Source organism: Acipenser ruthenus, chromosome 3 (genome assembly GCF_902713425.1).
Source record: "Acipenser ruthenus chromosome 3, fAciRut3.2 maternal haplotype, whole genome shotgun sequence".
Lineage (NCBI taxonomy): Eukaryota > Metazoa > Chordata > Actinopteri > Acipenseriformes > Acipenseridae > Acipenser > Acipenser ruthenus.
The window spans coordinates 7,863,537-8,007,715 of record NC_081191.1 but is presented as its reverse complement, the minus strand read 5'-3'; the positions used below and the strand labels follow the sequence as shown (position 1 = coordinate 8,007,715).

Here is a 144,179-nt window from a genome sequence, read left to right as displayed (position 1 = left end):
AACATGCTATTGTGCTCTTTTTAAGCTTCTGAGAAATCCTCTGAAAACTTGCTTTTACACAATGATCCATTATGAAGGTTTCTGGCTCACAAGGCCTGATAAACAAATCTTTTGTTTTTAGACAATTCTTTCTTTTTTCATTTCTGGTAAAGCCCTGTGTTAAACAGAAACTGTTGTATTCCCTAATGACATTCTCTTTTACCAGAAACTCTTATCTGAGGTGGAATTGCAGGTGGAAAGCCTGACAAATGGGGTGTTTGTTAACGTCACTGCCATCTGTCCTGATGGCTCAACATCTCCAGGCCTGAAGAAATGTGGAAATGTGAAACCAAATGAAAAAGTAGGCTTTATTTGTTTTTCCAGTCCTTGAGTTTAGCATACACTTTTATATGGAGATTTTATTTTATTAAACAACACGCATTATCCTTTTTCATTATGAAAGCAAAGCAACAAACAAACTACATTCTGTTTGGTATAATGGTGAGCATTATATATTAGGTTGTAATTTTAGGTTAGGTTGTAATCTATTTATGTCATTAATATGAGAATTACCTGAAGATCATATATAATGAATAGCACTATTGTTTTATTACAATGGGCATACAGCAGGATGACCACAATTACAATTTTTTCATGGGGTTTTAAAGCAGTGAATGCGCTGTAAGTTACTTATACTATTTTATTGGCTTTAATTTTAATATACTGTTGGCTTACTTCATACAATGTTTTCAGTGATAACTACTGTACACCTTCCAACTTCCACACCCTTTTTTTTTTTATAACAAATCAAAGATAATGTTGCTGGCTCCTCCTTTCAGTCTTCAATCAGTTAGTTGCTAGTTAAAAATCTAGTGAAGCACAATCTTTTTTCATTGTACTTTTTGCCCACCATTCCTCCTGGAGGGTGTCTCTTGGTGAAACATAAAAACAACTCAAGCATAATCCTACCTGGCATTTGCAGACATTGCTCATGTCCAGTGAATTTAACTGTGTAACTGTTACTTTTTCAGGTTCTTTTCAATATAAAAGTTGGAATGCAAGAGTGTCATGGTCTGGGAGATGAAGCATATATATTCCTAAAGCCTTTTGGGTTTAATGAAACCACCAAAGTGAGACTCCAGAGTCAATGCTCGTGCCGGTGCGGCAGTCCAGCAGAGCACACTCCTGGAAAGTGCCTGGATGAAGTGACTCCTCCAGACTGTGAAAACTGCAGGTGCAACCATATGGAGAAGACAAAGGATGGCCAGCTTCCTTTAAGAAACTGTCAGGCAGACCAAATGCAGCCCGTCTGCAGCGGTCGAGGTCTTTGTTTATGTGGAAAATGCTTATGTGACCAAAGCAGCCTTGGAAGAATCTATGGAGAATACTGTGAAATGGATGGCTTTTCTTGCCCCTATTACCAGGGACTTCTTTGTGGTGGTAAGATTTGAACCAATATGCTGTTGTGCCATTCCATGTTAATGGTATGTTAGTTACACTGCTAAGGCATTGATATCAGACTAATAGTTAGTCCAATATTTTTGTGACGATGGGTCTGTCCTGATACTCAGTGTTTGGGTATGTCAGTGGTTAGTTATTGAGGACATATCAAATGTTACAAATGATATTTAGAAGACATGCTAATTACAGAAAGTGAACAATGTTTTTATTTTGGTGGGTTAGTTGCGCTATTAATTTTTGTAAAACATAAAGCAGTACAGACATTTTCAACCAAGTGGCAGAACCTAATAGGAATGCATAAGCAGGCACTTGTGCTGCGCTCAATGTTCATAACATAATTTCCCTTGTTAGGTCATGGTCAGTGTATATCTGGCAAGTGTGAATGCAGCAGTGGCTGGGAGGGTGAAAACTGTAACTGTTCTGTCTCTACTGAGACCTGTTTGACGCCAGACTCTCGGATCTGCAGTGGAAGAGGGAAATGTGTCTGTGGAAAGTGCCAGTGTGAAGATCTAAGAAGTTCAGGTCAATTGTGTGAACTGTGTCCAACCTGCGAAAGCTCGTGTGAAACATACTGGTAATTAACATTTTATTAATAGGTTAATAGAAGGATCACTGTATTCAGAATATCAGCAAATACTGTAGGAGTACATGCATAGTGTAGGACTGAATACAAATTGTATTCCTAACTATGCGAGCAACTATTGACACTCATTTTCTATGGTCATTTGGGCGGGTGAACCAAGTTTTACAGTGATCCAATTGTCACTGTAAGTGTTGGGAATTGTGTATTTCAATTTTATCAGTTTTTTTAAATAATTATCTGAATTTATTAATACAAACTGATGATAATGTTTTAGTATTATCAGCATTGTGAAGTAGTGGTTAGGGCTCTGGACTCTTGACCAGAGGGTCGTGGGTTCAATCTCAGGTGGGGGACACTGCTTGAGCAAGGTGCTTTACCTAGATTGCTCCAGTAAAAAAACAACAAAAAAAACAACTGTATTAATGGGTAATTGTATGTAAAAATAATGTAATTGTATGTAAAAATAATGTGATATCTTGTAACAATTGTAAGTCGCCCTGGATAAGGGTGTCTGCTAAGAAATAAATAATAATAATAATAATAGTATTAATATGTACATTTACCACATAACATAAAGAAAAAGATATTTTGAAATAAAAGCTGTGTTTCTTTTTTTTCTTTTTTATTAGGAAATGTGTGCAGTGCCACTTGTTTAATGACTTTTCTGAAACTAAAACAACACAGTGCAACAGGACCTGTTCCCCCATGGTACATTATGTCAATCAGATTTTTGGTATGTCTAATGTGATTTTATTTGCTACATTTTCAAAACAGAAATATGTAATATCAGCATTTTGTAAAATGTATTGTGTAGAATTACTGGTCTGTATGTAACAATACATTGTTTTTAGGACGGGCCTTTGTTGGTTTATCCACATTTAAAAAGTAAAACTGTTAATGTATGGACCATAGATCAGGGCAATGGCAATGCAGGAAACCACCATGACTTAATGAATGTGATTCATTTCATTAAAGGAGGTACACGTATTTGTCTGTAAAACGTATTGCCCTCTGTCAGTATTTTAAATGTTTAAAATGAAGCTATTAACTGAAATCAAAGCACAAATTATGTTTTATTATACTGAAGCTGTTTTTCTTTGCTCCAGACTCAGAAAGTGAAAATTTTAAAAACTGTCTTTATCCAACAAAAGAAAAATGCCACCATAAATTTCAAATGGTACCTATCTTTGGAGGAAAACAGATCCGTATCTTCAGATACCCAGGTGAGATGAGATTTATATGTTTTTATAATGTACTGTATTTCAGTGTTTTATTATGTACTATACAGAGAGGTGGCTGAAATATTAAAATTTAATTGTCTTTAATGTAATTACTCGTTTGTACCTCTAGAGGTCACAATAGACCATGCAGGACACAAATGTTCCAATCTTAAACCTGACTGTAATGGCATAAACCAGCTAGAAATAACTGAAGTTCAAGAACACTGGTTCGAAAGGGGAACATGATTAGATTAGACTCGCTCACACTATTCATGTACTCAACCGTTATAAACTGCGGTACATTTAGAAATCTTGCCTGCTGTATGGGGTCTCACGGCTTGCAGGATAACTATTTTTTTAGTACGTTATTGCAGTCAACAATGCGTTAAGGACCATGTTTTCTTTTCACAGAATGTATAACTGAGCAGAGTTACTTTCCTACATTTATCCTGTTCTTCATTCTGACGGTGGTGATTGGAGTAATGGCAATAGGAATCTTGAAATGCATTGTGATGCGAGAGAACCATGTGAAAGGCGAGTCTCCGCTTGATGTCTATAGTTTATCAACAAAGAAGGTAAATGTGTCTTTATTTCCAACATGGTGGGGGGGGGGGGGGGGGGGGGCTGGGGTCAAATATGAGAAAAGGAATCTCCATTAACATAATGTCATTTTACGTTAAAAAAGGACTACTTTCCTACTGCAAATGAGAAGACAATAACATACAGAAGGGACAGACCAGGAGAGATGCATATCCACATCCACAAAATGCCATTACATGACATCTGACAACAAGTAAATACACACTGGTGAACAGTACAATAGGGGAAGAAGCATCTAAAATGTGAATGTGGATTTCCAAACTATATATATATATATATATATATATATATATATATATATATATATATATATATATACAGTGCCTATAGAAAGTCTACATCCCCTTGAACTCTTTTCACATTTTGTTGTATCAGTGCCTCAGAGTTTCAGGCACTTAAATTAGGATTTTTTTCCCACTTATCTATAAACCATACTCTACATTGTTAAGGGGAAAATAAGTTTTTATTGAGAAAAAGATTATATATTAAAAATCCAAAACTGAAAGATCATAATTTGATAAGTATCCACCCCCCCTGAGTTAATACTTGGTGGACGCACCTTTGGCAGCAATTACAGCTGTGAGTCTGTTGGGATAGGTCTCTACCAACTTTGCACACCTATATTTGGCAATATTTGACCATTCTTCTTTACAAAACTTTTAAAGCTCTGTCAAGTTCCTTGGGGAGCGTTGATGGACAGCAATCTTCAAGTAATGCCACAAATTTTTGATTGGATTTAGGTCGGGGCTCTGACTGGGCCACTCAAGGACATTTACCTTTTTGTTCCTTAGCCACTCCAGTGTAGATTTGGCTGTGTGCTTTGGGTCGTTGTCATGCTGAAAGGTGAACTTCCGTCCCAGTTTCAGCTTTCTTGCAGAGGGCAACAGGTTTTCCTCAAGGACTTCACTGTACTTTGCTCCATTCATTTTCCCTTCTATCCTGACAAGTGCCCCAGTCCCTGCCGATGAGAAACATCCCCATAACATGATGCTGCCACACCATGCTTCACAGTAGGGATGGTGTTCTTTGGGTGATGTGCTGTGTTGGGTTTGTTCCAAACATAACGCTTTGAATTTAGGCCAAAATGTTCCATTTTTAGTTTCGTCAGACCACAAAACTTTTTGCCACATGGCTACAGAATCTCCTGAGTGTTTTTTGCATACTTCAAACGGGATTCAAGGTGGTCTTTCTTGAGTAAAATACAGGCCAGATTTGTGGAGTGCTTGGGATATTGTTGTAACATGCACACTTTGACCAGTCTTGGCCATAAAAGTCTGTAGCTCTTGCAAAGTTGCCATTGACCTCTTGGTAGCCTCTATGATCAGTCTCCTTCTTGCTCGGTCATCCAGTTTGGAGGGACGGCCTGATCTAGGCAGGGTCTTGGTGGTGCCATACACCTTCCACTTCTTAATATTCTTCTTGACCGTGCTCCAAGGGATATTCAAGGCCTTTGATATTTTTTTATACCCATCCCGATCTGTGCCTTTCAACAACTTTGTCCCGGAGTTCTTTTGAAAGCACCTTGGTGCTCATGGTTGAGTCTTTGCATTGAAATGCACTACCCAGCAGAGGGAACCTACAGGAACTGCTGAATTTATCCTGAAATCATGTGAATCACTACAATTTAACACAAGTGGAGGCCACTTAACTTGGTGTGTGATTTTGAAGGCGATTGGTTACACCTGAGCTAATTTAGGATTGCTGTTACAAGGGGGGTGGACACTTATCCAACCAAGCTCTTTCAGTTTTTATTTTTAATTAATTTTCTTCAAATTTCTAGAATATTTTTTTCACTTGGAAGTTGTGGGGTAGGATGTGTAGATCAATGAAACAAAAAAACTATTTTAATGCATTTTAATTCCAGGCTATAAGGCAACAAAAGGTGAAAATTATGAAAGGAGGTGTAGACTTTCTATAGGCACTGTGTGTGTATATAATTTTTTTTGTACTTTATGGCTAAAAAGAAATCTACTCCATAGCCACCAAACTGAGAACATTTGGGATAATTCTGATATTAAATCAAGTAGGGCACGTGTTTAAAGATGAGGTAATCAGCACATGACTTACTGTGCTTGTTTTTTTGTTGATGTTTTTGTATTGTTTTTTATGTTTTAAATTTGACACCTCATTGACAGCAAAACATTTTTTAAACTTTCAAAAACTGCAGACCTGTTTTAATGTATATCTTTTGTTTTTTGCCAACAATAACTTGAACTGAACATGTTTTTTTTTTCTTTTTCCTTATAATTTTAACAAATAAAACAAAGATAACAAGTATAAATAACAAACAGGACCAACAATTTAACAAAAAATACAGGCTTCAGTTAGACATTTACTTACATACATTCTGTGTTTCAATATTTGTAAACTCTGTGATCAGATTTGTATCAATTATTTTACAGAATGAAATTGCGTGGACAGAGCTAGTATACTGTTGTAGCCATGCAGTAGTACAACTGTCTTTCAAAGTGTTAGTGATGTCTCTCCTTAAAGCTTCTTGAGTTTTCTACTCAAGTATTACAACTGCTTGTGTTTGTGAATTTGCAGTGAATAACTCATGCATGTTGCACAATATTTTCTAAATGTTTAGCTGATACCTGTGTGTACAAATCATTTTAGAAACTGATTGTTTTATTGTGTATTTATACTGTTTAAAAACTGTACCTTGGAAACACTGGAGAGTGTTGTTGACAATAGCTGCTATCAAACTAATACAGATACATAGATATTTATTAAGTTATAGCAAGTGTAACATAGAAAATGGTAGTTTATTTTTTATAAATATAATGTGTAATACATTCTGTATGTTTTTGTGTTAACATTGTTTTTTTAACTTAATATGTACGAAATATTGCTATGATCGACTGCTTTTCCAGATACATACTGTACGGTACTTACAACTTAATTCCCAACCATGTGTAAAATTTAAAATCGGTGTACTGTAAGTAATACGCTGCTCTGTTTGTTCTTAAACAAATCATTACAATAAAATCTACCAGTAATAATTTTTTTTTTTTTTTTTATTAGCACATGATAACCTCTCCCCCTGGAATTTAAATGAAAGGTAATAAATTTACATAGTGCAGTCTGTGTTTACCTTGCTTTTTAAACAGATGAAGAAGGGCTTTTGCCAGAAACATCCTGAAAATAAAATATTTTTTTAATCGTTTAAACCTTTTGTGTACATTTTTTAAAAACATTTTCTTTCATATGCCTTCAATTTTGTATGCTGCAGTTTATATATATATATATATATATATATATATATATATATATATATATATATATATATATATATAATATAATCAGTACTTTTTGTTTTCTACATGTTAACCACTCCCTAATCCATGTGCATGCATTTCCTTGAATCCCTACTGCATTCAGTTTGAGAATTAATCTTTTATGCAGGACTTTGTCAAAAGCTTTCTGGAAATCTAAATAAACCACGTCGTATGCTTTGCAATTATCCATTGTCGATATTGCATCCTCAAAAAAATCAAGCAGGTTAGTTAGACACGATCTCCCTTTCCTAAAACCATGCTGACTGTCTCCCAGGATATTGTTACCATATAGGTAATTTTCCATTTTGGATCTTACTATAGTTTCCATAAGTTAACATATAATAGAAGTTGCATTCCATCATGGGGCAGTCCCAGATGATGTGTCCTGGCTCTCTGCATCTAAAGCAAACAGGGCCAGACGGTGTCGATGAGGACAGGGGTGGTCTGTCCCGCTGGTCGGTGACCAACGGGTGAGGGGTTTTTTTCTCTGGCCCAAGCTGAGGTAGGAATCGGTCTCCATTGTTTTGAGCTGGATTTTCCCTTTTGGGCTTAGGTTTATTACTAAAGTTTGCTGGGTTTTAAGGCAAGAGAGGGCTCTGGGGCTGCAACATCCACAGCATGTTCATATGCCTCCGCCAGGGCAATCGCTTTGTCAAGGGTTGTAGGGTGATGCCTCCTCACCCACTCTGTTTCATGGCAGAAGAATTGCTGTGAACTGCTCCACCACTATTAGCTGTTTATCAATAGTGTGGAGGGTTAGACATAGTCAACGGGTACACTGGTCCAGTAGGAATTGACCGGCTACCCTTGTTCGTGTCCCTTCCGGTGGTTGGTACTCTCGGAAGCGACGACGGTAGGTTTCATCACACAATGGTTCTCCAATGCATGGCCTCCAAAATCTCTCTCCCAGTCTAAATCCACAGCCCTCCTCTAACTATTTCCTATTGTCGTCGCAGCCTCCCTCTGGGAAAACATGTTTTGTAGTGCTATAGATTGCAGGGAATAAAAGTGGGTAATTACTAATGGTTCCTGCTCTCGAAATGGCCGTTAGCAACATTGTGGTACCTGATGAACATACGTAAGAGCATGGCACAGACCATTTACATGTCATTACACACTTTTTTCCACAAGTACTTAGCATGTTAGAGCAGGAACCATTGGTAGTTAGTAATCTAAAGTGCTGCCAAATGTTTGTTTAAAGCCTTATTATTACACCTTTGTCCAGACATTTTGTTCACCACAAAGGACTGCAGTACAACGTGTATTAATTAAAACACTTATTTTAAATAAATCTTGTAGGTTTTACACAAGTGGACATTACAGTTTCTACCCTTAAAGATAAAGAAAGTTAAACTAAATCCAAAGTATCTGATAATTAACTTAAAATCCATGAATGCTTATACAAGAGGAGAAAATACACAAGATAACACAAAATTGCAATGACCAAATGAAACACACCGGAAAATCTAGAACCACTATTCATATGCTTTCTTCTTACTTCTCCTTACTTATATAGGGTCCTATATATATATATAAAGATATTTTGATCTTGAAAGTAGCAGGTGGGACCTTGGAACAGAGAAAAAAAAAAGTTAGAGAAAACCTTAAAATAAATCTGTTGAAGCAACTATAAAAAGGGACAGTACTGAGAAAACAGCATTCAATATAAACAAAGTACCAGAGAATATAGTGAAACAAACGTGTTTATAACCCCTTTAGTGCTTGTCATTTCAGAAATATACAGTATTTATTTATTTATTTGTATTAAATGTGCTTCTGTTTAAAAAAAATAAATAAATAATCCATTTTTATTGTGGCAAGGACAATACATTTTTTAAAGCAAAAATAAATAACCGTATTATAAGTGTATCTATTAATATTTTAGGAGTGTTTAACATCGCATGCACACGTTTCTATCGTACATAGGGTATTATACAACACCTTCTATTCTTTCCTGTGGTTTATTTTTCTTTGTTATATAAAAAGTGTCGCAGTAAGGTTAAGGTGCACTCGTGTGACCCTTTTAACTGTACACTTATTTCTACACTATACACGACCTTTATCTTGATTCATAAAGTATGTGTAACTCACATTCCTAACTGAAATATGAAAAAAATTTCAGATTGTACCTACATGGAATTGATCTTGTCTACAAGGAGTTACTACATTGTGTACATTTTCAGCATATCCTAGCATAGTAATAAAGGCTACAGTCACTTCACTCAAAGTTACCATTGTTCTTCAACACATCACAGTTGCCTATAAATCAGCAGAATTCTAACAGCAAAAATTCCATTTATCCCTTGTTTTTATCTAGTGAGTCTTTCACCAGTGTTCTAGACAAGAATGGTTGATTTTAGGTGTACAAAAATAGTCAGCAATCCTTTTTTCCCATAACTTATTTAGGGCAGTTAGCTTTTGTTAAAACAATATTTGACAGTTATGTTTATCTATAGACACTATTATATGTACTGCAAACAAAGGCACACACACACACAAGAACAAATGGCTTTAATCTCCTACAAATTCAAGACGAGACCAACTGTTTTCTGTTTTACAGCAATATAACTTTCTTTTTTTTATTGAGAAAAAGATTATATATTAAAAATCCAAAACTGAAAGATCATAATTGGATAAGTATCCACCCCCCCTGAGTTAATACTTGGTGGACGCACCTTTGGCAGCAATTACAGCTGTGAGTCTGTTGGGATAGGTCTCTATCAACTTTGCACACCTATATTTGGCAATATTTGACCATTCTTCTTTACAAAACTGTTAAAGCTCTGTCAAGTTCCTTGGGGAGCGTTGATGAACAGCAATCTTCAAGTAATGCCACAAATTTTTGATTGGATTTAGGTCGGGGCTCTGACTGGGCCACTCAAGGACATTTACCTTTTTGTTCCTTAGCCACTCCAGTGTAGATTTGGCTGTGTGCTTTGGGTCGTTGTCATGCTGAAAGGTGAACTTCCGTCCCAGTTTCAGCTTTCTTGCAGAGGGCAACAGGTTTTCCTCAAGGACTTCACTGTACTTTGCTCCATTCATTTTCCCTTCTATCCTGACAAGTGCCCCAGTCCCTGCCGATGAGAAACATCCCCATAACATGATGCTGCCACCACCATGCTTCACAGTAGAGATGGTGTTCTTTGGGTGATGTGCTGTGTTGGGTTTGTTCCAAACATAACGCTTTGAATTTAGGCCAAAATGTTCCATTTTTAGTTTCGTCAGACCACAAAACTTTTTGCCACATGGCTACAGAATCTCCTGAGTGTTTTTTGCATACTTCAAACGGGATTCAAGGTGGTATTTCTTGAGTAAAATACAGGCCAGATTTGTGGAGTGCTTGGGATATTGTTGTAACATGCACACTTTGACCAGTCTTGGCCATAAAAGTCTGTAGCTCTTGCAAAGTTGCCATTGACCTCTTGGTAGCCTCTATGATCAGTCTCCTTCTTGCTCGGTCATCCAGTTTGGAGGGACGGCCTGATCTAGGCAGGGTCTTGGTGGTGCCATACACCTTCCACTTCTTAATATTCTTCTTGACCATGCTCCAAGGGATATTCAAGGCCTTTGATATTTTTTTATACCCATCCCGATCTGTGCCTTTCAACAACTTTGTCCCGGAGTTCTTTTGAAAGCACCTTGGTGCTCATGGTTGAGTCTTTGCATTGAAATGCACTACCCAGCAGAGGGAACCTACAGGAACTGCTGAATTTATCCTGAAATCATGTGAATCACTACAATTTAACACAAGTGGAGGCCACTTAACTTGGTGTGTGATTTTGAAGGCGATTGGTTACACCTGAGCTAATTTAGGATTGCTGTTACAAGGGGGGTGGACACTTATCCAACCAAGCTCTTTCAGTTTTTATTTTTAATTAATTTTCTTCAAATTTCTAGAATATTTTTTTCACTTGGAAGTTGTGGGGTAGGATGTGTAGATCAATGAAAAAAAAAACTATTTTAATGCATTTTAATTCCAGGCTATAAGGCAACAAAAGGTGAAAATTATGAAAGGAGGTGTAGACTTTCTATAGGCACTGTGTGTGTATATAATTTTTTTTGTACTTTATGGCTAAAAAGAAATCTACTCCATAGCAACCAAACTGAGAACATTTGGGATAATTCTGATATTAAATCAAGTAGGGCACGTGTTTAAAGATGAGGTAATCAGCACATGACTTACTGTGCTTGTTTTTTTGTTGATGTTTTTGTATTGTTTTTTATGTTTTAAATTTGACACCTCATTGACAGCAAAACATTTTTTAAACTTTCAAAAACTGCAGACCTGTTTTAATGTATATCTTTTGTTTTTTGCCAACAATAACTTGAACTGAACATGTTTTTTTTTTCTTTTTCCTTATAATTTTAACAAATAAAACAAAGATAACAAGTATAAATAACAAACAGGACCAACAATTTAACAAAAAATACAGGCTTCAGTTAGACATTTACTTACATGCATTCTGTGTTTCAATATTTGTAAACTCTGTGATCAGATTTGTATCAATTATTTTACAGAATGAAATTGCGTGGACAGAGCTAGTATACTGTTGTAGCCATGCAGTAGTACAACTGTCTTTCAAAGTGTTAGTGATGTCTCTCCTTAAAGCTTCTTGAGTTTTCTACTCAAGTATTACAACTGCTTGTGTTTGTGAATTTGCAGTGAATAACTCATGCATGTTGCACAATATTTTCTAAATGTTTAGCTGATACCTGTGTGTACAAATCATTTTAGAAACTGATTGTTTTATTGTGTATTTATACTGTTTAAAAACTGTACCTTGGAAACACTGGAGAGTGTTGTTGACAATAGCTGCTATCAAACTAATACAGATACATAGATATTTATTAAGTTATAGCAAGTGTAACATAGAAAATGGTAGTTTATTTTTTATAAATATAATGTGTAATACATTCTGTATGTTTTTGTGTTAACATTGTTTTTTTAACTTAATATGTACGAAATATTGCTATGATCGACTGCTTTTCCAGATACATACTGTACAGTACTTACAACTTAATTCCCAACCATGTGTAAAATTTAAAATCGGTGTACTGTAAGTAATACGCTGCTCTGTTTGTTCTTAAACAAATCATTACAATAAAATCTACCAGTAATAATTTTTTTTTTTTTTTTTATTAGCACATGATAACCTCTCCCCCTGGAATTTAAATGAAAGGTAATAAATTTACATAGTGCAGTCTGTGTTTACCTTGCTTTTTAAACAGATGAAGAAGGGCTTTTGCCAGAAACATCCTGAAAATAAAATATTTTTTTAATCGTTTAAACCTTTTGTGTACATTTTTTAAAAACATTTTCTTTCATATGCCTTCAATTTTGTATGCTGCAGTTTATATATATATATATATATATATATATATATATATATATATATATATATATAATATAATCAGTACTTTTTGTTTTCTACATGTTAACCACTCCCTAATCCATGTGCATGCATTTCCTTGAATCCCTACTGCATTCAGTTTGAGAATTAATCTTTTATGCAGGACTTTGTCAAAAGCTTTCTGGAAATCTAAATAAACCACGTCGTATGCTTTGCAATTATCCATTGTCGATATTGCATCCTCAAAAAAATCAAGCAGGTTAGTTAGACACGATCTCCCTTTCCTAAAACCATGCTGACTGTCTCCCAGGATATTGTTACCATATAGGTAATTTTCCATTTTGGATCTTACTATAGTTTCCATAAGTTAACATATAATAGAAGTTGCATTCCATCATGGGGCAGTCCCAGATGATGTGTCCTGGCTCTCTGCATCTAAAGCAAACAGGGCCAGACGGTGTCGATGAGGACAGGGGTGGTCTGTCCCGCTGGTCGGTGACCAACGGGTGAGGGGTTTTTTTCTCTGGCCCAAGCTGAGGTAGGAATCGGTCTCCATTGTTTTGAGCTGGATTTTCCCTTTTGGGCTTAGGTTTATTACTAAAGTTTGCTGGGTTTTAAGGCAAGAGAGGGCTCTGGGGCTGCAACATCCACAGCATGTTCATATGCCTCCGCCAGGGCAATCGCTTTGTCAAGGGTTGTAGGGTGATGCCTCCTCACCCACTCTGTTTCATGGCAGAAGAATTGCTGTGAACTGCTCCACCACTATTAGCTGTTTATCAATAGTGTGGAGGGTTAGACATAGTCAACGGGTACACTGGTCCAGTAGGAATTGACCGGCTACCCTTGTTCGTGTCCCTTCCGGTGGTTGGTACTCTCGGAAGCGACGACGGTAGGTTTCATCACACAATGGTTCTCCAATGCATGGCCTCCAAAATCTCTCTCCCAGTCTAAATCCACAGCCCTCCTCTAACTATTTCCTATTGTCGTCGCAGCCTCCCTCTGGGAAAACATGTTTTGTAGTGCTATAGATTGCAGGGAATAAAAGTGGGTAATTACTAATGGTTCCTGCTCTCGAAATGGCCGTTAGCAACATTGTGGTACCTGATGAACATACGTAAGAGCATGGCACAGACCATTTACATGTCATTACACACTTTTTTCCACAAGTACTTAGCATGTTAGAGCAGGAACCATTGGTAGTTAGTAATCTAAAGTGCTGCCAAATGTTTGTTTAAAGCCTTATTATTACACCTTTGTCCAGACATTTTGTTCACCACAAAGGACTGCAGTACAACGTGTATTAATTAAAACACTTATTTTAAATAAATCTTGTAGGTTTTACACAAGTGGACATTACAGTTTCTACCCTTAAAGATAAAGAAAGTTAAACTAAATCCAAAGTATCTGATAATTAACTTAAAATCCATGAATGCTTATACAAGAGGAGAAAATACACAAGATAACACAAAATTGCAATGACCAAATGAAACACACCGGAAAATCTAGAACCACTATTCATATGCTTTCTTCTTACTTCTCCTTACTTATATAGGGTCCTATATATATATATAAAGATATTTTGATCTTGAAAGTAGCAGGTGGGACCTTGGAACAGAGAAAAAAAAAAGTTAGAGAAAACCTTAAAATAAATCTGTTGAAGCAACTATAAAAAGGGACAGTACTGAGAAAACAGCATTCAATATAAACAAAGTACCAGAGAATATAGTGAAACAAACGTGTTTATAACCCCTTTAGTGCTTGTCATTTCAGAAATATACAGTATTTATTTATTTATTTGTATTAAATGTGCTTCTGTTTAAAAAAAATAAATAAATAATCCATTTTTATTGTGGCAAGGACAATACATTTTTTAAAGCAAAAATAAATAACCGTATTATAAGTGTATCTATTAATATTTTAGGAGTGTTTAACATCGCATGCACACGTTTCTATCGTACATAGGGTATTATACAACACCTTCTATTCTTTCCTGTGGTTTATTTTTCTTTGTTATATAAAAAGTGTCGCAGTAAGGTTAAGGTGCACTCGTGTGACCCTTTTAACTGTACACTTATTTCTACACTATACACGACCTTTATCTTGATTCATAAAGTATGTGTAACTCACATTCCTAACTGAAATATGAAAAAAATTTCAGATTGTACCTACATGGAATTGATCTTGTCTACAAGGAGTTACTACATTGTGTACATTTTCAGCATATCCTAGCATAGTAATAAAGGCTACAGTCACTTCACTCAAAGTTACCATTGTTCTTCAACACATCACAGTTGCCTATAAATCAGCAGAATTCTAACAGCAAAAATTCCATTTATCCCTTGTTTTTATCTAGTGAGTCTTTCACCAGTGTTCTAGACAAGAATGGTTGATTTTAGGTGTACAAAAATAGTCAGCAATCCTTTTTTCCCATAACTTATTTAGGGCAGTTAGCTTTTGTTAAAACAATATTTGACAGTTATGTTTATCTATAGACACTATTATATGTACTGCAAACAAAGGCACACACACACACAAGAACAAATGGCTTTAATCTCCTACAAATTCAAGACGAGACCAACTGTTTTCTGTTTTACAGCAATATAACTTTCTTTTTTTTATTGAGAAAAAGATTATATATTAAAAATCCAAAACTGAAAGATCATAATTGGATAAGTATCCACCCCCCCTGAGTTAATACTTGGTGGACGCACCTTTGGCAGCAATTACAGCTGTGAGTCTGTTGGGATAGGTCTCTATCAACTTTGCACACCTATATTTGGCAATATTTGACCATTCTTCTTTACAAAACTGTTAAAGCTCTGTCAAGTTCCTTGGGGAGCGTTGATGAACAGCAATCTTCAAGTAATGCCACAAATTTTTGATTGGATTTAGGTCGGGGCTCTGACTGGGCCACTCAAGGACATTTACCTTTTTGTTCCTTAGCCACTCCAGTGTAGATTTGGCTGTGTGCTTTGGGTCGTTGTCATGCTGAAAGGTGAACTTCCGTCCCAGTTTCAGCTTTCTTGCAGAGGGCAACAGGTTTTCCTCAAGGACTTCACTGTACTTTGCTCCATTCATTTTCCCTTCTATCCTGACAAGTGCCCCAGTCCCTGCCGATGAGAAACATCCCCATAACATGATGCTGCCACCACCATGCTTCACAGTAGAGATGGTGTTCTTTGGGTGATGTGCTGTGTTGGGTTTGTTCCAAACATAACGCTTTGAATTTAGGCCAAAATGTTCCATTTTTAGTTTCGTCAGACCACAAAACTTTTTGCCACATGGCTACAGAATCTCCTGAGTGTTTTTTGCATACTTCAAACGGGATTCAAGGTGGTATTTCTTGAGTAAAATACAGGCCAGATTTGTGGAGTGCTTGGGATATTGTTGTAACATGCACACTTTGACCAGTCTTGGCCATAAAAGTCTGTAGCTCTTGCAAAGTTGCCATTGACCTCTTGGTAGCCTCTATGATCAGTCTCCTTCTTGCTCGGTCATCCAGTTTGGAGGGACGGCCTGATCTAGGCAGGGTCTTGGTGGTGCCATACACCTTCCACTTCTTAATATTCTTCTTGACCGTGCTCCAAGGGATATTCAAGGCCTTTGATATTTTTTTATACCCATCCCGATCTGTGCCTTTCAACAACTTTGTCCCGGAGTTCTTTTGAAAGCACCTTGGTGCTCATGGTTGAGTCTTTGCATTGAAATGCACTACCCAGCAGAGGGAACCTACAGGAACTGCTGAATTTATCCTGAAATCATGTGAATCACTACAATTTAACACAAGTGGAGGCCACTTAACTTGGTGTGTGATTTTGAAGGCGATTGGTTACACCTGAGCTAATTTAGGATTGCTGTTACAAGGGGGGTGGACACTTATCCAACCAAGCTCTTTCAGTTTTTATTTTTAATTAATTTTCTTCAAATTTCTAGAATATTTTTTTCACTTGGAAGTTGTGGGGTAGGATGTGTAGATCAATGAAAAAAAAAACTATTTTAATGCATTTTAATTCCAGGCTATAAGGCAACAAAAGGTGAAAATTATGAAAGGAGGTGTAGACTTTCTATAGGCACTGTGTGTGTATATAATTTTTTTTGTACTTTATGGCTAAAAAGAAATCTACTCCATAGCAACCAAACTGAGAACATTTGGGATAATTCTGATATTAAATCAAGTAGGGCACGTGTTTAAAGATGAGGTAATCAGCACATGACTTACTGTGCTTGTTTTTTTGTTGATGTTTTTGTATTGTTTTTTATGTTTTAAATTTGACACCTCATTGACAGCAAAACATTTTTTAAACTTTCAAAAACTGCAGACCTGTTTTAATGTATATCTTTTGTTTTTTGCCAACAATAACTTGAACTGAACATGTTTTTTTTTTCTTTTTCCTTATAATTTTAACAAATAAAACAAAGATAACAAGTATAAATAACAAACAGGACCAACAATTTAACAAAAAATACAGGCTTCAGTTAGACATTTACTTACATGCATTCTGTGTTTCAATATTTGTAAACTCTGTGATCAGATTTGTATCAATTATTTTACAGAATGAAATTGCGTGGACAGAGCTAGTATACTGTTGTAGCCATGCAGTAGTACAACTGTCTTTCAAAGTGTTAGTGATGTCTCTCCTTAAAGCTTCTTGAGTTTTCTACTCAAGTATTACAACTGCTTGTGTTTGTGAATTTGCAGTGAATAACTCATGCATGTTGCACAATATTTTCTAAATGTTTAGCTGATACCTGTGTGTACAAATCATTTTAGAAACTGATTGTTTTATTGTGTATTTATACTGTTTAAAAACTGTACCTTGGAAACACTGGAGAGTGTTGTTGACAATAGCTGCTATCAAACTAATACAGATACATAGATATTTATTAAGTTATAGCAAGTGTAACATAGAAAATGGTAGTTTATTTTTTATAAATATAATGTGTAATACATTCTGTATGTTTTTGTGTTAACATTGTTTTTTTAACTTAATATGTACGAAATATTGCTATGATCGACTGCTTTTCCAGATACATACTGTACAGTACTTACAACTTAATTCCCAACCATGTGTAAAATTTAAAATCGGTGTACTGTAAGTAATACGCTGCTCTGTTTGTTCTTAAACAAATCATTACAATAAAATCTACCAGTAATAATTTTTTTTTTTTTTTTTATTAGCACATGATAACCTCTCCCCCTGGAATTTAAATGAAAGGTAATAAATTTACATAGTGCAGTCTGTGTTTACCTTGCTTTTTAAACAGATGAAGAAGGGCTTTTGCCAGAAACATCCTGAAAATAAAATATTTTTTTAATCGTTTAAACCTTTTGTGTACATTTTTTAAAAACATTTTCTTTCATATGCCTTCAATTTTGTATGCTGCAGTTTATATATATATATATATATATATATATATATATATATATATATATATATAATATAATCAGTACTTTTTGTTTTCTACATGTTAACCACTCCCTAATCCATGTGCATGCATTTCCTTGAATCCCTACTGCATTCAGTTTGAGAATTAATCTTTTATGCAGGACTTTGTCAAAAGCTTTCTGGAAATCTAAATAAACCACGTCGTATGCTTTGCAATTATCCATTGTCGATTTGCATCCTCAAAAAAATCAAGCAGGTTAGTTAGACACGATCTCCCTTTCCTAAAACCATGCTGACTGTCTCCCAGGATATTGTTACCATATAGGTAATTTTCCATTTTGGATCTTACTATAGTTTCCATAAGTTAACATATAATAGAAGTTGCATTCCATCATGGGGCAGTCCCAGATGATGTGTCCTGGCTCTCTGCATCTAAAGCAAACAGGGCCAGACGGTGTCGATGAGGACAGGGGTGGTCTGTCCCGCTGGTCGGTGACCAACGGGTGAGGGGTTTTTTTCTCTGGCCCAAGCTGAGGTAGGAATCGGTCTCCATTGTTTTGAGCTGGATTTTCCCTTTTGGGCTTAGGTTTATTACTAAAGTTTGCTGGGTTTTAAGGCAAGAGAGGGCTCTGGGGCTGCAACATCCACAGCATGTTCATATGCCTCCGCCAGGGCAATCGCTTTGTCAAGGGTTGTAGGGTGATGCCTCCTCACCCACTCTGTTTCATGGCAGAAGAATTGCTGTGAACTGCTCCACCACTATTAGCTGTTTATCAATAGTGTGGAGGGTTAGACATAGTCAACGGGTACACTGGTCCAGTAGGAATTGACCGGCTACCCTTGTTCGTGTCCCTTCCGGTGGTTGGTACTCTCGGAAGCGACGACGGTAGGTTTCATCACACAATGGTTCTCCAATGCATGGCCTCCAAAATCTCTCTCCCAGTCTAAATCCACAGCCCTCCTCGAACTATTTCCTATTGTCGTCGCAGCCTCCCTCTGGGAAAACATGTTTTGTAGTGCTATAGATTGCAGGGAATAAAAGTGGGTAATTACTAATGGTTCCTGCTCTCGAAATGGCCGTTAGCAACATTGTGGTACCTGATGAACATACGTAAGAGCATGGCACAGACCATTTGCATGTCATTACACACTTTTTTCCACAAGTACTTAGCATGTTAGAGCAGGAACCATTGGTAGTTAGTAATCTAAAGTGCTGCCAAATGTTTGTTTAAAGCCTTATTATTACACCTTTGTCCAGACATTTTGTTCACCACAAAGGACTGCAGTACAAGTTAGAGAAAACCTTAAAATAAATCTGTTGAAGCAACTATAAAAAGGGACAGTACTGAGAAAACAGCATTCAATATAAACAAAGTACCAGAGAATATAGTGAAACAAACGTGTTTATAACCCCTTTAGTGCTTGTCATTTCAGAAATATACAGTATTTATTTATTTATTTGTATTAAATGTGCTTCTGTTTAAAAAAAATAAATAAATAATCCATTTTTATTGTGGCAAGGACAATACATTTTTTAAAGCAAAAATAAATAACCGTATTATAAGTGTATCTATTAATATTTTAGGAGTGTTTAACATCGCATGCACACGTTTCTATCGTACATAGGGTATTATACAACACCTTCTATTCTTTCCTGTGGTTTATTTTTCTTTGTTATATAAAAAGTGTCGCAGTAAGGTTAAGGTGCACTCGTGTGACCCTTTTAACTGTACACTTATTTCTACACTATACACGACCTTTATCTTGATTCATAAAGTATGTGTAACTCACATTCCTAACTGAAATATGAAAAAAATTTCAGATTGTACCTACATGGAATTGATCTTATCTACAAGGAGTTACTACATTGTGTACATTTTCAGCATATCCTAGCATAGTAATAAAGGCTACAGTCACTTCACTCAAAGTTACCATTGTTCTTCAACACATCACAGTTGCCTATAAATCAGCAGAATTCTAACAGCAAAAATTCCATATATCCCTTGTTTTTATCTAGTGAGTCTTTCACCAGTGTTCTAGACAAGAATGGTTGATTTTAGGTGTACAAAAATAGTCAGCAATCCTTTTTTCCCATAACTTATTTAGGGCAGTTAGCTTTTGTTAAAACAATATTTGACAGTTATGTTTATCTATAGACACTATTATATGTACTGCAAACAAAGGCACACACACACACAAGAACAAATGGCTTTAATCTCCTACAAATTCAAGACGAGACCAACTGTTTTCTGTTTTACAGCAATATAACTTTCTATGGGGCAATCATTGGTAACCATAGACGTGATTTTGGGAGGGGCGGAGGTGGGGGCCCCTGAAGGCAGTAATAATAATATTAGCATCAGTTTTCCAAAAGCAGTAAAACAGTTTGTGTAACCAGAGACGTGTAAATATAAATATATATATATATATTTTATATAGTGCTTTTCATAGTGGACCACCATCACAAAGCGCTTTACAAGATGCAGTAACAAGAAAATCCATAATACATTAAATACAGAGAAATACATAATACATGCCATACAGTATAAATAAATAAATAAATGCATAATACATTAAATACAGTGGAAAGTGCAGAATACATGACCGTAGCATAAAACATGAAATAGTACATTAGGTACAGTGGAGAGTGCATAATACATGAAATAGTAGCAGCAATGGCAGATATCAGGCTTAAAGAGCATGGAAAGCAAGAGAGAACAGGTGGGTCTTGAGAGCGGATTTAAAGTGAGCGACGGTGGGAGAGAGTTCCAAAGAGTCAGAGCCATGAAGCTAAACGAGCGTTCTATATATGTTAAGGGCGAAACCCAGTGGTCTAGCGAGTTTAGTTTTGCCCGGGCCAATCTAGCTTCACCAAGGGCTTCTGGGCTAATCCCGAAGTTACCACTTTTTTTCAGCACTCGCTCGCATCCTAGATTGGCCCAGAACTTGAAAAAGACGACTGGGTGAAACCCGTTTTTTCAACAGTTTTCACTAAATTTTGGGGCTAGCCCGGGCGAGTCTAGTTTTGTCCAATGCTTCAAATCAATGCTGGGTGAATTTGGTTCGCCTATGTCATTAATGTGGGCAAGTTTAGTTTTGCCCAATGCTTCAACATCGATGCTGGTCAAATCTGGTTCACCCATGCCATTAAGTTGGGCGAGTCTAGTTCTACACTCTCCCCTACCAGCTTCCAAGTGCGTGCCAGGTTACCTGCTTCGCCTCCACTTCTGACAACAGTGTAGCAACGGTGTGCTAACTTTCCAGTGGCGGTGCAGAAAAGGCAGGACACCAGGGCTCGTTTGAATAGAGGTTAATACCACGCTTTTTATTAGCTCTCTCTCTCCCAAAAAGTTAAGTTTCAAAGTCTCACTCCTCCATACGCGCAATACAAGCAACTACTAAATATGAAAGCTGTACATTAATTTCAACAAACAACAACGACAACTTTAATGAAAAAAAAATATTGTAGCCTACTTCAATGGGAACATTAGCCTGCTATATTATTGTAGCAGTCTATGTAATTGTGTTTTTGTACTGTATTCCTACCTGTCCTCTCTCAAATGTGCACAGTATGTCTCTTTACATTTTAAAAAACTTTTTAATTTGGGGGTTGGAATTTTAGAAAAAAAAAGCTGGGTAAAGGTAAACGTGTACAATGCGGGAGGCTGAAGGAAATTCAGATGTGGATGTCTGCAGAAGAACGGTTTAAGTCCACAGTGTTTGTTTCTCTCGCTACAAAAAAAGTAGTAAAGGACAGAAAACCTATTCCCATTTTTTTTGTTAAACGACATTGTTTTGGGGTTCCCGAGTGGTGCATCTGGTAAAGGCACTCTGAGTGGAGTGCAGGATGCACTCTATAGCCTTGAGGTCGCCGGGTCTAGTCCAGCCTATTCTATTGCTGACTGTAGACGGGCGCTCCCAGGGGGCTGCGCACAATTGCACAAGCGCCGCCCGGGGGGTGGGAGGGCTTAGGTCGGCCAGGGTGTCCTAGGCTCACCCCGCACCAGCAACCCCTGTAGTTTGGCCGGGTGCCTACGGGCTTGCCTGTACGCTGTGTTGTCCTCCGACGCTGTAGCTCTGAGGTGGCTGCACGGTGAGTCTGCAGTGTAAAAAACAAAAAAAATGGTCGGCTGACAGCGTACGCTTCGGAGGACAGGGTGTGCTCGTCATCGCCGCTCCCGAGTCAGCGCGGGGGTGGTAGCGGTGAGCTGAGCCTAAAAATAATTGGATATGCCAAATTGGGAGAAAATAATTGGCGATTACTAAATTAAAAAAAAAAAAAATTATATATATATATATATATATATATATATATATATATATATATATATATATATTAATTATATATGCACACACACACATTGTTTTTGTATTGCTGTATATATCATTCTGCTGCTATTGTATATATTAGCTGCTGAACTTTACTAACAAAACCACTGACCTATTAACCTCAGTGCCTGGGAGTGGCACTGAAGCTTTTTTTATGCCTGTGATCCAAGCACAAAAATGATGCCTGTGAAGTGCTCAGATGTTATCTAATTCAATTCGAAAGACACTTTCTCATTATTACTGATTGGTAGTGAAAAAATGCATAAATTGAAAATAAAGAAAGTTAGGAAATATCATCTTGCAATGAACAGGTTTTTACCAGGTTTCGATGATATCGTGTACGGTGCACGCACATATTTCAAACTTTGCATACGATTCGTATCAAATTAGCTTTATAGTGGGCTTGTTTGTATCCGTATATATCTCATAGGGAGCTCAAAGCAACCAATGAACACATGAGTAGTCTCAACAGGGCTGACTGAGCACCCTGTAGTGTATGAACTATCCTTGAGTGCAGAAAATATAAACCATGTTCACAGCGCTGTATTGGTGCATAGCTGTAGAACTGTATAAGAATATAGGCTATGTAATAACTACAGAAAAAAATGTTGTGCAAACTCCATGGCCGAACATGTATTTAATAAAACTAAAACTTTGCTCGGTTTTTCTTAGTGCTGTGAAGGAGCGAGCCAGGGGACCAACCTCAGTGGTGTTGGAAGCGATACAAAAAGTTAGCTCTGCAATGTCTTATTGTGCAAATTTTTCGAGTACTTTATTATTAAAGTCAGGAATGTCAGCCATCGTGTCTTTTTCAATTGATAACATGGCTAAAGCCTTCAATCGTTCGCTTTTCATACATTAAAAAAAATATATAAAAAGTGAGATGTTGAAAAAATACAAATATATTAAACAAACCGAATGTACTCAGAAATTTAAATGTGTACCTATTTAAATTTAAGTTATCCCTGAATCTAAATCAATCCCACGTTCAAAGATCAAGAACAGGAAAAAATAAGACCTTAAATGGAAGTCACCATTAAGGCCAAAGGGGGAAAAAACAACAACAGCAAAAAAAATACTGTGATTAACAATGAAGTAGATTTCTCAGGAACCAGCAGATCATTTATATAGGAGTATTTGATTAATAATGTGTTATATATAGTGTCAATACTGCCAGTAATACAAGAAGTTTTCCTCATCTATTCCAATTCATATTTTTTCCATACGATTTGTTATTTATTTTATAATTTTCTGTGTATATTTCATTGCTTTGTACTTGTCCCTTCTCTGATTTTTCTATTTGTTCTGTCATTTTTTTGTAAAAATACTGCAGTAATATAACATTCCTTCATGTTTGTATGTACAGTTAATAATACATTAAACAATGTTGTATGAATTGTTTGGACTATGTGTTTTTTTCTTTATTTTTTGTCAAAAACATGATTGTCCCTTAGATTTGCCATCATTACCATCACAAAGCACAAAATACAGAACAATAAAGTTTTATAAAAATGTATCTATTTGGTCACATGCAAATGAGGAAGACAACAAAGCACATGGAGCTGATGGAGGGAGCTTCTTCATTTCATGTCTTACTATGAAGAAAAATTAAGGTAAATATTTTCAGTTATGGGGTTATGTTTATTATGTGTCATTACCAATCACGTCGTAACTTGTGTAAATTAATTAATTAAATATATGGTGTATTGTGATCAAATTAAAGTTTACCAAGTATTATGTAGTAGGCCTGAAATCCTAGGTTTTAGGCCTAAAAAAGTGTTAAATGTCATTACTGCAACGTGTCATTACCATCACACATTAGACTGTGATGGTAATGACACCACCATGCTGGTAATGACAATACAATTAAATCAGTATATTATTGTGAATTATATTAAGTTTATTGTGGAGAAAGGACATAACTACAACTTAAAAGGGTACATAGCAACATTTTTATTTTATTCTGTTCCATGTTCCCAAGTATTGCTACAACTGTTTACGTAAGGTGTGTGTATTGTTTAATTATTTTATTTTTACATTTTGACCACTTTTTTAAACTTTTAAATTGCATTCCCTGCCTCAAGATGGCTTCCCATGTAACCGCGTGGACCTCTCAGAACTACATTTCCCATCATCCTCCTGCTCACATATGAAACCGAGATGGATTTACCAGTGAGCAGGAGGATGATGAGGAAATGTAGTTCTGAGAGGTTCATGCTGGTACATGTGAAGCCATCTTGACGCAGAGAATGTAATTTAAAAGTTTTTAAAAAAAAGTGGTCAAAATGTAAAACATTTTTTTAAAAAAAATTAAAATACACACACCTTACGTAAACACTTGTAGCAACACATGGGAACATGTAACACAATAAAATAAAAAGGTCCTTATGTACCCTTTAATGAACTGACCAATGTAAATGCCTCTTAAAATGCCCCCTCCACCCACCTTATATGCAAGGTCAGTCTCTCTCTGTCAGTCTATTTTTCCATTCAAATTTTATTTGTAACAAACCAAATTCCCCTACTGCATCCAATTCAGTAATACCTACCATAGAGAATTTATGTAGATTATATATATACACACACACACACACACACACAGTACTGTGCAAAAGTTTTAGGCAGGTGTGAAAAAATGCTGTAAAGTAAGAATGCTTTCAAAAATAGACATGTTAATAGTTTATATTTATCAATTAACAAAATGCAAAATGCAAAGTGAGTGAACAGAAGAAAAATCAATATTTGGTGTGACCACCCTTTGCCTTCAAAACAGCATCAATTCTTCTAGGCACACTTGCACACAGTTTTTGAAGGAACTCAGCAGGTAGGTTGGCTCAAACATCTTGGAGAACTAACCACAGTTCTTCTGTGGATTTAGGCAGCCTCAGTTGCTTCTCTCTCTTCATGTAATCCCAGACAGATTCGATGATGTTGAGATCAGGGCTCTGTGAGGGCCATACCATCACTTCCAGGACTCCTTGTTCTTCTTTACGCTGAAGATAGTTCTTAATGACTTTCGCTGTATGCTTGGGGTCGTTGTCATGCTGCAGAATAAATTTGGGGCCAATCAGATGCCTCCCTGATGGTATTGCATGATGGATAAGTATCTGCCTGTACTTCTCAGCATTGAGGAGACCATTAATTCTGACCAAATCCCCCAACTCCATTTGCAGAAATGCAGCCCCAAACTTGCAAGGAACCTCCACCATGCTTCACTGTTGCCTGCAGACACTCATTCGTGTACTGCTCTCCAGCCCTTCGGCGAACAAACTGCCTTCTGCTACAGCCAAATATTTCAAATTTTGACTCATCAGTCCAGAGCACCTGCTGCCATTTTTTCTGCACCCCAGTTCCTGTGTTTTCGTGCTTAGTTGAGTCGCTTGGCCTTGTTTCCACGTCAGAGGTATGGCTTTTTGGCCGCAAGTCTTCCATGAAGGCCACTTCTGACCAGACTTCTCCGGACAGTAGATGGGTGTACCAGGGTCCCACTGTTTTCTGCCAATTCTGAGCTGATGGCACGGCTGGACATCTTCAGATTGCGAAGGGAAGTAAGCATGATGTGTCTTTCATCTGCTGCAGTAAGTTTCCTTGGCCGACCACTGCGTCTACGGTCCTCAATGTTGCCCGTTTCTTTGTGCTTCTTCAAAAGAGCTTGGACAGCACATCTGGAAACCCCTGTCTGCCTTGAAATTTCTGCCTGGGAGAGACCTTGCTGATGCAGTATAACTACCTTGTGTCTTGTTGCTGTGCTCAGTCTTGCCATGGTGTATGACTTTTGACAGTAAACTGTCTTCAGCAACCTCACCTTGTTAGCTGAGTTTGGCTATTCCTCACCCAGTTTTATTCCTCCTACACAGCTGTTTCTGTTTCAGTTAAAGATTGTGTTTCAACCTACTTATTGAATTGATCATTAGCACCTGTTTGGTATAATTGTTTAATCATACACCTGACTATATTGTCACGGGTGACCCCGAACCAGTTATTATGTGTAGTAAGAAATTGGATTCCTTTGCATGGAGAATTTCAGTGGTTAGAGTTCACGGGTCCTCGATTGATTCAGATTCAGTTGTATTAAGTCTGCCCACTAATGATGTAGAGCAAAATAGGTATTGTGGTGTTTGCAGAGCCGACCCGAGCTGAACCCAAGACAGAAGTGGAGTCCTGCTGGGAACGAGCTGAAACATTGGACATGGACTGGATGATTTAAAAATGAAATGTATTAATGAGATGATATGTGCTGTAACCATTCGTAATGTTTGAATAATCTTTAGTCTGTAACAAATACTGTAAAGTGCTCTCTCTGTAAGATCGTATAACAGAATCTGGTACAACTTGATACACTAGCCGGCCTTGAGCAGTCTCTTATCAAGATAGGCACAGCTCCAGAATTGAGGGCTGGAATTTAATACTTTTTCAGCTTAAATACAGAATAATGCTATACTAATAAATACATGTTAAAATGTTTGCTTTAAATAGTATAGATTGTTGTGGTAACATATAATCATAGGTAGTGATAATTATTGTTAATATGAAATACTAAGAACAATTTTTATGTATAAGATCATATGATTCACTTTGCTTAATATGATAGCATACCTGAAGCTGTTTTCTATCAAGATGAGCATAGTTAAAAACTGAGTCCTAATTCAATGAAAATAATTACTGTGTGCTTCCATTCAAAAATTATAACTTCTGAATATAAAGGGAAAAGGAGTTAGGAGTATTCTTAAGGGAAAGAGAAAAACAGAAAAGGATTAAAAGACCTCGCTTTGAGTAGGTTTCTGCTTGTAATTCAATTTTAAAATAAGTAGGTGAGTAAGAACAAAGTAAAAAGCAGACTAACTTAAGAAAAATAAGCATTGTCAGAAGATACACCACAAATAGAGCAGAACAATTGAATAAAATCCTATTGTAATATTGCTGATATGTGGCTGCTAGCAGAAAGTAATAAGGTTAGCAGCCATACGCTATAAGGAGTAAGGTACTAGTTTGACTCAAGTTAAAAGACGCAGCATAAAAATAAGTTGTGGTAAACATACAAAATAAAAGGATTGAATAAATAATGAAGAATAAAAGCAGGAGATAGGTTTTAGGAGAGTAAACTCTAGGTGACCTGTCTTCTTGAACTCTCTATCAGCCTGCCCTTGGAGAAGATTTGCATTAGCCGATGGAAGGCCTCTTTGGTGGGAAGAAGCCGGAATTTTTTTATCAGAAGGCTTATAGTATCAGGGGCCGGACTGCAAAAATAGGGAGCTAGAACGGATGGTCTTAGCACCTAAGGTAGTTAGTTGCCGGGCGGAACAAGCACGTAAGAAAACATTACAGCTTTACAGCTCAGTAAAATAGTTAGGTTTTCCATAAGGAGAAAGCTCTACACTAAAAAGATATAAGATGGAAGTTCCCTATAATACCTGCTAAACACACACCTGTAAGGAAAGAAGGAAACTAATTTGAAAGTGAGATGACATGAGGGAATATATTTTTGAAAGCCAAGTTCATGTAATCAATTATAACTGTTATATTCTAATACAACTGTTGGTGTTGCATATATTTAAACACCACTCCTTTTTATAATGCACACATATTAAGTAGTGAATCAAGGTAGCAAGGATTTTGTGAACTCTGCTTCACCTAACTTTTCAGATGAAGGAGGGGGGCCAAGAATGAGTGGATGAGAACATGGGCTAGTGTTGATTTGTTGGCATATGACTCCAATTGAGTCTGAAGAGTTGGTTGAATTCTTTAGAGATTACTGTTTGCCAAGAGATAAGGAGTGTCCATATAGATTGATGACTGGATCCAATTGGGGCTTCCCATTGCTTTCAATGGGACGAAAATGGTATAAAAAACCCTGGGCCGATCACACTGAGACCACCACAACCAAGACTCAGCTTTGCAGAGCCACGTGGTCCATCCTTTGCAGATCTCCACAAGACAGTCCTTCTCTTTTGTTCACGCTACTCTTCCTTATAATAGGAGGTAAGCATATTAATGGTAATATTATATCTTGCATGTATTGGTTATATTGCTATGAGGTTTTGAAACTGTTAGTATTGAGAGTGTTATATTGAATGTGCTAAAACATAGCAGTGGGTGCTTGTAGGCTTTGTGCTTAGCCGGCCCGAGGGCTGCACTGAATACATATAATTGTATTATGTTATTGAAGTATTAAATGCTGAAGCTTGTAATAAACTTAGGATTGCTAATTATTGTTACATGTTTTGGGGTTTTGGTGGTATGCGCAAACTACTAAACCAATATTAAAGGCATTTTAATAAACCGAAGGAGCGCTGATGTTGCTCTGATTCGTAAAACTTCAAATAAATGAGTCTGCGTGATTTTCTTGATTAAATAAAAGGTTTTAAGGACACACTGCTCGTCCAGTGCTCGAACATAAACCACTAGGAGTTTTAAACATCTCTGTCCTCCTTAACGTCTCCCCTGAGTTAAGAGTGTGTGCAGAGCAAATAATATAATAAAAGAGAACGTGAAAAGTGAAAACATGACAATATGCCTACAAAATCCCTGACTTTGTGCAAGTGTACCTAGAAGAATTGATGCTGTTTTGAAGGCAAAGGGTGGTCACACCAAATATGGATTTGATTTAGATTTTTCTTCTGTTCACTCACTTTGCATTTAGTTAATTGATAAATATAATCTATTAACATGTCTATTTTTGAAAGCATTCTTACTTTACAGCATTTTTCACACCTGCCTAAAACTTTTGCATAGTACCATATATATATAATATATATATATATATATATATATATATATATATATATATATATACACACATTTAAGATACATTCTTCATCTGCTCACTATTTTCTTCTTTCAGGAAAATGAAACCAAAGACATCTGCTCAGAGGTCACGTAAATACAGGGAACAAATTAAAAGTGATCCTGTGAAATATGCAGAGTTTCTTAAAAAAGAAAAAGAAAGATACCTAAAAAGAAAACAAAGTGGTAAATTAAAGAATATTGCACAGTCATCAAAAAAAGAGAACAAAGATCCAAAAGACACAAACGGAAAATAAATCAACAAAACAGAAGACTCCGGCTCCAACAAGACGCAGATGTACAAGATTTCATGGCTGTGAACACATCGCCAGTGTCACCACATGATGACTTGCCTGCCCATCAGCAAGGCAGGGGAAATGCAAATAACAAAGGACGGAACAAAGTGCGAAGAGATCGAGCAAAAGTGTACAAGGATCTGTACAAAACCAGAAAGCTGCTAACTGATGCACAAAAAGTAGAGAAGTATAAAAAAAAAAAAAAGACGTCAAAGAATGGCATCAAGGCTTAACAATAAGACAAAACTTCTCCAAAAACAAAAGCTACCCAACAGTTTAGATCTCAGCCTGATAAGGTTAAGAAAGTACTTCTTTTCCACAATGTTCTTATTGCGGAGTTGTGCGAAAAATATCGGCAACTAAAAATCGGAAAAAGAAAGGCAAGTTGCTTCAAAGATAATCAGCGGGAAGATCCTGAAGAAATACAAGCCGATGAAAGAAGCAAAAATGGCATTTGGATTTTCTCCTGCACGTGGAAGGGCAAATGAAAAAAGGCCTCCAGCTCTACAGTACACCTGTAAGAAACAATCAAATTCTATTTGTCAAGAAAAGGAAATTCTACAATTTTTTGAGCGGGATGATAACAGCAGAACCACAACTGTTAAAAAAGAAACAATTACATGCAACAAAACAAAGCAAAAGCGTCTTCTCAATGACGCATTACTAAATTTGTTTGGAAAGTTTTCTGCTGAGATTTCATATTCCAAGGTGTCATATTCTGAGTTTTGCAAAAAGACGTCCTTTGTGGGTGGTTAAACCAACTTTGATGGATAGGGAAACATGTTTGTGCAAAGCTCATTCCAATATCCAATTTAAGGCTGATAAACTTCATCATCATAGAGTTATAAGTACCAACAACATTGAAGACCTGCTGATGATGGTGTGCTGTGAGACCACTAAGAAAGCCTGTATGTACAGGGAATGCTCCTGCTGCCAGGAAAAAGACCTTCATACCTCTGTATTTGATGCTGATGTTCAGACATGGTGGTATGAATGGAAGAGTAAAGCTGAAGAGAGAGAAGGTAAAAATGGTACAACAGAAAAATTTACAGTCCATCTTACAGTCAAAGAGAAAGTGTATGGCACTCTGGGGAGCCTTGTACAAGACTAAGTCAGAGCTGAAGCAAAAGTTAGGCAAACATGTCTAACATCAGGCATCTAAAAATGCTGAAAGAATTTGAAAGAAAATGAAATAATGCTTCATATTGACTTTTCAGAAAACTACCTCTGCAAATATGCCAAAGAAATCCAAGCAGTGCATTTTGGTGACTCCCATAAGCAGGCTGCATTACACACAGGAGTTGCTTACACTGAAACAGCTACATATTAATTCTGTTCTATCTCTCCATCAATGCGCCATGATCCTGCTGGCATCTGGGCCCACCTTCGTGAAGTAATATTTTACTTGCTACAGAAGGTTCCCTGTGCCACTCACTGTCTTGCATGTCGTTAGCGATGGCCCAACCACACAGTACAGGTCCAAGAAAAAATTCCTCTGCCTTTCCACAATACCCTTTGATATAGGTTTCCAAAAAGTCACCTGGAATTTTCTGGAAGCAGAACACGGAAAAGGACCAGCTGATGGAATAGGTGCAGCTGTAAAAAGAACTGCTGATAATCTTGTTGTCAAGGGGAAAGATCTTCCAAGTGCCAGAGCTTTGTTTGATTAAGCCAACTGCAATCTTTGGTGAAGCTATTCTACATATCAGAGGAAGACATTGACAAAATGGATGCCGCTATTCCTCCAGCTCTAGAGACTGTTGTGGGCACAATGAAGATACATCAGGTACTTTATAAGAAATGTGTTATAGATATTATTGTTTTAATACCATATGCATTGTAAAGCACAGTTTAGTTAAGTTACATGTTTTTTTAATCACTTGGATGCCTTTTAAGATCTAACTTGATATGCTCTTATTTTATGTCATTCTTTTTCAGATTGTCACTGATGTGTCTGGGGAAAAAGCTTGGAGGATTCCGAGTTGTTTCTGCTCAAGTCCAGATTTCTGCAAATGTTTCAATCCTCGTACTGTTCTCATGTCAATGCCAGTGCACCACAATCAAGTACGGGAATGTAAGACTGAAATTGTATCTATTAGGGATATCAATGAAGGTGTGTTATCTATGATGGTTGTCCTCATCCTGGTATTGTACAGGATGTGGATGCTAGTGATTGTGCCCAGGTTAAAACAAATGCATCGTGTTGCCGTGAATCGTTTTTTTGGCCAATGAAAGATGTGATATGGTACAAACAAGAGAGCACTGTTGGTATAATTCCAGAGCCAAAACCACAAAACAACATATGCAAATAGAGACCCAGGTCTGGCAGGAAATGTGTGCCCGCTTTGGATTCTAGTAAGTGTACCTCAATTGTCCAGGTTCATTATTTATCAGTTTTGTTTGAAACAAAATGTACACTCTACAACCCGGTTTCTCAGAGACGTCGGATTCAGTGGCCAAGAGTTGCGTCGCACAGTGAAGAACTTATCTGAAGCAGCAGAGAGGAGCAGCAACTGGCTGTGATTGAGACGGAAAGATTCTGGCTGGGGATCTCAAGCACAATAGAAAGAAAGAAACGCTGATGTACAGGTAAGTAAGCTGGGCTGAGTTGAGTGGGGGACGGAGGGGGGTGATGCCGGGACGCCAGAATCACCGTCGAGCCCTCTTGAGGTGTCGTGGGCTAGTCGACGAAACACTGAGGATGGAAGGTGCCCACTTGAAAACCCCAGAGATGTACCCTACTTAGCTCAATCCAGACGGTTGTCATGCTGATGCGCTGGGGAGGCCGCACTATGGTTGATCCCCGGAGCCAGCATCGCAGCCGTTGTGTGTGCTGATGCGCCAGGGAGGCAAAATAAGCTGATCCCTGGAGCCAGCATTACACTTCAGCCATTAACACCAGACAGAAGGATATCTACATCATCATATGGAAGGAAACGTAAATGGATGGGGACACAGATGGATCACATTAGTTTACTGTAAAGCTACGTCTTAGTTGGTGCTTATCTTGGCGAGAGCCGAGTTCAAATCAGCATGAAGTTTTAACATCTACTCTCGTGTAATGGAAATCATGAAGATCTGGATACGTCCAGTGACTGCTGTGAATAGTGCAGCTGGCAACAAGGGAAAGACCTTGTGACAGCCTGGAGAGACAGCTTACAGGAGGAAAGAGACCCCATTGGGGCTGGTAAGGGTTAGCTACCCTTGTCGGCAGTATCCAGCTCTGTGTTTACAGGATGCTGGAGACACCCGCCCAAGGCTTCTAAGAAATTAAAGAGAAAAATACCCCTAGAGTCTGCGAGAGCGGGGGCGGAAGATGACTCAACGTTGGACAACACAGTTAACGACTTAGGAACGGAAACGGATATGAGTATGGAGAGTACTTCACAAAAGACTAGTTCAAGATCTGCAGTTAACAAAGACATGGAACTCCAGGTTTGTGTCTGCGGCTGGAGCAAGGCGACAACGGTCAGGGGTTTGAAGATTCATCAAGGGAGAATGAAATGCTTGAGGGAGAAGGGACAAGGGCCTCGCATTGATCAGTACTTCTTACGAAGTCAGTCAAGTCAGTCGAATGAAATCCAGCGATAGGAAGCAAACCACAGTTCGCAGGATATCAGCACCCCTGTCATTGACGTGAGGAGGACTTGCATGGACACAGTTAATGATGAACCTAATGATCCTTGTGAACCCGGTCAGACAAACCAGCATAAGAGAAAAGAACCTCAACGGGCACAAGCCTGGAGTTAAATGGCCAAGAGCTTGTGAGAAAACTGCATGGGACACAGTAAACACAGATCTCTGCGTTGCATTGGAAAGATTAAGTGGAACAGTTGAAAAGAAGCTGGATAAATTTGGGGACATCATCTACGCATATGGAAGTGAAAGGTTTGGAGCTGAAAAAAGGAAGGAAAAAGTACAAACTATTCCTGGAAAGTCTAGACGGCAGCAGGAGATTGAACGCTTAGTTAGAGAAAGGAGACAGCTGAGGAAGCAATGGAAAAGAGCAGAACAAAGTCAGAAGGAGGGACTCAATCTCTACAAAGGGTCATAAAAGATAAGCTTGCAACATTGCGCAGAGCTGAGCGCCTACGGAAACGCTACAAAAAGAAGGAGCGTGCGAGAGCTAACTTTTATAAAGACCCATTCAAATTTGTAAATAAGTTATTCACCAGTGAGAAGAATGGCACACTAAAAGCATCTAAGGTTGAGCTGGAGAGATATTTGGAGGAAACACATACAGATTCAAAAAGGCAGGAGCCTATGACAGTTCCTTCAGACATCCCACCTATCAATCCACCAGAATACCAAATGGAGGACTGTGCACCTAAGTGGAAAGAAGTAGAGCAAGCTGTGAAAAAAGCAAGGGCTTCATCATCTCCAGGGCCTAATGGAGTTCCGTACAGAGTGTACAAGAGTGCTTCAGGAGTTCTACGAATTCTGTGGAAATTGATGAAAGTGGCATGGGAAAAACAGGTTGTACCAAGAGCATGGCGCCGAGCAGGTGGAGTCTTTATACCTAAAGAAAAAGATTCTACAAGCATCAGTCAGTTTCGTCCCATTTCCCTATTAAATGTAGAAGGCAAGATTTTCTTCAGCATTATTGCTCAGAGATTGTCAGCTTACCTATTAAAGAACTGCTTCATTGACACTTCAATACAAAAAGCGGGCATTCCAGGTTTCCCAGGTTGCTTAGAACACATCAATGTGATCTGGCAACAAATTCAAATCAGCTAAAAAGGAGAGGAAGGAGCTCCATGTGACATTCCTGGATTTGGCTAATGCATATGGTTCAGTGCCACATGAACTACTTTGGGCAGCATTTGATTTTTTCACGGTACCATTGACAATAACAAATTTAGTGAAAGCCTACTTTGGAGATTTGCAATTCAGTTTTTCAACTTCAGAATTCAGCACTACATGGCAATGCCTAGAGGTTGGAATAATGGCAGGATGCACCATTTCTCCACTGGCTTTTACCATGGCAATGGAAGTAATCATTAGGGCATCAAAATGGGTAGTAGGAGGAGAGCGTTTGGCTTCTGGAATGCGACTACCACCAATTCGAGCATACATGGATGACATGACAACCATGACTACAACAGTAGCCTGCACTAATCGATTATTGGGCAAATGAACCAATAACATTGAATGGGCACGAATGCAATTCAAGCCCACTAAATCAAGGAGCATCTCTATAATTAAAGGCAAAGTAGTAGATAAAACATTCTTCATTAATGGTGAGGCAATACCAACAGTGTCTGAGAAGCCAGTGAAGAGTCTTGGGAGATGGTACGACGGGATCTAAAGGACACAGTTCGTGTGGGAGAAGTTAGACAACAAGCAGTGGAAGGGTTGAAGAGCATAGACAGCTGCGCTCTACCAGGTAAACTAAAACTCTGGTGCTTTCAGTTTGGTCTACTGCCGAGGTTGCTGTGGCCACTGACTGTGTACAAGGTTTCTTTGACAACAGTAGAGAAGCTGGAAGCTTTAATCAGTTCATACATCAGGAAATGGTTGGGAGTTCCACGCTGCCTCAGCAGAGTGGGACTTTATGGTAAAGGAATACTGCAGCTACCAGTCTCTGCTCTAACTGAGGAGTTTAAGTGCGCCAAGGTCAGACTGGAAATGACATTTAGTAGAGTCACGCGACAAATGCGTAAGGGAGGCAGCACCTGTGTTGAAAACTGGAAGAAAGTGGGCGGCAAAGAAAGCTGTGGAAGATGCAAAGGCTGCCCTTCGAATTGGTGATATCATGGGGCAAGTTCAGCATGGAAGAGGGGGTCTTGGTTTCAGTTCAGCTCCTCCTACATGGCACAAGGCAGCCCCAGCTCAAAGGAGGAAGCTGGTAGTCAACGAGGTGCAAAAGCAGGAGGAGAGGATGAGGTGTATAAAGGCCATTTCCCAGGCCAAGCAGGGAGAATGGACGAGATGGGAGAGTGTGGAACGACGCAAGATTGGCTAGCAAGACCTATGGTCAATGGAACAGAGCAGGATCAGTTTCCTCATCAGGTCAACATATGATGTTCTCCCATCACCACAGAACCTAAACCTCTGGGTAGGAGAGGATCCCTCATGTCCTTTGTGTTCATCACCTGCAACATTAAGGCACATTTTGACAGGATGTAAGGTGGCTCTTAGCCAAGGACGGTTTACTTGGCGCCATGACCAGGTGCTGCGATGTTTGGCCTTAGCATTGAAAGACAAGCGTAACATGACCAATAAGTTGCCACCTGTTCCATCAAAACATTACACAAAAGACAACATTCCTCCGCCCAGGAGAGCAACCACCAAGAAAAGGTGTTAAAACCAATCCTCGCCCAGGACAACTGGAAGCTGCTAGAGACTGGAAAATGCTGGCAGATGTTGGTTAACGGCTTATTTTTCCACCTGAGATTGCCACCACTAACCTTCGACCAGATATTGTCTTGTGGTCTGGATCAGCACGCCTTGTTCACCTGGTAGAGTTAACAGTGCCATGGGAGGATGCTGTAGATGAGGCGTATGAGAGGAAGAAACTGCGGTATGCTCAACTAGCCACTGAAGCGGAACAGCGAGGATGGAGAGTCCGGGTTTACCCAGTGGAAGTGGGTTGTCGAGGATTTGTGGCACACTCTACAACCCGGTTTCTCAGAGACGTCGGATTCAGTGGCCAAGAGTTGCGTCGCACAGTGAAGAACTTATCTGAAGCAGCAGAGAGGAGCAGCAACTGGCTGTGGTTGAGACGGAAAGATTCTGGCTGGGGACAGGTAAGTAAGCTGGGCTGAGTTGAGTGGGGGACGGAGGGGGGTGATGCTGGGACGCCAGAATCACCGTCGAGCCCTCTTGAGGTGTCGTGGGCTAGTCGACGAAACACTGAGGATGGAAGGTGCCCACTTGAAAACCCCAGAGATGTACCCTACTTAGCTCAATCCAGACGGTTGTCATGCTGATGCGCTGGGGAGGCCGCACTATGGTTGATCCCCGGAGCCAGCATCGCAGCCGTTGTGTGTGCTGATGCGCCAGGGAGGCAAAATAAGCTGATCCCTGGAGCCAGCATTACACTTCAGCCATTAATACCAGACAGAAGGATATCTACATCATCATATGGAAGGAAACGTAAATGGATGGAGACACATATGGATCACATTAGTTTACTGTAAAGTTACGTCTTAGTTGGTGCTTATCTTGGCGAGAGCCGAGTTCAAATCAGCATGAAGTTTTAACATCTACTCTCGTGTAATGGAAATCATTCCACTACAGGCAACACAGATAAAAAAAAAAAAAAAAAAACTTAAGTTTAAAATGCTGTTCTAAGAATTACAATTTTAGTAACATTTGTAACAATTTTATGGATCCAATACATTGTTATTAAAACAAGGTTTAGTCTAAAAGACAATACAGCTACAAGTACCTCTAAGTTTTAGATGCTGTTTTAATAATTACAATTTTAGCAACATTTGTTATTTCATTTTATGAATTCAATCAGTTCTGTTTTTAAAACAAAGTTCACAATAATGACAATACAGATAGAATGAATTGTAGGCTGTTTCATCTGTTACTGTAGCAATTACAATTTTAATAAGATATTTTTATGTTAAAAGGTCATTCAAGATATTTATTGTTTGTTTGTAATTTCAACCACAAACACCCATTAACAGTACGGTGTGAAAATAATACAAATACAATTTAGAAAGTAAATGTTTGTGTGTCATTACCAGAACATTCCTGTCATTACCAAAACGACTGTGTCATTACCACAACAATCATATTTTTGGGATAATTAACTTATTTATGCTTCTAAAATACCTTATGTATCATATCCTTGCTAAAAACCACCAGGTAAATATTAAAGTAACATTAAATAATTATATTTACGAAAAAATAATGTAAACAGCAATTATAAAAATAAATCAAATTTCTTAGAAAACAAATAAAGTGTCATCTTTAAATATTAAAAACGTGTTTAATGCAGTATCCCTTATCTTTACAAATAAACTGTTTCACTCTATTACATTAATTCTAACTTTGTATATTTAGTTAAAACAGACTTTTAGAATTGTGATGGTAATGACTTTTTTCACAAGGACTTCATAAAAATTGTGTAAAATATATACATTCTGAAATGAATAAGTCGCTGCTGTTCATAGCATCCTTTTTGTAATAACTTGTAGCTAAATATTTGAATGGATATAATCTATTTTGAACCACTCTGATTTGTAATCATTATGTGTTGGCCAAAATGCTTGTAGTTGAAGAACCACCCATATTTAATAACCGATTATTATTATTATTATTATTTTATTATTATTTATTTCTTAGCAGACACCCTTATCCAGGGCGACTTACAATTGTTACAAGATATCACATTTTTTACATACAATTACCCATTTATACAGTTGGTTTTTTACTGGTGCAATCTAGGTAAAGTGCTCAAGGGTACAGCAGCAGTGTCCCCCACCTGGGACTGAACCCACGACCCTCCAGTCAAGAGTCCAGAGCCCTAACCAGACAGTTCGCTAACTGGCTGCGCTCCATTCTGACATTTTTAACCAATCATAGCCAGTCCTGGCTGACTTCTGGCTGCTTCAGAGCATAAGCACAGCAGATTTGTTATAAAAAAAAATCTAATTTAATCTAAATAAAAAAATAAAAGATTTTGGTAGGAATTGAACTTGAACTTGTTCATGGCCCCGCAGCAACATTAACCTAATTTTCTATTCTAAAATCCAACATTATTTAATTTGTAATAATGGTCTTACTCTCTCTTCCTTACCTTTTTTCCTTTAAAATGTTATTATACTCTCTTCCTTCAGATATTTTTGCGAGTAAAATAAAAAAATACATGCTTTTATTTAAGTATTAATATTTCTTGCAGTCCTTTCTCCTGACCGCCTGCCAAGTTCATATTCACTTAATGTTTTGTCTTACTGTTAGCTAATGTTAGCCACGGTGCAGACCTTGGGTCAAACCAATATGTTCGTGTAGGGACAGTGTATTGTGATTGTTTATAAATGTGGCCCATACTGAATAATTTTCCATTTTATATTTTATTTTAAACCTTTTAGAGACATACCAATACCAAACACAACAAGGTATAATACATATATAATGAACAAAAAAAGTGGAAGGGCAAAATATATAGTTTGACCCCCCCATATTCAAAAGTGGGGGCCACGTGCCTGTTCTGCCCCATGGGTTAGGTGCCTAAGCCCTTTCTGCTAAGTTGTTGTACAAGTTTGTATTTTCAAAATGTACAATACACTGTACTAACATTAGTATCTGCCCCACAACCTACCGTTTTGAAATGGTTGGACATCTCCCTAGTGTTTTCTTCTGTAGAATAGTTATTAAGCAAGAAAAAGCCAATTGGCAATATCAAAAGGAACGTAATGCTTTTGCCAGAACATCCATTTTGTTTCATATTACAGTTTAAAATGATGACGTTATTGAAGTTATGAAAACAGTGCTTTCAAAATTCCCCATACCGTGAGAAACCCAATTTAAAATATATGCGGGTCTGTACAGTTTGTCCAAACACAAACCAGGTTATATACGAGCACACAGAGTGATTGCACAATGCAAGCTGAATCAAAAACCGGATTTAAAAAAATAAACAAAATGCCTAGAGCGGCAAGTTGCATAACACCAGCCTTCAGTTCATACATCATGAACATTGGCATGGCAAGGAGTCATCATTGTTTAACAAAAGCCAGTTGGTCTTGTCACGCCACCACGTATATGTTATTATCTATTAATGATAAAGCATTTTTAGTAGCGCTGCAGTGAACACGTTCCTCCAACTGTTCCTGAAAATAAGCTTGTATGAGTTTGCATTTCATATTAAAGCCCGAACCTCTAATCTCAAATTAAAAACTTATTGACTACTTTTTTTCAGCATCTTGGAAGTTTGAGATACGATTGAACTTGTTGCCACAGTAACCAAGAGGGGGTCTGTAGTGTTTCTGTAACAAACAACTGTACCTGATAATACAGATTCTCAGGAGGCTTTATTGAAGTTTATCGCACAGTTTATTATTACATCCAGGGTGATATATATTCAGACTAGCATAACAGGTTACGCATTACAACACAACCACGCGGTAACCTTTTCCACCTTGTCCCCCAATAACGTGTCCCTTATCCTTCTAACCCATGCACATTGGTTGCGGTGCCGTGCTTCAATATAATTATAAATGATTGCGATATGTCGCCTATCATTATAGGGTCTAAAAGAAGTTGCGTTTTTTTTCCCCCATTGAGTAGTAGCCTACCCCTGGATAAGGTTCAGTTAAAAAAATTATATTTATATATATATATATATATATATATATATATATATATATATATATATATAAATAAAAAGCAAGAACAATGAAACAATGGCTAGGTTTAATGCACTTGAAAATCGACTCTACAGCCATGACTGTGTGCGGGGCCGGATTTTGGTATCATGGGCCCCTGGACAAGGAACCAGAACAGACCCCCACCCAGACTGACACCAAATTTAAATAACCACTCCATTGTTTTAACGTGAATACCAAATGCGCAATACATTTACGAAACAAAGACTTGGTTTACAGAGCGCCATTTAGTGATTTAAATACACAACTTTTAATAACTGGATGAATATGAAAAGAACCTTTAAAAGACAATGCTAGGAATATTAAAATGTTAGTAAGTGCTCAATACCACAATCTATCCTAAAACGAAACAGCATGTTACTTAAATGGTCCTAATCGCCTCGGTTCTAAGTAAACCTTACATCGCAGAGTAATTAAATCATTATCTTAATCTTACCTTAAAATTAATCCTCCAGAGCACTGGGTGGTCGTCAGTCGTTCTTTGTTGTCTCGATATTTCTTCAGCACTGCAGTTTCCATTGCACGGTCTTCAAAATCATCATGATCACGAATCTCAGCCAGAAATGTTTTCAGAGATTCAAGTAATTGAACTACTGACAGTTCGATGTTTTCTGCTTGAATGGATTTACTAGTTTTGTCGAATCTCTCCAGAATGTTATTCCACAAGTCTATGGGTTAAAGCAAAAGGCAGATTGACGATACTTTGATCGTTAATTGGCGATGTGGGCAGACTGGGTCCGACTCCTTGTTCTGTACTACCCTGCTAATTCTTCAGGCCCGTTATTTGGAACAGTAGCGCCGCAAAAACTCTCCTTGACCAGTTGTTCAGGTTCATTTGTTGCTGTCGTTACTTCATTTTTATAGGGTTTAAAACAGAAATGTGATAGTCTGAATGTTTTTAAACTATAAAATAGCCATTTTTATTTATGTATTTATTTTAACCTAGCTGTGGGCCCCCTCTACAGCCGAGGGCCCTGTACAAATGTCCCGGTTGCCCCCCTTAAATCCGGCCCTGACTGTTACAATAAAAATAGCTGTAAAATCGTGGTTGTGGCTCACGAGGTTTCAGCAGTCAAGATCCTGTTTTTCTGACTTAATATCACGTAATCTCCAGCAGAAAGGCCGTACAAAACTTTTAGACACACACGCGCACACACACACTGCACATTTATGGACTACTTCAACATAAAAGTTGGGTTGTAGCATTCTGTGGCTTGTGGTCCAGAGCACTCGGCGCTGTGACGTCAGTGGTTCGGACCACTCCATGGGACCACAGGGACCACTCGGCGCTGTGACATCACAGTGGTCTGGACCACTAGGACCACTCCATGGGACCACAGGGACCACTCGCTGCCGATGTTATATTCTGATTTCACAGTTGTATATTAATTTTCTTTATGGCTAATTGTTTCATTTTCTCATACTTACTTTACAGATATAATTAATGCAAGTGTTTATATCTAATAATAATGGGGTTGCGACCACTGCAGCAGTTGCCATTCATTGTCTGCATCCTGTGCAGTGGTACCGCGGGACCACTCGTAAGCTGCTGCTGTTGTATATTATGATTTCAGATTTTTTATTATTTTCTCTTTAGGTTCATTATTGTTGCATTGTCTCATACTACATTAACAGTAATAACATTAATGTAAGTGTACAGACTATGTCTAACAACAAATACTCAGTTCTCACATTTGCAGGCATGTTGGTTTGAGGCTTTTGTTATGCTAATCACTACAATGTATGAATTCCTGCAGGCGCCAGGTATTTACTTGGCAGATGTGGCCCAGAAAGGCCACTAATGAAAGACCACCAATCAAAGGTAAAGAGCTTCAAAATATAAGGGGTTGATGGTTACAACATTTCAGATACCTCTATTCTCAGTAGAGGCCGCAACTCAGCAGTTGACTTCATCATTACAGGTAGGGTATTTTCGATGTTTGTGTGTGTGTTTGATAAACTACTGGTGGGTTGCACTGTAAAACATGAATGTACTGATCTGATGTTGTAAGACAAACTTCAATGACCAGCATAGGCACATGTTCCAAAAATGTGGAAAAAGTGAAATACCAAATACCAAATATTTTGTTTTAAAAAGGACCAATCTGCGAATTTACATCAATTGAAGACATGTTACGCAGCTTATCAAATGATATATTGCAAAGTACCTGCAAAATGTACAGAGCATCATCTCCATATAAAGCATTGGAGGTTTGTCATTTATTTTGAAGACAAAAGAAGAATGCTTTTCTCTTCTTGAAATAGCATCTATATTACCTTATTATATATAAAAAATGTGTACATAAAATGTCAATATTGTTTATTCAGAATGTTTTGTTCTGTATTTGTGTTTGTCTCCAATGTTAAATCCTGATAATGAACATAATTAGATAAAGATACACTGCGAGTAATGATTTCATAAACTCGAAAGCTTTAAACGCATTATATATTCTTACTTCAATCAATATCATTGCTTAATAACTATTATACAGTTCACTAACCTTCTCAAATGTAATATTCTTCTACACCTGTTCCTTAAATAAGTATTAATAATTGTTTATTTTCACAGACCAGTTCATCAGTCCCTGTTATTGTGCTGAAATGGAACGTTCTTCAAAAGTAAACAGAAGCCACTGGCATTGTCAGCGGTGCAAAAGTATTGTTCAACGACAGCATAACTTTAAAAAACACTTAGGGACACATGGCAAGTCCAACTATTTTTGTATTAAACTTTTTAGGATTATGAAAGCATGTGTTATAGTGTGCGATTTGAAAAAAAAAAAAAAAAGGATTTACACAACCAATTTATTTAGTTTTACAGGGTGTTTAATTAAACATAAAGGACATCACAGGTAAGCTTACTTCACCTGTATTTTTTCACAAATCCCTTATAATTAAATACATGTAATACCTATAGTGTCTTAGTATTTTACCATTGATATTTTATTAATAAGGTTTGATAGGTGATTATAATACTCCTTTTGCATTAACTGCAGCATGTAATCAAATATCTGCAGCAGCATGTACTGTATGCTGAAATCCAGCCAAGATTAATCATCATAACAAGTCATTTTAATTTGATTGTTTCTTGAGCCAATGTCATCTTGTCTTTCACTTTCATTCTACTATGATCACGAACATTGATTTGCATCTGTTTGCCAAAAGGTGTTTCCTATGTAATGGTTTTGGTCATATGGACTCCTGACCAGTAACTGCTATGCCAGGAATGCATATTTTGTTTCACTTGCGAGTTGAGGGCTGAGTGAGTGTCACCAAGCTCAAACATCTTCACATCTGTGCTTTGCTGCTGAGTGGAGCACCACATTCCTCACGGTATATGCAAAAGATGTTTAAACCTTCCAGAGCATACTTGAAATCAAATGTTCAACTCATCAATGATTATTACAAAATAGTTACTAGTAAATACAGTACTACTTTGCGACATCATACCAATCCATATCCGCAAATCTATCACTGCACAGGTCACTGACTGTGAATCTGAGCATTGTATGGAGTTTATGGCCCTTGCTACCAGAAGTGGAAATCCAGGACTGGAATGCATTCATCTGCAGAGAACAGGTACCTCACTGCCATACACACCTCCAATCACCATTACAAGATCAGGATCTCCAAAATATGTTGGATAATGGCTTGATTTCCAATTTCAGGAAAGATGAATGTTTTATGTGCAAGGCTTTTCTGTCCTGTTTGTGTACTTTTCGGTGTACACAGGACAGAAAGATTATTGGTGTCGTTTTGGAAGAACTCGGGTTACATTTGACACCAAAACAGGTCAGTGGCACTGTCGATGTAAAGGCAGTCAAAAAATGGCACGATGTGTTCACAGATATCTCTCAATGTGGTGGATTTATCAAGAACGCAAAGATTTGTTAGGTGAAATTAGAACAGAGAAAAATGCAAGCGACGAAGAAGCCAGTGACAACATGGATGAGAAATGTTTTGATTTGGAACATGAGCCTTGCTTTGATGTCCATGAATATCCACCAGACAGAAGACATGTGTATGTGAAGACATGCCCAGTCTGTGCAACTCCAGTCCAATTTCAAGAATACAATTCAGGATTCCATAATTTCAATGATTGGGTTTTCCTAAGACTTCCCCTCTGCATGCTTCTAACAGCAACATTACAGGTGAGTTTTAGTGTTTAAGTAAATGTAGTTGTATCTTAGTTTTTGGACAATAGTTGTTCATGGGAATGCCCATATAAGGAGATGCAAGAAAATGATTATAAAAAGCATATCAATCACAAAGTAAATATGTAAATAACCCCTTGCATTATAGATACACATACATAATCAGTTTTATTATTTAAAACAGAAACGCGTTGTTTCAATACTTAAAAAAACACTAATAAATTACACACACACATATATATATATATATATATATATATATATATATATATATATATATATATATATATATATATATGAGATACTGGTCCAGGAACACCACCTGTACTTTTGTATAATTGTTTTTTTTTTCATGTTAAGCTTTTGTGATAAGCATTTTTCTTTGCAGAACCACACAGCAATTGGCCGCTTTCTCACCACAATGTAAGATGATTGGGCATACAAGTACATCATCATACCTTAAGGGAATTTTTCAATTTTTCTGCTATGAGAAGATACTTGTACGACTACTTTTGCTTTCGATGTGGCCACCACCCACCTGTTCTCATTGTAGATGCTAACTGGAAAACAGCATTTGACCTTCCTGTTCAAATGTATTGCGAGTACAGTAGCCAACAGAACCATGAGGCATGGAAAAGGCAGGGAGGCCTTTGTCCTGCAGTGAACTGAAAATGGCTAATCAGAATAAATTATTTTCAATATCCAGAAACATAGTACAATTGCATTTATTTTACAATCCTTTACTCCTAGTCTATCTTTTCAAGAGACCAAAGGTGGATGATGTACCTAAAGAGCATCTTGCAGTTAACATTGAGACCAGATGGCAAAAAATGGTGCAGGAAATTATTGCATATGGCCTAAGTGATGGGGAGCACTTAATAAAGGTGAAAATGATGTGCTTTTAAGAGCTAAACAACATTTTATATCACAAAGAAAACATTTTTAGATTATAAGAATACTTTATGATCCCTATCATTAATGTTTCTAATAATTTAAATTTATATGGGCAGAGGTGTGGAGTAGTGGTTAGGGTTCTGGACTCTTGACAGGAGGGTTGTGGGTTCAATCCCAGGTGGGGGACACTGCTGCTGTACCCTTGAGCAAGGTACTTTACCTAGATTGCTCCAGTAAAAACCCAACTGTATAAATGGGTAATTGTATGTAAAAATAGTGTAAAAAATAATGTAATTGTATGTAAAAATAATGTAATTTCTTGTAACAATTGTAAGCCACCCTGGATAAGGGCATCTCCTAAGAAATAAATAATAATATGGCAAAACAGATGTTCTAGATTAAAAACTATATAAAAATAAATGCATATCACCATCACTCATTACTAAAAATTGTAGCCTATAATAACGCACACTAGAAGCTCCCTCTGAACTACGTTGTCAGAACATAATACTTGGATTGCATTAATTTCTTATGAAGTGGAGTTTTTGTAATATGTATGCTTGGTTTTAAATGTGTTTAAATGATATTATGGTTAAATGTATTCTGGTTTTAAATAGGTTGTTGCTTATTACATAAAATCTAGGTTATGGGTTCGCAAATGTTTAATGCTACTGCTTCTACAATAGACCAAGATCATTGTTTTTTGTAGAATATTAGGTTCCTTTTTGTTCTCAACTAAGACTACTATGCTCTGTCCAGCAACTGGACTTTGCAATTAATTTGGTTAACACAAATGTATTGTTAATACATATCCTTTGTACCTTTACAATGCTCAGAGTATTATTTCACATTTAATAAGAAATGTAAGTGAAGTTAAGAAAAGCTGCTGCTTGATTCCACCTATTTTTAAAGGCAATTGAGTTTGACTACACAACCAAAATTTGTGCTTTTTATTTTAATTTCCAATGTTTGTCCCCATATTTATTATAACTATGAATTGTAATGAAAAATCATTTTGTAATTATTTACATACATGATTAATAAAAGTTGAAATCCCTGTTTTATTGGTCCTTGAGTGAATGATTTTTGCAGAGGTGTTAAAGATGGGCTGCCATTCATTTTACATATACTTTTATGCATCCAATTTCATTCATTCTTAACTTTGATCGTTTTTTTAAAACTACTTGCCAAGTTTTCCTTACGTTAGGCATGTATAGCTCACCTTCGAACCATGACCACCGTCACAGCCTTTATTATAAAATGATATCCTGTTAAACAAATATATACTGACAGTACGCATTTGCGTCTTTTTTTTTTCTTTTATTGGTCATCATGCATACCAGTTATGTGATCCTCTGTCTATAAGCCTTTCATTGACCTGCCTGGCACCTGCAGCATCTGCAACCTCCAACACTGGGGCTTCAAGTTCAGCATCTGCTTCCTTCAAACCCTGTAATCTTTCCTCTGCAAGTTCAACATCACGTAAAAGACAAGCCAGGATGACATTGCTAACCTTCTGTGTAGTGTTCCCCCAGAGACATCCAAACATCGGAATCACATTTTGAGGATTCCACATGTTCACTCAATTACAGTACGAGCACATTTAAAGGTAAGGTTATACCTCTGTTCGGCAGGGGTCGTGGGGTTGAGCAGCAGTGTCAGTAGCCACCGCTTCAGTGGATACCCGTTGTCCCCTATCAACCAGCCTCCCAGACTGTCATCCCGCGAATTAGCGAGGATAAGCAAGTCATGAGCGGAGCAACGACAGTTTGCATACACTTGTGATGTAGTTGTGATTTGTGATGTAGTTGTTGGCATCCTAGATCACACACTACTTGCATGTTGACAGAATAGGTCCCCTTACGATTTACGTAGAGGTGCCTTCTGTGTTGGTGCATGTACTTAGTGCTACAGACAAACGGTGTGCTCTCCGCATGTCTCCCTCCAGGTCAGCCTGAAGCAGATGGCAGATGTCAGTGATTGTCTGTTGAAGCGAAATTGCGGCATACATTGTGCATCAGCCAGGCTCAGAAAAGACGGATGACTTCTAAATATTTGGGAACATCTCCTCCGCCTCTGTTTGGCCATGTAGAAATTATTTATTTATATATTTGCAGACGCCCTTGTCCAGGGTGACTTACCATTGTTATAAAATCACAGTACAAAGTACCGCACTAATCCAGTGCGCACGCCATATTTCTTTTTTTTCTCTCTCTCTTCTTCGCCTGCTTCCCTGGTAGTTTCATTGGTATTTATTGTCGACCATGCAATTTGCACATAGTTTAGACCTGTTTTTCACGTGTCAACTGAAACGCAAACGATAACGTTGTTGATGGTTTGCTAAATCGTATTTGTATGTAAATAAGGACACCCCTAAAGTTCGCTCTTTGGTGTTTGCTAAATAGTGTAGCGCCAGCGCTGCGCCCCGCGCCCCCCTCTCTCCCCCTCCCCCTCCCCCGCGCCCCCCTCTCTCCCCCCTCCCCCGCGCCCCCCTCTCTCCCCCCTCTCTCACGCCCCGAGCCCCGCGCCGCCCCCCCAGAGCACGAGGGATACTTCACTGAAACCACTCCAATAGAGCGGACCAAACTATTCAATATGAATAGTCGTAGTTTACCATAACTTCTAGCGCTTCGGCCAATTCACAGCGCATCAATACTACACGTCAAAAGTTACAATCCTTACCAAACAGTAGTTCCCCGACCCGTTCTCTCAGCTCACAAATCTCTCAAACCCGGTAGCCCTCTGGCTGATTTCTGTTTTTATACAGCTAGCCTCATTTCGAATTAGCACTGCAATTACTATAGAGACGAATAGTCTCCCTGGGGTTTAAAGGGACAGTGCAACAGTAAACATGATAGAAATCACACAATAAAACCCAATCTTATTACATTGCACATCCGTCACAACAGGGCCCCAGATATCATATCCTGTTAGACCTCAAATATTTCAGAGTTCAGTTTGTTGTAAATTAAAGTAAGATTATAGGCAATTAGCATTGCGCTTTTTGAGGATACAAAAGAATGTGTTGTGTTATACAATACCTGTAATCCGATACTTCGTTTTGGGTTAGGTTACAGGTATGACTTCTGGAAACCATCATGACATTAGTCCAACAACTAGCAAATGAGCATACTCAGCTCACAACTGCATGAGATGTGAAACGAAGGTTTGTCAAATTGAAAGACAGATTACCCTTGTTTAATTTGAATTATCTTAACCACTGTCATTATTTGTGGTGAGTATTTTATTTTTTATTATTTGTATTTTTAAAGTTAGCTATTAGGCATTTTCTAATACAAATTTAGCATTCAGCATGAATTGCCAAATAACTGATGAAATAGTATGTATGCAGTATAGCTGAATTACTAACGCTACAAACCATAGACGACGATAGCATAGTTTTAATTTAATAAGGGCAGCAGTGTGGAGTAGAGGGCAGCAGTAGTGGTTAGGGCTCTGGACTCTTGACCGGAGGGTTGTTGGTTCAATCCCAGGTGGGGGACACTGCTGCTGTACCCTTGAGCAAGGTACTTTACCTAGATTGCTCCAGTAAAAACCCCACTGTATAAATTGGAAATTGTATGTAAAGAATAATGTAATTGTATGTATACTGCAGTATCATGTATTTTAGGAACACATTCCAAAAGTAGTTTTGAAAACCTCGTTTATACAGTTTTTTAAAATGATTGTATTGAATTGTTTATTTTAAAGGTATGTTAATAAATAAGTCAACTTGCAACGATAATTTAGCCTTGGTCACTTTAAAAAAGACGTATGCAGTATTCTGAAGTATTTCCAAAAATGATTATTACTTTTTTTTAAATTTACATATATATATATATATATATATATATATATATATATATATATATATATATATATATATATATATATATATATATATATAATCATATGTTAAGGACGAAACCCGGTGGTCTGGCGAGTCTAGTTTTGCAAGGGCTGAGGTTACCACTTTTTTTGGCACTTGTCCGCGTCCAATCGGTTTTCACACGTGGATATCTCGGGTGAGACTAGTTTCGTCCAACGCTTCAAAATCGATGCTGGGCGAATCGGGTTCGCCCATCATGCCATTATGTTGGGCGAGTCTAGTTTTGCATTTCTACACTCTCGCCTGCCAGCTTTCAAGTGCGTGCCAAGGTACCTGCCTCGCCTCCGCTTCTGACAACAATGTAGTGACGGTGTTCTGGGTTTCCAGCGGCTGTGCAGAAAAGGCAGGACACCAGGGCTGGTTTGAATAGAGGTTAATACCACTCGATTTATTAGCTCTCTCTCCCAAAAAGTTTAATGTCAAAAGGGCTCGCTCCTACATATGCGCAGGCAAACTCACCACACACAGGTGGGTAAAACAATCAATAACTAAATTACTCGATTTCCCAATAAGGCATTACAAGGGGGACTGAGTGGGGAAGAGATTATTTATTACACCTTGTCCCTCAGGCTGTGACAGGCGCTTGTGAATTGGACTGCCTCTTTAATGCAGCTTGTTTCCTCTTTGTTTGGTTTTTCATGTTCTGGCAGGGCTGGGAATTGTTTGCAGAGATGCTCTATTTTTGGGAAGAAGGCTTCCCTTAATGGATATTTATATTTATATTTATTTATTTCTCTCTCTCTCTCTCTCTCTCTCTCTCTCTCTCTCTCTCTCTCTCTCTCTATGGAGAGAGAGAGAAAATATATTATAAAAATACAAAATAAATAATATAAAAATACAAAATAATAATACGGTGGCTACAAATAATACATTTCCTCTCCTCCCAAGTTGTGCTCCTTATGCAGTGTCCCTGCGTGCCCCTGTGGTTGTGGCAGGCAGCTACGTATTGGGCAGCCAGGGGGGGCTGTATGTCCCTCCCCCAGGAGTACAGCCAGTTTTTCTGGGTCAGGATCTGCCTCTGCCTTGTATCTCTGACAGCAGAGAGATACTCTGCTAGGGTATAGTTTCTTTTTAGGGCCCGATAACAATCAAGTTTATTTGGGGATTTTGTTTCTATGTCCCAATGTTTCAGATAGGAGTTTTTGGTTTGTTTTATAATTTGGTTTACTCTGATTGGGGGCTGATAAGCAGTGTTGACCTGAAGCTGGTTTGTGTTAGCATTAGTGGGGGTCAGTACAGGGAGCTTCAAGGCCAGCAGACTTAGGGGACTCTTTTCAGGGCTGTGCTCTTGGGTTTGGAGGGCCTTATATTGGATTGAGTCTGACTCACTTTTCTTTAGATGCATCCAAAATTTGAGTGCTCTTTTCTTAATATTTGTAAGTGTTGGGTAGCGGCCTAATTCTGCCCTGCATGCGTGATTTGGTGTTTTTATTTGCACCTGTCGTATGTTTTTGTAGAGTTCAGCATGCAGGGTTTCGATTGGGTGTTTGTCCCATTTAGTGTATTTTGACAGGTATATTCATTTTTATAGAATCTTCTTTTGATGGCATAAAAAGCACTTCTGGCTTTTTCATTTAGTGCATTTACTGCCGTGTTAAAGCTCCCTGACGCTCTCTCTCTCTCTCTCTCTCTCTCTCTCAATTTCAATTCAATTCAATTTTCAATTCAATGGTGCTTTATTGGCATGACTTACAATAGCAGGTGTTGCCAAAGCAATTATACAATACATACATGTATATATACAATGCATCATGAATACATATATATATATATATATATATATATATATATATATATATATATATATATATATATATATATATAAACAAACTGATTTATAAAGTACAGTAAAAAAAAAAAAAACATCATTACTAACAATAAACATGTATCAGGACAAAAAGTATTTACATAATATATACATGCCTACATACACAACAACATACATACTGTATATACATAAGTGTGTGTGTCTCTGTGCAGAGCTCTCGTTGTGTGTCCCTCAGTCTGTGACATGCAGACACATACTGGGCTGCTAGTTGGGCTGTACTTCCCTCCTCTCCCAGGAGGATTGGGACTTTTTCAGGGTTGGTCATGTTTGGGAAATTTGGGAGGGAATTTGCAATTTTTTTAAAATAAGTTTGTCTATTTTCTCAGTATTTCTTACATTGAAGAAGGAAGTGCATCTCTGTCTCGACCTCTCCTGTCTCACAGTGACCACAGAGCCTTTCTTCTTTAGGAAGCCAGGTCTGCCGGTGACAGCCTTTCTCAATGGCCAGGCTGTGGTCACTGAGCCTGTACTTGGTCAGGATCTGTCTCTGCTTTGTGTCTCTGACAGTGGAGAGATACTCTGCCAGAATGTAATCTCTTTTTAGGGCCCGATAACAATCCAGTTTATTTTGAGATTTTGTTTCTGTGTCCCAGTGTTTCAGATAGCAGTTTTTGGTTAGTTTTATAATTTGGTTGACTCTGATTGGGGGCTGGTAAGCAGTGCTGACCTGAAGCTGGTTTGTTTTAGTATTATTAGTTGGTTTCAGTGCAGTGAGCTTCAGGGTCAGCTGGCTTAGAGGACTCTTTTCAGGGCTGAGCTCTTGGGTTTGCATGGCCTCATACTGGAGGGAGTCTGATTCACTTTTCTTTAGGTGCATCCAAAACTTTAGTGCTCTTTTCTTTATATTTTTGAGTGTTGGGTAACGGCCTAATTCTGCCCTGCATGCATGATTTGGTGTTTTTCTTTGCACCTGTAGGATGTTTTTGTAGAGTTCAGCATGCAGGGTTTCGATTGGGTGTTTGTCCCATTTAGTGTAGTCCTGTTGACTGAGTGGACCCCATATCTCACTACCCTACAGCGCAATGGGCTGGATAACACTGTCAATTAATTTTAGCCATATTCTGATAGGAATATTTATTTTATAGAATCTTCTTTTGATGGCATAGAAAGCTCTTCTGGCTTTTTCCTTTAGTGCATTCACTGCTAGGTTAAAGCTCCCTGACGCACTGATAGTCAGGCCCAGGTAAGTGTAGTCTGAGGTGTGTTCTAGTGTAGTGTTGTTTAGGGTGAAGTGGTATCTGTTTCCCTGAGTTCTGGCCTTTTTTTGAAAAATCATTATTTTGGTCTTTTTAAAGTTTACTGCCAGGGCCCAGGTCTGACAGTACTGCTCCAGCAGTGCCAGGTTCCGCTGCAGCCCCTGCTCTGTGGGCGACAGCAGGACCAGGGCATCTGCATAGAGCAGGAACTTGACTTCTGTGTCGTGTAGAGTAAGGCCAGGGTCTGCAGACTGCTCCAACATCGTAGCCAACTCGTTAATATAAATATTGAACAGTGTTGGACTCAGACTGCAGCCCTGCCTCACCCCCCGCCCCTGAGTGAAGAAATCAGTTCTTTTGTTGCCAATTTTGACTGCACAATTGTTTTCTGTCTACATTGATTTTATTATATCATAGATTTTACCCCCTTCACCACTTTGAAGAATTCTGTAATATAAACCTTCATGCCAAATAGAATCAAATGCTTTCTTAAAGTCAATGAAGCAGGCGAAAATTTTGCCTTTATTTTTTTGGTGTACGAGTTTGTTTATTAGGGTGTGTAGGGTGTAAATATGATCTGTTGTGCTTTGGTAGGAATCCAATTTGACTCTTACTCAGGACATTGTGTTCGGAAAGGAAGACCAGTATCCGGACGTTAATGATACTGCAGAATACTTTCCCCAGGTTACTGCTCACACAGATGCCTCGGTAGTTGTTGGGATCGAATTTGTCTCCACTCTTGTGAATTGGGGATATAAGCCCTTGGTTCCAGATGTCAGGGAAGTAACCAGTACTTAGTACCATGTTGAACAATTTAAGCATTGCCTCCTTTAATTTAGGGCTGCTGTGTTTGAGCATCTCAGTGCTGATGCTTTCAGGGCCGCAGTCTTTTCTGGTTTTCAGTGCCTGCAGCTTCTTAGTTAATTCTTGTAGGGTGGTTGGAACATCAGTTGTGTTTTGGTTATCTTTAATTGATTGTTCAAGTAATTTCAGTTTTTCTCTAGTTTCATTTTGTTTATCTGTTAGATCTTTTTGTTGAATATCTTTATAAAGGTTTTCAAAATAATTTTTCCAAACTGTTCCATTTTGTATCGTCAATTCTTGTTGTTTTGTTGGGTTTAAATTGTTCCACATTTCCCAGAACTGATTTTGGTCAACAGATTTTTCAATGTCTGTGAGGGTTTTGTTTGTGTGTTTTTGTTTTTTCTGTTTGAGGGTGTGTTTGTAGTGTTTTAGAGTCTCACAGTACCTCAGACGTAAGTCTGTGTTTTGTGGTTGATGGTGTTTTTGATTAGATAATTTTCTTAGATTTGTTCGTATTGATTTACATTCATCATGAAACCATGACTGTGTGTTTTTGTTTCCGATTTTCTTTTTGGTCTTTTTAATATTTGCCATTATGGCTGCTTTTTCAAATATCTGATTGATGTCATTAACAGACAGATTTAGTCCTGTCATATTAGGTTGGTACAGAGTGTTGAGGAAAGTGTTAATGGTGTTAGATATTTCAGTGGAACTGATTGCTTTGATATGTTCCTCAGTGCTGTTTGGAGCCCATCTGTATGTTTGATTCAAATTGTACAGCTTACTGGGCTGTGTCTGTGTGTTGCTTGCCTGACTTCCTCTTTTCAGGAACACAGTGATTTGATTGTGGTCCGACAGGGGAGTTTGTTGCCTGACAGTGAATGCACTTAGAAAGGAGGGGTCCATGTCAGTGATGGCATAGTCGACTACACTAGTCCCAAGAGCTGAGCAATACGTGAACCTCCCTAAAGAGTCCCCTCTGATCCTGCCATTAACGATGTACAGACCTAGGGCTTGACAGAGATGCACTAATTCTCTCCCATTTTTGTTCACGGCACGGTCAGGGTTGTTTCTGTGGTTTGTGGTGGGTGTGAGGTACAGAGGGGTCTGTCCAAATACATGGCTGTTTCCCTGGGTGTTTATACAGTCAGGCTCTGAGCCTGTCCTGGCATTGAAATCCCCACAGAGCAGCACATTCCCCTGGGCTTGGAAATGGCCTGATCTCTGTGTGGAGGGTGTTAAAATACTCTTCGTTGTAATAGGGGGATTCAGAAGGGGGGGGGTTGTATGCTGCACACAGGTATATGTCATTTTGACATTGGGCTATTCCCTTGTTAATTTTGAGCCATGTGTGTGTTTGGCCCTGTTTGACTGGGCTGATGTAGCTGGCCAGCTCCTCTCTGTACCACACTATAATCCCCCCTGAGTCCCTGCCGCGCCGGACTGTGCTCAGTTTAATAGAGGGCACTATCGCCTCCCTGTAGCCTGAGGGGCAGTGTGTGAGCGCGTCTGCATGGCACCATGTCTCCAACAGAACTATCATATCTACATCTTTTGTATTTTTAATAAATTCAGGGTCTGTGCTCTTCTGCCCAAAAGCAGAGGAATACAGGCCCTGAATGTTCCAACAGCTAACAGTAAATGAACTCATGTAATCCAACCAATATTATTATTAATGAAATAAAATGTCTAACAATAACACAAGCTTTTATCATTTTAAGTGTCCTTTAAACAGTAAAGTACAAATATAGTAATTATTTTAGTAGTACTAATAAATATATATATATATATTTATTTATTTTTACTTTATTTATTTATTTGTAGTTATTTACATGTAGAATTTTTTTTCCCTACCCTCTCTCTCTCTCTCTCTCCCTTCTCTCTCTCTCTCTCTCTCTCTCTCTCTCTCTCTCTCTCTCTCTCTCTCTCGTGTGTAGCGAGTTTGTCTGCACGTAAGGAGGAGCAAGGCTATTTGACTTTTAACTTTTTGGAAGAGAGAGTTAATAAAAAGAGTGGTATTAACCGCTATAAAAACCAGCCCTGGTCTTTTCTGCATCGCCACTGGAAACCCAGCACACAGTCGCTACATTGTTGTCAGAAATGGAGGCGAGGCAAGTACCGTGGCACGTTCTTGGAAGCTGGCAGAGGACAGTGTAGAAATGCAAAACTAGACACGCCCAAATAATTGGCATAGGCAAAGCTAGATTGGGCCAGCATCGATGTTGAAGCTTTGGACGAAACTAGGCTCGCCCAAATTAATGGCATGGGTGAACCAGATTCACCCCGCATCGATGTTGAAGCATTGGGCGAAACTAGACTTGCCCAAATTAATGGCATGGGCAAACCAGAACACTGTTGAAAAAACGGGTTTCGAACAGTTGTCCTTTTCACGTTCTGGGCCAATCTAGATTCGCCTGATTGGACGCAGACGAGTGCAAGTGGTAACTTCAGGATTCGCCCAGAAGCCCTTTGCGAAACTAGATTGGCCCGGGCAAAACTAAACTCGGCAGGCTACCGGGTTTCACCCTTAACATATATATATATATATATATATATATATATATATATATATATATATATATATATATATATGAGAAAAGGTTTTTAAAAAATGTACACAAAAAAAGTTTAAAAGATTAAACAATCTTTTATTTTCAGGACGTTTCAGGCAAAAGCGCTTCTTCAGCTGTTTAAAAAGAAAAGTAAACACAGTGCAGTAAACTTGTTCTTATTCAAGAATTGTAATTATACAAAAAATTCTGTGGATGGTGTCATGATTATTAGAATAGAATGTTCATTCCCAGAGGTTCCAAAGTTCCCAGTTTGAAGATAATCTCTGGTTCCTTTTGTTTCCGAGCAACATTTGTTCCATAGCACTGATTGGTCACACAGACTGTGAAGTCTTCAGCAGTGTGATCATCACTGTTGAAGTGATGGGCTACTGGAAATGCAGTGGTGTTAATGTGTGCGTACCTAAATTCAACGGTACTGTTGAGCGTTGACTCAACAAAAATGTCACTATTGTCACAACACTTCCGGGTATTTAGGAACGCTTCGTTGCATTCCTAAACTAAACGGTAAAATTTAAAATGAACAACTCTGCATATCGGCCTGCAGCTTCTAAAAAGAATCTTACAAAATCTTAAATACAAGTTTGTATTAAATATGCTGCATTACTTTGTAATATATATATATATATATATATATTAGCTCAAAGAGCCAGCTGCCCAACGTTTAGATATGTTGTACATATCTTTCTCAAGGGAGCCTGTGTTTGAATCAAAACATTGGAGGTATTTATAGGTTTTTGACGGCATGACAACTACGTGTTATTGTTTACATTCAAATCCATGATTTATTCTTACATGATGTAATGGTGTTCTATATATTGTGACATCATTTTTACTTCTATCTTTGAATCTGTATTAATTCTAATTAACACTACTTTATATAAACTTATATTTTTATTATATCATGCAATGCTGGCTCTGAGGATCAGTCTAGATTTGGCCTCCCCAGAGCATCAGCATGCACAACTTTTGAATGAATTTTGTTTATTTATTTAAATGTTATATATTTATTGAAGTTAATTAGTTCATTCTTTTCTGTTGAGTCCCGCTGGCATAATCGTGTTCAGTCTATTTATCCATTTACTTTCTTTTATTCTTCTATATGTCGCATTGTCTAATTTGAGCTGTTCTAATACTACAAACTTTACATCATTTATGTCATGTCCCTGACGAGTGAAGTGCTGTACTATTGGTTCATTCATTTTTTTATTTCTAATTAATGAAAGGTGGTTCTGAATTCTTTTATATAAAGTAGTTCCAGTCTCTCCCACATATTTGATTTCATCACATTTTTCACAGGCTATTCCATAAACAACATTGCTATTTTTACAGTAGGTATTAGTTTTTAGTGGATATGTGTTGTTCTTATGTTTAATTATATTTTTACTTTTGTCTATGTATTTACACACTTTACATCTACTAGTGCACATGTTCGTAGAACCTATTTTGTCAATTATTCTTTTATGTTTACTGTGAACTAAAATATCACCTAAATTAGCTTCTCTTTTGAATGCTACAACTGGGGCCTTAAGAAATACTTTTTTTAAATTTTTCTGAATTATGTAGAATCCACAAGTGTTTCCAAACTATTTTAGAAATATTGGGCAAAAGTTTAGAGTAAGTCATTATTAATGGGACTCTTATAGATAGATAGATAGATAGATAGATAGATAGATGTTGTAGTTACATTGTCATATTTGCTGTGTTTTATTTGTTATACAATAATACATAAATAAAATAAATAATGATATGTGTGTGTGTGTATTAACAATTACCGTTTTTACTGCGGATTGCGGTATCAGTATCTACATTTAAATCCCATTCATAATTTTTGTGGGTGTCGCCATCTTTCTGTTGATCAGCTCACCAGCTCTGAGAGTCGGTGAGTTCGTTGAGTCAGTGTTGAGCTAACACTGTGCGTCACTAGCTCTCAACAGTGAGTTTAGGAACAATTTTGAGAGTTGTTGCTTCTCAGTGTTGAATTTAGGAACGCAGCCAATGTGAATGCTTCTTAAGTGTTCTACAAACCGGTCTGCTAAACGCCTTTTAGTTTCACCAATATGCAGTAGACTATTGCTTTAGAGGTACATGAAAAATGTTCATGGGTGTTGAATGAAGATTTAATGCCTCTAATCTCTGTTTCAGAATGACTGTACAGGTATTACATCATGGTCTATTACATGGATATTTGCCTTTTAAAGGTCCCCCAGAAGGACGAATAGCACTGTGTACCACATATTCTCTTATATTCTTGTCTCTTCTATATGACATCAAGGGGGGAGTCTTGAAAATAGGCGCTGTAGATGGGTCTTGTTGTAGAATTGTAAAGTTTCTTTGCACAATTGTCTGTATTGTCTTATGAGTAGGATATAGTTTAGTTTTAACAGAAATCAAACCAATATTCAGAGGTAAAATAAAAAGTTTAATAAAGAAGTGTTTAAAAAAGAAAGAAAAATAAACTTGCTTGCTTGCTGATAAACAAAAGTGCAGGGAGAGAAAGAAAAAACTAAAAAGGTGTTTTATATAAAAATAAAATAACTAAATCAAAATATTTTTAAATTAAAAGGTGCACTACTACTTCAGACAAAACAAATTATAAACAGATTTGAAAAATAAAAAGTTTAAATAACTGTTTTAATTGTTTTTCAATTGATTTCTGAGGAGCTCAGAAAAGTGTGGCCTCTCGGTAGTAGTAACTCCAATCGGTTGGATGATGAAAGACTAGTAATTCATAGTCACAGTAATTTCACAATGGTAGCATGGTAGTACTCAAAGGTTACTCGTTGATTTTATTTTTATTTTTCAGCACTATGCCTCGAACGTGTTGGTGTTATTGGAATTAAAAAACTGTTGCTAAAAGATCATTAAAAATTGTTAAAACGTTTGAGTGTGTTTTTGAGTGAACATATATTGGAGTGGTATATGGGGGTAAGAAGCCCTCATGGGGACCTTTTGCCCCCACGTGTGGATAAAAGGCCCCTTTCTCAGAAATGTTATTTATTTTTTTGGGGGGGGCATTTATGATATTACTAGAGACTCCTGCTTATACTCAACTGTGGAAGTTGCATATAAGTTTATTTATAATATAAAAGGGGAGAAATGTACATTAGTTTATATCACACATATGGAATTTTCCTTTACCCAACCCTACCCTACTGGTTTTACTTCATTCTTTCATGTGTGTTTAGGCTTTTCTCACTGCCCTGTGATCCAACTAGATTCCAACTAGGTTGTAGTTAAGCAAGGTGTCTAAAATATGTTATTATCAGTGGTGTAGTCCTAAATCTGAAATTACCGGAATGCCAATAAAATATACATTTAACATATTTTATTTCTTAATTGAGCTTGAGGAGGTAGGCCCCTAATGCATGTGTCTTGCATGCTACTTTTATATGCTACTCCCCCAGTCAGTTTTCCAGCCAAATTTGTTGAGTACTGTCTTTGGTGGTTTGGGTATTTTTTATTATGCATGTTTTTTTCATTTCCTTTTGATTATGAGGTCATCACCAGCACAGAACTTTAGTCACCATGGTGCCTTGTATAGTACATCACCTCACCCCCATTTTTTAAATTTTTTTCTGGAGCGAAATTATGCGCCAATCACAGAACCAGTTTTGCGAGGCACAAAATAACAATTTTAAAAAGCAAACCTTAACTCCTCGCACATCACTCCAGGACTTACTCACCCAATCACTGAAGTGAAATGCAGGCGCTTTCTGAGGTACGACAACAATGGAAACCACCCAGCGAACATACAAGGTTCCGTCCACATCTATATAATGATTATATTCAAAAGAACAATTGTGATAGCAGCATCACTAGTTTTAATACATGTATAAAAACAAATTTCATATGCTTAAACACAAAATTATTAAGCGTGACAGGCTTGCAATGCGCAAAATGTTTTCATTACATGCATTTAGCTAAGGGCTCTATCCTCAGTAACATTGCAGGATCTCGCAAATTGTCGGCCACTCCCGCCAAATTTCACTATGCATACATTATATTTATGCACAGCACAAAACGGATTGTGGCACGCATAAAGAAGTTTTGAATATGACACATTTTGCGCATTCGCACATAACGGCCATTTCCAACGCGCATAACCCTCTGTGCGGTGCGCAAACCTTTCGAATCTCTGGGCCATAGTCTTGTTCTCTGCTGCGTACTAAACCTGAGGATCCCCAACTCCTTTGTTCTTTGCAACTGGAACTAACTTAATCTGCAGCTGGGGATGATCCCCAGGAAAGCACTGTAACAGCTAGTGTGCAATTTAGTACCCTTGATGCATACTAACTCTGAATGTTCCTTGCGATTGACCCATTGGCATTTCTTTCTTTCTTTATCTTGATATTTATTTATTTTTCACTACCATATAAATGCTGCCATTTGATACTGTATGAAACAAAAATAAACACTCAACAGTTCTTGTTCAATTGTATATTAGTGAAGATTATTTTGGAAATAAAGGTTGTCATGCTTTCATATATTTTTACTTTCAAATTAATAATAAAAATAATATGATTTCCATTACACGAGAGTAGATGTTAAAACGTCATGCTGATTTGAACTCGGCTCTCGCCAAGATAAGCACCAACTAAGACGTAGCTTTACATTAAACTAATGTGATCCATAGGTGTCTCCATCCATTTGCGCTATATATATATATATATATATATATATATATATATATATATAGTATGTGTTTGGCTAATCGGATCATTTAAAATGTTAGTGTAATAAATTATCCAATTAAAAGTCGCCTTACTTCTGCCATTCTTATTCTTGATTATTTTAAAAGCGTATTTAATTTCTGAAATTGAGAAGATGTTATCCCGAAGGTGATTGGCTGCTCTTGTAACTACGCTGTATGACTGTAAAATGACCAGCCCCTACCTAGGTACTACTGTAAAATGACCAGCCCCTACCTAGGTACTACTGTAAAATGACCAGAGCCTACATAGAAAATGCATAGTTAATTTACATTTATTTAGAACGCATAGTTTTTTATGTATGTAAAATGCTGGATTGTAGAGGTATAAAATAATTAGGCATAGGATGATTGCTGTCCTTACCAGTAAGTCAATATGGGGAAAAAGTAAAGAACTACTGTATCTGAAGACCTTAGGCAGAAAATTATTTATTGTCATAAAGCTGGAGAAGGATACAAGAAGATTTCCAAGCATTTGAGTATCCAAATTTCCACTATTGCTTCTGTTATCAAGAAGTACAAGACTCATGGTACTGTCACAATGCTCACTCGGTCTGGAAGAAAGAAGGTTATTTCACCAAGAACAAGTGGAAGAATTGTGAGGAAGGTTAATAACAATACGAGATTGACTGCCAAAGATATTCAAAGTGAATTGGCTGCAAGTGGTACTGGTGTTTCCATTTCAACCATAGGTCGAGTATTGCATGGTGAAGGTCTCAATGGTCGCAGGCCAAGGAAAAAGCATCTTAGGAAAACGTCACAAGGACAGTCACTTAAAGTTTGCAAAACAGAATTTAAATGATGGATATGAGATCTGGTCAAAGGTTTTGTGGAGTGATGAAACAGAAATTTAGCTATTTGGTCACGCTGATAGTCGTTACATTTGGAGAAAGTCTGGTGAGGTGTAAAAAGAAAAGAACACCATACCTACTGTCAAGCATGGAGGTGGTAATATCCTTCTATGGGGCTGTTTTTCCTCTAATGGCACAGGAAATTTAGTTCCAATACATGGTAAAATAGCATACCACAAGATATTGTCCAATCATCTGAAACCCTCCGCTACAAAACGTGGGTTAAAGCGCAACTGGATGCTCCAACATGACAACGATCCAAAGCACACATCAAAATCTACTTCAGAATGGTTAATGAAGAATAAAATCAAGGTTCTGGAATGGCCAAGTTAAAGTTCAGATCTAAGTCTGATTGAGAATCTTTGGTATGAGTTGAAGAAGGCTGCGCACAAGAGAAGTCCTTGGAATTTGAATGAATTGGAACAATTTTGCGTTGAAGAATGGTCAAAAATTACTAAAGAATCATGCCAAAAGTTAATTGTCAAATATTCTAATCATTTAAAAGAGGTTATTATTGCAAAAGGTGCCTAAACTAGCTATTAATTTCATTTTCCTTGTCAGGGTATGAATACTTTTGAATAGCATTTTTGGAGTTTTGCAAAAAAATTGCTTTAATAAATAATTGTAATCTATTTCTTGTAACTTTTTTTCCTCATCCACAAAAGCAAAACTTTTGCTACAAAAGATTGTTCCTATAATTATTTGTTTTCGAGAAATTTCTAGAAATTATACATTTCCATTGGGGCATGTAAACTTTTGGCTACAACTGTATAATAGCTGCTGGACTTAATGGTAAACTAACAAAACCACTGACCCATTAACCTCAGTGGATGTTAAATAATGCACTTGCTAATGCTTTTGTGCTTTACTGCCTGGGACTGAAGCTTTTTTATGTCTGTGATCTATATTGCGTCATTGTCTGTTCTACATTCTGACAGATGTTTGGATGTAAATTAAAATTATCACTAACAACAGTGAGATTTAATTATTATCACTCACATGTGATTTCTGTCGTATATTTAAAATACAGGTTTAATAATAAACTAGACTTGTTACACAGTATTAACAGAATACTTATCATGAATGTTCATCAAGTTCTGTGGCTATTTCACTTATGGGAGTGTCCTAAACGTGTTAGTCATCCTCATTCATGGAATAACTACAGTACTCCATGAACGTTCGTGGTGTAGCCCTGGCAACATAGTAATCGGTAGCTTTGTAATTAGCTATTATAACCCTTTAGGTGGTCTGGAAGAGCCTGGGGAGTCAAAATGAAAGAAGACTTTCCCGTTTATGAAACACCCAAAGGAACTGATAATGGTAAGTTGTATTGTATATAAATGTGTATTATTACAATGAATCCAATTTTGTATTGCCAGCTGTTGCAAATGTGCATCTAAATTCTGGTTACTTACCAAAACATAGAATATGTTTTTGTTTTTTGTTTTTTTCATTTGTTATATGTGTTTAATTGTGTGTAAAATGTGCTTCATTCCTAACCCACCAGGTGACTTCAAACAATGTTTTCAGGCAAATGTTTGGGCAATTTGTTTATGGAACAAGGGATTTTTACCATGTGAACAGCTCAAGCCACAACATTTGTGATTTTAGCTACTTTGTCTAAATTGCTTGAAGAGAGTTCATTTGAAAAGTTGCTATCAAAAGTTTGCCTTATGTTGCCTGGTCTTTACAGTGTAAATATAAGCCATATTATAATTTGATTTATTATCTAAATAATGATCACCCTGCGCTGGCTATTAAATGTAAATAACACATTAGTTGTATAGTTGCATTTCTGTTTAACAGTAATACAAACAAACACACACACTTTTTAGAGCAGGCTTCCACTAACATTTTGTGAGTTTTAATGATTGTGATGGGCCTGTGCAGAACAACAGCATTGTGAGCACCATGTTATGTATGTATGTGTTTATCAGTATATATTAGGTCTGTCACTCGATAAAAAATTTGATTGGCTAATTTATGGGCATTAGTTGATTAATGGTAGATTAATCCGTACACATTTTAAATAAAGGTAACAATCTTATAGCGGCTGTCCTGCATAGTAATACTAAAATATCGATAGAATCTGAAAAAAAAGGCCAGTGAAAATGTGGTATTTTTAAAAGCATTTGTATTATTATTTGTATTTTAGTAAATGTAACACATTTTCACAGAACAACCGTTCTTTTGGGCCACTGTCAGTCACATACCTGAAAACACAAGACAGCTGTGTTTCCATCGTTGGTTGTTAAATCTACCATTACAGCTACGTACTTGGCTTCCTGTATTGCTTTTAGTCGTTTTGAATCTTGTTAGAGGTACCCGCGAATACTGTGGCTATTGACAAGTGATTGCTTAACATGCTTTCATAGTCAGAAATCAGAGAATTACCTCTATTTGAGGAGTCATGTCCTCTTAATGCCAGTTACTGCTTCCCAAGGTAAACAACATAATCAAGTGTTTACCCAGCCCCTCACAGGCAATTTCCACCTGGGGGGCTATGCCCTTAAATAAATCACAATATCTTCCAAAGTGTAGACAGCACAGGCATGGTTCAGGGCTTGAATTCAAGGTAACCCCTTGGGCATCAGGACTAAAACCTTAGGTGTGATAAAAGTCTTACTCAGTACCACACTGGAAGGAGATATCCAGAAAAAATACATAAAAAAACAACAAACGCTTTTCATTTTTTTATTTTCTATAGTCATTGTTTCAACTTGTAGCATATGAAAAGAGCCAGATTTTTTTTCCAGTGCTTCACCAACATGTCTACTATACTGGGTAAAAATTTGGAACTGTTTGAACAAAGGGATCAAATTCTACAGGAGTTTTTACAAGGGTCCCCAAACCTCTCCAAACCTCTCCAAAAATGAGGTGAACATTGATTATTGGATAAAAGTGTCTGCTAAATGTCTACAGTAATAATACCAATAATAATGAGATTGTAGAGAACTTGGCTGCTCTCAAATCAAGCTGCCAGACTAAAAACACTTCAGTTCCTTTCGTCTTTACTTTGATTGACATGTGGCAAACAAAGGAACTGAGTGAGTGATTGTTGGGGCAGGCAGACAGCTTATCTTGAAAGGCTAAGAAAACCTACACTGTATCTAGGTGAGTAACATGACTCCTTGTAATCATGGAATTATAAAAAAAAAGTTTGCTAAACACGCCCATGCTTCAGACATTGAATCAGCGAACACGCCCATGCTTCAGACATTGAATCAGCGCTCTCCAACCCAGAAAGTTGGATCATTTTCGCTGTTACTTTCACTCCTCCAAAACTTCAGAAAGACTGAATCGACTTCGTTTGGGATGCTTTGGAACACTGCTCCACATTTTGTTCGATTTTACAAATTTTACAAATTGAAAAATGATCAGAAAATGTTAAGAAACTGTGAACGGTTGTGCGTACTGCTGCGCGCTTGCTTGCAATAGATGTGGCTATGTTTACTTCCCACATCGATTACTCTGTAATGGATTGGGCTACAAACAAAGCCGAGGTATGCTTGGACAGCTTGTGATCTCCCCTACAACGTGATCAGGGAGATTTCACCATCATCAGATAGTTGTAAGACCAGAGCAGCAAAACGCACAGCTAGTCGATCGCAGTTGTTTTTGGAGCCTGGGGTTCTAGCCACATTAACAAGGGGATATCTCAGCGGTGAAATGACGGATTCGAAAAATTCCTTTGCTGTTTGATGGTAGGAAAACAATGATTTTGATATTGAGTCAGCTTTTTTTTCTCTTTTGCTTTTGTAATAATATTACAAATGATTTATGAAATATAATGTGTAATTGCAGTACCGTGTTCCGCCCGCGGGACCAGAGGGCGTAAGAGTTCTTACTTGCTCATTGTGATGTATTGTATCCCTACGCTTGAACATCAATCTGGGTTTGTCCAAAAGTGTTACAGTGGCTCGCAAGTAACTTTGGGAGCCCTCATGTTTTTGTGCTGACTTCGATAGACATCCAAGATTTCTGTCTCACTGGACCCAGGCCAGGTGGGATAGCTGACCTTGGTTCCAGGAAGATGATGATTCCGTGTTGGTGTGGTCCTGGTGGGAGTTGAGGGTTGGGTAGTGACCACAGTACTGGGCCCAGCAGGTTCTGGTTGGGCAGAAGACTACCATTTGCCCAGGTGGCGTCAGCTGGATCCGGTAGAGCACCTCCCCAAAATTCTCTAGGACCCAGCAAGGTCCTACTCAGGTACTGTTGAGCTTGGGGGAGTGGCCTTTCTTCCATTTGAGGCTGTAGACCCAAACAGCTCTCCAGCGGTGAAGTGACAGCCCCGCTCCTGGAGGTCGTAATATCGCCCAAGGATGCCTGCCTCGCACCGCTCAGGGATGCCATGCCTGGATTGCCTGGGGCTGCCTGTTGCTCCGCATCGCCTGGGGCTGCCTGTTGCTCTGCATCTCCTGGGGCTGCCTGCTGCTCCACACCAGTTACAGGGTACGAGGGAGAAGTGGAGCTCACGCTGTCGTCTCCATGGCCAGGGGCTCCCATCCCGAGTTCACCTCTGGAGGGTCCGCTGCTGCTGCCGTCGCCTCCCGAGGGTCCGCTGCTGCTGCCGTCGCCTCCTGAGGGTCCGCTGCTGCTGCCGTCGCCTGGGGTCGTCGAGGGTCCTGCTTCGCCTGGGATCATCGAGGGTCCTGCTTCGCCTGCGGTCGTCGAGGGTCCTGCTTCGCCTGGAGTTGTCGAGGGTCCTGCTTCGCCTGGGGTCGCTACTAGTCCTGCCATGCGGCAGGAAATAATGTGGCTGGAGCCCCATGAAGGGGAGCTGCCGGCCATGAAGAAAGGGGGGGAGGTCAGGAGACCAGCTCCCCCAGCCGCATTTTCGCGGCAGGAAACACTGTGGCCAGAGCCCCACAGAGGGGAGCTGCTGGCCATGAAGAAGGGGGGGGGGAGGTCAGGAGACCAGCTCCCCCCGCAGCAGTTTCGCTGCTGGAAATTGGGTGGCCAGAGTCCCACGGAGGGGAACTGCTGGCCACTAAGAAGGGGGGGAGGGGGAGGTCAGGAGACCAGCTCCCCCAGCTGCACTTTCGCGGCAGGAGATAGTGTGGCGGGAGCCTCGGAAGAGGGTGCTGCTAGCCACAAAGAAGTGGGGGGCGGTGGACATTCCACCATGGCCGCCCCCAGAAACACCTTGCTTCCCCCTCTTTCGGGACTTTAAGACTGAGGGGGGAGGTGGCCGTTGGGGCCATGCGTGCGTTGCACAAGGGGGGGGATATGTAAGCCCTGATCATTAAATGTATTTGTTGATTTTTAGAACAGGGTTTCCCCCTCCGCCCCGTGTAGTGTTTTATTTTGTATTTATTTTGTATTATGATTTATTTATTTTAAATGTCTGGGGGTGTAGCGGCATGGTGCTGGTCTTCCTGATTCCCAGACGGTGGCACAACTCGCTGAAGACCCGCGTCTCAATGTTCCCCCCTGGTCCTAGTGCAGCTCCTGTGATACCACGAACCCGCAGAAGAAGCCTTCAAGGAGCGCCTCCACCACTGTCCCTGCCTCCTGATTGGGAATAGGGTATGCTTCAGGCTACTTTGTGAAGTAGTCCATTGTAACGAGGACATACCTGTTTCCCTGATCGGTGATGGGAAAGGGGCCTAGGACATCAACCCTATGGCTTTCGCTGGTCGACAAGTCACCAAATAACATGTTGGAGATCTGGGCCTCGTTCCTGTTGAGTCCGCCACTCTGCTGCTGGGAACTCTGCGACTTCTCCGTTAGCCATGCCTATGGCTTGGCACCCCTCCCCTCGCAACTCCAGGTCTTGGTACTCTCTCCGTTGACAATAGCTACAGTCTTCGGCCATACAAGGGCAGCAAGATAGGGCATCTGCGTTAGTATGCAGCTTCCCAGGTTGATGCTGGATCTGGAAGCCTTAGGCCTGCAACACCTGCAAATGTTTTTGAAGCTGACAAATGTTGATGAAGCTGACACCCTGGTATCCTTCAAGAAGCTGCTTGATGAGATTCTGAGATCAATAAGTTACTAACAACCAAACAAGCAAGATGGGCCGAATGGCCTCCTCTCGTTTGTAAACTTTCTTATGTTCTTATGTTCTATCCAGTGCGCCAGCTGGCCTTCCTGGAGAGTAGCATGGTCGACTGGACGATGAATCGCAGACCACACAAGTATGGGCAGAAGTGGCAAAACGCGGGATGAAGCCGCGGTAACACGAGACCAATCCTAGAATGCCCCAAAGCTGGCGTTGGTCCCTTGGTGTCGGCCAATCCTGGACTACGGTGACCTTGGAGGGGTCTGTCTAGATGCCCTCCCCTCCCACCCGATGTCCCAGAAGGTGACCTCATGCCACCTGCCCTCGAGGAGTCTCAGGTTGGAGAAGCGAGTGTTGTTCTCCACGAGGGGGTTTGGCTGGTTCCCCCGGGGGAAACAACATGAAGATCTCCCCCTCCCCCCTTAAAGCTGAGCTTACCCTGTTGGAGGTCCAAGGTGCCGTCAGTTTGCAGAAGGAAATCAAGATCCAGGATACAGGCATCCTGGACCGCTGCCACCCGCACCTCATGCCGTATGATGAGTTCCCCAATCTGGATCTCCATCTGGCCCTTCCCTTCCATGGGGGTCAGCTGTCCAGTCTCTGTTCGAAGCTGGACAGTTGTAGGTTCCCCTGGAGGCTGTCCACTCACTAAGGTGACGCAGGGCCAGACAGGGGACACCTTCCACACAGATGGGGATATGTAAGAAATCCCCTATTGCTCTACTTCCCACTATCACTGCAGGTCCTGGCTGGGGGTATTGAGATCTGGAGTCTGGGCTGGCCAGGTTCTCCCTTGGTTGACACATCTGCCACCGCAGCTTCATCTTCAGTCCATCCGGGTCACTGAGGCCGCCAAATCTGCAGGCGAGTGCCCCAGCTAGTGCTGTGTAGCTCCAAAAGCTCACAGGAGGGAGGTTAAGCAGCACCAGCTGGGAATCTCCCCTCAGCTCTCCTGTCAGACGGCCTGTCTTTTCTGCTTCACTCCAACCACCCAGCTGTGCCAGCACCTCTACTTGTGTCTGGAAAGCCTCCCAGCTCCCTGTACTGTCAAGGCTTGGCAGTTTGACCGCTGACATCATCCCCGCTCCTTGCCGTGGGCTTGAGTCCAGCTGCTCCCCGACCTCCTCATTGTCTCCCGTTGACGTCTCGCTTGCTCTCCCTCTCCGCGTTGCCGTCTGTATGCGGGGCCCTCTGCTGATATAGCGATTCCACTCGGGCAACGGTGGCCCTGTGACACCTACTTTTTCACCTTCCCTCTTCTCATCACCAATGTCGCATGCAGGGTAATGGAAATAATGCTCTTTTAGATTTAGCAGTATGTTAGCAGGGTGCAATTTGACGGGGGCGGTGTCCTGGCTCTGCTTTTTCAGTTTTCATCCCTAGCAGGGAAAATAGGTTTTGTACTGACGATGACTTTTTGCTGGAAAATGTAATTTATGGCGATGATATTCAAACATTTTGCATATAGTATGGCAATTCTGTGTAATTATGTACAGTACACCATCAGTAGTTAGTTAGGCAAATGTTGTTTGTAGCATAATAATAATAATAATAATAATAATAATAATAATAATAAAACATGTTAACGACAATCCAAAAGTTAGCATATTAGTGGTGTATCAATGTGATGTATCTTTACAATTGGCTTTCCTACTGTTTTCTAGTTTGTGTATTTTATCCCCATCTGGAAATTTGACAAATAGCACCCTGTGACGTGGTCTTGAAATCTAAATAATATATTAATGTTGTAAACAATGCGCTTTTAAACATACGCTGGTAGTGTATAACAGTTACAGGTGCTCGGGAGGAATGACTCGAATGAGAACATAGTGAGTATAACTCTTTTTAATGCCTTATTGGTGTACACGTTGGCCCGCTCTAATAGCATACCAGACTGAACTCATCACTACCTAACTAGCTCTGCCCAGGCAAACCCCAAGCATGCCTAACTAATCCTTCCCTTATCCCACCCACTTGGGAGTCAACCACCTATCACAGCCAAAATAAAACCTGCAAAAAACCCACATTGGACCCTCACCTATCAATCAATACCCTGTAACGTGCTTTAGGTCTGCTTTCTCTATAACCGCTATGGGGGTGATAGCAGTTTACACTATGATGGGCTATGCATTTAACAGCCAAACTGGGGTCAAATGTTAAGAAGATATGAAAAGTGTTGTCAGTCAGAATACAACAATAAGATTCTACTGCTGCAGCCCCTGCATTTATTTATGCCTCCCCATTTTTTTGGCCACCAGCCGCCACTGGTATTTTTATGTTTACTTCAACAGATATCATTGAAGATGGATATGAGAACCCTGCTTTCCATGAGGATGAAAAATCTGAGGACGATTCCAAATCAAACAAAAGGGATAAGAAAAAGTAAGAAATCTCACAACAACCTAACGCTTTTGGTAAATAACAAGTCATCAGACACAGACCAGCACCGATATCATTATATTTATATATAAAAAAAAAAAAAAAAAAAAAAACACTGGTCTTCAGTGCCCCCTAGTGTCAGTTTTCTGTTATTGTGGTGATGTTGCAGTACATCTATCTGAATGCTTCCATACATTGCAGTGAAAGGGGGCATGGGTTTGTTCTGTTGACTGATATTTGGGAGGGAAGAGATTACACGTTATTGCTTAATAATTAAATGTACATGTTATCATTTTAGAGAGGAATATAAGATATTTGAATCTGATTGATCAAAGTGTTTACACCAAAATGCATTAGCACCAGTTTGTGTTAGGAAAATAAAACTGTCAACGTTACAAGATGTACATAAATAACAATAATAACACTAAACATTAATAACTGGAGTATTTTTTTTCTCCTTAGATTAACCATTTTAACTAGATTTTGCATTGCAGAAAACATTTAATAAATGTAGCCTTTTTATACTAGTAACAAAAAATGACTATACTTTCATAGTGCTATTAACCTTCTGTTTACAATAGGAAGAAATCTGAAAAGAAGGGAGAGTCCACTAAAATGGTTGGATTTTTGGAGTTGGTAAATATACATGTATTTATCTATCTATCTATCTGTCTATCTATCTATATATATATATATATATATATATATATATATATATATATATATATATATATATATATATATATAAATTATCTTTTAAAAAATATATTTTATGGAGACATAATCTTCACATTACACCTGTATAAAAGAACAAAAAGTAATTTGTTTCAATAGTCTATCAAATGTATTTTAACTTTAGTAAAGTTAGAACAAGAACGTGGGGAAGAACTATTGTATTTACTGTACAGGACCACATTTTATGGGAATTTAACATTACATTGGATGATACATTTGTTTCTTTTCTAACATAGTTCCGCTTTGCTACTGGCTGGGAAATAATAATGATGACCGTGGGTTTGATATGTGCAGCAGGACATGGAGTTGCACTACCAATTATGGTGATTGTGTTTGGTCAGATGACTGACAGCTTTGTCAGTAGTGGCTTAAAACAAAACATATCTGGTAAGATTTGTTTGTCTTGCGACTTTTGCCTTTCCAGACAGTAAATACTCAATAGTTATAGAGGCTTAACTCATGACTTATTTAATGTCTTTTTTTATTAATATACTACATAATATTGAAATTATTTTTTGCAAAATTATTTTAATAATTTCTGTTCAAACAGCTACACAGATGAATAGCAGTTCCAAATGTGCCGCTGGATTGGGGGTTGACATTGAATCTGAAATGACAAAGTAACGAAAAGCTTTTATTCTTCTTCTTCTTCTTCTTATTATTATTATTATTATTATTATTACATATGAGACAGGTCCCATATTGTAGAGGTTATCAGAATGTTGGGGTATATGAAGCATCTGTCTACAAGTGTGAATACTAAGGTTTATTTTGCACACAAAAAAAATAGGTTTTAGAGTTTTTCACTAAGCATTATAGTTTGTCCAACACCACAGTCTGCTAAGTTCATCAACTTGGTGCATACAATGGCCCATTCATTGACACTGTTTTTTATTTTCTACAGATATGCTTACTACTATGTTGGTATTGGGGCGGCTGTACTGGTAGTTGCAGCGATTCAGGTGACAATGTTCCTTTTGAGTGCTACAAGACAGACAAAAAGGATACGTGAAAAATTCTTTCATGCAATACTTCATCAGGAAATGGGCTGGTTTGATACTCATCAGATTGGAACATTAAACCAAAGATTAACAGAGTAAGTGTTGTAGTGGCTATCAACACCAATGGCATTCTTAGAATGAACAAATAGAGTGAGGGACAGGTGACTGGTGGTGCAGGACAGGTGACCTGGGAACTAGACCCAGCGACCAGAGGTCCTGACATGATGGGAGCCAGGGTCGAGGTAACCGACTCACAGGCGCCAGACTGTTGCACAGGTGTGGTGGAGGTGCTCCTCAACTCCTCCTCCTCTTTCATTCCCATATACGTCGGCGGCAACTCGTCCCCTTCTGGCTCTGGAGACGACAGCGACTCCTCCCCTTCTGGCTCTGGAGATGGCAGCGGCTCCTCCCTCTCTGGCACTGGAGATGACAATGGCTCCTCCCCCTTTGGCACTGGAGACGACAGCTGCTCCTCCCTCTCTGGCACTGGAGATGGCAGCGGCTCCTCTGCCTCTGGCATTGGAGACGGTAGCGGCTCCTCACCATCTGCTATCTGCTGCTCTCTGACTTTATCGCTTTCTCTTTCTCTTTCCACTCCACACGCACACTTTCCTACACACTCATATTTCAGTAACATTATCCTAACAAAATGAGTGAATGAATAAATATCCTATGCCAAATGCCGGAATGACAGTAACACCTTTCACTTACACTTTGTTTTTGTTTCTCACCACAGTGATATTAACACAATCAATGAAGGACTTGGAGATCGAATCTGTATATTTGTGCAGTTCTTTTGCACATTTGTTTCAGGATTTGTAATTGGATTTGTATACGGATGGAAACTTACATTGGTAATTTTGTCGGTCAGCCCCCTATTAGCAGCATCAGCAGCCGTCTTGTCAAAGGTCAGGACAACTATTTTTCAAGATTTCTTCTCATAATATTGACAGTCTTACAATGTTTTCTTATTTAACGTATATCAACAACCCATTTGTTTAAACAACTTCTATTTATATAACACTGTTGTTGACCAAATATAATGTATTGGTATTATTTGTTTTCTAGATTCTGGCTTACATAACAAGTAAAGAACTGTCTGCTTATTCAAAGGCTGGAGCAGTTGCAGAAGAGGTTCTGGTGTCTATAAGGACTGTGGTTGCTTTTAATGGACAGAAGAAAGCTTTGGAAAAGTAATGCTGGGCTTTAGCTTTCACCTCTCAGGACTGCAGACATGTCAAGAGGGAACCACTAACTTTCTTCTAAATGAAATGCATTTTTCTAAATGCCCATAGAGTTTAAATGCCTGATGCATTTCTCTTGCTTTTTTTGTTTACAGACATTTAACACAGATAACACATGTCCCCACATTTAACACAGTCCATACCATTTATTAAGAAGATGTTATCATTATTCCTGTACTGTAGTATGTAATCAAATGCAATACATCTTCTCCTCGTCCACAAACAACATGCACTGATAAATCTGTCTGTGCCTTCTTCAGTAGTCTTGTAAAATTGCGCAGTGGGGAGGACCGTGTGTCAGTACTACATGAGGCTTGGAATTTGATAGAATTCCAGTGTTCTAGAAACACTCTAGAAGCACTGATAATAACTACCAAAAAATCTAATACATGGAGGTGATGCTTATTACCAATTTATCTGCATTTTTTTCTTGACTTGTAACAGTTTAATTTTAGTTAGAGAGGTTGAAAGTTGTATTTATGTATTTTTATTATTATTATTTTTAGCTATAGAAATATATTTTGTACTTCAGTATTTTATAAAATACTTATATAACCATTTAAATTAAATGACAGGTACAACTAACTAGCAAATTTATATATATATATATATATACTTTTTTTTTGGTAGATATGAAACCAACCTACAAGAGGCTAAAGAGCTTGGTGTGAAAAAGGTTATCACTACAAATATATCTTTGGGACTTGCCCAATTTATTATATTTGGATCCTATGCTCTGGCCTTTTGGTATGGAACAAAGCTAGCTGTTGATGACCCACAAAACTACACAATTGGAAACGTGCTGACTGTAAGTTAAATGCATGTTTACCCTTTTTTTCCTAAAGGGATTATCCTGTTTCCACCATGAAAATATTGTATTTATAGATTATATTTTGTATTACGCTATTACCAACTTTTATTTTAGCCTATATTATTATGATCAAATATTTACTATCACTTTAGTGAGTCAACATAAAAGCCAAATGAATAAAGCTAGGTGCTATTGGATAATAATGACTCTTTAACCACTTCACAACAACAGAAGTCAGAAGTCCTCCTTGCATTTCTTGATAAACAGATCCATCAATGGACGGTGTTGGAATAAGCAGATTCTGTTCATATAAAATGAGTGGTACAAAAGTGCAGTTCCCTTTCAATTCGAAGATGACCACCAACCAATACTTTTGGGATATGCCTGCCACAGGTCCGGTATTTACTGAGCATTTTCTATCAGAGCTGCCGATAGACCCCATACCCCTCCATGGAGTGACGTCCTCGGTCCCGACTGTCGAGATAATAAATAGTCACTCCACGGAGATCTTGTTCTCTTTTGCTTCTCACAACAAGGTAAAAAGGTAGGTACATGTAAACTAACCTTTTCCAGTTGTTAGATTGTCTCTTAAAAAATAGTCCTTCTTTATGAGTTTCTGGAGTTCCCTTGCAATTTATTGCTGGAAGTCGGCTTGCCACTTCCCTGGAATCAGAACTCGGCAGCTGAAGCCTGAGCAAAACACTGCGCAACGGAGCTCTGTTTTAAAAATATATACTTTCAACAGCCTACATCACCTACCGACCTGTAGTCTGCTTCTATTAACCTTGCAGATCGCTGCCTGTGTTTTTCTATTTTTCCCCTGCCTTGGCAGCTTTGAAAGATTAGAGAGAGAGACGTATCCTCCAGCGAGACCCGGCTCTGCTGTGCCCGCTGTTGAGTGGAGTACTCTGGGCTACCTCGGCACGCACACTGTGCATGGCCTAGTCTGAGGTTGTTGCGCATCATCGCCCAGCAGAACCACCCCAGGCAGCCTCCAAGACAGGCTCCACCCCAGCCTTAGCAGCCCCAGCAGGGGCCCTGGAGGCTTACGGCCTCAGACCCATCCCTTTTCACAACACCAGCTACAGTACTAGCGCAATTGCACCTCAGACTCGTGGGTGCTCACCACCGTGCACACCGGTTATACACTGCAATTCCAATCAGGACCTCATCACTTTCGAGGGATCATGACTACATCCGTGAGCAACCCTCTCCAGGTCTTGGCCCTCAGACAAGAAGTAGAAACATTACTTCTCAGACAAGCCATCCGCCTCGTAGAGCACACCTCTCAAGAAGAGGGGTTATACTCGAGTTTCTGGTGTCAGAAATGGACGGCGGCCTTCGCCCCATCCTAGAACTGAGACACCTCAACGGGTTCTTGAGGTAGAGGAGGTTCCAGATGGTCACACATCGCCACATCCTCCAGTCTGTCTGGCCAGACGACTAGTTTACAACAGTGGACCTAAAGGACACGTATTTTCATTTCCCTATTCGTCCAACGCAATATCTCCGCTTTGCCTTTCAGGGGAGCTTCTTCGAGTTTTCCGTGCTGCCATTCGGACTCTCCCTAGCCCCCGCACCTTTTCGAAGTGCGTGGATGCCATCCTAGCTCCTATCAACACCCATCAGGGTGTTGAATTACCTAGATGACTGGTTTATCTGTTCCCATTCGCAGGAAGGAGCAAGGACCCTGGCGAGACTGGGTCTCACCTTCAACAACACCAAAAGCCAATTAATACTGGTGCAGAGTATGCTGTACTTGGGTCTCCGGCTGGATGCCCTTATGATGCGAGCCTACCTTTCGGACGACAGAGCGGCCGCCATTTGCAGCTGTTTAGCCCTGTTTCAACAGGGGTCCACAGTACAATTGGTGTTGTGTCAGAAACTATTGGGTCTGATGGCTGCAGCTTCATCAGCCATTCAACTGGGGTTACTCCACATGCACCTGATCCAAGCATGGCTCAATGCCTTTCGGCTACACCCCAAGCTTGAAAGACACTGTCGGCTGACCATGTCTCGCTCATGCTGGGAAGCCTTACGCTGGGGAGTGATACACAACCGTCACACAGCATTTCCTTCCAGTGTTCCAGAACAGACATGACCTTGTCTGCATGGACAACATGTCAGTAGTAGCATACATGAACCACCAGGGGTTACACCACATAGCCTTTCAGTTGTTGAGCTGGGCGCAGAGGCACTTTCTATCCCGGGCTGTTCATTTCCCGGGAGTGGTGAACTGGGTGGCGGATCTCCTCTCGAGGGAGGGTCCTCACCCATCAGAATGACGACTCCACCCTCAGGTGGTAGAACACATTTGGGAACGATTTGGGAAAGCCAAAGTCGATCTCTTTCGGACGACCTATTGCCCTCTATGGTTCTTCCACTGCCGCTGCATTCCTGCCACTACCACTACTCCCTGCCTTCCCCGAGAAGGTCCGGAGAGACAAGGCGGTAGTTCTCCTGGTGGCCCCCAGATGGTCCAGGAGAATCTGGTTTTCAAACCTTTGCCAGCTGCTGCAGGGCCAGCCCTTGGTTCTACTGACTTAATGTGGTAGATCCCTCTACGCCTTCATTAGGCACAAGGGTCCTTGAAGTTGTACACTTACACCACCAACACTAGTTGCTGGTAGGGAGGTGTCCCTCGTATGCTGTACGCTCACGCTCCCTCGCAATGGCTTTGGTATACTTTTCCCAAAAGTATTAGCTGGTGGGGGGTCGTCTTCAAATTGAAAGGGAACGATAGGTTACGGATGTAACCCTTGTTCCCTGAAAGAGAAGATGACCACCAAACCTTGCGAGTTCGCATCACTCGCATTCGTGGGTTCGATGCAAAAGAGAAAGAGATCCCCGTGGAGTGACTATTTAATAACTCGGCGGGCGGGACCAAGGACGTCACTCCACGGAGGGGCCTATCGGCAGCTCTGACATAAAATGCTCAGTGAATACCTGATGTGTGGCAAGCACATCCCAAAAGTATTGGTTGGTTGTTGTCTTCTCTTTCAGGGAACCGGGGTTACATCCGTAACATATCGTTTTCTAGCTGTCCTTCTTTGATGAATGTATCAAATGAACTAAGTATCTAAATCCAGGTGCATGCAAAAAGTAGCTACACTAAACGAGTCTAGCTATTAAATAGTATTGTTTATTCTTCATATTTTAATTCTGTGTTCCCTAATGTAAAATCTGAGGTGCTCAAAACATTGCTACTTATTGCACCTATTTGACCCTATTCAAAAATTGTTGTAAGCATTGTTTTGTTAACGACTTTTGAAAGCCTACTTTCTTAAAACAAAACAACTTGCTGTTTGCGGTACACTCATCTTGTACGTCTGTGCATAGTGAAAAAAAAAGGTTTTGACACAGTACATTTAATTTATTATTATTTTTTAACTGAATGTTGGTTTGTGTTTTACTTTGATTGTCCTGTTTGTTTTATTAAATGTATTATTATTAATTATGATGCTGCTTTCAGGTTTTTTTCTCTGTGATGATCGGTGCATTCTCACTGGGCCAGGGAGCACCAAATTTGGAAAATGTTGCAAATGCTCGTGGAGCTGCCTATGAAGTCTACAAAATTATTGATTTGGTAAAAACACAGTAGGGCAGGATTTTTAAAAAACAGTGTTATTGTATCAAACTCATGGTATTGTAACAAGAGCTTTAGTAGCAAGTCATTTTCAAACCAAATGTGTGTATTTAAATCAATTCATTAATACTTTGAAACTGAGTCGATGAGGTTGTTAAGGGGAACTCGTTAATCAAAATGCATGTTATCGAGATCAAGAAAAATGAATGGAAGCAGAATTCGCTGTTATGGAATCTACTAGCATAAAGGGAGGCGGCTCTCTCACCAGTGAGCAGCAGCAGCCGTGTGGAAATAAAAAATCTATGTTGTGTAATTTGTAAACATAATTTAAACTTGTGCATTTTGTCATGCAGAATGCACATTTATTTAGAACACATCACATATAAAATGCTGATTTACAATTGTGACGAGTGAGTAAATATCAGATTAAACCCCCATAATTTACCCTCTTTCGGGGGGATATTTTGCCACAGCTTACTATAATGTGCATTTTGCAGTCTATTGGTTGGAATTTATTTTCTTACGTTGACATCTACTTTTGTCTTTTACAGTATGTACAATTGTAGGCTATAAATAAATAAGTTTGAAGTGCCATTTGTGTTTGCAGTTGTTAGCTGTATTATACATGTATACCATGTATGTAGCACTTCATTATATATTTATTAAGCTTTTAAAATTAAGAAATGAACTCCCTACCCAGTACACAATTTGTGTATAATTAATTGTTCAGTGAATTTCTCTAATCATGCATTTTCTCTGGTACTCTTTGCTCGCCACTGCGATAAATAAACTCAACATGATTAGAAGTAGCCACCGGACGCAGTATTATAAGAACATTTTATAAGCATACGAACATGTGAAGGTGAAAGTGTACATTGTACATAGTGTGGAGGAGATTAAATATGTTTAGGCAAATTCCATGTTAATGATCTCGATCACATTCCTAGTAGATCTGTGTGCCCGTGTATGCCTGTTCTTCGTTCTCATGTGGATTAGACACAGGTGTTAAAAGCCAAGGATGCATTGCAAATCTGCAATCACCTAAGGGAACGTTATTGTAATATCTAATATGCTGTTTTCTATACGAAGATTTCAGTTGTATAAATCAAATAAAATCTGCAGTTGAGGTCAGTTGTCATATAATGTACGTATGCAAAATTCAAATAGGCTACAGTTGCATTGATAATTTCTTGGTAGTAACATTACACTGGGTACAAATAAGGGTATATCATTTTAGCAATACAACAAACATCCCATAAAGTTACAAATGTTTAAAACAAGTGAATAAACCAAATGTTCAGTTGATTTAAACCACTGAAATAATATCTGATATAAAACTATTGAAATAATGTTTTAGGATTTTTTAATTGTTTCAAGTAAACTGTAAGATTTCTGTTTATGTTTAGGTACATTGAAATAATAACTTCATTTTATTTGAAAATAATTTAAATTTTAAAACTTTAGCTTGAAAAAACTGAACAATTTAAACAGCAGTGTTGTTGAAGCCTCTTAGTGTGTGTTTTTACCCGCTAAAATTATTAGATTTTGTGAATTATATTCCAGCCTCGGCCAATTGACAGCAGTTCCAAACAAGGCTTCAAACCTGACCACTTGAAAGGTGATATTGAATTCAAGAATATACACTTCAGTTATCCTTCCAGGCCTGATGTAAACGTAAGTGGTTCTTCAAATATTCAGGTTTATTATAATCTAATTCCATCTACAGGTTATCTGGGGGTAAAGAACTTTGATTTTGTTTGGTCAATTTTTAACATTGAAATACTGTTCCAATACAGTTCCAAGCACACATAAAAGAATACACTATTTTAGTTATCCAAATTCTTATCTAAGCAATAAAAAAATAAAGAACTCCAGTTGTTTTTAATCTGTGGTTGTGGAGTCTGTAATGGTTCAAAGTAAATGGTGCATATAAACACACTAGAAATGAGAAAAACTGTCAGAATCATGTGGTATAAGGTGTGTCCTACTGCCCCACTGACTGACTATTTTAGAACAACAGTAGAACGTTTGCTGTGGAGCCCTAGTGGCACAGATTATTGTCCAGTTGCAGGCTTGGGGAAATACTTTACAATTGGCACCCTTTGAACCTTGAGTACATCTAGGCATGCATGCCGCTGTGACACTCAAATACTTCGGAAGAGTGTAAAAACAAATGGGGAGGCTGTGTGGTCCAGTGGTTAAAGAAAAGGGCTTGCAACCAGGAGGTCCCCGGTTCAAATCCCATCTCAGCCACTGACTCATTGTGTGACCCAGAGCAAGTCACTTAACCTCCTTCTGCTCCGTCTTTTGGGTGAGACGTAATTGTATGTGACTCTGCAGCTGATGCATAGTTCACACATCCTAGTCTCTGTAAGTCGCCTAGGATAAAGGTGTCTGCTAAATAAACAAATAATAATAATAATGGCTTAAAGGATCAAGCCATATGAATAAGAGCTTTCTACAGAAGTATACAATGAAGGGTCAGTCCTGTACAGGTGTAATATTAAAAGGGCCAGTTAAACACAGGGCTGACCCTTTTTATACATAATTTGGCTCCTTTTGTAGATACCACATCTTTATGTGACTGGACCTTTTAACCCTTTAAGGACCGGGATTGTGTTAACACGATCATACTGAAGTGGGCTTCTAGGACCGCGATCGTGTGAACACGATAAAAAAAGCACTTCGTTTTGATGACTTACAGGGCCACTGTACTTTCCAGTACAGGCTTGAAACGCATATCAATGGACAGGGGAGGGACTGACGTTCACTTCATGATAGTTTTATTTTTTCGTGTGACATCACTGAGAGGGGCATTTATTGTCTAATAGACTAGTCAGAAATCTGAAAAATTAGATCTTTATAAGAAAGTTCAGGCATTTTCGAGTAAAGGGTGGCAGACACTTTTTTCTAAAGGATTTGTGGGTGCTGAATCCATTTCTGCTGTCTGCCAAGCTGTAACTGTCAAGCTTAACCTTTGAAAAGCAGAAAAACTAAATATCCGCTAGAAAAACAGAACTTATAGTATTACCGTGCGATTTTATCATTATGAAGCCTAATACTTAACAATAAACACTTAATTCTGCATAATTTTAGGTTGCAGAACCTAATTCATTGTCAATGTTCAGGTATAGCTATTGGTTTGTGCATCTAATGTACTGAAAAATTCTAAATGGCTACAAAAAAGAGCAAACATCACCATTCTTAACATGTGTTTCTTGTGGTTTGTGAGTTAGGAAAGTAAATATTTAACAAAATGTTTGTAACTACTCAAATAGTCATAGGCCTAGAACAGCAGAACAGGTGATAGCTGGCAAGCTGGCCTTACAGGCCATGGGGAGAATTGTTATTCCACAGCTGCTCAACTACATTGAGAACGAGAACCACAACCTGAAGAAAGAGATAGAGGGCAAACCAGACAGCAATGATCTTGAAGACATGCTCTCCCTGCTTGCTACCAAAGAGTTCAGAGATGTCATGGAAGCCTTTGTAGCATCCAATGACAATGCTAACTTCGAATTCTGGTGGAGCTACATGCAAATGGTAGAGAATCTTCTCCTGTTCACTCATGCTCAGAGATATGGTATTTGGGAACTCCATTTACATGCATTCCAGTCCATGCTTCCCTTCTTCATGAGGTATAATCACACAAACTATGCCCGCTGGGGAACAATCTAAGTGAATGAGATACACCAGCTTCCCCCAGAAGTGAAGACAGAATTTGACAATGGAAATGTTGTGGTGAAGCGTGCATGCCAAAGGTTCAATCAAGTGGATCCTGACCGGAGTCAGGAATGGCTGAATGGTCCTGGAAAGAAGGGAGGTGGCATCATTGGCATTACAAAGACAACCTCAGCTCTGAGCAGATGGTCACTTTCCCACAATCTCAAGTCTCATCTCGCCTATGAAACAAGGGACGTGTATGGCCTAGAGTCAGATGATGCCTTCCTGCACAATGAATCCCCAAAGGCAGACAGAAAGAAGACAGCCAAGATGAAGACAACCTTCTGACAACCCTACAGACTTTCAACATGTTCTCCAGTGAGGTGCCCCAAGACTTGCAAAACATTGCAACCAAAGACCTTGCCACAAAGCAGATTGGAGAAAGGTCATCTTCAGAGATCCCCTGCCAAAGAACAAGTCTCTGACATTTTATTCATTGTTTGAGGTGGGACATAAATTATTATTTATTTCTTAGCAGACGCCCTTATCCAGGGCGACTTACAATTGTTATAAGATAACACATTATTTTTACATACAATTACCCATTTATACAGTTGGGTTTTTTACTGGAGCAATCTAGGTAAAGTACCTTGCTCAAGGGTACAACAGTAGTGTCCCCGACCGGGGATTGAACCCATGACCCTCCGGTCAAGAGTCCAGAGCCCCTAACCACTACTCCACACTGCTGCCCTTGGATAAATATCCACGCACTGGCATTGAGAGATCTATCAAAACAGACAGAAAAGTCCTGCCATGTCTCATCACTGCCTACGAAGCTGGACGAGATGTCAACCTCTCTGATATACTGACACATGAACTCTTGCCAGTCCCACAGGCTCTAACAGTCCCACAGGCTCAGGGTCAAAGGCAATTCTGTCTCTGGTATTTACTGCAGGAATCCCTTGTCCCTCTGGCCTTGAAGCCACAAATCTTGATAAGGCAGCATCACTTATCATTGATGGGCAGGCACTAGTGATTGCCATTGGGAAGCCCCAGAGAGCTACCACGTTTGGGGACCTTGCTGATGTGTTTGCTGGAGCTGTTCTACAAGGTGGAGTACTGCTCAGGTGGATTGATGTAGTATTTTACAGATAATAGGCTTCAGTCAAAGGTGGAACCAGGAAATTGTGTGGTCAGGGCTCAGGGGCAATCAGAAGGTTGATAGAGGGTAGGGATGTTCCTCTGCCATCCAAGTAGGAGAATTTTCTGGCACATTGTGGCAGAGCAGGGCTCTGCCCTTAGAAATACTGGCAGGGAAAGAGTTAAATTCTCCTCCCTACCCAGGTTGATTGTGTCAGGTGGGAGCAATCAGTCAATTAATTATTCAATTGTGGACTTAGCCACCTGCCATAAAAGGAGGCCTCAGCCTCCCAGTTGGAGAGAGAGTTCTGGAAGGAGAAGAAGCGGGTTTTTGTGTGTGCTGTTTTGTTAAGTTTTGAAACCAGTGAAGGCAATGCCCAGCCTGGAAGCCGTATTTTTGTTGTAAGTTTTGTTTTGTGTTGATTGTTTGTGTTTGAAACCTTTTTGTTTGGCCCTTGTGTCTATTTATTTATTTTTTTCCCCCCCAAAAAACTCACAAAATTCAAAAAACAAAACAAAAAAAACACTGCCCTGAGCCTCCAGGTGGCGTTATCCCACTTCTGAGCACCAACTGTGACAAGGATGACCGAGGTTTGAGACTCAGAGACAGTATAAAGTTCAAAATAAATCTTTTTAATAAACAAAAATACAAAATAAATAGGCACAAGGGCCAAACAAAAAGGTTTCAAACACAAACAATCAACACAAAACAAAACTTAAAACAAAAATACGGCTTCCAGGCTGGGCATTGCCTTCACTGGTTTCAAAACTTAACAAAACAGCACACACAGAAAACCACTTCTTCTCCTTCCAGAACTCTCTCTCTCCAACTGGGAGGCTGAGGCCTCCTTTTATGGCAGGTGGCTAAGTCCATAATTGAATGATTAATTGACTGATTGCTCCCACCTGACACAATCAACCTGGGCAGGGAGGAGAATTTAACTCCTTCCCTGCCAGTATTTCTAAGGGCAGAGCCCTGCTCTGCCACACACATCCAGAAAACAAAGCAGACTTGGCCAGATTCCTTTCGCAGCAATTGATGGTGCAAGCATCAAACAACAAGACAGTTGTAGCTGCTGGTGGCATCATTAATGAAGAGAGGGTGGAATCATCTTACACAGAAGTAGACACTGAGAAATTAGAAGCCTGACATGACGAGGTTGACACAAGGATTATTCTCCACTGTGTAGAGAGTCAGGCAACAAGCATTGTGGTAGCTGCACAGGACACTGTTGTCCTAGTGTTGCTTTTGGCTCATTTTCACAAGGGTTAAGCTGAATTGGACATTTTTGTACATGTGAAATGTTATTACTCCAAAGTGTGCACATTCAGCCTTACTGATTATGACTTACTGTTTATACAAAGAAAATAACAAACCTTTGGCAACAGTTTTAAATAGAAAGGGATCAGTTAAAATACATTTTTTAAGGGTTACAGTATCAGATCTGAAGTGTATTATCAAGACATTGCTGTCTGTTCATAGATTCTCCAAGGACTGAACCTGAAAATTGAAAGTGGGAAGACGATTGCACTGGTTGGAGCCAGTGGTTGTGGTAAAAGTACGACAATTCAGCTTCTTCAGCGGTTCTATGATCCAGCCGCAGGAGAGGTAAAGACCAGTGCAAAAATAATGATGTCAAAAGACAGATGTTTTGTGAGAGTAAAATTATCTAATAAATGCTGCTTTTCCTTAATAAAAAATGTTTGTACTGGATCTAAACTGAAAATGTATTTAATTACCATTGTTTCTGCCATGTGTTATTGGAAGCACAAGTCTAATCTTTTACCATTATACATGGATAAATGTGTTTCTCCATAAAGTTAATTTAATTTATTTTAACACATGCAATGAAATCCTGTTTGTTTTTGTTATGAGTTACTGGCGTGGTCTGAAAAGAAAACATTCTAACTAGACATTGTAACTGCGTTTCAAATCCAGATTACTTTGGATGGTCAAGACATTCGCTCTCTAGATGTCAAGTGGCTAAGAGAAAGCATTGGGGTTGTCAGCCAGGAACCTGTCCTGTTCGCCACCACAATTGCAGAAAACATTCGCTATGGCAGAGAGGATGCTAGCGATGCCGATATAGAGCAAGCAGCGAAAGAGGCCAACGCTTATGAGTATATATCAAAACTTCCTGATGTAAGTTTTTGTTTGTATTTCTGTAGTTCTTTCTTGTTTTCCTATTTTTTTTTGTTTTGTTTGTTTTGAATATTCAAATATTTGTATCAACTCCTAAATTATGACACCTTTACTTTTTAAACAGCGCTTTAACACAATGGTTGGTGAAAGAGGAGCTCAGTTGAGTGGAGGACAGAAGCAAAGAATTGCTATTGCTCGTGCCATTGTTAAGAATCCCAAAATTCTTCTCCTGGATGAAGCCACTTCAGCTCTGGATACTCAAAGTGAATCCATTGTGCAAGAGGCCCTAGATAAGGTAGTGTCAATAAAACACTGGCCAGGATTTCGCACTGTCCCTTAAGTTGTATTGAAAATATTATAGTTTTATAACCCAGTGCAAGGGACAATTAAACAGGTGTAATTATTGAAGTAATGAAGTGCCATCATAGCATCTATTGTGACATTACTAAATTATTCATTATTAATACTTTTAAATTAAACCAAAACATTCCCTAAATTATATGAGTCAAATCCACTTGTGTATCATTATAATAATTGTATTTTAGGCAAGAGCTGGCCGTACTACTATTGTAATTGCCCATCGCTTGTCAACAATCCAGTCAGCTGATGTTATTGCCGGATTTGATAATGGAACTGTGGTTGAACAAGGAACCCACAAGGAGCTCATGTTAAAGAAAGGAGTGTACTACTCTCTTGTAATGCAGCAGGTAAGATTAATAACAATGCCCTGTCCACATACAGTGAGATAGATGTAAGGATACGCGCAAAGTGATTTGCAGGTGCAAAATCCCCATAATGTTGCCGTAAATCATGTTTAGTAATGGTAAAGTCTGATTTTAGCAGCCGCTAAAAATGCGGCATATGTAAAGAATGGTGTTCACCTGGTGTTGTGCACCCACTATCAAATTTGCATGGTGCCATCATTAAACCATTAAAATGATATTGAAATGCATTCAAATGAAGAAACGAGCATGGAATTGGGCAGGATCTGTGATGTAAGGATTTTGCCTTGCACTTAGGCAATTGCTGACCCTCCAAAAACTTTACACCTCTTCTTACAAGGTGCAAACCATTGTAGAAGTGAGTAACTAAGAACTGTATAAAAAGCACACACCTGCAGAGACCTGTCATTGGCCGCATTATCATAATTGCAGCTCATTACTTGTGCGTGCTGCATAATTTACATTGTTCCTTAAGCTTACATAGGGCGCAGTGCAAAATAATTGCCTGGCCGCAATGCAATTTGAATTTTGCATCTGCAATTATTTGCACTGTGCCTATACTTACATTTCCCCCTGTATGTTAAAACACACGTTGCATATATCTGTTTTGGATCAAGCATTCACCATGTCAGTGTTATTGCATTTGCAGTATAAAGAACATATTTTATTGGAGCATAATAAGTAAGTGTGCAAGTACTAGATTTTCTTGTATAATTATCTATAATGCACTTTGAAAGATTGTGTATGATAAAGTATAACTAATTTAAACATCTACAAAAATGGACTGCTGTCCCTTAAAGGCAAAAGTCATAATACAATTTAACTAACACAATTTGTTTTTTTGGGGTGAATTAATCATAAGTTATCATTACTGTCTATGATTGCCTTATACTTCACATTCTGTAACACATCTGCTCCTTGTGGAACCATGAATCTTTAGTAAAATGCTTTCAGCCTTCCAGTTATACACATTTCAGAATCCAGATATACACCGCGCTGTCAATGCATGTGTGACATATTGAGGTAATCTGTGGATTTTTGCAATGTAGTGAAATATTGTATAATTCATAGAACATAGTGTATATTGTGAACAATCAGATATGTTTCTTTCATATTTCAATGAAATGTCCCAAATGAAACTACAAGTGTCTTGAATATTTGTTTTGTCCTTTATTTATTTATTAAGAGTGCTGGTAAAAACAGTGAGGGAAATGAAAGTGAGGAAACAGAAACTGAAGAGGAAGCAGAATTGTTAGAAACTGAACCATCTGAAGACATCGGCTTGAAAAGAAATGGAACCCTCAGGAGAAGATCAACCAGAAGAAAAATTCAATCAAGAAACTCCATAAAGAGGGCAAACGAAGCCAAAAGAAACGAGGTAGAAATACACTTCACTCAGAACACTTAGTTTAACCCAAGATGTGTCCATCCGTATAGGACAAACCTAAAACTACAGTAAACTAGCATTCAGATTTTAGACATGCAATATATATATATATATACAGCTCTGGAAAAAATTAAGAGACCACTGCAAAATTATCAGTTTCTCTGGTTTTACTATTTATAGGTATGTGTTTGGGTAAAATGAACATTTTTGTTTTATTCTATAAACTACTGACAACATTTCTCCCAAATTCCAAATAAAAATATTGTCATTTAGAGCATTTATTTGCAGAAAATGACAACTGGTCAAAATAACAAAAAAGATGCAGTGTTGTCAGACCTCGAATAATGCAAAGAAAATAAGTTCATATTCATTTTTAAACAACACAATACTAATGTTTTAACTTAGGAAGAGTTCAGAAATCAATATTTGGTGGAATAACCCTGATTTTCAAGCACAGCTTTCATGCGTCTTGGCATGCTCTCCACCAGTCTTTCACATTGATGTTGGGTGACTTTATGCCACTCCTGGCGCAAAAATTCAAGCAGCTCGGCTTTGTTTGATGGCTTGTGACCATCCATCTTCCTCTTGATCACATTCCAGAGGTTTTCAATGGGGTTGAGGTCTGGAGATTGGGCTGGCCATGACAGGGTCTTGATCTGGTGGTCCTCCATCCACACCTTGATTGACCTGGCTGTGTGGCATGGAGCATTGTCCTGCTGGAAAAACCAATCCTCAGAGTTGGGGAACATTGTCAGAGCAGAAGGAAGCAAGTTTTCTTCCAGGACAACCTTGTACTTGGCTTGATTCATGCGTCCTTCACAAAGACAAATCTGCCCGATTCCAGCCTTGCTGAAGCACCCCCAGATGAGTCAAATTTTCAGCTTTGCCCAACACCTGGTCATCTAATGGTTAGACGGAGACCTGGAGAGGCCTACAAGCCACAGTGTCTCGCACCCACTGTGAAATGTGATGGAGGATAGGTGATGATCTGGGGGTGCTTCAGCTAGGCTGGAATCGGGCAGCTTTGGCATGAATCAAGCCAAGTACAAGGTTGTCCTGGAAGAAAACTTGCTTCCTTCTGCTCTGACAATGTTCCCCAACTCTGAGGATTGGTTTTTCCAGCAGGACAATGCTCCATGCCACACAGCCAGGTCAATCAAGGTGTGGATGGAGGACCACCAGATCAAGACCCTGTCATGGCCAGCCCAATCTCCAGACCTCAACCCCATTGAAAACCTCTGGAATGTGATCAAGAGGAAGATGGGTGGTCACAAGCCATCAAACAAAGCCGAGCTGCTTGAATTTTTGCGCCAGGAGTGGCATAAAGTCACCCAACATCAATGTGAAAGACTGGTGGAGAGCATGCCAAGACGCATGAAAGCTGTGCTTGAAAATCAGGGTTATTCCACCAAATATTGATTTCTGAACTCTTCCTAAGTTAAAACATTAGTATTGTGTTGTTTAAAAATGAATATGAACTTATTTTCTTTGCATTATTCGAGGTCTGACAACACTGCATCTTTTTTGTTATTTTGACCAGTTGCCATTTTCTGCAAATAAATGCTCTAAATGACAATATTTTTATTTGGAATTTGGGAGAAATGTTGTCAGTAGTTTATAGAATAAAACAAAAATGTTCATTTTACCCAAACACATACCTATAAATAGTAAAACCAGAGAAACTGATAATTTTGCAGTGGTCTCTTAATTTTTTCCAGAGCTGTATATATATATGTATATATATATATATATATATATATATATATATATATATATATATATATATATATATATATATAGATAGATAGATAGATAGATAGATAGATAGATAGATAGATAGAGTAATAATATGTAATTATTCTGCAATACATTTCAGTTTGTTTTAATATAGATTTGTCTTTATAGTAACAAAGTGGCTGAGTAAAAACCTTTTCCATACCTATCAGTAAACAACTCATAGGTTTATGAATGACAGGGGTAGGCAACATTTGTTCTTTTAGAAGGCTCCTTTGAAAGACTTTTGTTCCAACCAGGTCCTTATTTTTTAACTCATTCAGCAGGGTTAATTAAATTATTGGGACATGGTTGAAACAATGCCCTGCAATGTAATAAAAGACATCACAAATGCATTCATATATTTACATAGAAATAAGTAAGTGTAGTTGCCATGGCATTAAAAACATATAAGTACCTCCACTATTTGTTTTCAAACACACTTTCCCTTGACAAAGGTATGTTAAATATACCAAAACTTGGGAAGTTGGCTCTTTTAAACAAAAACATATATATATATATATATATATATATATATATATATACAGTATATATATTTTTTTTTTCTTAGGAAGATGATATTCTTCCAGATGTTCCTTTTACTAAAATTCTGGCACTGAACAAACCAGAATGGCCATACTTGTTAGCTGGACTGATTGCTGCTATTATTGGAGGAGGTGTTTATCCTGCTTTTGCAATTGTATTTGCAAAAATTATTGGGGTAAGTGTTATAAGACAAATTTTAAACAAAGTATTTGTAAACTGAGAAAAAAACAGATAAAATAATTAAATACAAATTATATATATATATATATATATATATATATATATATATATATATATATATATTATGGATTACAAACTAATGAAAATATATGGTGCACCATATATTATCAACATATAAAATATATGGATTACAGACTAAAATATATTTTAAATATATCCCATATATTTTAAATATATAAAAAGGGGCCAATTTGTACATATGAAAAATATAAGTATCATACTTTTCTACCATATATTAAAAATATATGTTTTTTCCATAAGGGATTAAACGAAAGGCTACTACAGAGGCTGCTGAACAGAATGTAAAATAAACAGCTTTCAGAAAACAAACTGGAAAGTCAGCACAGACAAAAAAAGTATTCCTGTCTGTTGAACCAAGTTAAATCAGTACTACGGGTACAATCTAGCACAGCCACCTCGCTTCAAACAACCTGCTGCTTACTTTTTAAACGCAGTTAGAATTTTAGACCCAAATATGCACATTTTCTTTGTTTTGACTCGGTACTAATAAAATAAATTATTGGATGGGACAAATAACATGACAACGAACGTGCTGCACATATTGCCTTTATTAAAGAATGCCAGATGCCCTTGGGTAGCCGAGTTTTGGGACTGTTTCTAATCGATTTCCACATCTGTATAACCTGGCAAAGCTTTGCCTTACATTTCCAACCAATTCCAGCCAAGCTGATTGAGATAAATCAATTAAATGGGACGTTATCAAGCAAAAATCATCCCATAGGAATGGACCAGTAGGTACCTACTAGCCTGCTAACCCCTAAATCTACCCACTACCCCTAAACCTAACTGTGTTACTATTAAAGTAATTTTACTGTTATTTCAACTCCACTTTTTAGCACTCTCTAGTGGCTACTACATCCAACGTCTATTAAAGCGCTTGATCCGGACCGACTCTACCTGTTGGTAGGCTAGTAGGTACCTACTGGCCCTTTCCTATTTTTGCTTGATAATGTCCCATTTAATTGATTTATCTCAATCAGCTTGGCTGGAATTGGTTGGAAGTGTAAGGCAAAGCTTTGCCAGGTTATACAGATGTGGAAATCGATTAGAAACAGTCCGACTGATCTCAATCAGATCGGGTGCCAATTCAGTGGATGCAGAACGTGCAGTCTCGATATATAATAGATGTGCACATAGCAATACTCCCTGCAGAATACAAGCCAATGTGTGAAGCACCCTTTTATCTTTACAGGTTTTTTCAGAGCCTGACCCTGATATAAAAAAGGAAAGAACTTTGATGTTTTCCCTTATATTTCTTCTTCTTGGAGGAATTGCCTTTTTAACCAACTTTTTCCAGGTAAGTAAATTGAATAAATAACACCACAGTGGAATAATCCACTGTTGGACTGTTACAGCATGTTATAGGACCAGGGAACCAACCTTCGATCAGGTGTGTTGTGGCACTAACTGAGGGGTCACTTCTCATGTCTATGGCCGTGTCCCTCAGACTAAACCCATCCAGAACTAAACTGACTAAACTCCTCACCCGCCCTTTTTAAATAAACACCCAACTAACTCCATTACTTGGGACTATGCTGCGTCTACATTCCACAAAATGCAACGTTACCTTGAAGTCATGAGTATTTTCAGTGTTACTTTGAACTACTGTACAAAAACATGGTCTTATAATAAAAACAAAAAAAACAATGATTATTTTGCTTTATTGACCACAGACAATATGGCTGTGAATATTCCAACGTTGCCGATGGAATATACTTAAAAGACATGCATGCACATACTACCGTATTACTTTGAATTATTTTAAATTGCTAGAAACAGCTGCAGCATTTATTGAAGATGGCGGTAATTAGAAGTACTGTGGGTTTCAAAAGGCGCAATTATTATTTTTTTCTTCCATTCAGAATGTGCTCACAAGGTACCAAACGCTATTTGCATGCTGCATTAACCACTATTGGGATTATTTTGAGATATGCGCATGTGTCAGTGGTTCATTGCATTTTTTCCATGTGATTACTTACATTATTAGTTATGTATTTTTAAAATGTGAACTTTTGGTATTATAAATTAGATGTGCTTTTAAAACATCAAAAAACATCTCAAAATAATGCAACATTCAGCATGACACCGTACTTAATGCTTTTAGATGTGTCGTGCATTAGAGAAGATTAAATGACTTCTGGATTGGCTAGTCTGCGCAGTGAAGTACAATATTTCAGTTTTGAGGTAGCTGATGATGGCATGGAATAGTAAAACAGTATAACAAGACCTTGTTTTTCTCCATGGATATTAAGATACTAAGTTAATATTGCTTTTCTTATGTAAATATCTGTTAATGTCTATATGTATGTGTTTCATATTGCAATTGTGTTATTATAGTTTTCTGTATTTTGTAAGACTTTGATATTATCAATATCGATATTGAAATACATGCACGATATCGATATACAATTTTCATATTCTTGCCCATCCCTATTAATAACATGCAAACTCAAGCTGTGCAGCAAAATTGCTATGCCTTTTTGTTACGCATTCAATTTAAATATCATGTGTAATTCATATTATTTTAATGCGTTGTAGCAGGGGAGATCTGGACTGACTGTCTGGCACATCCGTATTACTGCAGGTAGAGGGCAGCAGTCTCGTGGGATCCGCCTGTCGGTCATGGCGATGACACGGAGAGGTGGGGAAGAGTTTTTGTGTGCTTTCCCTCTCTCTGAGTGGCTGGGGGGCGGGCCTTGGGAGACTGCTCGGCCCATAAGAACTGGCTTGGTTATGCGCTCGGGTGGCCGGATTGGGGAAAGTACAGTGTTGCTGGCAGAAGAGGCCAGCGTGAAATAAGGAGCAGGCGAGCCCGACTGAGGGGACAGCCTTCTGTAAAAAATAATTTACAAAATAAAAGAAACAATTACCTACCCGAGGGGACGTGTATAGATATACGGGGAACCATGGCCAACCCCAGTGTATAAGCACAGCGGAGTGTAGGACGGAGACCCGTGCTGACCGGCTTAGCGGCAGTGGGGGCACTGCATAAGCAGCACTTTTGTTTGTAGTTTTATTACTGTGTTTTATTTTCCCTTTTTCTTTCGCCTTCTGTTTTCATTATTACTTTTGAGCACTTGAAGGTGCACGGAGTTGGATACCTGTGTTGGTAACCCCGTGGTCCTGGTTTACTGTCGGCAGTATCCAGACCACGGACAACAGCGCCCTCTGCGGGCTAAACTAACTAAAACAACTAATAAGAAAAATAAATAAATCTGGGCACCTGTGCGGTGTTTCCAAATAAAATCTTCTGTCTCCCGTGTCAGTGAATACCCTCACCCTTCCACAGCGTAAAACACCATTTACACATCTTACCTGGAGCTCTTTATATATCCAAGACTGGGTTACAAATTCAAGTCACCAGGTGCTGCTCTGTACAAGGGTCATTTTTTTTATAACAATGTCACAAAACATTATTTTGTATTTATAATTTTCTAGGGATACATGCTTGGAACATCTGGGGAAATTCTAACAATGAGGCTGCGTTGTCAGTCTTTTAAAGCTATGTTGAGACAGGTAAGTCTAGTACATATTTGTCTAGTTGTTCAACTTGTGGTAATCAATATAGAAAATACTACACTGTTCATTTAAAATATATAAAATGTGAATAATACAGCAAGTGTAGGATTTCTGAATAATCCCCAATGAAAGGAAACATATATGGATTGCACATGTTTATATGTCTGTCACTACTGCAAAATGAATTGCTTATATTGTAAATGTAGAATGAATAAAGATGGTCATTTGTTGCCTGTTTCACCCCACTTGAACCCATTGATGTGGGTTAATTTAACGTATGCTTAAAAAATATTCTTGTGTCAAACAGGAGATTGGCTGGTTTGACAAGAATGAAAATGCCACAGGTGTATTAACAACAAGACTTGCAACTGATGCTTCACTTGTTAAAGGAGTAAGTACATTGAGCATTGTTGCATGTATTCCCCAACCAAAACAATGAGGGAATTACCTGAAATTAAGGACCATTCTTTGTCAGCAATGAGCTGAAGGACATATTCCCACTGTGATAAACTTATCAAGTTAAGAGATCAGAAAAAAGTTACTTGTGTGTCTTCAGTTTCAGTTGTGGCGCTTTCATATCACAGTCACTTACAAATACATATGTAATATATGATTTCTAAAATGTGTTTTATATGTTTACAGGAGTTATTGCTTCGATGTTTTGTTGCAACATATCATTACTTCTAGGTTACACACTGTTATTTGCATTGAAAAGGTATAAGAGATGTATAGCTGGAATTGTCTTGTTTATGCATCCCTGTATCTGACTTCATTTTAATGTTTTTATGAATTTGATAGGCTGCTGGAACAAGGCTGGGTTTGTTTGCCAATTCAGTTTGCACTCTAGGAGTATCTATAATTGTTGCCTTTGTTTATGGCTGGCAGTTATGTTTGCTCATCCTAGCTTGTCTCCCATTCCTTGCTGGAGCAAATTTCATTCAAATGAGATCGGTAGCAGGACATGCCTCCAAGGACCAGAGTGCACTGGAATTATCTGGAAAGGTATTCACTGACATTATTACCTTTGAACTCTGCTTTACTGATTTAGATGTAATATGTGATAATTATTTATTTTTGAACAGTAGTCTCTGCTTTATAATTAAAATATGACATGCAGTGCACAATGTTAAACAATTATTTTTATATGTACATTTATGTATAAAAACATAATTCCCATTACTAAGAATGGATATGTACAGGCAAAACCAGGTATTCAGAATAAACAGCATATTATCTTACTAAGAGTCCAAATACTGTTCACCTTATTCCAAATATTCAGTTACATAAGTGGAATATTTAAATAATAAAAGGGGATATTCGCATTCTCGCCAGCGAACACTGATATTGGCTTTGTGGTCAATCTCATAACATCCATGAGCCGCATTATGGGAAATACAGTAACATGTTGCCATGACTGTGACATACGTGTGTTATGTCATCCTCTCGTTTGAAAAATGTTGTCACCTACAAAACCATGTGGCATGTTGTGTTCTTTCCATCTAAGATCAACACTATTTTTGTGCTGTAAAATGTTTTGCTGTTGAGCAACTAACAATTAGGGCTACATATTTTTGTTTTTGCAGATTTCCACAGAAACTGTTGAAAATATTAGAACAGTCGTTGCTTTAACACGAGAGGATGTTTTCTTAGGAATGTATAAGGAAAGTTTGCAAGGGCCTTACAGGTAACGTATTTGCTTAACATTTTTATTTAAGACTAAAGTTATTGTATCAGTCCCTCGGATTAAAAATGTGGTGTTTATATCACTCAGAAATGATCTTGACACAAAACTCCTATGTGTCTACATTTTATATTTAATGAATTGTATTGATCATTTAAAAAGGTTAATCTTGTTTGTGTATTGCAGAGTATCAATGTCTAAAGCACCCCTTTATGGACTGACATATGCTATTGCTCAGGCAATTTCCTTCTTTGTGAATGCAGCTATTTTTAGGTTTGGAGCATGGTTGATTGCACACTGTATCACAGAATATGAAAATGTATTTGTGTAAGTAGTTTTTTTTATTTTTTTTTATTATAATTGGTTAATGTTCTAGTAATTTATAAGTATACACGTATTTGTTCCAACATTTTAGCACACTTCTATAACTGAAAAAGAATTTGACTGTATCAGCAGCTGTCTATCTCTTTTACATACAATGACAGAAACATAATGACCATTTAAATAAACTCTGGTAACCCTTGCTGGCAGCAGTGGTGATGTATCCAAATATAATATAAAATAAATGGATTTTTTTTTAAATGGGGGGGGGGGGGGGCTCAAGCATATTGCACTGTAGTGAACCTTGCATATTTATTTTAATTCTACTTAAAAATAAATATAGAATAATGTATAAAACGTGTTTCAGTTAACATAATAATCTTAATAGTATATACTTGACTTTTGCACTTGTTTTTGTTTCACATCCTGAACTACCCATGGTCACTTGACAGTGTTTTGGGTTTTTTTTTATGTACTGATACTATAAATCAACAATAAGAAGCAACGCTGCTGTACATTCCTGTATATAACCTAGTATCTACTGTACATACCCGTATGAAGAAAACACAAGCACGGTACCATAAAACCACCACCATTTGAGGCTTACAGTGCAAAACAAATCCCACAAGGTTGAAAAAAATGGGTTATAAACAAGCACTATGGCTCAGGTTGCCTACTGTAGGTCACATTTTCAACCCAATTGGCAACAGTTTTCACTTACATCAGAAGGCAATAATTATTTGACTACTGACCACAAAAGTGACTTTTCGCCTATTTTGGGAGAAATAGTAAAAATGATTTTGGTTATGTGATACCTTATTAGCAAATGCTACTATAGTCTAGGAAACTGTAATGGTTTTGAATACTGTAGTATTTTATATAGGATAGTCTGTATGTAAACAGTTAGTAGTCTGTTGATATAGAGGTGTTAATGTCATATCGGTGATTGTAAGAACTCAAAATAAGGTTCACATTTTATTTATTATTTTGAACAGGGTATTTTCTGTAATAGTATTTTCTGCAATGAATATTGGACAGACCTCATCTTTTGCACCAGACTATGCCAAAGCAAAAATATCTGCTCAAAGAATATTCATGCTCCTTGTCGATAAACCAACAATTGATATCTACAGTGAAGACGGAGAAAAGCCAGTAAGTACACGAAACTTGAAAATCGACTGTATTTTAAAGTAACCTAATGGAGGAAAGACATACTGTATATCACCTTTATTTATATAATTGAAAAGCAGCAACAGCTGCTGAATAAAAGAGCAAGTGCTAAAAGTGTTATTTTTTTATATAGTTTTATATTAATATTTTTCTTTTTAACAGTTAATGAATATCAACGCAGATAAGTATAACTCATTTTGCATCAAGATGCTAGCACTTTGTAAAGGAGACCCCTGCACGATTTGGCAAATGTATTTATACACAAAAACACACACTGTGTTGGCACATCATTATGTATTATTAATTCACATATTAGTCATTCACCGGACAGGAGCATGGACTGTGTGGAAGAAGAGCCTCAGGAATTTATATTAGGAGAGAAGTGCTTTTGTTACTATTATTATTATTATTATTATTATTATTATTATTATTATTATTATTATTATTAGTAGTAGTAGTAGTAGTAGTCCTATTTATTGCCCAGAGGGCGGACTACACCGACTGCCCAGTGGCAGCCGGTGCACCGGCCGCCCAAAGGCGGCCGGAGAAAAAATTCAATTTAGCACCTCTATAAAGGGGTGCTAACAAGACTGGGCGATAACTAATAAACAGAAAAACCGGTAAAAGGACTGTAAATTAAATAAGCAAAACCAAAGGGGAGGTGGTACAGAGCACGCCCCCTAGAGCCCACTGGTCGACAAAGGTGGCCATGTCGCCAGCAGACTCCGCGTGGGCGTGCTCTAACTTAACCCTTGATCGGACAAGGGCCCTGAACATGGCCCCACAATCAAAGAGACCCTCCCCGATCATCTTACGCTTCCTGGTCTTGTAAATTGCCAGTTTAGCAAGAGCCAGGAGCAGATTCACGAGGAGGTCCCTCTTCTTGGTGGAGCCATGAACAGGGTGCCCGAAAATGAGGAGGGTGGGGGAGAAATGCAGCCAAAACTGCAGCAAAAGGTTCTTCAATAAAAGAAAAAACGGCTGCAGCCTGGCGCACAAAAAATAAATGTGGCTTACCGACTCGGACTGACCGCAGAAAGGGCATGCGGCGTCCGAGTCGGTAAAGTGACGCAGGATCTCTCCTGACGCGAGCGCTCCGTGCAGGACCCTCCACCCCAAGTCCCCAGCTCCCCTGGAGACCAGCGGGGAGTACAGGGCCTCCCACTGGGGACCGACGCCCTCCGGTGGTCGGAGGGTCTCCCGCCAAGCGGTGTCTCGGCGGGAGACGAGGGCGAGGAAGTGGAGGGTGTGGAGCGTCATCGCGTACAGGGTCCTCCTCGACGCCGATCGGAGGGGCGTCGAGGAGAAACGCGAGATCCTGCTCAGGTTGTTCTCGAGGGGAGGCCGAGGGGGGGCTCGCGCCTTGGGTTCGATCAGCAGGACCGGAGAGCCGGGGGTAGGGGGGGGGATGGAAGATGGCTCCCCGGTCCTGAGAACTCCCTCGAGATACCTGACAGAGTCTGGGTGCAACGCTGCTTTGCACTCCCGGATCGCGCGAGTAGTAGTAGTAGTACTAGTAGTAGTAGTAGTATTTATTTATTAGCAGACACCCTTATCCGGGTGACTTACAATTGTTACAAAATATCACAGTACAAAGTATCACATTACAAAATATCACTTTGCAAAGTATCACATTTCAGAATATCACATTACAGAGTGTATGGTGTCTTCTTAACAAACAATGTTACCACTCCTTTGCTGGTTTGAACTCCCAGTTGCTTATATCTATACCCCCTTTCAAATTTTTCACATTTTGTTGCCTTAAAGCCTGGAATTAAAATGCATTAAAATAGTTTCTTTTTCATTTATCTACACATCCTACCCCACAACTTCCAAGTGAAAACAAATATTCTAGAAATTTGTAGAAAATAAATTAAAAATAAAAACTGAAATGGCTTGGTTGGATAAGTGTCCACCCCCTTTGTAATAGCAATCCTAAATTAGCTCAGGTGTAACCAATCGCCTTCAAAATCACACACCAAGTTAAGTGGCCTCCACCTGTGTTAAATTGTAGTGATTCACATGATTTCAGGATAAATTCAGCAGTTCCTGTATGTTCCCTCTGCTGGGTAGTGCATTTCAAAGCAAAGACTCAACCATGAGCACCAAGGCACTTTCAAAAGAACTCTGGGACAAAGTTGTTGAAAGGCACATAGAGGATGGGTATAAAAAATTATCAAAGGCCTTGAATATCCCTTGGAATATCCCTTGGGGCATGGATGATTATTAAGAAGTGGAAAGTGTATGGCACCACCAAGACCCTGCCTAGATCAGGCTGTCCCTCCAAACTGGATGACCTAGCAAGAAGGAGACTGATCAGAGAGGCTACCAAGAGGCCAATGGCAACTTTGCAAGAGCTACAGGATTTTATGGCCAAGACTGGTCAAAGTGTGCATGTGACAACAATATCCCAAGCACTCCACAAATCTGGCATGTACGGTAGGATGGCAAGAAGGAAGCCATTACTCAAGAAAGCCCATCTTGAATCCTGTTTGAAGTATCAAAAAACACTCAGGAGATTCTGTAGCCAAGTGGCAAAAAGTTTTGTGGTCTGACGAAACTAAAATGGAACTTTTTGGCCTAAACGCAAAGCGTTATGTTTGGTGCAAACCCAACACAGCGCATCACCCAAAGAACACCATCCCGACTGTGAAGCATGGTGGAGGCAGCATCACGTTATGGGGATGTTTCTCATATACAGTGCCTTGCGAAAGTATTCGGCCCCCTTGAACTTTGCGACCTTTTGCCACATTTCAGGCTTCAAACATAAAGATATGAAACTGTAATTTTTTGTGAAGAATCAACAACAAGTGGGACACAATCATGAAGTGGAACGAAATTTATTGGATATTTCAAACTTTTTTAACAAATAAAAAACTGAAAAATTGGGCGTGCAAAATTATTCAGCCCCCTTAAGTTAATACTTTGTAGCGCCACCTTTTGCTGCGATTACAGCTGTAAGTCACTTGGGGTATGTCTCTATCAGTTTTGCACATCGAGAGACTGAAATTTTTGCCCATTCCTCCTTGCAAAACAGCTCGAGCTCAGTGAGGTTGGATGGAGAGCATTTGTGAACAGCAGTTTTCAGTTCTTTCCACAGATTCTCGATTGGATTCAGGTCTGGACTTTGACTTGGCCATTCTAACACCTGGATATGTTTATTTGTGAACCATTCCATTGTAGATTTTGCTTTATGTTTTGGATCATTGTCTTGTTGGAAGACAAATCTCCGTCCCAGTCTCAGGTCTTTTGCAGACTCCATCAGGTTTTCTTCCAGAATGGTCCTGTATTTGGCTCCATCCATCTTCCCATCAATTTTAACCATCTTCCCTGTCCCTGCTGAAGAAAAGCAGGCCCAAACCATGATGCTGCCACCACCATGTTTGACAGTGGGGATGGTGTGTTCAGGGTGATGAGCTGTGTTGCTTTTACGCCAAACATAATGTTTTGCATTGTTGCCAAAAAGTTCGATTTTGGTTTCATCTGACCAGAGCACCTTCTTCCACATGTTTGGTGTGTCTCCCAGGTGGCTTGTGGCAAACTGTAAACGACACTTTTTATGGATATCTTTAAGAAATGGCTTTCTTCTTGCCACTCTTCCATAAAGGCCAGATTTGTGCAGTATACGACTGATTGTTGTCCTATGGACAGAGTCTCAAACCTCAGCTGTAGATCTCTGCAGTTCATCCAGAGTGATCATGGGCCTCTTGGCTGCATCTCTGATCAGTCTTCTCCTTGTATGAGCTGAAAGTTTAGAGGGACGGCCAGGTCTTGGTAGATTTGCAGTGGTCTGATACTCCTTCCATTTCAATATTATCGCTTGCACAGTGCTCCTTGGGATGTTTAAAGCTTGGGAAATCTTTTTGTATCCAAATCCGGCTTTAAACTTCTCCACAACAGTATCTCGGACCTGCCTGGTGTGTTCCTTGTTCTTCATGATGCTCTCTGCGCTTTAAACGGACCTCTGAGACTATCACAGTGCAGGTGCATTTATACGGAGACTTGATTACACACAGGTGGATTCTATTTATCATCATTAGTCATTTAGGTCAACATTGGATCATTCAGAGATCCTCACTGAACTTCTGGAGAGAGTTTGCTGCACTGAAAGTAAAGGGGCTGAATAATTTTGCACGCCCAATTTTTCAGTTTTTTATTTGTTAAAAAAGTTTGAAATATCCAATACATTTCGTTCTACTTCATGATTGTGTCCCACTTGTTGTTGATTCTTCACAAAAAAATTACAGTTTCATATCTTTATGTTTGAAGCCTGAAATGTGGCAAAAGGTCGCAAAGTTCAAGGGGGCCGAATACTTTCGCAAGGCACTGTATATATATATATATATATATATATATATATATATATATATATATATATATATATATATAAACTTTAAGGAGATTTTGAAATAGATGTTTGTTTTATGTTAAATAAATGATCTAACATTTACAAAAAAAAGTTACAAACACCATACTACAAAAAACATACAAAAATGTGTGAGATATTGCAATTGTTTTTATTAACCTGAACTAATAATTATGGTTGTTAAATGTCTTGTTTTTCAGAGTGACTTTGAAGGCAATATTGAATTCCGCAATATACACTTTGCATACCCTACCAGGCAGACTTCACAGGTCCTACAAGGACTCAGTGTGAAGGCTGACAAAGGACAGACGCTCGCGTTGGTGGGAGGAAGTGGCTGTGGAAAGAGCACTTTGGTGCAGTTGTTGGAGAGATTTTATGACCCAGCTACTGGACAAGTGGTAAGAAACTGCTGTACCTTAACCTGTAGGTCTTAGAACGCTCACCAGTACCCTTATTATATAATCTTTGAATTACCACTGGCAGCCTCACCATGTTCTGATTCTTGAAATTAATATTAGTTTTGTTGTTGTTGTTGTTTTGACCAAGAAGTGCAAACTACTTTCTTTATAAACCTATTTTTATAACATTTCCATATCACAAAAACTAGCCAAATATGCTGGAATTTTCAGATTGATTGTATACACATGATTCAAACTGTACTTTTAGCTTGCAGATGGGTACGATACAAAGTGCTTGAACCTTGCCTGGCTGCGGTCTCAGATGGGATTGGTGTCTCAGGAACCCATTCTCTTTGACTGCAGTATTGCTGAAAACATTCAGTATGGAGACACCACTAGAGTGGTGACCCAAGAAGAAATCGAAGAAGCAGCTGAAAGTGCAAACATCCACAACTTCATTCAGAGTTTACCTGAGGTATTATCACAAGTGCAGAGGATTTTAACATGGGCACATATTCAGAAAACTACAAAGATATAAGATTGATTTCCAGAGATAAAGTAAAGTAGAAAATGAAGTAAAAAAAAAAAAAATGAAGGGCTTAGTTACATAATTGCACCAACAGTTACACAGTTATAAAGGTCACGCTTTATTTTAAGGGACGCTTTTTTTGTTTCTTAACTGTTAAGAAACGCTGTTCATTTTGAGCCAATGGTTATACATCTTTATAAACTAGTGTAATGGTCAGTATTGTGTGATGCAGTGCCATTACAGATTCTGTTCCCTGTCGATGAGATGAGGTTAAAAGCTCTATTATCACGAATGCAGATGAGCCTGGTGTGACTGTTATAAATACTTCACTCTTATAGGATCTTCTACTGTTTTGCAGGTTGACAGGGTTCTCGCTAATATATTATATTGGGAATGGCTATGATTAGTTGCTAAATTGTCAATACAGTAAGCTTCACATCTGTAGCTGTTAAAAATCACACCACGTTGTCTATGTCTTCAGATAGAAAGTGTGTCTCTTGTCTATTGTAACTCCCCCTAAATGGTTAGACTATTTGGAGAAACAAAACAGTTTTGCATGACCTTGTTTGTTTTTGGCTCCATCATCACAGATATCACCTGCTTTGTTGTTTTAAATAAAACTTATTTGTTACAGAAATACAGCACAAATGTTGGGGATAAAGGGGCACAGCTTTCCGGAGGACAGAAACAGAGAATTGCCATTGCGCGTGCTCTGATCCGTAAACCAAAGGTGCTTCTTCTGGATGAGGCTACTTCAGCCCTCGATACAGAGAGTGAAAAGGTTAGTAATATGGTTGTGATTATATTATCAGGCAATGACATTGAGAGTTTGGTTTACCACACTTGAGGGTTTGGTTTAAACATCTCTGTCACGTCTACTCCATTGTACCACAGTCTTTGTTAGCCTTGGACGCCTGAAATCAGTCTGGTATAACTGTCAGATTCCTGTCTAAATAAAGTTCATTGTTTGGGTTCATTATAATGCGGGACAAATCCCAGACTTTCATACCTGGTCCAATCTTCCACAAGCTAGGGAAAATCTAAATTGTTACACATAAATGTCTTGATGGTCTTGACAACATTTTGGGAGAGCAAAGTAAAACATTTGGAAGATCTATAGCCTTGTAAAGAAACCCAGATGAAAGAGATTTTTTTTTTTCATGCAACTTAAAGCGTACATAAAGACCTTTTTATTTTATTGTGTTACATGTTCCACATAAACAACTGTTAACGTAAGGTGTGTGCATTGTTTTATTTTTTTCAAGGTGGCTTCACATGCACCCGTATGGACCTCTCAGAACTACATTTCACATAATCCTCATGTTCACATATGTAACTGAGATGGACTTACCAGTGAGCAGGAGGATGATGGGAAATGTAGTTCTGAGAGGTCCATGTGGGTACATGTTAAGCCATCTTGAGACAGGGAATGCAATTTAAAAGTTTAAAAAAGTGGTCAATATGTAAAAAAAAAAAAAAAAAATTAAAAACAAAACACACACCTTACGTAAACAGTTGTAGCAACACATGGGAACATGTAACACAATAAAATAAAAAGGTACTTATGTACCCTTTAAGTATGTGCATTCTTGAGATCTTTTTAAAAACAGACGCTTCTAGTGGCGTGTACTGTGATGTACCTCCAGGTTAAGTTACTGCAGTACTTGCGATGCCATCATTTCACAAATCAAACCTTTACACGGATGCTCGGTCTGACTTAGGAACAAGGTAAGAGGATTTGGTACATAACTCAATCAATCAATGAGGTGATGCGTGAAAAAGGAAATATAGCAGGTCTGTGATAGCTCTAACAAGAGATGCCTGGCTGTGGTTAAGTTCTGGTGCTGAAGAGCAAGCCTAGCCTCTGCCCATGCATTGGATTTCCTTGTCAGGCTCCACTTTGCATAGTAACAGCTGGCGCCCTCCGGAAAGCCTGCTACTTATTCAGACTATTAGAAAATAATTTGATTTGGGAGTTAGAATGGCTATGATCTCTGATGAAGTTTACCTTTCCCAGTAGGTAACGCCTGTACTGTCAACTTGACTAGCTCTGGGTATTTTTTATGTAAATGTGTAATTATTTGTTTTCTTATATCTAGATTGTCCAGCAAGCCTTGGATGAAGCCAGACAAGGCCGCACTTGCATTGTCATTGCCCATCGATTATCTACGATTAGAAATGCAGATCAAATTGCAGTCATTCAGAATGGAGAAATTGTAGAACAAGGAACTCACAGTCAGCTGATTGCAAAAGAAGGTGCTTATTATGCACTTGTTAATGCTCAGGTTTCTCATTAACTGTAACAAATTGAATTTCCATGTTTGTTTTATTCTCCTAAACATCTAGCTTATGTTTTCGAAACATTTTAACGAAATAGGTCATATTGAACATAATAATGTTTGTTAGATTGTTGTTTAAAAGATGTAGTTTGATTTCTAAAATGAATTTAAAGTCCTATTCCAACCTAGGCTTCCACTTATTTCACAAAGTTAGAAAAGAATTCAAGAAAAACTGAATAAAAGTATACGCCTAGGCCTATAATTATAAGCAAGAACAGTATATTACTAATTACGTTTTGCAGCATTTTTTAAACTAAACAACATGTGACATATTAATAATGGTGGTATGAAACACAATTTTGAGATTGTTAGATTCAATGCATAGGAACACCAAATAAACATACACAAAAATGTATTTTGGATATGTTAGCGCGAAGCTCCTCTGAGTGTCTTCTGTACTATTTTGGCTTATCTTGTATTATCTGTTTTGTCTTATTTTTTCACTATAAAGAAATTGTTGGGGTAGGGGGTCGTAATCTGATTTGTTATCAAACTTTTAACATGTAGGCTACCTGTTTTATTTTCCCCTATTAGATAGTGTTTTGTTTTGGGTTTTTTTAAACAAGGCTATAAACTCTTGGTTAATTTGAACATTATACAGTAAATGTATACTGTATATATATATATATATATATATATATATTTTTTTTAAGAAAGTAATAAAACAAATATTGTTGCCCGTGGGGAGGACAAGATTTTCTTGTTTTTTTTGTTCTTGTTTTTTTGTTATCTGGATTTTCATTTTGAAATAAACATTTCTATTGTTTTCTGATGTATTTTTTGTATATACAGCAAGGCATATATGCATATTATATCCCCTTAAAACCTGGGCCCATAAATGTGGTCATGTAACTTGTAGGATTTCACAGCATTCAACTCGTTTGCAGTCTCCTGGGGTTCCAGTGTGTTTTTCTCTTATATGCTAGTCCTGTTTTGTAATTTCCAAGCAAATAGGTGGACATCCTCTGAACACATCATTAACAAAAATGGTAAAACGTGCGGTAACCTTCAGTTCCATATTTCAATCACATGTCAAGAAGCCATATGTTGTGCCTTCCTGAGTCTGTTTTCAGCTCAACAGTTCTGCAGGTGTGGATGCCACTATTGAGCCTTTATATAGTTATGGGTGATCTATGTATATAGTTATGGGTGATCTATGTATATAGTTATGGATGATCTATCCAGTTTTTTTATCCATAAAAAAACTGCCTTTTTTTTTTTTACTTAGACAATGTGATAAAAATAAAGGGGTCTTTCTGGGTGTTCTCTCTATTGATAAACAACATTGTCGCAGGATACTTCTGTGCTTCTAGCTCTCCAGTATTCTGACCCCCAGCTCTCTTTCCTAGCTAACCTAGCCCGTTCTGTCCTCCCACTCCCACCTCTATAATAATTTTATCAGATGGTTATCTCCCCCAACGGTGAGGGCTTTTACAAAGCCACCAGGGGGCGCCATTCCCCCATTAATATAACGAATACTTTTCCTTGAAGTCCACACCAGGAAAGAACCTCCAGTTCATTTAGCAGTTGGAACCAGCATCTGATTCAGCTAGCAGCTAAACAGGAAATAAACATACCAATCCCTTTACATATGGCTGACTGGCAGTCAGTTCATCTTCCAAGACAATGAGCCAAAAATACGGCTAAGTAAACTGGAATTAATGGGGGGGGGGGGGGGGGGGGGGAGCAAAAGATAAGTTCTGGAATGGTCTTGGCAATCACTAGATCTCAATCCAACTGAAATGCTTTGGACTGATCTGAAAATAAAAAGCTGCAGCCAAGCATTGTATATCCATCTGTTGCACGCTGAAAGGTGTTTCCAATCAGCAAAAATGGAGAGGAAAACTGTAACTCCTGTAATCCATGCATGTCAGCAATGCTGGCTTCGATTTAACTTTGGTTTAATGAAGACTAAACAGTCATATGATTTTCCACACTATCGACCAGTGACAGTTTATTTTTTGTCTACCGTCCCATATGTTATTTAATTACATTTTCCTACCGTTGTAATGGATTTCTTCTTCTGGTCAACATCTTCTTCCACCACTCATAATAGTGCATACTCAGTAAAGCAGTGCTTCAGCAGGGGCAGGAGGGTTTGAGTTGCTCCTCCAATTAAAACCAGGGATCAGACAACGTCATCTGTCATTGCTAGTACTGTACTGTGTGTGTGATTATAGCAGATAGGGCTTTATCACTGAGATTGGCTATCTCTGCGGAATATATATATTTTTTTCACTTAAATTTTGACTCCCTTGCCTCCTCTAATATATGTAAATTATAGTAAGAAAAATTGTTAAATAAATAAACAAATAAATATGGTTTTAAAAAGTATTTATGGTCTGTAGTACTTGTTTTTTTTTTTTTTTAAATCAATTTCCATGTTTGTTTTATTCTCCTAAACATCTAGCTTATGTGTTTGAAACATTTTAACAAAATAGATTAAATTGAACATACTGTTTGGCAGACTGTTGTTTAAAAGATGCAGTTTGATTTCTAAAATTAATTTAAAGTCCTATTCCAACCTATATAAATTCCCAAGGGGTGTAGTGTTTACTACATTTCCTTAGGGCTTAATGCTTACAATATATGGTGGTGCACACGAAACTGTGAATTATTACATTAATTTAAATTTTGCAGCGGAAACACAATTATATTGTGCATAGGCTTCCACCTATTTCACAAAGTTACAAAATAATTCAAGAAAAACTGAATAAAAGAACACGTTTTCCAATCATAATTTATTTTTGTAGCTATGTCAGAATAATATATACTCCTAATACATGTGTATACGTCTAGGCCTATAATTATAAGCAAGAACAGTATATTACTAATTACGTTTTGCAGCATTTTTTAAACTAAACAACATGTGACATATTAATAATGGTGGTATGAAACACAATTTTGAGATTGTTAGATTCAATGCATAGGAACACCAAATAAACATACACAAAAATGTATTTTGGATATGTTAGCGCGAAGCTCCTCCGAGTGTCTTCTGTACTATTTTAAATAAAATAGAACTGTAAACCTCTGATACTGGACAATAACACACGAGGGCGCTGTTTATCTGTTTACCTGCAGCGAGGTACAATGCTGCAGATATAATATGCATCGGGTTTTTTTTTTTTTAACGGTGTCTTTATAGGCTGTAGCATAAGTATATCTTTGTAAATTAGGCGCCGCATAATTTCTGGTTGATGGCTTATTTTTTCACTATAAATTCATTGGGGTAGGGGGTCGTAATTGGTTTGTTATCAAACGTTTAACATGTAGTCTACCTGTTTTATTTTCCCCTATTAGATAGGGTTTAAAAAAAAAAAAAAAACATCTCCAGTTTAAATAATATTGTTTGTGATATTCATGTTTTATTATACTGACGTGACACCGGTTGACTAAAACATTCTCCTTTGTTTCGTTGTTAACATATAGTTTCGTTGTTACCGTATAGTTTGAAATAATAATAATAATAATTATTATTATTATTATTATTATTATTATTATTATTATTATTATAACAATATTGTTATAACTATTATTATTGTTGTTGATGTTGTTGTTGCATTTACAAACCTACATTTAGAAATCAATTTTGATCAGTACCCTGCCCCGTTTTCACAGTTAAATGCAGTAAAATTACGGGAAATTACGACGTGAAACAGTATATATTTACTATACACAGTAAACTGACAAATGTATAGAAGTAAAAAAAAAAAAAAAAAAAGATCAGTCTGTTACGCTACATTACTCCTGATTTATATTTATATACATCATATACATAATAATGTGTACTTTCTGTAGAAGGAAACTCAAATATATTAACCTGTAGCATTTCATTTAAAACCATACAAATGATACAAACATTAATGGTGCACGGCCATTTACCTTCAAATCGTACAATTTTCCTACAAAAAGAAAAAGTTACATTAATTTAAATACACAAAACTGTCATATATGGCATAACATATACACTTTCCTGCTTTCGAATTCCTTTTGAGTGACAGTCTGCTTGTTGGTTGAAACTATCGTAACCTAAGCGTATTTATTGATTTGACATAGGGCCTACCTTATACAGGCAGCTGAAAAACGCCGTATTCTGGAACCCGCAACAACCTTTCTCCCTGTGAGTAACGGATGTCAGCATGGTTGAGATGCAATGCTTCGACAAGCTGTGTATCCATTACATTGTCTAGTAAACTGTTGGACCACTGTTGTGGCAAATCTATGGTCACTGGGGAGTTGCGATTCTGTTTTATACTTTGTAGAATTAGCGAGGGATGCTTATAATGTTAGTTAATTTATGTTTTTTTTTTAAAAAAAAATATGTGATTAAGAATAGCACCGTTTGTGTTACAAAAAAACAAAACAATACAAAAAAAAAATCTTATTTTTAACATTCTCTTGAGTGTGAATATTAAACTCATTGAATTTCTCAGACGCTCTATGAAGTACAGTCATGTAGGATAAGATGAAATTAGTAAATGCATTCGGTGGTTCACAATAATTATGATATATTGGTTACAGAAAGGATAAGTAGCTGTACTGTTGCTGGTATGGTTTAAATGGCTTCTCATTGTTAAACATGTTAAAACGAATAAAAACGTCCTCTAATAAATGTTGCGGAATGCGCTGTCATGTAAGAACTAATTCTTCAGACTATAATAAACACACCCTTTGCGTCACAAAACCTCGGAAAAGTAGAGGAGTAGCTTTTAATTGAATTAATTTAAAGTAAGTTTCAGACTTTAAAACGTTAAATTTAGAGGTAAATACACATACACACACACACCGTAATACGGTAAAGGAAAACCTTAAACCTCATTATCTTAACATAAAAAAGTCATTATAAAATGCAGTAGCTAATCGCTGCTTACGTTTGTTTACTCGATACAACTGCTATCATTTTGCAGGTAATATTGGGTACAGTGATACCAAAAGAAACTTGGTCAAATTATCTCACAAACTTTCAGTTACGGAAGTCTCTCTCAGTGTCTTCAATGGTGAAATGAGTTTAAGGTGGTATAGTTTATTTTACGAAGGAGTACATTTGACTACTATTAACAGACAGCAATGCAATTCAGAACCTTCTATTAAAGTCGATTTGGAAGCCAGTTCCATTTGCTAGTGACAATTATTTCAGAAGCGGCCCAATATAAGTAAATAAATGGCCTACTGACTATGGGCAGCTCTGAATATTTTTTTTTTTTTTTTTTTTTTTACGATCACAGGTAAAGATATTTAAATGACTTCCTACCACCTTTTCAAAGAAAATCCATGCCTTTGAAATTCTACTTTGACTTGCACAAACCTTTTGAAACTAGCGCCCTGCCCTAAATAAAAATCAAAGCCAGTTGAGCTATCGAGTTACTTTAGATTGATAGCTGGAATTTAACATACAAATTGGTTTGGTTAATTTAGACGGTAATAAATACAATACATAGCGAACACAGCAGCCATTATCTCCACCGATATCTTACTGAATTAAATGTGTGCGTTAACGCTGGTTTATAACATGCAGCTGTTTTCGTTTTATTTTTTTGGAGCCAACTGTTTGAAAATGAAACAAGTACATTGTATTTAGTCTGACAATAATAGCACTTATCACTTACTTAAACAAAATAATACATAAGATGTAATAATAATAATAATAATAATAATAATAATAATAATAATAATAATAATAATAAGTATTAGAAGAAGAAGAAGAAGAAGAAGAAGAAGAAGAAGAAGAAGAAGAAGAAGAAGAAGAAGAAGAAGAAGGTGAAGAAGGTGAAGAAGAGGTCATTCCTTGTATATATCCTAAATATATTGCCATTACTATAATAGCTCAATTATTATAATTGTTAAAGACGTTTAGAGTGTAACTTACAAATATTAGGATTTAAAGGAAAATAATCCGAGACTTTGTTTAGATTCAATTTGACTTTATTATCAGAGCTTCGTATTAAAAGCACGATTGTTATGAAATATATGAGAAATCTCAAACTATATCCGGACTGTCCACATATTCAGTAAACAGACACATGCTCAATTAAATAAAAATGCCATTCAACATTTACCAAATATGTCTCTGCTTATTACATTTTTATATTTTCTAAACTTAGAATCAAGAAATAAACCCGCAAAGTGCGTCTTGATATGCACTTCGAGATTCAAGTCCAGCTTATAGTTATAGGACTGCACCAATAACTTTGTCAATGCTATTGACAACAAAAAAAATGTACCCAATATATTTTCAGATATTAACTAGACCCCATTTACAAGAACATACTATACAAATACATGTCACGCCTTTACATTGGTGCTGTAAAATAATATACTACTCTAGAATATGTTCCAGTGTTACATTCTTGGTGCAGAAACTTATCTTTGTTTAATATGTTGTAATTAATCAAACAAGAGTTTATGTCCAATGTAAGTATGGAAAATACATGAGCAAAAAATGACACATACTCTTTCACAAATATACCGCTTGTTCAGTACTCTGTATCATATATATGTGAACAATATTACACTGCAATTTTCTGTTTACTTTTATTAAAAATGGTTATGCTATACTATATTTTAAAAAAGTTTTACTAGCAAGACCATGCCATTGTCATACTTAATCAACGGGTATCTTTGCCCACTGTAGGGTTTTTTCTCAGTCTATATTTTACACTAACCACTTGTTCTTTTAAGCTATAAAGCAGTGTATGAATGTGGAATTTTAACCCATATAAATATTTTTGTTTTATAATCAGCGTATTTATCTACCACCAAATTGTTGCTTTATTATTATTATTATTATTATTATTATTATTATTATTATTATTATTATTATTATTATTATTATTATTGTCATCACCATATTTCTGGGACTAAATTACAAACTAGTGTCACTTTTCGCCCATCAAGTCGGGATACAACACGTACTTTTCTACTTATGTACATCTTTTATACAAGGGTTTTTCAAGTATTTTTTTTTTTCATTTAGTCTCTCCCCATTTATTCAATGGAGTTATTGTGGCCGTTCATTCCTGATGCCTGGACCGAATCTGGGGTCTGTATCATGTCCGGTGAATGACAGCGTGGGCTGCCTGGGGTACTATGCTCGCTGTCAGTATCACTTCCCTTTTTCCCCCCGCTGCCCCCGGAGCCTGACCCGGCAGATCCCCCTCCTCCGGCGCTATGGGTTTTTACATGCTTGCTGAGGTGGTCGCTTCGCATGAATCGTTTGTTGCAGACTGGACATGCAAACCTCTTCTCTCCGGTGTGGGTGCGCAAGTGCCGCTGGAGCTCGTCAGATCTCGTGAATCTCTTTCCGCAAAACAGCCAGTTGCAGACGAAAGGTCTTTCTCCTGTGTGCCATCTTAAGTGCGCTTTGAGATGGGACGTTTTGCCATACACCTTCCCGCAGCCGGGAATATGACAGCTGTGTAGCCCTTTCCTTCGGAGGCTCGCCCCGGCTGGCCCCAGTCTCTCTGCCTCTTGACAGTTTGGGCAATCACAAGTGGCTCTGCCTGAGTAACGGCGGGCTGAGGATCGCGGAGATCCAGCCAGAGCAGACGTGGGACCTCCCGCCAACATTGTGCACCCCGCACCTACTAAAGGCGAGGGATTAGAGTCTGGATAAGCAGCTGGCAAAACAGGTTTAAATCCGTCCATCAGGTGCTGACCGGTAGTTAGGAGGTGAGGAGAAGCGCTGGTGCTGAAAGCAGAGTGACTCAAGCCAGAATAATCGGAGTTGTAGCTTCCCAAAGGAGAGTGCAGGGAAGTCTGGAGTCCACCGGAGTGCAAGGAACTCTGCAGCGCTGCCCCGTTGGGGTTCTGCACATCAATCCAGCCTGTGCCCACATCCCACCAGGCAGAAGCGCCCGTGCCACCAACGTCTCCAGAAGGTATGCCCGGGTGGGAGGATTTGAACCAGGAATCGTACGGGTGCGCCACGCTCATCCTGGGATATATACCTTGCAAGCTGTCTACTGAAGTATGTACCTTGGAAATAAAAACAGGCTGGTGGCTTGGCTCTTGTGAACTGTTTGAAACAGAAGCCTGAAAAACAGAGTACTCGTTAGCAAAGGGAGAGTTGGACGAATTGCTTGAAGTCAAGGAAAAGGCACTGGATCCTGAAGAGCTGTTTGCTCCGAATGAGTCGCACAGACCGGATCCGTTCCGAGGTGCTGCAGAGACCCCAAAACTGGAGAGACTGGAGCCCAAACTGCAACTGCTTGCAGTGGATCTTTTCCAGGGATGAAATCCTTTCCCAAACGAGGAACTATCCGAAATAGAGGATGGCGAAGGGCTTGGACTGCCGATCTTGTTACAGGTAGCTGCTAACATGGCTAATGGTGTCGATCCTAACCTCGGCTCTTCCTGGTAAAAAAAAAAAAAAAATTAATTAGAAAAATGCGTTGAAATGATCATTTCTTTGTATTTTTAACAGTCGACAATTTAAATCAGATTGAGCGACAACATACATAAAATAGCATATAGATAATAGAACCCGACTGCGGTCACTCATTTAGTTAGTTGGCTTTAAACGCGCACCCAAGTACAAACAGAAAGTCGTAAAAATGAAGAAATACGCTATAAAATAAGTGAATGTTTTGGTATTTTTGTCATTCCTTAAAAAAACAAAAAAACAAAACAGGATGTAACCTGTCGTGCGCTACTCGCTATTGTTTTAAATTGAACCGAGTTAACATACCTGTAGAACTCGAAAATAGGAAAACAAAAATATGACGAAAACTTAAGATATCACAATTAAGTTCTCTCTCTTGAAATGCAACAGGTCTCGGGTCCGGCAGTATGCAGTTGGTATAAAATTCACTTAAAGTCGTTGCTATCCTAGAAGTAACACGACCCCTTTCTTTCTAGACCCGCTTGCTTAAAACGTAATCAAGAGACTGACTGCCCTTCTCTGACCGGGGTTACTTTATCCCTCCAATGGACAATAAAATAACTAATTAAACCAGCAAGAAAATCCACAGACTCACCCCTACAAGTGAAGTTGCCATCACAAAAAAAGTGCCCTCCTCAGAGGATCTTTTTATATTTATAAATCAGAGCAGTGTTTTTTTAGAGGTGTGCAATACAATGATCTGTTCCGCCCATTCCACCACAATTGTAGCTTCTCTCAGGCTTTGAAGTACCGCTGGGACACGGGCGGCCAATCAGAGATGTTGTAGAGCATTCTAGTGTGAGGTCATCAATAGAGTGCTTTAGAAAATAGCCTCCCCCGCCCCCCTTCAAAAAAAGTAGTAAGACAAAGTTTAAGGGAGCGTGGTGGTTACAATGCAAAAGATTTTTTATTTTTTTGTTTTTTTCAAGATGGCTTTTGCCTTTCTCCTGACGAGGAGTAGCCACATTTCATTTTCGATTTAGATTTATTGGGAGCTGTGTATATAGTAGTCTTTATTACATAAAATGTAATACAAAAGATTTTAAAAAATGAATACAAATAAAAATATCTTTTAGCTTTCTTGGTATTTACATTAATCTGGATTAGTTGTACTATTCAAATCTAGTATATACCTGCTTTGGATTAGGTTATACAACGATGACATCGTTTCACAAAGAACTGTATTGTTTTGACTAATAACATGGCTGCACTATTATGTGCATTATACCATAATTGTATTCAATTACCAATGGCAACCAATTTTAATTAAAAAGAATATTTCATAAATGCACTTCCCCCCCTGGATACAGCAGTGAAGTTGTGAATTCTGGGAATTATCTTTGCGCAAGTCACCAAGGTACAGCAATACGTGTCAGTTGAGAAGTCTGCTTTTGTATTTATAACGATATAAAGTGGTATTTGCTTTAATCTGTCATCATGCTATCATGTTAATATTTTTGGGATAAGGAGTGGGAGGAGGATTAATGGTTTCTTTACTTTCTTATGGGGATGCTGTTGCAACAATGAATGGAGTGTTTATCTGAGCTTGCTGTTGGGGATGACTTTAGCATGTTGAGAAGGCGTGACAGGACTGCCCAGAAGGAGGGAGGGGAGGGGAAAGGAGGGAGCTCCGCTTAACAAATAAAAAAGAATTAACTTCATTGCTTTAGCCCCTCTGGTTTAATTGTATTCATTCAAAACCTAGATGTTTGTTTTATGTGATTCCACTTTAACTTGGATTAGCTCTGATACACACACGCACGCACGCACACGCACGCACGCACGCACGGACACACACACGTTTGAATTCCTATATTTATGGAGACTTCTCATTGACTCTCACTATATTTTTATTTACTATTTCCTACTTCCAATCAGACAAAACTCCACACACACAGGAATCAGTGTTTCCAGTAAGCAGAAACAGCCTAAAATATAAAATAATTCGATTTGCTTTTTAAGATTTCGGGAGAAATAATACACAAACAGATGGATTGAAGTGCATGTTAATGGGGTTTTCCCTGGCAGTGAGGCATCCTATCTCGACTATTACTGTGGAAATCTGTCTTATATATAAAACTGTAGCTTATAGTACAATCCATAAGGTTGAGAATCTTGTTTGAAACAAAGAGCATACTGACGTAAATTAGAATTATAATGTATTATATGGCCTTATTAATTGTATTTCATAAATAATATCTCCAACTGAATTGTCCCAGAATTATGGCATAATTTATTGATTTATTTAATACAAAAAAGGACTATGCAATAGCCTATTCATATTGATATCTGTGTGACATAATAATAATAATAATAATAATAATAATAATAATAATAATAATAATAATAATAATAATACTTAATTATTATTATTATTATTATTATTATTATTATTATTATTATTATTATTATTATTATTATTAGTATTAGTATTAGTATTAGTATTGCTTTTTGTCATTTAATGAGTTTGATATTTTTTTGGCTGGATAATTGAATCATGATTAAAATAATTTTGTAAACCTAAATTTATAAAATGTGTGTGCACTGTTTTCCTATGGTTTGGCATGCTGAAGATTGAAGTAGCCTATTCATAAAAGTAACACACATGCCATGCTATTATCTGTTATGAAAAAGCATACAGTGTCTCGCCAGTAAAACTGCGTATTCAAATGTTGGTGGAGCACGATGGCATCCATTTTCAGTACATTAGCATGCTGTGTGCATGAACAGCATACATTTCATTTGAATTTCAAATTTAATAAACCAGCAGGTTTTTAATCATCCCCAGTTTTATTTGTTTGATATTAACATGCTTATTGACCGGGTCTGTTGACCAGTTTGATCATTACAGGACAGCAAAAAGTTAATTAAAACGACCACAGCTCCTTAATCATATCATCTGTCTCATCCATGTCGCTGCCTTTATTACACACTATGATGGATAGTCGGCCGGATTAATTTCTCTGTTTCTTCGATTTGGGCAGCAGCTTTTTGGATCTGATTTACATCCAAGGATCAAGCGAAGGAAGTGATGATCAGACCTATACAATGCCAACACAGAGAAGAACACCCAACTGTTCGAGATTTGTCTGGCAATTACATTGCTTACATTTATTTAGATTTTGTCTTAAAAAATTAAGATAATTATCCTCTTATCTGTCTAGTCTTTTAACTGTGTAAAGCATTATTATGTGTGCCCCCCCATATGTATGCGTATACAGCGATGACCAAATGTTTTGCATCACCCTAAAGAATTAACTAATTTTCATAAAATCGAATAAAACCGGCCGAAAAGCGTTACGTTAGCACATCGAATAACATACTGCTTTGTAGTTTTCCATACACAACGAAAAACTGACAACAATTGAAAAATGTGATATTTCGAAATCTAACATAGCCTACTGTACTGCTATTATGGCTTAAGGCGATATCATGTTGTAGTTTCTTTGATACACGTGTTAAATTAAAAAACAAAACAAAACAAAACAAAAAATCTAAATTATGTTCATATAGTTTTAAAAGAAAAATGTTTCAATCCTAAAATTACAGATGATGCAAACCTTTTGCCCATAGCTGTACATTTTTAGACTTTTCGTGGCGTTAACAAACAAAGTGTGGTAGAACGATTATAATACACTTTTGTAACTAATTTAAATGATACGCTTATTAACCGGTTGCACGTCTGCAATACAACAAAGCTTTTTGCAATCAAATGTTTTGCAAACATAGGCGCTAGTTGTCAAAAATCTCGTTATCACTTTTTATTTATTGCGTTGGCAATAGAAGAAGAAGAAGAAGAAGAAGAAGAAGAAGAAGAAGAAGAAGAAGAAGAAGAAGAAGAAGAAGAAGAAGAAGAAAACTTCACGGTTCTGCTTCTTTTTGTAACATGTTCGCTTATTCCGATGCAGAACTGTATCGTCTGGTTTACATACCGAGTTATTTTCCTTGGCATTATTGATTGAGTCTCTTTAGATGACCGTCCAGTCAGAAGAAGATGTAATACAAGACGGTTGTCCAGCATCTCATCCAGATGGCTAAAAGTTGCAATAGCAGCCATTGGAAGATAAATACTACTTTGGGAATTGTCTTTAATTACGAGTAAGGCGCAGCTCGGGCTCCACTGGTGCAATCAAAACATGTGTTCAAGCCCTTAAACAAGGATAACGAGCGCGTGAAATGTTTGGGAAGTGGCCATTTCCTAAACATTCATAAAGGAAATCTGATCAAGCTTAGGCGTACATTGATCTTTGTGTCCAAGGGTAAGTGTTCTACTTAATTAAAAAAAATAAAATAAAAGGCTTAACAAGGGGACACGCATCAGGATCTTGAAGACCAAATGTCGCATTTAATTCCCTTATTTTCTTTACATGTTTTTTTTAATACAAATCCAGTAGACTGTGTTTTGTTTTGTTTTCAATATCTTAACACATTTATGATGTTTAGTAATATTATTATTATTATTATTATTATTATTATTATTATTATTATTATTATTATTAGTAGTAGTAGTAGTAGTAGTAGTAGTAGTATGTATGTATGTATGTATGTATGTATGTATGTATGTATGTATAAAATGTAGAGACGAAACTCATATTACAAAGATCATATGTAAAACTGATACTGTAACAGGCACAGTATTGCAGTATAGGCTAACCGAAATGTGCTTACGGTTTATATTGTACTAAATTATAGCATTACTGTCCTGCTACTTTTGTGTGTGTGTTGCAATTTATTTCAGTAATATATATATATATATATATATATATATATATATAAATATATATATATATATATATATATATATATATATATATATATATACACACACACAACCGATTTTTAACCATTATGGTCCAATATCTTTAGACGTACACTGTTGTTTTTGGCATCAGTGGTCCTTGATAGTTCAAGAGGTGGTACGCAGGTTACTCTTTTCAGACTGCCCTAACTGTAGGTGCTATGTGAGGAACACAGAACAGATGTCCATTTTAAAAGCATTCTTTTCCCCCTTGTATGGTGTATATTGCCGTCATGAAATCTAGCTTAAAACCTGTCCCATTCGCTGCTATAATGACCGCGTTTATTCAGGACCACTGAGCACGAACAAAATGTGTTTAATATCGCGTGCTTTCGAATAATTCTTTTGAAGCCAAGGGGGGGGGGGGGGGGAAACAACCAAGCTCTCATCACGGGAGCTGGCTCGAGAATATTTGATTTTTTTTTTGCAAATATGGTCATTTAGAAAGCAACTCAATAAACCGAGGGCACTTGTAAAAGCCCTCTGCGCCATAAACAGCCTTTAATTACCTGCCAGCGCAATTAGCTGATTATCACGAAGAAATTAGATCGCTCAATGTACCATAAATAATGCGAATAATGTTGTAAGGAGAATGGGATGGAGTTTCTTCACCAGGAAATAGCACCTCGCACTGTACAAACCTTACACGAGAGCGCATTGATGCCCAGGCATGCGTTCAAATGACTGCCATGAAGATTAGATTACCTTAACCCTTTCTGGTTTTGTGTTGTTGGTGAATTAACATTTCATTAGAGTTATTTCAGGTATTTTATCTACTTTATGCTTTCCAGAAGAAATCTGCTCGCCCCACTGATTTTATGCCAACATTTTGGTTAAATCAAGTTTTTGAAGATATACGTCTTAAGATATTAGATAATTTTAAGAAGACGGTTAAATCAAGTTTTTGAGGATATACGTCTTAAGATATTAGATAATTTTAAGAAGACGGTTACATAAAAAATATTTAAGGTGGTAGAATGTTATTAATTTGATGTTCCACAACTATTTGGATAAGTTAAATACAAAGTTACAGATCCTGGACAAACCAATTGTCCCCTTTAGTCTTATTTAGGCTGCTTTTGCCTCAATTATTGGTGAACTTCGGCAGTATCATACTCCCTCTAAAGACAAGACATCGCTATTTAATTATTTCCATTATATCATATATTCCTTATTCAATTACTTTCGTCTAACTAGGTTTGTCAACATCTATAATTCACCAGAAGTTACTGCATGATCATTTCCTATAGAAATGGGAGTGCTAATACTAACGATCTCTTCAGTCACCTTAATTATCGAGTGTTTATTACACACTGGCGAAGCCTGCATAGCCCTAAACATTTTCAATCAACCTAGGTTTTTTTTCACCCCAAGGTTAGGCTGACAGCAAATTACAGCATCCCTGTAAATATGCAAATGTTGTTCCATTGCTGCCTTGAAAAAAAGGACCTACATAAAACAAAGCACCATGGAGGTACAGACCTTTTTATTTACTAAATTGGGTGACATTTTTAGTAGCATTTGGATGTATTAGTATTTGTATTCAACGATACAAATGAACTAATACATTGTGAAGTTATGAATCTTTCTGCGACTTGTACATTTCCTTTCAAAGAATATATCATTTTTTCATCTTAAAATATTAGCGCTACCCAATACATTGTATTTAATGATTTTTATTTCCAAATTGAGTTTGATGTTGATTTCCTGATATTGTTCCTGGTATTGTAAATATTTTTTTAGCATAAATATAGATACATTGCGAATTTACTAAATAGTTGGGTAAATAAATAATTTAATATAGCCAAAATAATAATCACATATATATATATATATATATATATATATATATATATATATATATATATATATATATATATATATATATATATATATGCCTTTAGAAACGTATGGCTCAATTTAAATTTTGTTCACCCGTGCACCCCCAAAAAATAATATTCTGATCGTTGCAGGTAGCCTCTTTTTGAAGCGGTAGCCTGCGATCCAGTAGGCTGGGACTTGCTTTGTGTTTTTTCCGCTTCAATTGCATGAGATGAATAACACGCAATTCACATAAGTCACAATTTACACAATAATAAGTAGACTTTCACTTTCAAAACACTTTCACTTTATGAAGAATTATTAGTAGTGGTATATTAGTATTAGTAGTAGTATATTGGTGTATTAGTATTATTAGTAGTATATTAATACTATCATTAGCTGTGGCATAATGTAGGTTTCCTCCTGAAAATATTGTTGGAATTGGTATTAGCTGATGTTAAGGCCATACAGCATTTGCTTATGTTAAATGGATGGATTTATAGTTGTAGTATATAGCCTACATGTATTGCTTCTTCACATATACCATCAATCATTGGCATTTATTTTATAAACCTTCATTTTGAATTATTTGGGTCACACCTCTCCTCTTAGAAGCATCTTTATATCGCATTACCTTGAAACACTTCCTACACACCTGTGCACACTAGCCAACTCTCAAATAGGTAAGATAACTAGTACAGCAGTAAGCCTACATCAACTTTGTAGAACTGCTGGATACATTTTAACAAGACATTTTCCTCTAGGGTGACATCTAATACTGCCTGAAACACATATAGGCCATATGCTTAACTGAAATATGTGCCTAGAAAACGAGTTTTGTTCCTGCAACAGGGTACTACTTGTTCTATGCAGATTTATATAGCCAATAATCTGACAGACCTTGTGTTAAAAGTTCTCCACAAGAAACCATGCAGTTTTCTGTCACGGCACATTCAAAGTTACCTGGCTGTCAACCAATCTTTACATCATCCGGTGAAGGGTGCTTGTCCATAACTTCATTAATATTTGCCTTGTAAATGCCCAAAGTGGCTAAAAATTATCAAAATGTATATGTAAGTTGATTAAAGGCAAGACTGAATGGATTGGGGAATTTAGAAGTCATAGACATGAAAAGCATATTGCAAATGTGGGTGAAAATTATTTTATTTTAGGTATTTCTTGTCAATAAAATTCTTGCCCTACTTGGGTGTGTTATGCATTAACATGTTCTACAATCATCAGTCAGAGAATATGCAATACATTACCATAGCTATCTTTTAGTACAGTAGTAATTATAATAACAATTACAGTAGTAATTATAGAGCAAGGTATTACCCCATCCCCATAATTCGTTTTTCTTGGTAATACGCGCCTTTCACTGTACTATAGTATTTTACCATTCACCTTCAAAAGAAGTGTTAGTATACCAGTTTAACTACATGAAATGATACATGTAATACATCGGAAGCATTTTTCTATATAAATACCTAAAATATTGCTAGTTTCTATGACAACCAGCATATTTTCCTCAGCAACAGCATTGAAAAAAGTAAAACACATTAACTTTTCCTGGAATCCCCTTGTATATGATATTTATTTCTCCAATAGTGACAGCTTATCTGGATGTGTATGAGTTGACTTAATTATTGATATAAATCAATATTTTATGGTCTTATTCAAACCCAGTGTTAGTTTTTGTTAGTTTGTGCTGTGGGCACTGTAGTGCTTATTTCCTGTCTGAAAATACATTTTTATTTCCCAGTCTGAAAACCATGGCATCCTACTCATCAAAAACATTCTTGGCGGGCACATCATCATTTTGAATGACAGGTTCAGCAGATTTTTTTTTTTGTCAATGTTCTCGCACTTGTACAGGATAGCCCAACAGCAAGATAGGAACACCTCCCTCTTTGACATTTCCCATGCTTACAGGCATAATGTACTGCCTGCAAAACATTATTTGTTGCTGGACTTCTTATCATCCAGGTGATGGCAAGCTCATTGTTTTCTAAATGCCATTTGTGGCCAACCAGGAAAGGGGCATTCATCCTATTAACAAGAGAGTTCCTTATTATTATTATTATTATTATTATTATTATTATTATTATTATTATTATTTATTAAGTATCATATATTACAAAATCATTATAGCAGTCTGGTAATTTGCCCGCTTGCTGTGTTGGTGGCATCCTCTGCCCAGGCAATGAAGATGAAGAACACCTTTTAGGCTCAGCTCACCGCTACCACCCCTGCGCTGACTCGGGAGGGGCGAAGATGAACACACGCTGTCCTCCGAAGCGTGTGCCGTCAGCCGTCCGCTTCTTTACACTCTGCAGACTCACTGTGCAGCCGCCTCAGAGCTACAGCGTCGGAGGACAACGCAGCTCTGGGCAGCTTACAGGCAAGCCCGCAGGCACCTGGCCAGACTACAGGGGTCGCTGGTGCGCGGTGAGCCGAGGACACCCTGGCCGACCTAATCCTCCCTCCCACCGGGCGACGCTCAGCCAATTGAGCACCGCCCCCTGGGAGCTCCCGTCCACGGTCGGCTGTGGAATAGCCTGTATTCGAACTCGCGACATCCAGGCTATAGAGCGCATCCTGCACTCCAGCGAGTGCTTTTACTGGATACACCACTCGGGAGCTCTAACCTCAAGGAATGTTGAGTCTTGTAGTGTCAAATCTTTCCCAAGGTCTGTGAAAGCATCAAGGAACTCTTCACTCTCTGAGGCCACAGAAAATGCCTTTCTCTTTCCCTTCCCATAGAAGGCACTTGTAGAATCACATCCTGTGAATGTGTGGAGTCATATGTAAGGTTTGATATCAACTGTAATAATTTTGTGTGCCCCTTTGGATGGCAAGGTGAGGAATCACTGAAGCTCTGTCTTTGTGGCTATGTGAATTTACACCCAACGGGAGGTGCCTGCCTAACTGAGGAGTCAGGATAACAGACTTTTCTTTTGTGGTTCAAAGAGCCCCTTTGATCTCGGGCCAATGACCCTTGTTTACAAATTGTTGTTTTCTACTTAAAATTTAGATTTTAGTTACAGGTGCAAATCACAATCAACCCAAATAAAACTGGTTCTGATCAAAGCTTAGGCCAAAAGGAGCCATCACAGGGTGCCAGCTGGTGCGCCTCCAAGATACGGAGGCTCATTGGTAAAGGTGGAGAGTCCCACTCCCTGGGGGATGTGGCCTGTCCTGTATATTAACCTCTGTAACTTGTATTTCTTTGATCAATATATTTCCATCTATAGAGACCTGTAGGTTTTGACTGGCAGTATTTGTTGTTCAAGATTTTACCTGCAACTTCTGCATGTGATTACGTTTTGTACTGTCTTTAGATTTGCTTTGTTCCTGAATTAAACTCTTTTGATTGAAGATTACCTGAAGAAGACTGACATTGTTTTTAAGAAATAAATGAACCATATACCAATAAGAGAGGTACATACATTAGGGCTTAGAGCTGAAGTGATTCTGCAAATCAATAATATGGCTTTGATTCCCAACATCAGTGAAGCAATACAAATTGACTGGCAGTTGTGACTTCAGACTGATGGCTATGACAGCAACATCTGTATCTGGGCTCCTAATTATAACATTCTGGCAGTCCTTGGCAGCATGTTTCCCAGGAAGAAATATACGTGTGTCACATTCTTCATAATCACATCTTAATTCATCAACAGCACTGACTGTCACTGAACCCCCCTGCACAGCCAGGCAGTGACACTCTTCTCCATGGGCTATGTAGAGAGTGTTGTCCTTGCCTACAGCTTGCAAATCTGCATCCCTCCACATGGTGCACAAGAATTTCTGAAGTGTTTCCTTATTGTTGCCATCAGAAAGAAACTTCTTCCATTGGCTGGGGGTTTTCTGCTCCTTTCTGTAGATTTGTATTATTTGTGAGCCACCAGCTGCTTGGCAAGACCTTTCCAAATTTTTTTATGCTCACATGGGGTTACTGATCTGTGGCAAAATCCAAATGAGTACACTGGTACTTTGTTGAAAGCTTAACCATGTGCACTAGAATGGTGTCTGCAAGCCCACCAAAAGTAGAACGAGCATCACATAGTGCTTGAATGACAGCCATTCCATCAAAGAGTATTACACCATTCTCTGGAACATGGTCAACAAGGCAGTCTCCACCTTTGAATTGCACAATCGGGCAGAGCTGATTTGTTGATACCGTCGGCACAAGCAAGAGGGTAGGAAATGGCTCCCAAAGATTCCTTTGAGATCAGTTTTCCAACGTTGACCGAATACAAGAAGTCTTGCAAAGACCTTCTTGTCACTATGAAGAATCATGTCTTTGCCAGTTGTTGTTGCTTTTGTTTTTTGTTTAACTTGATCACTGAATGTTTTCAGTTTCTGGCTTTTGATGAGAGAAAAGGATGTCTTGAGTATCAGAAAGCAGTCACTGGTTCAAGAAGCCCATCAGTGCAATCCCACCTTTCTCTTGAGCAGCGAGCAAGTCATGTGTAATCTCACTGGCAGCAACAACACCTGCTTTTAAACACACCAGTCCATCTTGAGGAGCATCAAAAGGATTGATCATTCAATAGTTAACAGAATGTCTCATCTACCGAATTCTTGTGCTATCCAGATCTTTCCATTTGCGTACCTCTAGTCATACCTGCCATCACTTCACACTGTCTCGTTATAGCAGCTTTCTCATGTTATGACAAGATCCAGTGATAAACTGCTGCACAGTTTTGTGTCAATCCAATCAATCCGCCTTTTGTTTTTGAATCTTTATTGCAGGTTTATTCACTTGCCTGGTCACATGTGATTAAAGAGAATCCATGTCCACTTTGATGCTGGACTGTCCACTGTCCTTGAGCGCAGAGTTCTGTGTAACATTCTGGGTGGGCAGGGTCACCATTTAGGAGACAACATTGAAGTCATGAAATAAACTCCTCTTACTTCATGAACATCTACATGGTTGACAATGTAATTGCTGTGCTTGCAATATCCCATAAATATTAAGTGTAGTTGCTAGGGACAAGCACCTTTTATTGTGTTCCTACCCTGTCTTCTTTTTGTTTGAAATGATCATCATTTGAGACATCAAAACTCCCATGTAAGATGCTTGAGTAAAGACTTTATGTGCTATTGCTTTACAATACTGCCAGTAAGGACAATATGCTGCTTGCCATGAAAACACATGCTACTATGAATATTTAGGAATAAATTAATTTAAAATATCATGCATTTATCATTTTAGAAAGATTTCTAAATACTCTGCATGGAGTTCAAATGGAAAATATTCATAGATATAATGAACAGTGAGTATTGCCGATTATAGATACATTAAGGACATTGCTGCTCTAGAAAGAGTGCAAAGAAGAGCAACCAGAATTATTTAAAAGGCATGTCGTATGCAGACAGGCTAAAAGAATTGAATCTATTCAGTCTTGAACAAAGAAGACTACGCGGTGGTCTGATTCAAGCATTCAGAATCCTAAAAGGTATAGACAATGTCGACCCACGGGACTTTTTTGACCTGAAAAAAGAAACAAGGACCAGGGGTCACAAATGGAGATTAGATAAAGGGGCATTCAGAACAGAAAATAGGAGGCACTTTTTTACACAGAGAATTGTGAGGGTCTGGAATCAACTCCCCAGTAATGTTGTTGAAGCTGACACCCTGGGATCCTTCAAGAAGCTGCTTGATGAAATTCTGGGATCAATAAGCTACTAACAACCAAACGAGCAAGATGGGCTGAATGGCCTCCTCTTGTTTGTAAACTTTCTTATGTTCTTATGTTCTTATGGGGGTGGAGTAATGTTTTGCCCCATCAATTTTCCCTCATCACTGAGGAACATGTTAGCGTATAATACTCACTAGACAGGAAATAATTCTGGGTTCTATAAACAACTCATTGCATAATTCAAAGATAAAATGCAAGAATGGTTTTGTCCATTTCCACGACAATTTTCCCTGTGTATCATGTATAAGCTGCATGATGTTTTCACTAATCATTTCAATAGATTTTCTGATATTGTTTCAATCATTATGAGCCAACTTAGGCACAGATTAGACAAATACTGTTGAAATTATAGCCAAAAATGATTTAATTGATATAGTGTCAAAATTGATCGATAGTCAGGTAACTTTGGATATGCCGTGACAGAAAACTACAGGGTTTCTTGCGGAGAACTTTTAACACAAGGTCTGTCACGCTATTGGATACATAAAATTGCATAGAATAAATAGTGCCCCTCTTGCTGGAACGAAACGACAAAATAATGGCCTCGCCATATGGCCTAATAGATCAATTATTAGGTTGCCTGCAAGTTGAGTAACACTGTACAAATATGTGGTGGCCATGTCAACCTTTTTTAAAGCACTGACAATAAAATTAAGTTGCTTCCAGTGCAGGCAGTTACATTTTTTTTTTGAAAACTGAGATTATGGGTTGTTTCATTTGCCTGGGTGATCTGTCTGAACCACTCCCATAAATTAATTTCTAACCCTGCAGCAATTCAGTAATTTGTTTGAAATCTCTTCAGAACTGGTATTTAGAATTAGCCGGCAGAGTTATCAAAATGAAAAACAGGGGAGCCAGACAAGTGTTTCTGCATGTAGTTGATGGGCCTGTGGATAAGTACATTCTTGTTCATATAGTGCACTCCTAATTAGCAATAAGTCACTTCATAAATTAATCAATCAAACCATTTAACAGGTAGGACCAACTGAGAATAGAAATTTACAGTGGTGACTTGGGAAACAGAAAGCAGACTCATATATACATATTGTTTATATTACATAGATACAATCTGAAATTATTCTAACAGGGAGATTTTGCCAAGTGTTATTTAAAGTCCATGAAGTGGTACTGTACTGCACAAAACCCCCTAACTAAACCCCTTTCTTCGGAATTGATTGAGCTGTAAGGAAGACCATTTTTGTGCCTGATTGTCCTATCCTCATACAAGTACTGTACAAGGCTCTAGTGTGTAACTAAATTGGTTACAGAACCTCATTAACAACTTTATTATAAGAAAGGCACTAGACAACATATTCTCTGATAAGTGAAATAGTTGCTTACAAGTGGAAATTCTTGTCTTTACTGTGTAAACATTGTTGTCGTGTGATATTACACTTACTATCTAATACAAACAGATGTTATCAGTAAGGGAATTATCTAAATGTGCATAATATGTAATATCCTGTTATGTGTGTTCTGTATAATTCTATATTGCTGTTCATAGATCATTAGCATTAATAAAATGTACCACTGGCCTCACCTTACTCATATTTGTCCTGCATTTCCCGTGCTGTGGGCTAACTATCAGAATGTGGGCTTAAGGGTTATTTTACAAAATGTTATAAGGCTAAATCATATCTATCAATTAATGGACAATAGAAACGGGGCAGCAGTGTAGAGTAGTGGTTAGGGCTCTGGACTTTTGACTGGAGGGTTGTGGGTTCAATCCCAGGTGGGAGACACTGCTGCTGTCCCCTTGAGCAAGGTACTTTACCAAGATTGCTCCAGTAAAAACCCAACTGTATAAATGGGTAATTGCATGTAAAAAATAATGTGTAAAAAATAATGTAATTGTATGTAAAAATAATGCCATATCTTGTAAAAATTGTAAGTTGCCCTGGATAAGGGCATCTGCTAAGAAATAAATAATAATAACTAATTTCCTGTGGTCCTGGGAGTCTTTAGTTCTAACATTTATCAAGGCACAATAGGTTTAGCATTGCAGGTGGAGGCAATGAAGAAGAGGCAGTCCTGAATAGTCAGCTAGTATCAGAACTATAGTCACAAAAGATGTATGCTTGATGATAGTTGGGTTATTAACCCAAATTAATACATTTCAATTCTGAACTAAATTCTGGTCTAGGGTACATTTCCTGTCTTTATCTATATGGCTTATATTCCATTTTAAATACCTGATTGACGACCCACAGCTCAGTTTTCAACAGCCTTTTTCTTTGATGTCTTCGGTGTTTTTGTATACTGATAAGATTTTACAATAAACACCTATGCTGCTAATATTGTCAGCAGGGGTTTATGCAATAACAGCCTGACATATTTTATTAATTTACCAAACATTATATCAGCCACAAATCCATCTGAATTCCAACAGAATAGTTTCGAATTTCCCATTGGAATTTGTTATTAATTTGTTATCATCCTTTTAAAACCTATCTAGACAGGTAACATGATATTACAGATTGATAATATATGGATGTATTGTTTTGTCCTCCAGACTTGTAGCAGTATTTTCTTTCATGTACTGTAACATGTGTTTGAGATGCCCTCCCTGCTGAACAGCAAGTCTTGTGTCTGTGTTCTTGATTGGGGGGCAGATGTAGGATCCGTCCCTAGGGTAGGCAATTCCATTCACCCTGAATAATTGCCCAATAGTTTATTTTCTGATGTGAATCCATGATAGTAGCAGCCATCATGGTAGCAGCCAAGCACTGTGCCTGGCTATAGCCAGTGTCATTGTCCCTCACTTGCATACATATGCATTCGAATAAATACATAGTTTTCGCAAAAAATACCTACATAATTCGTACTGTACATAAATGTGGATCTCTGTCAACTAGGAACTAGGCTAAGACCAGCTCCTAAAAGCTACAAGATCCAAATGGCTTTTGATTGCAACTGAATCAAAGGGGCCCTTATTCAAACAGGTCTCCAGGGTGTGTAGACTAACACAAGGGTCAGACACATTCCCATGTCTGCTGGCTGATTTATGTTAAAACATGAAAAACTCACATCTCAAAACAATAATATGTGTTAGTTAGAATGTTCTTGCTGTCAGTCAGGTATATGGATCTTCTAGTACTGTCAAGAAGACTGCTGACATGCGTGACCCTTGACAATGTTTAAATGTTTACATGTCATAACACTGTATGTTAACCAAATAAAGACTGAAAACAAAACAAAAACTGTTCATTAAAGTACTGTACACATGTCTGTGCTTTTTCAATCTTTTCTACAAATGTATACATGTGTATGTGTTGCTTTACATATACTGTAAACTGATCCTTCAAGCATGTTCAGGTTGTTTCCTAATGTTCCCAATTTGTTATTTAATTTTTCTCTCCATTGAAGTCAGGTTTTAATATGATTTTCTGTTAAAAAAAAACAAAACAAAACAAAAACGGAGAGTTTTGACTGCAATACGGCATTCAGTTTAAAACATTTCTAAGGAAATAATCAAGGGAGTATTTAAACCTTGCATGCTTTCTGATTATGGGCCCTTATGGCCTTTGTGATTTTCAGTGTCCCTACATCCTGTACTTTTTCTGCTAATTCTCAGAAGGATGTAATTCAGAAGAAATAGCAAACTGTAATAACCGTTTGAGAAACCTGAAAAAGATGAATATATGCAAAACCAGTATAAAATAATAATGGATCTATTTGATTGTTCTAAACTGCAGCAGATCTAAAGCCACTGTAAATTAAGTAATTCCATTCTTGGCTTTAACAAAAACATACAGACATACACAAAGATACAACTGAAGTCTGATTTTCATAACCATGGTGCACAAAGAATCCGGTTTTAATTATCGATACAGTGGTGGTATTTAGAGGAGAATCTGTCAAATCAATTGAGTAGACCCTAGTGTCCTTGGGGAAGTGGCTGATTCCAGCTTCCTTTTGTTGCTGGAAAGTCTGGACATCCTCTTCATCTTCACCTGTTGGTTTCCCTTGAAAGATGAACAGTTGTGCAATCTGCTTACTTGTCTGGGATGCTGTTGAGCATTTTATAGAGTTTTTCTACCCTTTTCTGTATACTGGATGTTACATCTTGATGGCGCTTGAATTGCTTTTCCAGCAGAACCTTGATCTTCCTCCCAAACCTGATTTGCGTGGCCAAGCTCTTCTGGCAGCTATCTGTTCCACTAATCTATGAGCAGAGATGACTGACTGAGGTCATCCTTACATAAAGTCTTGGCGTTGCTTGTATTTTCTAAGAGAATCAATCAAGTGCACAGCATAACCTAAATTAAATGACACAGCCTGCCACATTTTACTAAATAGACAGCAATATCCATATCACAACTGTAATGGGTACACTTTAGTTTAATGATGTATTATAAATAATGCAACTACAATTTTTTATAAATGAAATATTTTATATTACCATCAAGAAATAAACGCATTTTAAAATTAATAATGCCGTAAAACTTTTGATAAGGGCTGTTTTGAGTCTTTTCATTAAATGACTCAAATCATATTTCAGTGAAGATCTAAATATGTTCCTCTAAAAGGGGAATGTTTTTTATAGTATAATGGTAACTAGGTCTCTGATAAGCATGAATGGAATGTATTCTAATTCATTAAGTCAATACTCAGTAATAATCATTATGTATGTGATCTGAAAATTGATTTACATGTAAACAACCAATTGGGTGTACACTAGAAGGCTGCTACTCAGACCAACCCCTTTGATGTAAATAGGCTACTGAGACCATTGTTTAAGTTATGCATCATGTGGTCAAGAAGAGCAGATGCCTGTCTGTGCCACAGATTGCAAAGCAATTTCCAGAAAATGGTGGCACATTTGTGTGGCTGAGTGGCTCCCAGAAAAGACAAGAAACTCATTTTATGTCAATCACATTATATGATTAGAACAGAAATAGTGTCTTTATAAATTACATTTATTTCCCAAACCTGTGATTTAGGAGACGTGCCACATCTATATATGGCTTTAGTTCTGCAGGTTCTATAATTTATGCTGCATAAAGACATCTTCATGGCATAAACTTATAATAAAAATGAACATTTCCCATCACTGAATATCAATTGTTTGCAGCAGTGCATTATAAAGAACTTGTTACAAGATTGTTTTATTCTTTCCAGAAACACAAAAACAGGTCAGAACAGGGCTCTACATACAGTAAGCATAAGGATAAGTAACATTATAGAGCATAAGGGGATTCAAGATGTAGGCAGCCTACTGCTTTACAAGGTTCATTTGCTTTTGGCCTGCATTTTAAAGAGTCAGTATCACATAAGTTATAACAATACTGTACCTGCAGTAAGTATTGGACTTTGCTGTGCTGTTCCCTATCTTCCTGCATCACTTGAAATCATTTTCAGCACTTTTTCAGCATTATGAACTGCTTCGGGCAACTCTGATCTATCTTGAAACTGAAACATGCACCTACTCTGTGAGGTATATTGTATATGCCTTCTGAGTTCCACAATGCAGAGCACTGATATGTATACACACACAAATAATAATAATAATAATAATAATAATAATAATAATAATAATAATAATAATTATTATTATTATTATTATTATTATTATTATTATTATTATTATTATTATTATTATTATTATTAAAGTCCATGGCAAGCTGTGCGCAGGTGTGGAACAGATTGTGCATTCAAGAAGGCTCTTCTACCATAAACAATGATATAAATGTGAGGCAGGCTAAATGGCCAGTTAACAATCCCCTGACTGCCCTAACTTTTCAGCCTTTGTCTCTAATCGATCAGACAGCTGCCAGTTTATATGCCTAGCAGCTTAGGAACTTACTTGAATATTTCTCAAATGTGAATGCTTTATTGCTGGCACATATTCTTTTTTCAAATGTATTATTGATGTTAAACATAATGTTGATGTATTCTGTATTGCTTGGGTGTTCTCTCATTACCTCTTATATTGTACAATCAAATGTGTTAATCTTATAAAAAAATATATATAACTTTGTAACTATTGTGTCATTTGTTACTGTTATATCTTTTTATAAGAAATTCAGCAAGGGTAGAATTATAGTTTCATGAGTATCATTTTTGTATTTATTAAAACTTTAAAAAACACATTCTTGAAATGACTTTGAATATGGGCCTATGGGGCATATTTTAAAAGCGTTCATCCTTCATTCTTAGATTTTTTTTATTGTTTTTAAAGGAAATGTGTAATGTTGCTTTAGGAAACTAGAACCAAACAACAAAACAATGTAATCATGTAAGGTACAGTGCCTTACACACTCTGAAGTTGTTTATCAGTTTGTAACACATGTACCGTAAAACTTCAAATAATCGCCTCTCTCAAATACATGCTGGGGTCTGCTGGAAAATATTGGCAAATATTGTCTCTATTAAACGCCGGGTCTCTGTCACTGCCATTGAAGCTGAGGAAGATGAGGCGGAGCCTGAGCGTAATGAACTGCTAATAAGTAACAGTAATGAAAGTGACTCTCAGGATTAATAAATAATAATAATAATAGAAACATAATTTAAGGTAGGCCTACATGCAATGCATATTTGTTTAATGCATTTATTATGTGCTGAAAGTAGGCCAGATACAAACCTCTTGGTGTATTTTAACATGTTTTGTTGTATTAACAATATACAAATTTGAAATTAAACAATACGTTATTTTTGATAATGATTACTTATTGCTTTTCTTGTTATTATTATTATTATTATTATTATTATTATTATTATTATTATTATTATTATTATTATTGTGCTGTAAGCATAGCTTACATGACTGTTCTGATATCTGCAGGGCTGTCTTTTAGTGGATTTAACTGTTATTATTATTATTATTATTATTATTATTATTATTATTATTATTATTATTATTATTATTATTATTATTAACAATGGTAGATCTAATTCCATTTTTAAATACAAATTTATACTTCTGCTTGTTACGTTTTGCATTCCGTATACTTGTTAAACAGTGTATATAAAAAGACCGTACTAATACTTTCTCTATATACTTGAGGGTGTACAATACAATGTCATTTTCTATAAAACAAAACTGTTACTTAGTTCCCACTGACACACAACATTTTATCAAAGTTTAAATTGAGTTACGATGTTGCTACAAGGCTGTGTGTTAGTGGCTTCTCAATGCCCGCATGAAGCATGTTAAGCAAGTGATCTAATATAAACGTTGGTCTCCAATACACGGTGGGTCTGCTGGCAAATATTATAAATAAATGACAGAGGCGTTTAATTGAAGTTTTACGGTACGTGGCATTTTATCCTTTCAGATACAGACGTCAATCAAACAGTGGTGAAATACTATATGCCATTATGGGCCATATTTACAAAACTTTAAGGGCTGTTTTAAAGTAATGTCTTTTTTAAGAAAAACACTGAAGAGACCCTTTAAAACTATGTAAAGGGGTTTTGTGAACTGTAAAACTATTTTACTTAACCAAAATGGTCTTTAAAAAACTTTGATTAAACATTCCTTAAAACAGAGCTTTAAGTTATGAACAGGGCCTTATGTTCCTTGAAGTAGCATTTTCAATTTACATGAACATTTGTAACTAATAGAAACGAAAAACAAACCATTTAGAACTAGAAGAGTTAGATGAGATTGAAGTTACTTTCTTCGCTTTACACTGGCAGTATTTCTTAAATTCCTTTGATGGATCATTGGGGTCTATTCAATTGATCTAAATACAGCCACCTTTAAAGCTATTACAGTAGTACCCTTCCAAGTATTATACAATTGTATGTTTTTTTTGTACTTGAATTAAGTAAAACAAAAGACGGTGGTTTGTATAATTTTGTAAATAATGTTTTGCCTGTATTTTTTGCTTGTAAATTGGACAAAATTCACAAAACACACGACATATATTTTTTATTATTTTAGCTATCATATCCACTCATTGTGAGAGAACAAAAATTACCTGATTAATGTTTTCTAAACAGGTAAGTGAATCCATCAATAATCTATAAATAGGTAAAGCTAATTGTGGCACATTCAAAACTATCTGGTTTGACTTCAGTGCATGAAATCTCATTCAATTACTGCCCACATGTTTTACAAGATACCTGACACTAGAAATGTTGACTGAAGCACAGGTTTTCCAAAAAGTGCAGGGGTATATTTATAATGAGAACACCACCATGGAGGGGTTAAGTGGGGGCCACTGAACTAATTTGACTTGTGAGCAACGTTTTACTCAAACAAGGATGTCCTGAGGTGAAACAAATGAGACTTAAGGATCAGTGTGCTGTCCCCTGACTAAGAATGTGCAATTGTCAGATTTATCCCAACACTGTGTCAACACAGAGGCTAGTTTTAAGTGCATACTCTAATGGAACTCTTTTAACACATTTTACTTCTTCACAACTTGAAAATAAGGAGGCAGATGTCTTTCGTTATTTAAAAAAAAGAAATAAAAAGGCGCAGAGACCGTCAATCTTGCGTATTTGTCAGAGGGGAGTTCCTGGCTGTTGTTGAAAAGTGTCCTTGCATCTGTCATCCCATTCACTGCCTCCGTGCACAATAGCCAGAAAAGCTACAGCTGTCCTGCTATTCTTGATGCACTTCATGGCTTGGGATACAGTTGGGTGCCCTGTTAATGTTATTGGTCAGAGTGTTCTCACTGCTGGGTTGTCCCTTTTAAGCCTGTGTGTCAGTTGTGTCAGGTGTCAGTCATGCATACACAGGAACACTGAAACTGTCAATATGATACAGTATTGTTCAAGAGAAAACCACTACACCAAAACAAACTGTCTTTACACCACGCCATGCTGTTATAGTCTAGTAGTGAAAGGGAATGGATGCTTTTATATGACCATTTAACAACACATTGGCATAACAAAAAAAAATAAAACACATTACTGAAGTGTATTTAGAGGAGTCGACATTGCAACTGTGGTTTATATATATATATATATATATATATATATATATATATATATATATATATATATATATATATTAGCTCAAAGAGCCAGCTGCCCAACGTTTCGATATGTTGTACATATCTTTCTCAAGGGAGCCTATATATATAGTACTATATATATATATATATATATATATATATATATATATATATATATATATATATATAGTACTAAGCACTGCTATTTTATAAGTCAATTAACACAAACCTTTTGTGACATGAGCCCTAAACAACAAAAATATGGTACGGTGAAGAAAATATGTAATCATAAACACATCCTAACAGTATACTATCTGGACCACCAATGTTTATTTTGCATCACATATAATGTCTGTTGTTTTTGACATGCTTGTTAGGCATGTTAACAAGCACAGAGACAGAAAGTTAATGCCAGTTATTGAAAACCTTTCACTGTTTGACTTCACTATTAGTCATGCGTTTTATTGGCACACTCCTTTAGAAAAGTATGAACTCTGTCACTGCAGTAAGTACCAAGGATTAGTCTGCTTTTTGAACTTACTAAAATTACCCTCTTGAGAAACAATTACATTAGTGGAAGTTTGTATCTGCTTATGTCACGTGGGTCAAATTTCTTGTAAATTCCTGACAAAAAGGGGGATGGGGAAATGGTGATAACTGCTCTCTGCGTTGTGTTTTGAGGTTGGATGTAAACTGTGGAACCTTGAAGACACATTTTTTTATTTCTGCATAAAACAGAAAGTACAAATACAGCCCTCAGTTTTGGTGTCCAGGCCCAGCTATACCCGTATGCTCTGTGGTTGACAGACTGAGCCCGATAAAATGGCGCAGTTTAGTTTTGTTAAAACATGGGAGATACCCACAATCAATACTCATAATAATATTAACAGTTACTGATTACCATTTCTGACACCAGGAAGAACCGCAATTGTTGTTAAAGAGGCTGTGTGGTCCAGTGGTTAAAGAAATGGGTTTGTAACCAGGAGGTCCCCGGTTCAAATCCCACCTCAGCCACTGGCTCATTGTATGACCCTGAGCAAGTCACCTAACCTCCTTGTGCTCCGTCTTTCGGGTGAGACATAGTTGTAAGTGACTCTGCAGCTGATGCATAGTTCACACACGCTAGTCTCTGTAAGTCGCCTTGGATAAAGGTATCTGCTAAATAAACAAATAATAATAATAATAATAACTTGTGCTAACTATATTCACTGTCTACCTATCTGATGTAATGGGATTGTCTGTAGCATAATGAAACTTCACAGGCACAGCTGTTATATCCCCTTCTTCTATTGGCTTTAATTGGAATTTAGTGAAATCATAAATAACCCTGTCACACTCACCCCCACTGACTTTCATTAGATTACCATCCACGATGTAATACAAAACAAACAATATTAACAGATAACACAATCAAATACACTGGAACTGCAGTTTAAACCTATCCTAACAACTAACGAGTAAAACTAAATAACTATGGTAAGGTGATTCTATCACAGATTAATAAGGTAGTTCAACCCTAAGGTTACCCAATTTCAAGGGTCTAGTGAAGTATGCTTAACTAATCCCTGCAGCACTCAGGATACATATGCAGAGTGTACACATATCTGTCCCCACACTAACTCTACCCACCTATACCTTGATATTAGATCATGTGTTGTGTTGTCATGCACTATATCAGTCGATGGATGGGTGGTTTAATAGTTCTCCCTGCCATTGAGCTCACATACTAATACTAAGCGTTGATATTTGATCACTAGTAGTAACTATTTTTGAAATCTGTGAGACTGTCCTGAGTCTGAATAGTGACTCTTCCTCCAACACTGCAGCACAATTTGCATAGGAAGTGCTTCCACTTGGAGTAGACTTTGGGCCTCATTTACTAAAGGTTCTTAAAAGTAGCCATAAGATGCTTGTTAACACAATCCTGTAACATTTATTTTATGCAGTCGGCTGGTATATGTGCGTTTTAGTATATTAACGCATTTATTTTAAAATGAGTCTTATTGTGACAGAGATCGAATGATTCTTGGTGTTAGCTCTCCCTCCCGACCTGCGGGGGCACTGTGTAAAGGGAACAGAACACCCTGGACTAAATGGAACGACAGTTTATTCCCAGGGTTAGGTGGAAGTCGGACATCTAGAAAGGGAGCAAAGCTATGGTATACAAACTCAATGACCCGGACAGGAAACGACGTGGCATCCGCGGATTGGAGGAGCAGATGTTCTCTTTGACCAAGGTGACGTTATAAAAAGGGGACGTAGCGATGTGATCTGTTCCTTTGTGAATGGTTACGTTAAATGACCAGAAGGAGAACCTGTGCTGTGAAACGTGAGTGTTTTGTTTGTTTTTGTTTGTCGTTATTAATACTGTTTGTAATTATTTGAATGGCTAACACGATCCGGATCTGTCGCCAAAGGCCAGCACTAAACCCGGATCAACAACTCTGCACTTTTGTTGTCACTAAAGAACTGTATTCACCACGAGCACTAGAGCACGCACTGCGGACTGGTGTTTGTGTTTGTGTTTGTGTTACATGTGGGTGAACTGAAACGGGACTGTTATTATTTTGCGGATTATAACTAAGCAATACACGCTGCTGTATTGCTTCATTAACATTGTTATTGTCCCTGACCACATTCTGGCGCCTCCTTAAGACTCACCTCTTCAGACAGCACCTGAAGAACTCCTCTGTTTTTCCCCTGGGACACTTATCACCCTTCCTTAAATGCGCTTTACTTGCTCTTATCTGCCCCCTATTTTACTGCATTTAATCCTGTACTTCAGAGTACTGTAATCTGCCAAGTGTTTAATCTGTAGTATTTTGTATTTAATCATATCCTGATGTAACTATCACTGACACTGTTATCTGCTGTATTATTGAATTGTATTTTGTCACACTTGTACTTGCTTGACCCAAAGTCATTGTATTTATCTTGCTCTTAATTGTATTATTACTTGTACTGTGATACTTGAAATGTATTTGCTTACGATTGTAAGTAGCCCTGGATAAGGGTGTCTGCTAAGAAATAAATAAATAATAATAATAATAATAATAATAATAATAATAATAATAATATTGTTTACTGCTGTTAGTCATCAGGCATTGGATTATACAATCAAACCTTCATTGCACCTGGATTATTCATTGTTTGTCTGATTATTTATCACCTGCACCTGCACACTGTTAACCACTTTGCCACACTTATTTACAGGGTTTCAGATGTGTAGTATTGTACATATATATACCTCTACCTTGTGCTGACAGACAGCTTTAAGACGGATCTCGGCTCATAACACCTGCTTTCCATCAGTGCTGTCTAGCATGCGATTTAAGGTGTGCTTCATGGTTAGCACAGTTTAGTAAATATCGTCTGAATATCATTAGCCTCATTAGTGCTCTCATGCTACTTCATTTAAATACATCACCCAGCATTCTGCATATTCAGCAGATGCTAATGTAACCATCATGTCATTTTTAAGGCGTGCATGCTAACTCACGTCTTATGCTTTAAGTCGTGCTTTATCGTGGTTGATAAATACGGGATTATCTAGCACGCACCTTATCCTTGGATAAGGTGTTATCACATAAGAACCGTTAGTAAATGAGGCCCTTTGTGTCTTCAACAGTTTGAGTCGAATCCACCTTCCTTCGAATAACAGTTTTGGCACTAACTGAAAACAGCAATTAATGTGCAGAGCCCAGCTTGCTAAATAGTCACTGCTGTCATCTATGCCACTGGCAGCATTGCTTTTTCCTGATGGTACTCTTGTTACACAAGGCTCCTCTCCTCTCTCCTCACTAGGCCCTTCTGATAACTCGACAACCCATGACTCAGTTCTCTGGTCAGGTGTTTCCCACTCAGTCACCACATTCAACGACTCATTATCTTTAACATTGCTGTCTTAAGATGAGGTATCATCCTCTTCCTCATCTACAATTGGCAAGAAAATTTACGGGCATGATCAGATTTCAACGAACTGTCTTAACCACAGCTGTGTATGTCTGGTTTCTTGCTAACAACCACTTTCCCAACTTTCATCTTCCTTTTATAGATTTCCGCATGTCACTTCTGTTGCATTTCATTGAGCCATTTTAGCAGATCCTTTAGCAGGGCTGACACCTCGGCATCCAACTCAACTACATTGTCGTCTCTTAGCACACTTCCAAATATTGCGTCAACTGGTAACGTCTGTGTTCTACCAAACATCAGCATGAACCCGTAGTTTCATGGATAGTACAGTTATACGTCAGTGTTACGGTGTTCAGCATCTCAGCATCCCTATGCTTTGCCCTAGGTGGTAAAGCACCAATCATAGATCCCAACATCTAATTAAATCTTTCCATGCTTCTGTTGCCCACCGGGTGATACAATGTTGTGTGTGTCTTTGCAATTCCTGCTACCTTCAATAGTTCAGCTATCAGCTGGCTCTCGAAGTTGGCACCCTGGTCAGAATGAATGTATCTTCAAAACCCATAGAGCAGAGGAAGTTCTTCCACAGCTGACAAGTTACGGTCTTCGCTGACTGATTCGGGCAGGAAAATGCACGGGCAAGCTTTGTAAAGTGATCTGTAACAAACAAAACATCAATAGACTTGTTCTTGTCATTCTCTTGCCAACCAGAAGTCAATACATACACACTAATGGAGTGGAAGTGGTGATATTTTTAACAATTGGGCTCTCCCTTCAAGTTCCGGGGTTTTGCTTACAATACATCTCTTGCAATGATGGACGTACTCCTTCACATCGCATTCTCAATAGTAGAGCATCACAACAGCTAGGAACATTTGCAAGGTGACATTTAAATTGTATTTTGAAGTTATTATGATATTGTCTGAGAGATGAAAAATAAATGTATAAATAAACAATTATTTCAACACATTAAAATATAGAAGTGTAAATTAAAAACGATATATGTGTATACGATATAAATAAGAGGAATAACTACATTGTCGTTAATTAAAGTATTATATTCCCAATTTCCAAGAGGAGAAAGAATCTTCTTTCATCAAACCATTTTGTAATATGTTAAATAAAGTCCCATGTCCTTCCTTCCTTGACAATTGTTTTTTTTCTTTATTTTTTTTTTAATTTAGTGGTCGCCAATTATTTTTATTGTCTTCTCCACAATTTAGTAATGTCCAATTATTTTTAGGCTCAGCCCACCGCTACCACCCCTACGCTGACTCGGGAGGGGCGAAGACGAACACATGCTGTCCTCTGAAGCATGTGCTGTCAGCTGCCCGCTTCTTTACAAACTGCAGACCCACCATGCAGCCACCCATAGCTACAGCGTTGGAGAACAACGCAGCCCTGGGCAGCTTACAGGCAAGCCCGCAGGTGCCCGGCCAGACCACAGGAGTCACTGGTGCATGGTGAGCCACATTGGCCGATCTAGCCCTCCCTCCCCCCGGGCAGTGCTCTGCCAATTGTGCGCCACCCCCTGGGAGCTCCCATCCTCGGTCGGCAAAGGAATAGCCTGGATTCATACCAACAGTCTCATTAGTGTTAATTTAGGCTAAATAGACAGTGCTAAATTTACACGGATCTTAGGTAGATATTCTACTCCAGCGTAAAAGGGCATCATTAAAGTTCTACCCAGGTTATTTCATCCAGCATCTTTTTTTTTCTTTGTTGTTTTCTTTTTATTCTGTAAAACTAAAAGTAACATATCAAACCAATGCAATGAATACAAACCTTATTGAAGGAATGAAGAAAAATGTGTACTATGGGGTCCTCGAGTGACTCACCTGGTAAAAGCACAGCCCTGTGGTGTGCAGGGTGAGTCAAACAGCGCAGGTACGCCTCCTGGCTGTGTGGAGCAGCCGTTCTTCACTGGGGAGGCAAAACTGCCAGGGACTACTTCTCCTCATCGCACTACAGTGAACCCTGCTGGCCAGGCGCCCAGTGAGCTCAGAGCGGACACGTGCAGGGCTTGCCTTTGTCATCCAGAGGTTGGTAGCTTGCTGACATCTGCTTTTGAATTCCTGGGTCACCCATTGAAACTTCTCCTGAGCTGTGCGGGGAATTACTGCAGGGAAGAGAAAAAAATAATTTGACATTCCAAATTGGGGAGGAAATTGGGGTCAAAACACTTGGGCACACTAAATTTTTAAGCCAACCTCAACTTTTAGTGTTGTTTATATAAAGCCACAGATATATAATGTAAAATATCCAATACATGATAATGTAAAGATTTAAGGCTATCATGTCTTTATTTGATAGAGCTTTTATAAATCATGCCTTGTATGCAGAAAGAAAATCAAAAGTAAATTATAATCTTAGTCACCTGCGCTCCAAGATACAAACTATATACATGGTGTTCATTCAAAACACACCATATGAAAATAATATTTGAAATTAGTTGAATTGTACTGTCATATGTACAATGTTGTTTTATGGTGCATTTTAGACCAAGTACACAGTTTTATGTGGTAGGGTTCCAACAATTTTTACCACTGATTTGTTATGGATGTACCTCATGTTTATCTGCATGTGAGCTGACCACAGTGGTAAGGTTAACAGTAATGTTTGATTTTCTTTAGTATTTGGATATATTTGTTATAAAGAAAATAATAATTAAGCAAATGATTCCCTTTGTATCCTGCTTGCAGCACACTCAAACACAAATATAAAAGTACCTTTACCTTTCCTTATGCTTAATGCAGATACATATTTAAACTTAAGTTTAATATTAAACAGGGGTTGGGTGGGGGCTGGGGGTGGGAGTGTGGGGGTGGGAGGGGGGGGGGGGGGGGGGGGGCAATGAAGACACCCATCTTGCCTGGCAATTTAATCACTGTACAGCCAGGGAAGTATTGACAGTCATCCCGTGGAAGCTATTAAAGTTCCTGTCCAAGGTTAAATGAAATTGCAGTTTATCAGAGAAGCAGTGAGAAAATAAGGGAATCTGTTCATGGCTGTTGATTAATGCCAAGCCTGATCAACACAAGGGGGTTCATTAAGCTATACATCATGTGGGTAATTTAACATGTCATTGTGCCTGCTGTCTGCTTTCTGTGTACATTGTATTGTGTTCCAGTTGCACCAATGATGTGACATAAAGATTTGTATCAAAAAGAAATGATGGAAATATATTTGCTTTGTGTTCAATCAAGGTGCTTTTATTTCTATATTTTTTTCTTAACATTCTATCATTGACATGATTTAGGAACGAGTTATAGTTTTGATATTTGTGTAACCTAATGCTGGTGTTGTTTTAAAATAAAGTGAGTAGTTTTACTCTTCCTGTCACTGGTACAAACTTTTAGCATATACTGTAGTAGAATGCAGAAAATGTATTTTATTAATGTTTAAAATGGAAATACTCTCCATTTATGTTGAACTGATTCTTCCTGGTCTAGTTAAAAGTTAAAATAAAGATGGTTTTAATATAAATTTGTGTTATTGAGTGATATAGTTGATTAATGCAAAAGAGAATGTTTCACATTATAATTGATGGCCACAAATAATTTCAAATATAGAGTTCAATCAGTAAGCACTGTGGTTATGTGTTTTATTTATTTATTTATTTATTTATTTACAAATGCATGATGGAGTGTAATAATACACAATAACTAATTCATGTGTAACCTATATTTATTAGAAAAGAAAAGAAAAAACAACAATCTAACAGGAATTCACTTACACCAGTTTGACCAGTTTCTCTGGCTTGTCGGGATGTTTTCTGTGTTGTTTTGCATTTTATTTTTTAGATCTATGATATCTAATACAGTAATACAGTAGTTGATAATTCCTTTCATATTGTCCGGACCTTTTGCTGTGACTGCCAAAGTTGATTTTGCTTGTCTTGTTTTAACATACTGCACCTAATCATGAATATTTTTTTTATCCCTTTGCAGTTTGCAGTAGCTGTGCTTAAATAAAGGTTTGGTAATAAGAAACTGTTTTGTTTTCTGGTGTCATTTATTATCGAGGACTTGTTTACTAGAGAATAATGAATTGCACCACTGGGAAACTCAAGAGTCAAACATGAATCAAGGCAGACGTGTGACTTGATAAGGTGCAGTGAAAGTCGCACATAATTAAGCAAGGCACTTGAGACCAATTGTTTGCGGAATGATTTTGCCAGGGCTAATTGACACTAATTGTTTAATCTGATTTTCTTCTTCCCTGCACTTCTTCTACCAATAGGCTATTCTTTGTTAATGGTTCAGGCTCAGAAGTCTCTGGATAATATACTGTATGCAATGCATACGGTGGACGGTTTCTTTCTTTTAAATCCAAATTACAGTTTAATACATTTTAATGAAGCATTTGAATTTTATATGGATACACATCATCGACACCGGAGGGATCACAGGCGACAAGCCTTGTGCAAATTCAACACTATGTATACAATATTGAATATCCATGTTTTTCTATTTAACTCCAACTTTGTAATGCACTACAAAGAAGGAGGTAGGTGAATGGACAGCAGCAACAAGCAGAGATTTGTATCTGCTGGCTAGAGGACAGAAGTGGAGTTTACTTTGCATACAAAATCATTTTTTAAATTACCTTCAGGTTGGTATTTGCTGATGATGCCAAAACTACATCCATTTTTTTTTTTTTTTTAGAAAAGGAGAGGTTTCTCCCCAAGCCATTAAAATAAATGTTGTTATTCCCTTAAGGACAGAACACATTAATGATGCCAATATTTCAGAAAACTTCTTTTTCAAGCATTCTGACAAGAAACAGGAAGACTACTTGAAAGGAAATGTGGATAAGATAAATGCACCTTCCTGCCTACCTATCTATTCACCTTTGGTTGTCTTGTCATCCCGGTGTGGGGATGGCGGTTTTAAGGCAGTTGATTTATGGCCTTTTGACAAAGGAACATACATTAACAGAGGAATTCTCATCACCACCTTCTCCTCCCTATTAGAGATTTTGTAACTGAAGGTTTGACTGCAGTGTTTATATGGAGATTGAGACACGTTATCATGCTATCCCTTAATATGGCAACCCTATAGTAGGCATTACATTCAGTAAAACCTGCAGCAATGTCTGATCAGATGGATAGCCCACGGTCTCCGTTCGACCTTCAATGTATGTATGTGTGTATGAATGTATTATGAATGTATGTAAGTATGTTTGCATAATTAAACACTCAGTCATAAGATACGGCATGCAGCTGTACTAACATTGTTGAAAATAATACTTGAAAAAAGTTCATCACAATAAAAGAGGACCAGTGATAAGGTTGCTCAGGCAAATAAGAATTAATAAATTGACTCTGATGACTCCTTTAACCCATTAGTCCTCTTTGTTTGACTCGAAAAAAGAAACAAGGACCAGCGGTCACAAATGGAGATTAGATAAAGGGGCATTCAGAACAGAAAATAGGAGGCACTTTTTTACACAGAGAATTGTGAGGGTCTGGAACCAACTCCCCAGTAATGTTGTTGAAGCTGAAACCCTGGGATCCTTCAAGTAGCTGCTTGATGAGATTCTGGGATCAATAAGCTACTAACAACCAAACGAGCAAGATGGGCTCTCTTATGTTCTTATGTTCTTTCATCCCACATCCCGACATTAGTTTTTACAAAGATATAACATGTACCTATACTCGTTTATTATGGTTTAAGACAACAAGTTATAAATGGAGGTTAATGCAGTGTTGATTTTGTTTTTAAAACTTTAACAAAAATCAGCTTTATCAATCAATCCTAATGTCAATCTCATTAGTTCAGGTTCACTTGCAACACACTCATCTATTAATATGGCCGGAACGTACAGCCGTAATGTATTATCTTTAACATTTCCTAGTAGATCTTTGCTTTTGAATTCCCTCAAGTGCATGATATACTACAAGGTAAGGAGAAGTGTTAAATAATGTTGATCATTAACATAATATTTTACTCACTGCCTGATTCAGTCTGCTGTGGGTGACTAATGAGGGATGAGCCATTACAAATGAAAATTTGATTTAACATTATTGCATTTAACTGTGATTAAGCTTGTAGCATTTTTTTTTAATTAACAGAAGCTAGAGGAGGATATTAATGATTATTCTAGTAGGTGTTTATGAAAGGGGCTATACCTGCATATTGTCCTGGAAATCCCCCTTTGAATGAGAGCTATTACACATTCTGTTGTGAACCTGCTGTACACTCCCTACTTTTGACTAGTTATTGATAAAAGATAGAAAAATGGTTCTATATGATACTGTAAGTATAGTCCATTCATAAGAGATTTTTTAAAGAGACTTTTTGTATATAGTATAGGTAATTTAAGCAGAAACAAATATATTGATCTTTCGGAACATGTTTCCCAACAACCTATTGGAAAATAAATAAATACATTTTATAAACTTAAAACATACATAGAATTATTTAGATAATGATTCTTGTAATTCACACATCACTTCAGTTTGACAGCACTGCCTGGGTCACAACACTTTCCTACCTTGGCAATCAGCAGCTTCAATGACCGTCAGGACAAACCCAAACACTTGTTTATGTAAGATTCCTCAGAAGATTGGTATAGCGTGACAGTCAGAAAATTTCACAAGTCTGTTAAACTCAAGGACCCGAATTAATAAACAAAGTAATAATAATTCTAATATTATTTATTTCTTAGCAGACGCCCTTATCCAGGGCGACTTACAATTGTTACAAGATATCACTTTATTTTTACATACAATTACCCATTTATACAGTTGGGTTTTTACTGGAGCAATCTAGGTAAAGTACCTTGCTCAAGGGTACAGCAGCAGTGTCCCCCACAAGAGATTGAACCCACAACCCTCCGGTCAGGAGTCCAGAGCCCTAACCACTACTCCACACTGCTGTTTTAATAATTTTAATAATAATATAATATCATTTTTTGTTATGTTTGTTCTTTGTCATGCTTGCCTATCCATTCACTATGTTCTGCTGCATTTTTCTAATTTGACTGGGTGGTTTTGAACAAATGATTGTCAGGAGGTTAAGGAGCTATGTGTCTGTGGGTGGATGTGTGCTAGAGTCTGCATAGTGAGATGGGAGGGTAGGCTATATGGGGTCCATTATGAGTACTCTCTGTGCTTGAGAACATTGTATGGGAAGTTGCTTAATTTATAAAAATCAGAATAAAGCATAAGCAGCCATATTTTCATATTATATATTCTATGATATAGATACACTAACAGTTCCTTTCCAGAACATGTCAGTTGCAACTATAATTAATTTTTAAGGTGTTCAAATTCCTTGATTTATATAATTTTTTATGGAGACCAGACTCTGGTGCATAAAAAAAGCACAGGGGATCTTTACTGTAGGTTTACACTAATAAAATCAGTGTTTAAAACAAAATATGGCATGGTTACACCGTCAGTAATGGAGATGAGGGGTAAATTGCTTGAAAAGATTAGATTCACCAAACAAACTCCACCCAACCACCCATCATTTACCATTCCTGTGCCTGTATAGACTGTAAAACAGTAAGACCCTTTCTCACTGTATCATTTGTTTAACAATAATAGGGATCCATTCCATTCATGAGGTATCACAGAGTGATGGCTTTTCTCCTCTGACTATCATAATGAAGGTCAGAGGAGAACATTGAAATTTGTTTTCATTTCAGTGAGCAATGACAAAAATATGAATCACACTACCTTGAAAAATGGTTTTCAATTAAATCTGAAAAGTTTAACGATTGGTTTCACAGACCCTGATTAGCATTAGTCTTGGACTAGTTTACCTAAAATAACATTAGTTAGTCCAAGATTAGTGATAATCGGAGTCTGTGAAACCAGCCATTGATGTTTAAGGCCAGACCATCTGCATCTATTATGTTTTTATATATATATATATATATATATATATATATATATATATATATATATATATATATATATATATATATATATATATTTCCTAAATGTTTATAAAACAGATACAACCACCATGTGAACTGAATTTATTTATATAAAATAGTGCTACATAGGAAAAATACATTTACTTTGTTGAAATATTATCAAAATGTATTATCAGAACTAAGTTTCTCTTTGGTACTATTTCTGTATTTTATGCTTGAAGTTTAAAGTAATAGATGATTTTTTTTTCATGATGGAAAATGACAGCGACTAAACAATAAATGTTTTGTTAAGCCTCAGACTTGTAAGATGACTTTACTGTCAGTGTCTGTTAACACTTCTGCAGCACTATTAAAACCATTTAGAGAGGCCTTGAATCCCATGTGCTTTCCTTATCCTAAGAGTGCCTGTGACTCTTCATATTATCTCTTTTGATGCCTGGTATATAATGCTCTACATTTGAGAGTTAATACAATAAGGAGCTTAAATGTTAATGAGATAACAGAACATAACAATGCTATGCTGTGAATTT

At 37.9% G+C, this 144,179-nt stretch overlaps 3 protein-coding genes across 4 annotated transcripts in view; 2 read left to right on the top strand and 1 right to left on the bottom strand.

Annotated features, from left to right (window-relative positions):
* The window catches only part of LOC117394261 (integrin beta-8-like), a 23,781-nt gene extending 16,933 nt beyond the window's left edge, over positions 1 to 6,848 (top strand). Inside the window, exons 9-15 of the mRNA XM_033992376.3 lie at positions 206 to 340; positions 1,011 to 1,419; positions 1,792 to 2,014; positions 2,653 to 2,756; positions 3,130 to 3,246; positions 3,655 to 3,818; positions 3,929 to 6,848. Of these exons, the coding sequence (XP_033848267.3) occupies positions 206 to 340; positions 1,011 to 1,419; positions 1,792 to 2,014; positions 2,653 to 2,756; positions 3,130 to 3,246; positions 3,655 to 3,818; positions 3,929 to 4,030 (1,254 nt within the window). The 3' untranslated portion in view covers positions 4,031 to 6,848. The remainder of the gene's footprint in view (positions 1 to 205; positions 341 to 1,010; positions 1,420 to 1,791; positions 2,015 to 2,652; positions 2,757 to 3,129; positions 3,247 to 3,654; positions 3,819 to 3,928) is intronic.
* Positions 6,849 to 47,742: 40,894 nt separating this feature from the next.
* On the top strand, positions 47,743 to 102,994 carry abcb5 (ATP-binding cassette, sub-family B (MDR/TAP), member 5). The gene is made up of 29 exons (XM_059011719.1): positions 47,743 to 47,896; positions 61,754 to 61,830; positions 68,806 to 68,896; positions 69,475 to 69,529; positions 69,865 to 70,015; positions 70,179 to 70,248; positions 70,533 to 70,724; positions 71,366 to 71,537; positions 71,698 to 71,822; positions 72,504 to 72,681; positions 76,157 to 76,270; positions 77,834 to 77,944; positions 82,557 to 82,682; positions 83,013 to 83,216; positions 83,341 to 83,511; positions 83,762 to 83,923; positions 85,125 to 85,316; positions 87,670 to 87,819; positions 89,098 to 89,202; positions 91,344 to 91,421; positions 91,732 to 91,815; positions 92,223 to 92,426; positions 93,008 to 93,108; positions 93,292 to 93,432; positions 94,422 to 94,578; positions 99,163 to 99,360; positions 99,629 to 99,835; positions 100,524 to 100,670; positions 101,989 to 102,994. The coding sequence occupies exons 2-29, from the start codon at positions 61,782 to 61,784 to the stop codon at positions 102,184 to 102,186; spliced, it is 3,933 nt and encodes a 1,310-aa protein (XP_058867702.1). The 5' UTR covers positions 47,743 to 47,896; positions 61,754 to 61,781; the 3' UTR covers positions 102,187 to 102,994.
* Positions 102,995 to 105,512: 2,518 nt separating this feature from the next.
* On the bottom strand, positions 105,513 to 111,315 carry LOC117394852 (transcription factor Sp8-like). 2 transcript variants are annotated; one of them, XM_033993501.3, is made up of 2 exons: positions 111,207 to 111,315; positions 105,513 to 110,583 (listed from the first exon to the last, which is right to left on the bottom strand). In XM_033993501.3, the coding sequence occupies exons 1-2, from the start codon at positions 111,225 to 111,227 to the stop codon at positions 109,216 to 109,218; spliced, it is 1,389 nt and encodes a 462-aa protein (XP_033849392.1). In that variant the 5' UTR covers positions 111,228 to 111,315; the 3' UTR covers positions 105,513 to 109,215. The 2 variants fall into 2 exon arrangements, with proteins under 2 accessions (XP_033849392.1, XP_033849394.1); XM_033993503.3 differs by having other exon boundaries at positions 110,918 to 111,302.
* Positions 111,316 to 144,179: the final 32,864 nt, after the last annotated feature.

What these genes read in the sequence shown, in the direction of transcription:
- LOC117394852 (XM_033993501.3), bottom strand. Translation starts at nt 111,227, where the DNA reads ATGGCAACTTCACTTGTAGGG. An exon ending in TGGCAACTTCACTTGTAGGG is followed by an intron (nt 110,584 to 111,206) that starts GTGAGTCTGTGG and finishes TTTTTTTACCAG; the next exon opens with GAAGAGCCGAGGTTAGGATC.
- abcb5 (XM_059011719.1), top strand. Translation starts at nt 61,782, where the DNA reads ATGAAAGAAGACTTTCCCGTTTATGAAACACCCAAAGGAACTGATAAT. An exon ending in TATTTGCAAAAATTATTGGG is followed by an intron (nt 87,820 to 89,097) that starts GTAAGTGTTATA and finishes TTATCTTTACAG; the next exon opens with GTTTTTTCAGAGCCTGACCC. An exon ending in ACCCAGCTACTGGACAAGTG is followed by an intron (nt 99,361 to 99,628) that starts GTAAGAAACTGC and finishes CTGTACTTTTAG; the next exon opens with CTTGCAGATGGGTACGATAC.